This window comes from Pleurodeles waltl, chromosome 6, assembly GCF_031143425.1.
Source record: "Pleurodeles waltl isolate 20211129_DDA chromosome 6, aPleWal1.hap1.20221129, whole genome shotgun sequence".
Lineage (NCBI taxonomy): Eukaryota > Metazoa > Chordata > Amphibia > Caudata > Salamandridae > Pleurodeles > Pleurodeles waltl.
The window spans coordinates 671721589-671865767 of NC_090445.1; the positions used below are offsets into that span (position 1 = coordinate 671721589).

A 144179-nucleotide genomic window follows, 5' to 3' on the forward strand; every position below is an offset into this window, starting at 1 on the left:
GTTATTCTACATGGTGTTTCTTGAATGTTTAATGATAAATAATTTGTCTGGGTTAAGATTCTTTTGAAGATTTGATCAGCCTATATTGTTTCTGTACTTTTATCATTTGGTATTGCATTTGATTTATGTGATCTTAGCATTGTTAGTTTAAAGGGCAATAAATGTCTGAACTTTATTAAACTGGTGAGGTGATTCATAGCCACGTAGGTCATGGTGCGTATACATTACTGACTCCTATATTGAGAGTGATCTTTATTGATTTGATCTGATTGATGTTGACTGTTAGGATGGTATTTCACTCCTATCTGAGTCCAAAGATTCATGTTGCCCACTAACGGTAAGTGAGGCTTACCCTATACGTGTCACCTTATAAATAAATGATCAAAAGAAATATGTCTGTGCTAACGCGTCCGTCTATGTTAATTTATACACATCAGGACTCGTTTTAGGTCGATGAACCTTTTGACCCAGTGGTAGGTCTCCGTAAGACGAGATTATCATACATCAAATATCTTTCACAATAACCATTAATGAATTTTCGGCGCATTCATTTGCTTCTGACTCAAATAACCACACCTTAAAGGAAGAATTTCTGATTTTATTCCCTATTGATTACAATCTAATATTAAACGTATTAATCTCAAAACCAAGAAGCATAAAAGCATAATCACAGAGTGGCAATTATAATGAACTTTCAATAATGCGATAATCAGAATCATAGGATAGATATATCAGCAGAGATTAAACCATAGTGCACGATAAACATCAGAATATCAGTTCAGCATAGCTTCATGTCAGTCACGTCAGTTTCGTCAGTCAATTGAATACCTCTCCTAACCTCAAATTAGCATTAGCATGTTGGGCTTCATGCAAAACAATTTAGAACATCAATTTGGAAAACATCTAACTAAGATACTTAATTAAACATACAGCAGTTGGTACCTAGAAAGAAAAGGCATAGAGATTCTGTTAGCAATAATATTTACCCTCCTCAAGTTAAGTCAGCATACAGGATCAGTCTTCGTCTTCAGGACATCAGATGGTTCACCGTCAATCTATCTAAAGAGAATCAAAGGTCACTCTCCTCATATGGAGGACAGTGTAATAGGGCAGTCTATGGACTGTGATACATTTGTCTAAGTCTCAAATCACCAAATAGAGTGACAGAGTTTCTGGATGCAATCGATGTCATCCCTTCCTAACTGAACTTCGTCCTCCGTGTCATGAGTTTTTATCCCCTTTTCTTAACCCATTCCCCCAAAATTCTATTGGTTAATAACTACACCCCATCATTGGTAACCAATCAAATTATTCATTAAGTAATGCATTTGTTATTCTTCGATATTTTCTCATCTTCCAATTGGTCGTTATAATCAGCATTTTCGTAGGTGGTACGTCCGGGGTTACTTAACCATCTTGGCACACGTCTCGGGTCAGGAGTTCTTCTCCCCTCGTCTCAACGTCCTTGAGAGTGTCTATTACTGTTTCGAAGCACATATCTTTATACTAAAAGCTACTAGAATGTGGATGAGAAGTTTTGTTCATGTTACGATTTAATACAGAAGAGAACAATAGCTGGGTCATAGTTCTTTTGCGAGTCCGCACACAGGAAAAGCAGGAAAATAGATTTTAAATGAGAGTTACACAGCTAGTTCGCGACTCATGCTAACTTAAGACACACAATTTTAATGAATACAGTTCAACTCGTAATACTACATATAACTGAAGATTATTATTATAGCATTAACGTTCATACATGAGCAAATCTTATACCTTTATTAATACATTCTAATACTGTTTTAGTCAAATGTAAGCATTTCACGTCTATAATATATGATATTAAAACTACGCTCTCTCAGTCCCTCCTCTGATGACGCACGTCATCACACAATTCTTCATTTTCTGTTTTTCACCTTGCGCATAATGCGCATTTCAACATCTTGCCCTTTATGTGAACTTTCCCATATTTCATTGAACATTTTCTCTCTTTCACTTTCTTCATTCTGTTTGGCTCTTTTTGACAAGTTTCTTCTAATTTTGTCGTTAATTTTACATGCTCCCCATAATCCTAGTAGACAAATTAAAACAATTAGTAGGCCCATCATAATTTTTGCAAGAACAACATTTCAAATATTGGTAAACCAGTTTCCTACCCGGGCAATTCCTTTCCCAAATTTTTCCCAAACTCCAGGTTCTTTCAGTTCCTTCAAATCTGTACTATCTCTAGTCATGTTTCTAATTTTCTTACTATTATCAGGTATGTAGGAACAACAGTGACGCTCATTAAGCATTTTGCACACACCTCCATTCTTTGCTAAAAGAATGTCTAAAGCAAGCCGATTTTGAAGAGTCATAGCTCTTTCTGCAGCAAGTTCAGTATCCATTAATAATATTGCTCCTGTAAAGTTTGTCAGCATGTTATCCACAATAGTAGACAACTTTTGAATTTTCATAGAATTTAAGATAACCCCAACTGATGGGATTATTGCTCCAAATATGTCACCAATGACAGCAGCCACTGATTCTCGTTTTTGTCTAGAATGTTGTATTTCAGAAGATTTATGTATTTGTTTTAAATCGTCAATCTGGTATATTTTTGGGAAAACTATTCCCAAATAACATGTCCCATACCATCCCTTTGGGAGACGATAATATGCATTTAACCCACAGATGTAATAGATTCCAGGAATCGCTGGGTCTTGTCCATTTAACATGAAGGTCCATTTACTCTGGAACAAAAACACATGCCTACATTCACTCGTACCCACAAACAAATTGTCGTTATCAGATTTCGGTCTGTTTATACATAGCCTACCTACGTGTAGTGCATCTATAGCTAACTTGCCTTGTGTTTTAATGGCAGTGAAAGCGTAATCATTTGCATAGGTATGTTTTTCTAAGCCTTTTTCTAATTTCTCCTTTAATGCTTTGTGTCTATCATCTGTGTGATCTAAAAAGCTTTTCTCTACAGGAGACAGTAAGCATGTTAAATTGTTGCGGTGTGCATAAGCAGTTCCAAATGTTAGTGTTGGCTCAAAGAATCCTCTGACTAATTTTATGTCATGCTCTTTAGCTAGCTTATTTAGGAATTCAATTACAGGCACAAAAGAGAACACAACATCTAGATTCGAATAGAAGTATTGTACATGCTCTTGATTATAGACTCTCGTTAGTAACAAACTACAACTAATCCCATAAGTAAGAGTGAGACTATGATAAGTGACCCCCTCCTGCACAGATGAAGGAATTTTAGTACACACATAACAATCTTTCGTATCCATAGTCTCCACATACTCATTCAATAAGCGATAGAAGACATTAGTAGAAAGTTCCCCCTTCGTATTAGTTCCCTCATGTAGATGTTTAGTATCTTGTTCGAATTTCTCCCATGGTGATAATTTATTAGTTGTAGTGGTAGTCTCAGGTTTTGAAGTTGCATTAATAGTTTCTCTCTCTATCCATGGCATTCCCACAATCACTCCCACAATCATTATTGCGCATACAACACCTATCATAAGTCCTAACCAACCACACACTTTACTTCCCTTGTTACTATAAGCCATGTTTGTATAGAATCAGAATAGTAGATCAACAATCAACTTAAGATGGCAAACTCTCTATGCGTATTTACAGCGTCTTCTCTCACTCCAGGACCCTTTTTGTCAATTCAGGTTAGCAGCTTGTCATAATCAAGTTTCTTGATGTCAAATCCAGATTTGATTGTCTCTTTCCGGTAGGTTTATAAAGTCTCTTTTCTTTTAATATATTTTCCACAAAGTTTTCCTGATGTTTTCCTTCAGGTACCGTAGTATTGGCCTGGCACTTCTCGATCAAAGCAGAATGCTAAGAATTCTTGTTGCCATTCAGAGGTTGTAGCATATGCCCATTCAGGACCTGTGTAACTTCGATTTGCTATTCTCTTTCTTTTTAATCTTTGTTCACCTTGCTGTTCCCCTTCACTCAGATCATCCACCTGTGAAGTATCGCTTTCTTCTATTATTGACTCGTTCGTTAATTCTCTTATTCTAAAGGGCGACCTTTCTGGCCATGTATCACCTCTGTGAGTCTTGTTTTGGTGATCTCCTTCAGGACGCTGGACAGCACCCTCAACTCGTGATATGGTGTTTTCTCTCGGCAGGCTTGGAATTCGATCAGAATAGTCTGATTCATTCTGATCTGTATTTGTTGCTACTTCGTCTCTCTCTCCTTCTGGTTCAATACTGTATTCAGGTTCTGAATTGTATTAGTCTGCTTCTGGGAGAACCTCTCCTTGTCTTTGTTCTCCTGCTGCCTCTACAGAGATTGGCACTCCGTCACCTCTCTCGATCTCTCTGATAGTGTGAGGAACGCGGCTGTTCTCAGCGGGCTCTCCTGTAGTCTCAGATCTTTCTTGACTGATCTCTGATTCTGAGACTTCTTCTCTTGAATTTGTTGTACCGGAATTTTCAAGTTCCTCTTCAACAGGACACGTTACCCTTTTTGTGTGACTGGCATGTATCCAGTTGGGAACCCCGGCACGTTTCACAGCAGTAGTGGTTGTCAATATCACTTGATATGGCCCTTTCCAACGCGGCTCAAGACACGATTTTCTTACGTGTTTCTTGACAACCACCCAATCTCCAGCTTGCAGAGAGTGTCCTGGTTCGCCGATTGGTGGTAACGTGTTAGCTTCTACCTGGTGAGAGAAAGAGCGTATCACATCAGCTAAATTTTTGCAGTAATCCAACACCATATCATCCAGCACCATATGCATTGGCAGGTACCGCTGGTAACCTCACTGCTCTACCCATGAGGATTTCATGGGGTGACAATCCTGTTTTCTTATCTGGTGTGTTTCTCATGGACATCAGTACTAGCAGTAATGCATCTGGCCACTTCATATTCGTTGCTGCACACATTTTCGCTATTCTTGATTTTAAGGTATCATTCATCTGTTCAACTAGTCCTGATGCTTCAGGACGATAGCTACAGTGTAACTTCTGCTCGATGTTGAGTGCTGCACACAGAAGTTTGATCACCTCATTGTCGAAGTGTCTTCCCCTATCTGATTCTATAGAAACCGGGAACCCGAATCGTGGTATTAATTCCCTCAGTAATAGTTTTGCAACTGTGAGACTGTCATTTCTACGTGTAGGGTAAGCCTCGATCCAATGGCTGAAAACACACACAATCACCAACACGTACTTCAATCCTCCACAAACAGGCATTTCAATGAAATCCATTTGTATTCTATTAAATGGACCTCCAGCTCTTCCAATGTGGCTCAAATTTACCACTGTTCCTTTTCCAGCATTCATCTGTTGACAGATGATGCACCTGTGACAAGTAATTTCTGCAGCATGTCTGAATTTTGGATTAAACCAATCAACTTTAAAAGATCTGATCATGGCGTCTCTTCCTAAATGTGCTTGCCCATGATATAATCGGGCGAATTGTGACAGTAGGCTATTAGGTAAGACTAACTTTCCATCATCTGAGACCCATGTATCATCTGCTCTCTGTGTACATTGCATTTTCTGCCAGGAGCGTTTTTCTTCTTTGTTAGCACGGTTCTGTAGTGTTTTTAACTCATCTAGAGTATCAACCACTTGCAATGCTAGATTCAGAGTCGTGTCATTTTCAGGCTGAGGTAACAATTCCCACTGCTCTTTGAATGAGATACAATGCACAAAATCTTGCTACCTGATCTGCATAATCATTTCCCATTGACACAAAGTCTTGTGATCTAGTGTGAGCACTGCACTTTACCACGGCAACTTCAAGAGGTAACTGAATCGCATGTAACAAATCTCTTATCTGTTCTCCATTTTTCACAGGTGATCCGGAAGAGGTCATGAAACCCCTTTGTGACCAGATCTGGCCAAAATCATGTACAATTCCAAACCCATATCTGCTATCCGTATAAATTGTAACTTTCAAAATTACAGCAGCATGGCAGGCCTTTGTAAGAGCTGTCACCTCAAGACAATCATGCTCAAATTCTTCCCCTTCTTTGACTTCTGTGTTTTCATTAGGAAGCAGAGTTGCCGGGTTCAGTACTGTGCATCTTTTCAATGTAACATTTGGTGACCCCAAAATAATCGTCTCATATTTGGTAAGTCGTGCATTTGTCATGTGCTGTGTTTTCGTTCTTGTCAACAATATTTCAACAGAATGTGGAACCAAAACTGTTAGAGGGTATCCCATGACTATGCCCTCACATTGGGAAAGGCTTTGACCAACTGCTGCAACTGCTCGCAAACAACCCGGTAGGGCTGCTGCAACAGGGTCCAAAGTAGCTGAAAAATATGCTACAGGGCGATTTGCATCTCCGTGGACCTGTGTTAAAACAGACAAAGAACAAGCATCACGTTCATGACAAAACAACAGAAAAGGTTTTTCATAATCAGGCATCCCTAATACTGGGGCCCTGCACATGCATTCCTTCAGCTCCACAAATGACTCAAGTTCTTCTTTTGTCAAAGTGATTGTATGTGGTTCATCTTTGACATCTTTCCCTGTCAGTTTTATTAAGGGCTTTGCAATGATTGAAAAATTGGGTATCCATTGGCGGCAATAACCCACCATTCCCAAAAACATCCTGACATCTCTTTTTGTTGTTGGGGGATTCATTTGTATGACAGCTGTTATTCTCTCTTTTGATATTCTTCGGGATCCTTTCTCAATTAAATGTCCCAAATATTTTACTTCTTTCTGACAGTACTGCAGCTTCTTAGGTGACACCTTATGCCCGTTTCTTCCCAAATGGTTCAACAATGCAATGGTATCATATTTGCAACTGTCTCTGGTCTTGGATGCAATCAACAAATCATCAATGTACTGCACAAGAGTTGAATTAAAAGGCAGTACAAGAGGTTCCAAATCCTTCTTTAAGACCTGATTAAAGATGGATGGAGATTCGGAAAACCCTTGAGGGATTCTGCACCAACTGTACACCTTATCTAGGAATTTAAAACTGAACAAAAATTGGCTTTCTTCATGCAGTGGTATTGACAAAAATGCCTGTGATAGGTCTACTATTGTAAACCATTCAGCATCACAAGGAACTTGGAACATTATTACCGCTGGATTAGGAACTACAGGGCAGCATTTTATCACAATTTCATTTATTTTTCTCAAATCCTGCACAATCCGAATCTTCCCACAGGGCTTTTTCAGACCCATAATAGGTGAGTTACATGGACTGCTCAAAACTTCCTTTAGAACTCCATGCCTGTGAAAATCTGCATTTATCTGTGTCACTTCAATGAGTACGTCTTGAGTCATGTGATATTGTGGTACTTGTGGGAATACTGCATTTGGTTTTATCTGCACCTTGATTGGTTTAATTCCTTTAATTAATCCAACCTCCTTTCCTGTCAAATCCCACACTTTTTCTGTTACGGACCCTTGTAGGTCAGCAGGTAAGTCGATTAGTGTGAACACTGGGAATAAGGTAATTAGAGGGTAATCTTCGCTCGTCTCTCCTCCTCCTATAAGCTGGTCCTCATCACCTTCGTCATCACTATTTGTCTGAACTTCTATTCCATCGTTGGAACAGGTAATTGAACATTTAGTTTTACATAGTAAGTCCCTTCCCAGTAGGGATACTGGACTTGAGTCGCATACAACAAACCTATGCAGGCCTTGGAAATTTCCAATTTCAACCTGTACTGGATCGGTAATTGGATTTGTCAGATACTGATTAGCCACACCAACCACTCTTATTGTGCGTCCTGATAAAGGTAACCTTGGTACTTCCACACTACGGGCTGTAGAGCATGTAGCTCCGGTGTCAACCAAAAATGAAACCTTATAGCCCATTACTTTTCCTTCTACATATGGGCCTCTCTGATCTACTTCTAGTGAGGCTGCGAGCCTGCACTCTTCACTGTCTGAACTGTCATCTGACCATTCGTCATTCGTCTCATTTTCACCTCGTAATGGGAATTGCTGTACAGTATTGTTTTGACTTGACACCTGACCTGTGACCTGCTGAGGAAGCATCACCTGTTGCTGACCCATCGGGGCTAGAGGTAGCTGCATTTGCTGTCTAGGCACCATAGGAATCTGCTGTTGTATTGGTTGTACTGGCACAGTTTGGAAACGTGGTGTCTGCATTTGCTGTATGGGTTGTATCCCTGACATCTGCACCAAATTATTTTGATAATTCTGATCTTGCTGTCTCATTCTTGGACCTCGTTGATTCTGTTGTGCCCCAACATTCATGCTCTGCTGAACTGTACCATCATGCACCATATTTGGACAATCCCGCTTCCAATGCCCCATGCCCCCGCACACTTGACATGGTGACATCCTCTTCATTACTTGCCCATCATTTTGTATAACAACATTATTCATGTCTAAATTTCGATTCACAAAACCTCGACCTCTACCTCTCGGCTGTACCTGAAACCCCCCGTTCATTTGCGGTTGCTGATTCATCATTTGCTGGACACCATTTCCCTGAATTCCAGCCTGTGCAGCTCTTATCTGCATCACCATCACCTTTTCCTTCAGCTTTTTCTGCTTTAACTCAATTTCATCACTACAGTATTTCTCATACTGCAACACCTCGTCAATCGGTTTAGCTTGCCAACAAATCAAATGATTCTTAATCATCTGACCAACCTCTGGTCTCAGCCCTTCAACAAATCTGAACACAAGATGATTCATGTCTTTCGGCTCGATCGTTTCAGTACCACTGTAATGTTTAAATGCTTTTAACAATCTCTCATAATAGGCATGTATTGATTCCTTAACTTCTTGCGAAGTCCGGTCGATTTTCTGCCAATCGGTCACCTTCGGTGACACTTTTTGTTTCAAAAACTCAATGACTTTATGATAATATTTCATCACCTCTTCAGAAGGTGCTCCTGTCGCCTTGTCCCTTGCCGGTTCCTTTGTGGGCCAATCCACCCCTCTTTTGCACTCAAGCCATAAATCCGGTGGAACAATAATCTCAAACAAAGTATTCAAGTCCTCCCAAAGACATTTTGCAAGCTTCACGAATCTATCTGTCTGCTGATACCACTCGATCGGTTTCTCTCTCAACCTCGGGTAATCATTTGTAAAGGACAAAATATCTCCCCTGGACCATGGCACATGGACTAAAACACCACCAGCTGTTTCTCTCATGGGCAAGATTTTTACTGAATCCAGATTGGGTGTAGTCGCCATTTCAATAGACCCTGGATTATCCCTCTTCCCTTTATCCTTTTTCTTTGCCCATCGGTTTTCCCATTTTTCTAATGCTCCCCAGATTTGCGCACTCTGCAGCAATTCTTTCAGGTGTGTTTTCATACCTGCGGATCTCATGTGTTCGAAATCTTTTGTGTCGAAGTCTAATCTGTAAATTCGTTTCAAATGTTTCGTGTTTCCAATATCGATATTGTATTTGTCTGCCAAATTTGTTAATCTCTGGTGTATTTTTCCCACTTCTTTAGTAATCTTAGGGCATAAGTATCTCAATTCTGCCTCAGTGTAAGATTCTAACCTGTTCACCCCCATGGTTCCTTCCACCAACTCAGCAGCTTCTGCACCTAGCCGTACCAGATTCAGGTATTCATTTTGTTTTTCAATAGACCCTGGATTATCCCTCTTCCCTTTATCCTTTTTCTTTGCCCATCGGTTTTCCCATTTTTCTAATGCTCCCCAGATTTGCGCACTCTGCAGCAATTCTTTCAGGTGTGTTTTCATACCTGCGGATCTCATGTGTTCGAAATCTTTTGTGTCGAAGTCTAATCTGTAAATTCGTTTCAAATGTTTCGTGTTTCCAATATCGATATTGTATTTGTCTGCCAAATTTGTTAATCTCTGGTGTATTTTTCCCACTTCTTTAGTAATCTTAGGGCATAAGTATCTCAATTCTGCCTCAGTGTAAGATTCTAACCTGTTCACCCCCATGGTTCCTTCCACCAACTCAGTAGCTTCTGCACCTAGCCGTACCAGATTCAGGTATTCATTTTGTTTTTCTTTTTCGGGATTGTCTTCGGTTACTGTAGTTGCTGTAGCCTTTTGTGATGTACAAGTTTTCTCTTACCACTCATTTAACTGCTGTACTGTAAAACCCTGCAGTGAAATGTTCCCTGTATGTATCATTGGAGTGTATGAGGTATTTGTACTCATAGTTTGGGGAGTCAGAACTCCCAACCCTGCTTGTCGCATTGCCTCAAGAGGTGCCCCTATTGGACTAAGGTCCATTAAGGGTCTTGATTGCTCGAAAACCTGTCCTCCCTGGGCCATTATTTGTGGAGTTCTAATAGACCCTCCTCTTATGGTTTCACGGGTCATGACTCCCTGTTCACATGTCCTTGTTCTCTCTTGGGCATATAACGGTACTGGGGGACCAACAGTGATAGGTAGTGATATTGCGGCAGGTGTCTGACCTGATCCTAGGCTTCTGGGAGCTTCAACACCATAGGTCTGCTCTAAAAATCCTGGTGCAGGTTCTTTTAAAGGACCCGCTACTGGGTTATACCCCGGTATCAGTTGTGGCGGCTGTGACACCAACTGTGGGGTTGACTCAATCTGAACCAATCTTGGTTTTGTATATATCGGGTCTGGCGGCACCACTAAGTTCGTAGTAGTCTCGAGCACTGGAACATCAGGATAAATTCTTTTTATCTGTGGTGGAGGTTGCAACTGTTTCGGTATGTCTGGAGCAGTAGGTACACTGTCACCATTCTGTATCGAAGCTGTATCACTAGTCTGTACCGTATCAGTGACTCCTTTCTCTTGTGTCTGGTTCCCAGGATCCAAGCTAGTGCTCGGAACATTATCACTTACCGCATAAGGTGGTGGTCTGTCATGTAGTAATCTATCCATAAACTCCTCATCCTCTGAATCGTCCTCTTCTTCCCAGGACCTTTTTTGTTCCTTAACTTTGTCTGAATCTCTGTTAGTTTTGCAAGAAGCTTTCTTTCCCTGTGTCTCTTCTCCCTGTGTTATCGCTGGAAACAGCTTTAACCCATCTACGATTCCCCGTCTCCACATCTTATTCTCGTTGTCCCATCTTGCTTCTGCATAGGATTTTTCTGCTCTTGTCAATCTCCTGTGAAACCTTTCCTGCCTATGTTTAAGAGCCATTAAATCCCAGATCGCTAGCGCCTCATATTGGGCTGGTCTCGGAGGTGGTTTTTGCGTACTTAGCATCCACCTCAAGTTTTCTAAAACTCTTTGATTAAACGTCCCATGTTCCGGAAACGCTAGACACCCTTCTTTTTCTGTCAACTTGCGCCATTGTTTTAACCACAAACACGGTGCAACACCCTTTTCCTCCATAACAGTATAAGCTGGAGTACCTTCGGGCGGTGTAGGTTCCCCATCTGTAGCAACGATGTACACATCTCCCCTCAAAGCGCTTTTGAATGCCTTAACAAAATTCATTTTATTTAAATTTAATCAGGAACGGCTTAGTTCCCAGGACACTCTTCACCTGCCCTTTGCTCACCCTATTGCCTCTCACGGACGGCAGCCAATCCGTGCGCGACCCCTCTCAACATCTGACCTATCCCAGCGCGGCACCCCTGACGTCACACTCATACACACTGCAGCTGACAAAGTCTTGCGGCTTATCCACACCTCACTAACTTCTCATACCTCACATAAACTAATGCGATTTATTGCAGACACCTTAAATGACAATACAAATCTGCTGATTTACTACAGGAAAGGTAACACATTCGCTTCAGAACTTTACAGAGATTTCACTTGAAGCCTCGGCCGCTACTCTCTCCTTCTCAGATCCCACATACGCAAGCAGAATTCGACCCGCAAATCCTACTCTCGACTTGTCAATGACTCCCTCTAGTGCACTTTAGAGCTTGTCAAATCTCCATCGAAGGTTTCATACATACGTTGTGACTCAAACTTGACTTGTCAACCACGCCCGATTGACCTATTAAACCACGCAGATTACAACATAAACCATATTTTTCATCCTACTCCGGAGTCTTAGACCTCAACAGGTCCGTACCTTGACCAACCACGTGGATAATTTTTTTGAACAATAAGCGCTGCATTCACATGAAGTACGCCGACTTCCCTACTCTCATACTGTGGAGTACGCCCACTCCTGCTAAACGACACTTATCTTTGACCTAAGCACACAATCTTCACAATCTCCTGCAAGTTGCATAAGCTTTTGAGCAAGCGCAAAAAAAAAAAACCCCTAACCACACATACTATGGCGCCGAGAACATTCCCAACTCATCTTAGGCAGGCTCCGAGATCCCAGGAGAGCCTATGGTGAACCTAGCCACTCATCATTTTGCCAAATTTCATCATTATAGAAAACAAAATTAACCACAAAAACTCCGTCCTAGGGCCCCCAAGGGCCAAACCGTCCTCTGCTACCAGAACTGCTAACGCGTCCGTCTATGTTAATTTATACACATCAGGACTCGTTTTAGGTCGATGAACCTTTTGACCCAGTGGTAGGTCTCCATAAAACGAGATTATCGTACATCAAATATCTTTCACAATAACCATTAATGAATTTTCGGCGCATTCATTTGCTTCTGACTCAAATAACCACACCTTAAAGGAAGAATTTCTGATTTTATTCCCTATTGATTACAATCTAATATTAAACGTATTAATCTCAAAACCAAGAAGCATAAAAGCATAATCACAGAGTGGCAATTATAATGAACTTTCAATAATGCGATAATCAGAATCATAGGATAGATATATCAGCAGAGATTAAACCATAGTGCACGATAAACATCAGAATATCAGTTCAGCATAGCTTCATGTCAGTCACGTCAGTTTCGTCAGTCAATTGAATACCTCTCCTAACCTCAAATTAGCATTAGCATGTTGGGCTTCATGCAAAACAATTTAGAACATCAATTTGGAAAACATCTAACTAAGATACTTAATTAAACATACAGCAGTTGGTACCTAGAAAGAAAAGGCATAGAGATTCTGTTAGCAATAATATTTACCCTCCTCAAGTTAAGTCAGCATACGGGATCAGTCTTCGTCTTCAGGACATCAGATGGTTCACCGTCAATCTATCTAAAGAGAATCAAGGGTCACTCTCCTCATATGGAGGACAGTGTAATAGGGCAGTCTATGGACTGTGATACATTTGTCTAAGTCTCAAATCACCAAATAGAGTGACAGAGTTTCTGGATGCAATCGATGTCATCCCTTCCTAACTGAACTTTGTCCTCCGTGTCATGAGTTTTTATCCCCTTTTCTTAACCCATTCCCCCAAAATTCTATTGGTTAATAACTACACCCCATCATTGGTAACCAATCAAATTATTCATTAAGTAATGCATTTGTTATTCTTCGATATTTTCTCATCTTCCAATTGGTCTTTATAATCAGCATTTTCGTAGGTGGTACGTCCGGGGTTACTTCACCATCTTGGCACACGTCTCGGGTCAGGAGTTCTTCTCCCCTCGTCTCAACGTCCTTGAGAGTGTCTATTACTGTTTCGAAGCACATATCTTTATACTAAAAGCTACTAGAATGCGGATGAGAAGTTTTGTTCATGTTACGATTTAATACAGAAGAGAACAATAGCTGGGTCATAGTTCTTTTGCGAGTCCGCACACAGGAAAAGCAGGAAAATAGATTTTAAATGAGAGTTACACAGCTAGTTCGCGACTCATGCTAACTTAAGACACACAATTTTAATGAATAGAGTTCAACTCGTAATACTACATATGACTGAAGATTATTATTATTTTAGCATTAACGTTCATACATGAGCAAAACTTATACCTTTATTAATACATTCTAATAATGTTTTAGTCAAATGTAAGCATTTCACGTCTATAATATATGATATTAAAACTACGCTCTCTCATCTGGACACGCCCACACCATCAAATTTACATGAAATTTGCTCCATGTCAATTTGAGGCTACAGATGGACAAAGGTGCATTTGATATCACACACTCTCTTTCGACCAATGCTATTTTCTCAGAGATTGCATATCAAAGATTGTCCTGGATGTGGCCCTCACGTTGCACTCAACATAACCTAAGGTGAGAGCTGAGGGTGCCCCAATCTCCCTTCTAGCATCAACTTGTTGGAATGACTGTCCACTGCCACTCTTGTGCAATCACCTGAGGAGGCAAGCGGGGAGGCTGTTTAACAGGTGCAGAATTTATAGGGTGGTGCCTAGTCAATCATTACACACTGCAAATAGCTACTTTAAAAGGTAAGCAAACTACATGCCCTTCCCACACCACCCAAAGCTGATTTCTTGACAGAACATATTTATATGTACAAGTCTTACTTCATGTGTTACAGTAATGACAGTACTGTTTAAAATGCAGTGGTGATGATTGCTATGCACCACCGCTAGGTGGCACTCTAACTCTGCTGCTTATCTTGATATTTAGAAATTCAAACCTGATCCTTTGTGAATGCTCAGAGGCTCCACATAGACTTTCCAGACAGCCACTCACAGTATTCAAGCTATCCCTGCATGCCTCTCTTTCCATTGTTATTGCAGATGTGCCTTTGCTGACTCTGACAGTGCACACACACACTTTCATACAGAGCTTGTCTCTATTATTCTAGGTAACATGGGCACCACTGACATATGAGCATCATTTAGTTTTCACTTCTGGTGGCATACATCTGTGCAGCTCACATCTTAAAGGGAATTCTCAGTGCTCACTGAGGACTGTCCAAGATAAGCAGATGTAATTTGCAAAATCCTTCACAAAGCAGAAGCACATGTAGTGACTGGAACTTGGCATTGAAAATGAAAACCAGTTGTCCAGGTGTGAGGACAGAAAAATAAGAATTTAGATCAATTCCCGGCTGACATGTCCACCTGGATTTAATTTATCTACGTATTTTAAATAGGCCTAAAAGGTTTTAGCAGACAACTAATGTAAGCACAAATGGCACAAATAACACTTTATAGCCCCAGTTGTGGTTTAATGTAAAGCAGGAATTACAACCAAATTACGATGTTAATAACAGAACATATTACACTTACCTACATAAAGAGTGGACAAACATTGAAAGGTTGTGCAGTGTCCCAATGTGAGTAATCACATAGAAGTGGAAGTACTTAAGTTATATGTAAACAGTTTCCAGTATGCAGTTCCCTATAGGCATTCGAATAACTGTTCAGCTAGAGAGACTCATCCGTGTGCTAAACTAGGCACACCAAACTATTCATTCTTTCTTCCTAACAGAAACACAACGTTCCTCCTGATATACTAACCATACTAACTGTGGCAAGTGCATGTACTAGTACCACACTAACAATTAAACACATGCTACCTATAACCATCATGCACACTCTAACCATTATGGAGGGGTTCCCTACACATAGGGAACAATATTATTTACCTTCTAGAATCCACAGGGCCATGTATGATTCTGCACCAACCTCCTTCTCACAACTGTATAACATCATGCCCTAACCTGCTCCCTATGATCAGCCACTCTGTAAGTTCTTTCTGTTAAGAACACTCTTGTGAACCTGATCCTTCCAGTTGTCTAGAAATCTATGATGTAAAGCCCTCCTTTATTACCAGTTCTCAGTTTCAGTTAGTGGTGAAAGGCAGAGGGAATACCACCAGGAGGTCATGCAGCAGTTGCAGGCACACAATGCCACCATGGCTTCCATAGCAGAGGTGCTGAGGGACATGACCAGCACCCTGAGTGAGTTATCTACCCACCCTCAGGCCCCTTCCACTAATAATGTGACATCTGCCCCCTCTACATCAGCGGCAGCCAGTGGAATGGAGGCCCTGCCATGGGAACCCCAAGCCTCAGACACCCCTCCCTCTGTAGCTGAAGAACCCCCCCACATACGTAGACGTCCATCCAGACATCCGGCTGGAGCAGATGGCAAGACAAAACCCACTGCCGGGACGTGAACCTCTCTTGATTTGTTACCCTTGTGTGACACTGATATATCCTGTTGACTGGACTGGGACAGAACTCCATTTTCCCTTGGTACAAGGACACTGGACCTGTGTGACCCAGTGTTGTAGCTCCTACTCTGATCTATCCATCTATCATGAGTCCACTGATCACCTGTTTGTTACGTACTTCACATTAATTTCACGTCACAAAACTGAAATGCACAATAAACAACTTTTGAACCCAACTACTGCAAATGTGTGTTTAATGGTCCAACAACATTTATCCTTCTACACTGGTAATAGCCTCCTGATTCGAACTAGCAGTGTAATGGCCTTCGGACGGAGGTTCCCTTAGCAGGACACACATGACAACAGTAATGTACAATAACAGATGTCAGAGAGTGAGGTTGAAATACACAGTAACACCAGGCAAAAGTCTGGTGCGTCATCTGCAATTAGAGCAAGACAGAGAGTACCATGAGGATGGAATGCAAGATGACACATTAAGCACATGTACAGGTAATCAACTGTAACACTATTGTAGTATGACTCCCATTCATGGGTACCCAGATTGGACCTATATAACATCAGGCTCTGGCCCTTCACATGATCCACTTAACAGGCTATCTGTCATGTACCCCTCTCAGAACTGTACTCAATCAGCATTGAAAACTGACAATGTATATCTCAAGCCTTAGGTAGCAGAACCTCAGATGAAATTCACATCCAGTGGATGGGAGGATATGGGAATAGGAGAAGGCAGGTAATCCAGATCTAAACAGGTCAGTCGATTTGCGAAGAGAATGTTGGAATCAGTTGTTACAATACATGTGAGAAGTGAACCACAAATACTGTACACCTTCCAATATAACTTTCTGCTTCCAATACTTACACATAGGCATTGGACATCATTACACCATCACATATGCCAAAGGTCAGGAGGTATAATGTCAGCTATCTACTTCTAATTGTGCCCTAATAAGACTTGAAAAGGCCCACCATACATACCTGTATGTCACTGAAAGTACTGATTGATGAGCTCTGACCTACAGTCATCTACTCCTTCCTCTGGCTCATCATCACTTTCCATATCACTATGTGCAGCCACACGTACAGCTGTCTCACCGTCATCGGCTACCAGTGGTATCTGACGCCTCAGGGCTAGATTGTGGAGCATGCAGCAGGCTACAATGACTTGGCAAGCCTTGTGCCGCGAGTAGAGGAGGGCACCTTCACATAGGTCCAGGCACCCGAAACTTGCCTTCAGGAGGCAGAATGTTCATTCCATGACATGCCTTGTCCTCCTGTGGGCCTCATTGAAATGGAGTTCCCCTGGCGTGGCTGGGTACCTCACAGGTGTCAACAGCCAAGGAAAGTTAGTATAGCTCAAGTCACCTGTGAACACAATGGTAGAACTAATCAAATTGAAGTTTCAGCGAGTGGGCAGATAGTGATGATAGATCACATTACATAATAACACATTACAATGCTTACTTACCAATCAGCAAAGCCCTCTCTGTGTGTAGTCGTACCATAATGTGTTAGACATTGGTGTTCCTCATAATGTAGGAGTCATGCAATGAACCCAGAGACTTGGTTGTCACTTGACAGATGTACTGGTCTGCCAGATACACCACCTGCACATTGAGAGAGTGGTAGTTCTTCCTGTTCATATACACCTGTTCATTGACAGTGGGAGTGACCAGGGATACTTGGGTGCCATCAATGGCCCCTACCACATGAGGAATCTGGCCCATCTGATAAAAGTCCACCTTCAAGTAGGCCATATCCGTTCTTTGGGAAAATCTGATGAAGCTGTCCAGGTGTTTCTGGACGGCACACAGTACATTCCTCAACACCAGACTGAACATGGGCTAAGACATACCCGCTGTTAAGGCAACAGTATTCTGGAATGACCCTGTGGCCAGGCACTGACAATACTTGAAGGATAGGAGGTATGCAATAGGGATTGCGATTGCCTGGCATCAGATCTGGCTCCAACTGTCTACATAGATCCATGATAGTCTGGCGATTCAGACAATAGGTCTGGATGACATGCCTGTCCTCCACGGTTGCCATGTCTACCAGAGGACGATACACTGGTGGTTGTCTCATATCTCTCATGGCAGGATATCTATGTATTAAGGACAGATTGTACAATGAGTCATGCAGTAGGCACACGTCAGCAGCACATGGAGTAGTAGCAGACACCTAACATGTGTGTAGGGGTTGCGTAGCAGTGCTGACACAAACAATGCAGACCACAGAAATGCACATCATACACCATCATTGCAGCAAATTGGCAAAAATGTGAGTTGGATTGGATATATGACACATAGGAATCAGGAAAAGTGTGGGTGACTGTGCAGTCCTGCAATGATCACACAAATGTAATTATATGGATGTATGGTTATCTAACGCCTATGTACCTCAGAGTAGCTACACAGAACTAGACACATATATTTCTGCTCAACACATCATATTATCATGATTGTCCCATTCTGTAGCACATCTATGAATTCATAACATTGGGTGACACAGATGTCAGGACAATTAGGTGTCTGACGCACTTATTAAAGAACAGGTATTGAGTACATCTGTTCTGAACAGTAGGAAGTGACCTAAGTCCGCCAGTGGAAGTCGCCATGGTGGTAGGTGGTCGCAACCGCTGTGCAACTTGTCATAGGTTAACATTGCTGCCTATGGTGGACTGTGACCAATGACGATGACTGCCAATGCCCCTACCATGTGTGATTGGTGATGTGTGTGATGGTGAGTCGGCTATGTGAACTGTTGTTGGACTCGATGCATGCATGTGGCATACCCTACAGGCATGGGTGCTGAGAGGATGGGTATGTGTGCTCACTTACTGTTAAAGTTGTGTAGTGTCAACTCCTGTTGGTATGGGGCACATGTACATGACTTTCTCCTTTCTTCTGTGTCACCCATGCAGGTGAACGCCCATCAGAAGAAAGGGATCTGGTGTGCCATCGCCAAGCAAGTGTGGACCCTGGGGGTCCACAGCAGGCGGAGCACCCATTGTCGTAAGCAGTGGGAGAACCTGAGATGATGGGCCTATAAGACCGCAGAGGCCCAGCTCTGGGATGTCCTCCCAATGAGAGAGGGGTGCCCATCGGATCCTGACCCCACTAATGGCCCGCATTATGGTGGTGGCCTACCCTGAGGTGGATGGGCATTTGAGAGCAGCACAGCAGCCCCAAGGGGTAGGTACTGACTCTTTCCTTATACTTGTATCTGGTTGTATGGGGTTTGCTGTCTCACTGTAGCTTCTGTGACATTATAGTAGTTGACAAATGTTTGTAGACTAGTGGGAATCAGTTGGTACCACCTTCCCAATGAAGGAGTGGATCTGGCATCGTGGTTGGCTAGGTGTAAGTTTTGGATTCCTCTATCAAGATGTCATTCTGACTGCATGTGGAGATGCTCAAATGCCAACGCCACATGTGTTGCACAATCCTGCCACTCCTATGGATGTGAGCTGGTGTTTCACCATACACATTGACTCTAACCTGGTCCATCCATCTGCATATGAGTGTTTATGGCTCCAAGGTGTCTGACCATCACCAACTAGATGGCTCACTTATTTGGGACAGGGTCAATACGTAACTAGTACTGGTTCAGGTATGGACTACATGTGAGGCTTCCATCTCAATTACAACACAATTTTGGCCTGTGTGGGACAGTACATATCTGTGTTTGTTGCTGTACACCCATTGTCCGTTCATCTCCATTCAATGGTGTGTGAAGGTTGCCACAATAGGACATTCTACTTTGGGTGCCTGAATTGTGTATTTAGACTCATCATTCTCTCATCATTCTCTTCCATGTGATTGACATGTGGGCATTTCTTCTCTTTCTCAATGGTTTGGTTCTAGAGGAGGTGAGTTCCTTGGCAGAGTTTGCTTTTTACAATATGCAATGTCAATGCTATGTATGGCAATGTCCTGCCACTTTTATTGCAAGACAGGAGGCTCATATTATGCTTTCTTTTCATGCTTTATTTAAACAGCAGCCAAGAACTACAAATCCCAGAATCCCTGGGAAAAAAACTACAAAATGCATCACAATGGGGTCAACCAATCACACTACGAGCCCCATAATAACTATCTTGACTGAGAGCACCAAGCCGTCTTTTCTTGCTGCTCGCAGTCAAGATAAGTACCCTGCTCGCCTATTATTCATTTCTATTGAAAAGTAATTTAATCAATTTACATCTGTATTTAATGGTTTTTGGTGTATATTGTTGGTGGGCACTGTTGTTACCCTTTTACTTAATGTCTTCATTTATGTGCGCTCGAGCCTCCTTTCTTACCTTAGGCCAGCTGTCAGAACGTTCCATTCAACCTTCTAACAGCTGTGCCTGAGGCATTTTTTCCCTCACCGCACTTCTAATTACAGCTTGCTCGGCTTCACTCAGTGTGTTTAATTCCTCTCTCCACACTTCATTGCTTCTCCTTAATTCTACACACTGGGCTTGATTCCGGTGTGTTTACAAGAGAAGAGTCTGCTCACAGCCTGTTCCTTCACGCTTGACTGCACTTCAAGTGCAATTCCCTTCACGCTTGACTGCGCTTCAAGTGCAATTACCCTTCCTTTCAGTCCGAGGGTTTTTCTTGTTTACCTTAGCAGACACGCCCTCCACACACCCCTGGCCAGCCTTTCCAAGGCAGTCACTTCCCCAGATAGCATTTTAACCCTCTCCCCTCTGTTTTCCTCACGTCCAACAGGTTTTTACCTGTTTTTCCAATTTTAAACTCATTTTTTCCCCCAGTTTTTCTCCCCATTATGTCAGAGGATGACCAGACCCAATCCATTAAGGATAATTTGAAATCCTTTATTAAGGATTCTGTCCAGCATGCGGTTTCCGTGTCTATGTTGGACATTTAAAAAAATGTAGAAGCCTCCATTTCTAAAATGGTTCACGCTCCTAAGGTTAATCCTCCTTTGAGAGGTAAGAAACGTGTGTTTCAGTCACATGAGCTTTCAAAAGGCGTTTCTAATAAATTTGGGCCTCCAACTCGAGAGGCAAATTATTCGGGGCTCCCTTCCTCCCCTCTCAATATCCTCCATTTGCGGGACACGGACAGTGATGGGGACGATGTCTCAGTAGACACTCTAAAGGATGACTTTTACGATGGGCCTCCGGAGAAAATCTGAATGTCCTAGGCACTCCCTGCCTTTGTAAAGTTACAGACACCCCCTCCATTGACCCTAATATGTTACTCTTCTTCACTAAATTTGGCAAGGACCCCAAAAAAGGAGTTGACCGAGCCTGGTCAAATTGTCAGGCCAGTCTTTTGGACCTGGTGAGTCCTCTCACCAGGATTTTTGACCTTGCTGAGGAAGCAAAAATAGAAGGCTCTCAGGTAGACCCGGATATCCTTTCCAATTCGGCCCAAAGGGCGATTTGTATGCTGGGCAATGCCAACTCTTACATTTCCCAAGAACGTCGCAAGAGCCTTCTCCTCAGGATTGATCCTAAGCTCAGCTCTCTTTCCTCCAAAGAGGAAGGTCTTAATGCTGATGGCCTTCTCTTTGGAGACTCCTTTATAAAGGAAATGAGCAAATACTTCTCGACCTTCAATTCTTTAGACAAAGCCCATTCCTCTATGAAGAGAATCTTTTCCAATCGGGTTTTTGGAAGGGCCGGTAAAGGAAGGAGTCGTTTTGCCGGCTGCTTCTCAGCAAGGGGACAATCCCTCAATAGAGGCTCCTACTCCCAATCCAATCAACTCGACGTCTACCAAGGGTACAAACCCCAATTCTATCCCCGCAGGTTCCGTGGTGGCTGCAATAGGGGTTACAGATCTAAAGGAGAACAACTCGCAGGTAAGAACTTTCAGTTCTGGCCTTCCTCCAGTAGGAGGCAGGATAGCTTTGTGCTTAGACGTTTGGTTGTCAATAACTTCCGACTCTTGGGTAATTCAGACCGTCCAAGGTTATTGTATAGACATTTATCAAACCCCTTGTCAGCCCTTTCTTCCTGGTCCTCTCCTTTTTTTCTCTCCTCATTCAGGACGAGATACAAGCTCTTCTGTTGAAATAAGCTATAGAGAAAGTGGTTTTCAACCCTTCCGGTTTTCTCAGCAATATCTTTTTGGTACAGAAAAAGAACAAAAAACATCGCCCTGTCATAAACTTAAAAGAGTTGAACAATTTTGTAGTTTACCACCATTTCAAGATGGAAACCATTCTCCACCGAAGGGATCTCCTCCTTCACAACAACTGGTTAGTTCGTATAGATCTTCAAGATGCTTATCTTTCAGTGCCGGTCCATCCCTCCTTCAGGAAATTTCTTCAATTCCAGTGGGCGAATACGTTCTTTCAATTCAAAACTCTTCCCTTCAGTCTTTCCTCTGCCCCTTGGTGTTTCACCAAGATTCTCAAACCTGTGGTAGCCTTCCTCAGGGCTCAAGGGATAAGACTTATCGTCTATCTCGACGATTTCCTTATTATGGCTCAGGACAAGTCTTCCCTTGCATCTCAGCTAAATCTTTGTCAAGACCTTCTCCTTCGATTGGGCTTCCTTATAAATCTTCAAAAGTCCGCTCTGATCCCTTCACAATCTCTTGAGTTTCTGGGGTTTCTAGTCAACACTACCGAGTCGACTCTCCAGCTTCCTCAATACAAAGTCTCCTTAATTAAGAAGGAGGATCGTCACGCCTTGTCTCTCCCTTCTTCTTCCCTCAGAGCATTGGCTCGTCTTGTAGGCCTTCTTTCTTCTTCGATCCAGGCCATTTTCCCAGGTCCTCTTCATTACAGAGCCCTCCAAAGGCTCAATATCTGTCATCTTCAACAAGGTCTGTCATATTCAGATCAGATTGCCCTAGATGCAGAGTCCAGGGAAGAACTCATATGGTGGATGAGTCATTTAGATGCCTGGAACGGGAGAACAATTTTCTCTGCCGCCCCAGATCTTGTCTTAGAGTCAGATGCAAGTCTGACAGGTTGGGGTGCAAGATGTGGTCCACACTCGACTGGGGGTCCATGGTCCGTTCAGGAGTCGTCAATGCACATAAACTGTTTAGAGATGCTTGCAGGTTCCTTTGCCATCCAGTCCTTTACAAAAGACAGGGTAAAATGCTCCATTCTTCTCAGGATGGACAACCTATCTGCAGTAACATACATCAATCGTCTGGGCGGAACAAGATCCAAACCATTGGCTCTCTTGGCCAAGAGTCTCTGGGAGTTTTGTCTGCACAAAAACATTTCAGTCAGGGCGGAATACCTCCGGGCAATCTGAATGTAGTGGCCGATTGGTTCTCAAGACACTCCCAGGATTCAAGCAATTGGCGGCTTCATCCTTCCATATTCAATCTTCTTTCTTCTATCTTCGATTCAATGACCATAGACCTCTTTGCCTCAAGGCTCAATTCCCAACTTCCAAACTTCTTCAGTTGGAGACCAGATCCTTTGGCTTTGGCTACCAACGCTTTTCTTCAAGCGTGGCCTCCTTCCCTTCTATATGCCTTTCCCCCCTTCCTCTTTATTGCTCGGGTCCTAGCTCATGTTCGCCGACAATGTTCTTCTCTAGTCCTAGTCACCCCGTTCTGGCAATCTCAACCTTGGTATCCGACCCTCTTAGAACTCTTGTTGGATCTTCCAGTCCTGATCTCTCCCTTCCCCAATCTTCTTCTGAACCCCCAGGGTCTTCCCCACGATCTCGTATTGCAAGGTTCACTGTATCTCATAGCTGGGAGGATTTTGGGGCTTCCTGGAGAACCCCAGGAATTTCAGAACAGGCTTTCCAATTCATCCAACAATCCTGGGGGTACTTCAAGAGTCTACCGTTCCGCCTGGTCGGTATGGTGTAGCTGGTGTGTGGACAGGAATTCCAATCCAGTTTCAGTCGATGTTACCTTAATTGTAAATTTCCTAGCCTCCCTAGCTTCTCAAGGCAAGGCTTACCGTACCGTCAATACCTAAAGGTCTGCAATCTCTTCAGAACATGTTAGAGTTGACGGTAGACCTGTAGGAGAACACCCCTTAGTTTGACGCCTTCTAAAAGGAATACATTTTTCCAAACCTCCAGCACCCAAATACAATTCTATGTGGGATGTGAACCCCGTCCTTCGTCTTCTTACTTCTTGGCCCGATAATTCTGAACTATCCTTGAAACTTTTGTCTGCTAAACTCACTAAGCTCCTCTGACTTGTGTCTATAAAACGTGTTTCTGATGTCAAGGCTCTAGATGTTTCCTACTTACATCTTTCTGCTCTAGGAGTGTGTTTCAATGTATCCAGACGTACCAAGACCAATTTGTCCTCAGTCCTTTATCCCTTTTTTCCCTCTCAACCCAAATTGTGTGTTGGTAATTGCCTAACAATTTACGTTTCACGAACTGCAGATCTCAGGAATATTTCCTCATCTCAATTGCTGATTTCCTTTCAGAAACCCCACAAACCTGTCTCATCTCCGACTTTGGCTCGTTGGGTTAAGTGGCTGATGTCTTTGGCTGGGGTCCCTACCAATGTTTATGGCGCCCATTCCGTTAGAGGTGCCACGGCTTCCAGTGCTTTTTGGACTGGTGCTAGTTTGCATGATATCCTTAGATCTGCAGATTGGTCGAACGTTAGTACGTTCAGAACTTTCTATTGTAAGCCTGTTGATCATCCTTTGCAAACGGTTATTTCAATGCTTTGAATAAGCATAATATGAGCCTCATGTCTTGAGATTGTGATTGAGATTTTCCTAGCCATGGTGTCAGAAAGGCTAGATTTTATTAAAGACAAGGAGGCGAGTATTATCCCTCCTCTTCTAACCCTCCCTATTCTTTGTTTCCAGTTGCCTCAGCCGCAACCAGCAACACAGCTTCTGGCTGACCGCCTTTCATCGGCTCCTTGTTCTGGACCTTCATTGGACTCATCCGGATCTACAGTGGTTTAGGCCTTCTGCAAGGACTTCCTCTCTGCCTTTTTGACTCTCTATGGTTTATTATGGCTGTTTTCAAGTTACTCCATTGACTGACTTTCGCAAGAAAAGAGGGCTTGGTGCTCTCAGTCAGGATAGTTATTATGGGGCTCGTAGTGTGATTGGTTGGCCCCATTGTGATGCATTTTGTAGTTTTTTTCCCAGGGATTCTGGGATTTGTAGTTCTTGGCTGCTGTTTAAATAAAGCATGAAAAGAAAGCATAATACCCGCCTCCTTGTATTTAATAAAATCTAGTCTTTCTGACACCAAGGGTAGGAAAATCTCAATTCCTTAGCAATCTGGTTAATATGCTGCCTACATCATGTCTCAATGGTTACTTGGGGACACAACATATGAAGTGGGACAATCTTTGCTACCCTGACCTAGCTGATGTGCGAAGTCTGGTCCGGATTATGTATAGCAATATTTATGTGATCAAGGTAACGGTATTTTTGAACCACTATTTCTTGAGCAGGTATTTGTTGCAATGGGAAATGTTGTGTGTGCACTGGCAGTCATGTAAGTCCATGTGTACATTATGTGTACATGTCATTTCGGTGTGCACTATGTATAGTCTGGAATTAGGAACATGGACTCACTAGTCAGAGATGGTGTGATCGATGTTGGTTTACTCATGTTGTGAAGACCTAGAACTGCAACTGCATGTCAGGTGGAATGGTAGTTGGCCTATGATGTCAATTGTGGTTGTCTGAAGTGTAGTTGTTGTGAGACAGCACTCAGTAATTGCCTATGGATGTATCATGTGTGCTTTGTAGGCGATTGCAGTTGCACATGCATTTATGCAGTGATGTGGTGTATCTGTGATTTGTGTCAGCAGATGTCCCTCTGTGAATGTGTGAATGTCATGCCATGCCTGTACTCCAGGCTTGTATTCTACTCATCATTTGTCACTTGTTTGGGAGTCCCACTTGCTCTGGTTTCATCAGTTCAGGTACCCATGTTGCCATGTATGTATAAGGGGTCAACCAGCCATGTGATATGTATGGCAGGTGCTGTGTGGTCTGTGAATAGGGAAGTCTACACTATCAATGACCATTACCAATTGAGAAGGACTGGTCAGGTCTTATCTCAGGCATGTAAGATGTGTTGTGATCAGTCACCTGCTCTTCCAATAGGTGATATGAGTATGTAGAGATATGATCTGGAATCTGCTTGATATCCCTACTTGTGGCATGGCATGAGTAGCATGGTGACATGGTTTTACAGGTGTTCAATAGGCTTACTCCAGTCGTGCAAACTTACTTGGAATCAGATGTGGGTGTGAAGATTGATATTAAAGGGTGGATAGTTGTGACGTGTTGTGACATGATGTAGGATATGTGTAATGTCAACAGGGATTGCCTAGTCTAGAGATGTTTACCTACAGTTGTGCATGTTTAAATGTGTGTATGTGAGGAAATTGATAACCCTTTTATCTCCTTCTCTGTCTCTCCCTCCCTCTTTCTCTATTTGTGTGCATCAGCATCGGCAGGCGGAGGAGACGGGGCAGAGGTGAGTGGGGATGCTGCTGGCCACGGGACCCAAAGTGCTGCGACCACCAACAGCGAGGGACTCAGTGGCCCGGAGGGCAAGTGGAGTGCCACGTGGAGACCAGATCTCCTGCATCATCATCTTTGGAATCCTCCTCCAGTGGACAATCTCTGGTGGTGGTGGACCCATCTGGGAAAACCCCAGTACCATCGTTGTCCGCCATCCCCTTACTACCACTGCCCTCCCTGTAGCTCCCCACCCAGTTGTCCGTGTCCTTTCATTCAGGAGGGTGGGCATCTCCTTGACCACAGGCACCTGTGCCCCCACCCCAGTCAGCCCTTCTGCCCTCAGTAAGGAGGCTATTGACTTCCTGAGGTCAAGCTCTGTGGGTCTGTCGGCTGGCAACTCAGAGCCAACAGAGCAATGCGTTCCTGGACGGCATTCACAGTGCAATGGCTGGCCTACAGAGATCCTTTCAGGCTCTGACCTCTGCACTGATGGCAGCCAGTCACCCTTTGTCTTCTCCCCCCCCCTGTCTTCCTCTTCCCAATCCCACAACCCTCTTCCCCATCCCAGCCAGAGCACACAGACAGACACTTCAAAATCCAAGGGTTCTGCAGACAAACACAAGCACCACAAGACCCACCACTGGCATGCACACAAACAACACCCACCTGCAGACACACCAACAGCTACTACCTGCACAGATTACCTCACTAACCCCACCTTCACATACACTACACTTGACACACCTGCAGACACCACACCCGCATTCACAGATACAGCCATGGCACCTATCCTACCCACAGTCAGCACAATAGCAGACCCGCAGACATCCATCCCAGTCACCACATCCGCAGACACCACAATCACAGACACACCCACATTCAGCACATCCACCATACCTGCAGTCACCACACCAACAGACAGTCAGCCATTCAGCATGGTATCACCTACCTCTTCCACCCCCTTCCCAAGACACATAAACACCCACACTCACCCAGCCAACAGACACCCAGCACACACAAGCATTGCATCCAAAACAACCACCAAGACACCTCCTACAACCACTCCCTCTCTCTCCACTCCCAAACCCTTTTGCCATGACTGTCCCCATGTGTCTAAGAAGTTTTTGCTCTTGAAGTTGAAGCCTTTCCCTACTCCTGTCCCACCCCTTGTTACCCCCAAAAGATCAGTTTTCCTCCCCAAGTCCACCCCTACCACCTCCAAGCCCTTCCCTGCCCCCCACTACTACCCATGCCCCTCTCCCTGCCAAGAAGTCTACCCCTCCTCAGTGTTCTCAGCCCTACTCCAAGCCACATCCAAAGAACCACTCCCAAACCAAAACCAAAACCCCTCCTTCATTTTCCCAGTCCCTGAGGTGCCTGCCTGCCCCCTTGTTGGCCCTACCCGTGGAGGTTGATATAGCAGTCAGGAGTCAAGTAAGGGCACTCTAATGTGCCATCTGTGCATTGTGCACTATCTCGCTTGGATTGGCCTAAGGACAATCCATTATTGTATATAGTATTTATTTCTATAATTAAAAATTTTAATACGCATACATCCGGGAAGCTTAGTATTTGGTCCCAAATATACATCTTTTTCTTGGCTGTCATGGTCTTGCTTGCTATCTTTTGTGTGTGAGTGTGTTTTGTGTGTTGTGGTTGTGCTACCAGTTGAGTCTGGGCTGCTTGTGTGGGTGTGTGCTTTTCCTTTTTCCCGCTATGATGGTTTGGTGTGGTGTGATGGGCATGTCTGTGTTTGGGACCTTCATTTATGTTAATATTGTGTGTTTTGTTAGTGTTGGCATTTGTTATTTGGTTTGTGGTGTGCCCTTGTGTAGTTGCTCTGTGTGCGTGTGGTGATTGATATGTCTGAACCGCTATGTGATGTGTTTGCGTGGTGTGAGTACATGTATGTGTGGCCATCACCACCCATACTGGATGTGTATGTTGTGTGTGCCTTGGCATTGTGCAACAGTGACAGGTAAGTGTGTGTATGCACAGTTGCTGCCATCTTCATCGTCGCTGGTTCTAGAGTTGTTGGGCGAGCAAGAGCAGGGGGAAGATGTCTAGTTGAGGTTCCATGGTGGCTCCAGACGGGGTATGGCTTCCTGAAGGTGAGTGTCTTCATTTATACTATTGGTTTCCACCGGTGTTTCCTTGGTGGTGTGAGCGCGGCAAAAACCTTGGGGATGTGCAATCTTATAATCTATCCGGTGGAAACATGGTCTCCGCTGGCCTGGAAGTGTCTCCCTCCATCTGTGACGGCCTGACTGCACTGGCGGTGCCGACAGTGAATTGGCTGCATTCTGTAGTGTAGAAAACCGTTGGACCTGGCCCTTTTACAGGGTCGTTCCCCAAACATTTTGCCTTTTTTCTCCTTATTTTTCGGAACCTTGTTGGCTGCCGTTATGACTCTGAGCACTTTTTCACTGCTAATCAGTGCTAAAGTGCATTTGCTCTCCCTTGTAAACTTGGTATGATTGGCTTATACCTAATTGGCATATTTAATTTACCTGTATGTCCCTTGTAAAGTGGTATCCCGATACCTAGGGCATGTAAATTAAATGCGACTAGTGGGCCTGCAGCATAGCTTGGGCCACCCACTGAAGTAGCCTTTCAAACCTGTCTCAGGCCTGCTAGCGCAGGGCCTGTGTGCGCATCTTTCTGCCACAGGGACCTGGCATCTAAATTTACTTGCTAGGTCCAGATTTCCCGTTTCACTACATGTAAGTCACCCCTAAAGTACGCCCTAGCTAGCCCTATGGGCAGGGTACCATATATGTAGAAGGCAGGACATGTGCCTAGTAGTGTGGCCTGTCCTGGTAGTGACAAACAGCCTATTTGTTTCTCACTGCTGTGAGTGCTGCCTGCTCATAGGATTGCATTGGGAATGCCCTGCCTTATGTGTAAGGGGTATTGTCTAATGTATGAGGGGTAGCGTAGGCATGTTTGGTATTGTACTGGTGGTAAGAAATGCTGCTTACTGGTGCGGGTGTATTTGTTATTACTATTACAGAAATGCCACTTCTTCAAAGTGAACATTTCTCTGTGCTTATGACTCTGGTGTTTTGCAGCTTGACTCCAATCCACATATGGGCAGAGTGACAGTTGGGCTTTGTGCATACTTTTCAGACAGCCTGTACACAGGGAGGGTGGAGGTGTCACAGAGGTGCATTTACATACTGAACAGTCTTCCTGGGCTGAGACAAGGGAGAGGTGGGGCCCACCTGCATTTGTAAAGGATGTGCCCTGGCCTCACACAATAGGGTTGTTTACCCCCAACTGATGTTTGGAGCCTGTGCTGCAGGAGAGAGGGGGAACTCCCAGGACCAGTTGTAACTGGCTGGAACCTTCTCTCCCCTCCTGTTGAAAAACACACTGTAAACTGAGTATAAGTACAGGGGAATTTTCCCCAGAATTTAGACATTCTTGGGACTCCGGAGACTTACTAGAAACTGGCCACAGGACTGCTGAATGGACTCACCAGGACCCACCTTGGACTGCTGCTGCTGTGCTGACCTGTGACCTACCTGGTCACTAGGAGGAACTGCCACCACCCGCATCCCTTGTGCTGACCTTTTGTTGAGGCCTGGTAGCACTGTGCTACCCCCCCCTCCCCTTTTGTCTCCAGAGGCAGGGTGCTGTGGCCCTTGACCTCTGTAACCTTCCCCAACACGAGGAGTGCTGTTTCGATATCTTAGCGCTTGGAGAGCGCTCCTGTGTGCCCCTTTGCACTTCTAAGTGCCTTATCCTGCTGGAGATACACCGCCGCAGCCGCTTTTCTAGATGCCATCAGAAATCGCCGCTGCTGCCCAGGAGACTGCATTTCCTCAACGGGAGTGCCGCGCTGCCCTTGGGACCCCCGGGGTACCTTGGATTCATGTAAAAAAGGAGCGAGTGCTCTCCTACTGTGCCCCGGGAGAAACACGCTCTGAGGTGCGCCCCCGGGGCACACACCAGCACCTGTTTGCGTGCTGCCTTCCTCGCGGCCCAGGAAAGGCAGCAGAGCGGCTCGCGCACCATGTCAGGTGTGGCCGCATCTTAAGCAGAGGGAAAGCCTCATAGCACCCGTTCGGCTCATGGACTGGGGAGGAAAACCTCGTGGGAGGTCCCCCAGCCTCAGAGCCTCACTCCCTTTTTGCCCTACACCTGAGCTTTGGAGAACGAGGAAGGGAGGCCTCACCGGAGGCCCCTTCCTTTTGCCCCTATTACTTTCTTGGTGTGATGCTATTAATTATGTTTGTCCAATGACTTTGTGTTTCACCACTGCGCATAGTAGTTGCTCAATGTTCACCAGTAGCACATTATGGGGGTCATTCCAACCCTGGCGGTCGGTGTTAAAGCGGCGGCTAACCCGCCAACAGGCTGGCGTTTAAAAAAATGGAATTCTGACCCTGGCGGAAACCGCCAACAGAGACCGCCACTTTAACACTCCGACCGCCACGGCGGGACAAACAAACAGCGCGGCGGTCACCGCCAACAGACAGGCGGGAGACAATGTACCGCCCACCCTATCACAACCCACCAATCCGCCACCTTTTCCGGGGCGGTAGCCCCGCCGATAAAAACACGGCGGAAACAACCATTTCGAACGGAAAACGCTCACCTCCATACACCCCACGAGGACTCTGGACAGCATGGAACCCGAACTACACATCCTCCCAGCTATTGTATTCCTGCTCCTCTACCAGGAGCACGAACGCCGGCGCAGAAGACAACGGTGAGTACTGCACCTACGACACAGGGGAGGGGGGAGGAGAAAATATTACGGGCACACACATACGCGACACACCCACCCCCACCCTCACCCACTACAACACACACATCAATGCATAGCAATACATCACAGTTACAACCCCCAAACCCCCCGGAAGAATGCAAAGACAAAAGGAAATGATCATAAGCAGTCGAATATATTGTATTATTGGATTATAAAAATATCACACATTTAAAACTATTATATACAAAAAAATTAAAAGTCCGATAATTTTTGAAGGCATTGTCTGTGGACCACTGGGCCCAAATTACATGGGCAAAGCCCACACAGGATACCTGACACCAACGGAGAGAACACTGCAGGGGCATCAGATAGCAAAATTACAGGCACCTCAGGGGGAAGGGAAGGGGGGGCACCTCAGCCACATGAGTACACGACGCCAGATCCACAAGGGGCCTCCATGCCCACTGTGCCATCCTGGGGAGTGCAAAGCCACAGTCTCTCAAGTCCATACAGTGGGTGGTTTGCCCACTGTCACATCCTGGGGAGTGCAAAGCCACAGTCTCTCAAGCCCATACAGTGGGTGGGCTGCCCACTGTGCCATCCTGTGGAGTGCAAAGCCACAGTCTCTCAAGTCCATACAGTGGGTGGTTTGCCCACTGTCGCATCCTGGGGAGTGCAAAGCCACAGTCTCTCAAGCCCATACAGTGGGTGGGCTGCCCACTGTGCCCTCCCGGGGAGTGCAAAGCCACAGTCTCTCAAGTCCATACAGTGGGTGGTTTGCCCACTGTGCCATCCTGGGGAGTGCAAAGCCACAGTCTCTCAAGCCCATACAGTGGGTGGGCTGCCCACTGTGCCATCCTGGGGAGTGCAAAGCCACAGTCTCTCAAGTGGATAACAGTCTCCACTGGTTCTGGAGGGGGACTGGTGCCCAGAGTGCTTCGTGCAGCCCTGCCCGACACAGATGAGGGCCTGCCCCTTCTGCCAATGGGCCAGCGGTGCTTGAGACGGCGGTGCCCTGTTCAGCGGTGCTTGAGATGAAGGGCCCAGTTCAGCGGTGCTTGAGACGAAGGGCCCAGTTCAGCGGTGCTTGAGACGGCGGTGCCCTGTTCAGCGGTGCTTGAGATGAAGGGCCCTGTTCAGCGGTGCTTGAGATGAAGGGCCCAGTTCAGCGGTGCTTGAGAGAAAGGGCCCAGTTCAGCGGTGCTTGAGACGGCGGTGCCCTGTTCAGCGGTGCTTGAGAGAAAGGGCCCAGTTCAGCGGTGCTTGAGACGGCGGTGCCCTGTTCAGCGGTGCTTGAGAGAAAGGGCCCAGTTCAGCGGTGCTTGAGACGGCGGTGCCCTGTTCAGCGGTGCTTGAGAGAAAGGGCCCAGTTCAGCGGTGCTGGAGATGAAGGGCCCTGTTCAGCGGTGCTTGAGACGGCGGTGCCCTGTTCAGCGGTGCTTGAGATGAAGGGCCCTGTTCAGCGGTGCTTGAGTCGGCGGTGCCCTGTTCAGCGGTGCTTGAGAGAAAGGGACCAGTTCAGCGGTGCTTGAGACGGCGGTGCCCTGTTCAGCGGTGCTTGAGAGAAAGGGCCCAGTTCAGCGGTGCTTGAGACGAAGGGCCCAGTTCAGCGGTGCTTGAGACGGCGGTGCCCTGTTCAGCGGTGCTTGAGATGAAGGGCCCTGTTCAGCGGTGCTTGAGATGAAGGGCCCAGTTCAGCGGTGCTTGAGAGAAAGGGCCCAGTTCAGCGGTGCTTGAGACGGCGGTGCCCTGTTCAGCGGTGCTTGAGAGAAAGGGCCCAGTTCAGCGGTGCTTGAGACGGTGGTGCCCTGTTCAGCGGTGCTTGAGAGAAAGGGCCCAGTTCAGCGGTGCTTGAGACGGCGGTGCCCTGTTCAGCGGTGCTTGAGAGAAAGGGCCCAGTTCAGCGGTGCTGGAGATGAAGGGCCCTGTTCAGCGGTGCTTGAGACGGCGGTGCCCTGTTCAGCGGTGCTTGAGATGAAGGGCCCTGTTCAGCGGTGCTTGAGTCGGCGCTGCCCTGTTCAGCGGTGCTTGAGAGAAAGGGACCAGTTCAGCGGTGCTTGAGACGGCGGTGCCCTGTTCAGCGGTGCTTGAGAGAAAGGGCCCAGTTCAGCGGTGCTTGAGACGAAGGGCCCAGTTCAGCGGTGCTTGAGACGGCGGTGCCCTGTTCAGCGGTGCTTGAGATGAAGGGCCCTGTTCAGCGGTGCTTGAGATGAAGGGCCCAGTTCAGCGGTGCTTGAGAGAAAGGGCCCAGTTCAGCGGTGCTTGAGACGGCGGTGCCCTGTTCAGCGGTGCTTGAGAGAAAGGGCCCAGTTCAGCGGTGCTTGAGACGGCGGTGCCCTGTTCAGCGGTGCTTGAGAGAAAGGGCCCAGTTCAGCGGTGCTTGAGACGGCGGTGCCCTGTTCAGCGGTGCTTGAGAGAAAGGGCCCAGTTCAGCGGTGCTGGAGATGAAGGGCCTGTTCAGCGGTGCTTGAGACGGCGGTGCCCTGTTCAGCGGCGCTTGAGATGAAGGGCCCTATTCAGCGGTGCTTGAGTCGGCGGTGCCCTGTTCAGCGGTGCTTGAGAGAAAGGGACCAGTTCAGCGGTGCTTGAGACGGCGGTGCCCTGTTCAGCGGTGCTTGAGAGAAAGGGCCCAGTTCAGCGGTGCTTGAGATGAAGGGCCCAGTTCAGCGATGCTTGAGAGAAAGGGCCCAGTTCAGCGGTGCTTGAGACGGCGGTGCCCTGTTCAGCGGTGCTTGAGATGAAGGGCCCTGTTCAGCGGTGCTTGAGATGAAGGGCCCAGTTCAGCGGTGCTTGAGAGAAAGGGCCCTGTTCAGCGGTGCTTGAGATGAAGGGCCCTGTTCAGCAGTGCTTGAGACGGCGGTGCCCTGTTTAGCGGTGCTTGAGAGAAAGGGCCCAGTTCAGCGGTGCTTGAGACGGCGGTGCCCTGTTCAGCGGTGCTTGAGAGAAAGGGCCCAGAGAGAGGTGGCTGAGGTGCTGATTGGAGTCTTATGAGATGGACGGGGTGGGGGAGTTGTTGGAAAGAGGTTAAGGTTGGCAAGGAAAAGCAATTTGGAAAGAGAGGGACGGGTAGGTGTAGTGGGTATGGGAGTGGAGGAAGAGGAGGTGGTTGTAGGAGTCTTAAGTCTGGTGTCTTTGGGTGCAGGTGCTTGGGCTGGAGGCTGTCGTGAGGTGGATGGCTGTTGGGTGGGTGGCTGCCTGCGTTTGTGTGGTTTGGAAGAGGGGGTGACAGACACACTGGGAGAGGACACAGGGGACGTCTAAATGGTAGTGGGGGTGGTGACTGCACGTGTGCGGAGTGTTCTGGTGGGTGTGCTGGTGATGGACGTAGTGGCTGAAGATGTTGTGCATGCAAGTGTGAGTGGAGACGTCACAGGGAGGGAGGAGGGAGACGAGGAGGAGGGGGACACAGAGGAGGCAGTGGCTGTTGGTATGTCTGCATGTGGATGTTGCTTGTGTGAATGCTTGTGTGATGTGTGGTGCTTATGTCTGGATGAGCTTCCCTTGGGTGTTGAGGTGTGTGCAGGCTGGTCTGATGGTGTGTCTGGGATAGGCAGAGGTACAGGGGATTGGGTCTGGGTGGAGGAAGTTGGAGGGGGGAGGCTAGAGACAGGGACAATGGCTGCCGTCAGTGCTGAGGCCAGAGCATTGAACGATCGCTGATGGGCAGCCTGACCAGAATGAATGCCCTCCAGGTATGCATTAGTCCGGTGCACCTCCCTTTCTACACCCTGGATGGCATTCAAAAGGGTAGACTGCCCAACAATGATGGTCCTCAGGAGGTCAATGACCTCCTCACTGAGGGCAGCAGGGGTGACAGGGGCAGGGCCTGAGGTGCCTGGGGCGAAGGAGATGCCCACCTTCCTGGGTGAGCGGGCACGGGGCAAATGCTGAGGGGCTTCTGGGAGGGCGGTGCTGGTTCGCTGGGTGGCGGCTGTACCTGTAGTTGCGGGGGGCACGGATGTTGCCGCCACCACAAGGGAGCTCCCTTCAGAGGACGAGTCGCTGTCACTGACATCACCACGAGTCCCTGCTGTGGAGCTCCCCTCGCCCTCCGTCCCACTGGTGTACTCAGAGTCCGTTGCATGGCCCTCCAGGGCCATGTGGGATGCAGCTCCCTCGTGCTCCGATGCCACTTCTCCTCCGCCTGATGATGCTAATGCACACATGAACAGGAAGACCACAAAAAAGGGGGGGGGGGAGAAATAAAGACATGTTGAGTGCATGCATAGGCGACACCGTTGGCGGAGAGGACAGACACAGAAGCCCCCTGCACTACGCCGTGCACTTGGGGTCCACTACTCAATCAGTGGGACATGGCCTACAAGCCTATGGACGACAACTGCACACATAGATGACACAGGGCCATGGATACCTGTACTTGCCACTCTACAGAGGTGGGGGGCGGGGGCACAGGGCCTTGCCTTACGGAGGGGCCTAGCCTACAGAAATCGCCCTGGCCTAGGGATACCCACAGCCCTCCTCCCCCACCCAGGCGCCTCCACTGCGCGGAAAGTCAGCAGAATGTGTTTGTACTCACCCCCTTGTGTCTGCTGTGATGTCCTCACGCGCCCATCCAAATCGGGGTAGGCCACCGCCACGATCCGGGACACCAGGGGGATCAAAGTACGTCTGGCACCCCTCCTACGTTGGGAGGCCATCCCCAGCTGAGCCTCCGCCGTCTTCCTGCTCCAGCGGCGGATGTCCTCCCACCTCTTCCGGCAGTGGGTGCCACGTCTGTTGTGGACCCCCAGGGTCCGGACGTCCTTGGCGATGGCACGCCAAATATCGACTTTCTGGTGGGCGCTGACCTATGTGACATGTACAGGGGGAGAAAAAAAATCAGCACCTTCTGCATGCTCAATGTGAGTGGCCCCCCATCCCCACCCTTGCCATGTGGCACATGCTCTCATCTGTCATTTGATACATGCCTCAATCACTCCCCTCCCCACCATCTTTCATCCACCAGACTCAACACAGGCATTGCCCACAAAGCATGGTCCCAGTGTACTTACCTGTTGGTCTGGAGGACCGTAGAGTAGCGCATACTGGGGGAGGACCCCTTCCACGAGTTTCTCCAATTCTTCAGAAGTGAAGGCAGGGGCCCTTTCCCCAGTGGCATGAGCCATTGTCTCTTCCAGACCGAGGTCACAGCAGCACTTGCAGTGTAGGTCCTCTCCTGTGGATGATCAGGTATCGAGTGATTAAGCAGATAGAAAATGGCGGTCAAGCCCGCGGCGGTGCGTACCGCGGCGGTGCGTACCGCGACCGCCGGCACACATCGTCATTGGCTCCAGAAACCCATAGGGTTCAATGTTAACCAATGCGGCTTTGCGCCACGGTCTTCGACCGCCTACCGCCACGGAGTGCCACGCCAGCGCATTGACCTCACATCCCATTGTCACACTTCACAGGTCAGGCAGTCGCCATTTCAAGGGCCCACATGGCTAAATTTCTACTGCGTCACACATACCTAGGCCTTGCATCAACACTCATACAAACCTTTCAATGCATCTGGGAATCTTGTAATGTGCAAGCTGTGGGAACGTACCTGTGGGTTGTTTGACTCTGTGGTCGCTGTTGTCCTTCATAGGCACCGTCCGCTGGGACATGCAAGGAGATGGAGGAATCTTCCCGTGTACAGACCGCTGGTAGACCTGTCGACAATGGAGGAACGACATGTCATACTGACATACAGGCTTGATCGAGCCACTATACAGGAACTGCGTGCCCAGCTGGAGCCAGACCTGATGTCACCCATCCGCCAACCCACAGGGATCCCCCCTCTTGTGCAGGTGCTGTCAGTACTCCATTTCTTTGCAAGTGGGTCATTTCAAACAACAGTGGCCATGTCATCAGGGATGTCCCAGCCCATGTTTTCCAAGGTGTTGTCCAGGGTGTTGTCTGCCTTGTTCAAACACATGCGGAGCTACATCGTGTTCCCTGAGGGGGGGGATTTGCCTACAGTGAAGGGTGATTTCTATGCCCTGGGACATATCCCCTACATCATAGGTGCCATTGATGGGACCCATGTTGCTTTGGTCCCCCCCAGCAGGAGTGAACAGGTGTACAGGAACAGGAAGAGTTATCATTCCATGAATGTACAGATGGTGTGTTTGGCTGACCAGTACATCTCCCATGTTAATGCCAAGTTCCCTGGGTCAGTGCATGACGCGTACATCATGCGGAATAGCAGCATCCCTTACTCCAGAGGCACCGTGTGTGGCTAATTGGTGACTCTGGTTACCCCAACCTGTCCTGGCTACTGACCCCAGTGAGGAATCCCAGGACAAGGGCAGAGGAACGGTACAATGAGGCCCATGGGCGGATTAGGAGGGTGATAGAGCGAACCTTTGGCCTCCTGAAGGCCAGGTTCAGGTGCCTCCATATGACAGGTGGATCCCTAATGTACTCACCAAAGAAGGTGTGCCAGATCATCGTGGCCTGCTGTATGCTTCACAACCTGGCTTTGCGACACCAGGTGCCTTTTCTGCAGGAGGATGGTCAAGATGGTGGTGTTGTAGCAGCTGTGGAGCCTGTGGAGAGTGAAGAGGAGGAAGCCGAAGAGGACGACATAGAGAACAGGAACACAGTAATACAGCAGTATTTTCAATGACACAAAGGTAAGAGTACACACCACCATATTACATTTACTTAAAGAGTCCTACCTCTCTACTGTCTGACTTTTTCCCCCAGTGTATGGTAACTGTGTTGTGACTTTCCCTTCCGTTTTCAGAGCTGTGGGCCCCACTGCGTGACATCTGCTTTGTTTCCCCATGGACTACAGCTGTGTGACAGCGGTTTGTTGGCATCACAATGTGAAAGAACATTTTGGCACATTTGTTCAAAATCACAGCCAGACTACAGATTGTTTTGTGCAATAAGTGTGTTTATTCAAGTGCTCTAAATTGGATGGGTGGTTGAAAATTGGTGAGGGGTGATGGTGGAGGATTGTCCATGGCAGAGTCCAGACTGTCAGTATCACAGGTGCATTGTCCAAATGCCTGTGGAAAGTGGAGCAGGGGCAGTTTAAGGTTGGACAGGGTGACAATGTGGGACAGTGGGATTACAATCAGGGCGGTATCCTTTGCTTTGCTGACATCTTACTCTGTCTTCTTCCTGGATCTCAGGGCCCGCTTGCGGGGTGGTTCTCCTTCTGCAGGGGGTGGGGTTCTGGTGGCCTGTTGGTGTTGTGTCGGGGCCTCCTGTCCACTAGCGCCGGCGGAGGTGGTAGGCAGTTTTTGGTCCATGCTAGTGTCAGGGGCCCTTTGAGGTGCCACAGTGTCCCGCAATGTGGACGACTACCTGATTCAGGGCCAGTACGATGGTACCCATGGAGGAACTGATGTTTCTTAGTTCCTCCCTGAACCCCATATACTGTTGCTCCTGCAGAAGCTGGATCTCCTGAAACCTGGCCAGGACCGTGGCCATCGTCTCCTGGGAGTGGTGGTAGGCTCCCATGATGGAGGAGAGGGCCTCGTGGAGAGTGGGTTCCCTGGGCCTGTCCCCTCCCTGTCGCACAGCAGCCCTCCCAGTTCCCCTGTTTCCCTGGGCCTCTGTCCCCTGGACCGTGTGCCCACTGCCACTGCCCCCAGGTCCCTGTTGTTGTTGGGGTGTTGGGTTAGCCTGGGTTCCCTGTAGTGGTGGACACACCGCTGATTGACGTGTCCTGGGGACAGAGGTATGGGCCCGCTGGGTGGGTGCTGTGCTGGTGTTCTCAGAGGGGGGGAAGTCTGCTGTGGCCTGTGGCTGTCTGAGGGGAACCGACTGTCCCGAGGTCCCCGATGGACCGGGCTGGTCATCTAGAACCAGGGAGACAGAGCTGCTGTCATCACTGTGGGCCTCTTCTGGTGGTGGAGTGGACATTTGTGGACCCTCCTGCGCGGTGAGCTGGCGTTCGGGTATAAAAGTATGGTTATTGGTTCTGTGTGTGCCATAGCGTGCAATGGGTGGGTGCCCGTGTACCCCAGTGCTGGCATTCCTGTGTGTGGGCTGTTGTGACGGTGGTTTGGGGGGGTTGTATGTGTATATGCAGTGGGCATGCTTTGGTGATGGGTGTCCATGCTTTGTGGACGCATGCAGGGCTAGGTGTTGGGATGGGTGGGTTGTGATGGTGAGACAGTTGCAAGGAGTAGGTGTGATGGGGGTGGGGGTGAGGGTGGGGGTATGAGTTGGCATGCAGGTGGGGGGGATGAAGTAGTGAAGATTTGACTTACCAGAGTCCATTCCTCCACCTACTCCTGCGAGGCCCTCAGGATGCAGGATGTTCAAGACCTGCTCCTCCCATGTTGTAAATTCTGGGGGAGGAGGTGGGGGTCCGCCGCCAGTCTTCTGCACTGCGATGTTGTGCCTGGATACCATGGAACGCACCTTCCACCGTAGGTCGTTCCACCTCTTCCTGATGTCGTCCCTATTTCTTGGGTGCTGTACCACAGCGTTGACCCTGTCGACTATTCTGCTCCATAGCTCCATCTTCCTGGCAATGGTGGTGTGCTGCACCTGTGTCCCGAACAGCTGTGGCTCTACTCGTACAATTTCCTCCACCATGACCCTGAGTTCATCATCAGAGAACCTGGGGTGTCTTGGCGGTGCCATGGGGTGGTGTAGGTGATGTGTAGGGTGGATTGTGTGGTGCTAAGTGTGGTGATGTGTATTGTTGTGTTGTATGAAGTGAGTGAAAATATTTCTGGGTGACAGTGAATTGGGCGTCTGGGTGCTCGGATGTCTTTTCTCGGTGGGTGTTCACGAATCTCTAGGAGTGGAGGTTTGTGGGTGATGTGGGTGTGTGTTTTATGTTGTATTGGGTATGTGGGAGTGGTGTGTGTATGTGTATCAGGTGTGTGTATTTTGAATTGTCCAATGTGGTTGTGTTTTGTAAGTGTGTGTGTATTTTGAGCGCGGCGGTGTGTACCGCCAATGGAATACCGCGGTTGAAAGACCGCCGCGTGGATTAGTGGGTCATAATGGCATGGGCGTATTTCTGTTGGCGTGACGGTGGAGGTTTGGTCATCGCCAGTTTCTCGCTGACCTTTGGTGTGGCGGACTTTTGTGGTTTTCTGTTTTTTGGCGGTTTGCCTGTTGTGGGTCAGAATGACCGTGGCGGTTTACCGCGGCCGTGGCGGTGTTGTGGCGGTCTTCTGCACGGCGGTAAGCGCCTTTTACCGCCGAGGTTGGAATGACCCCCTATATGTTTTGTTCAGCCTAGCCACCTATTGGCTTTGACAGGGCATTAGCCATTACCTTCTGTATCCAGTTTAGCCGCCTATTGGCTTTGACATTGCATTAGCCATTACATTCTGTATTCAGCTCAGCTGCCTATTGGCTTTGACATGATATTAGACATTACATTTTGTATTCAGCTCAGCTGCCTATTGGCTTTGACATGATATTAGACATTACATTTGATATTTAGGTTAGCTGCCTATTGCCTTTAACGTGGAGTTAGACATTGCAGTTGAGAATCTAAGCTGTATTTTTCCAAGCTGTGTTTTTCCACAAGATGAACCAAGCTGTTTTCAACACAGCAGACTAGACATGATAAGAGAGAGTACATTTGGTGTTTTCCTTTCTGCTCAGGCTTGGGAAGAGGAGAAGTCTAGGAGATCTGGCCAGTCTCCAAAGGCTTGCGTAGTTTTCCCGAGTCTGAGAGGAGGGGGCACGCTTTTGTAAGGATGACTCGGGGCTTCGGAGATTTAGATTCTAATCTGCTTGACTTCGGGCTGGAACTTGGTGCCAGTTGCCAGTCTCCCGTGTGGGTAGATAATCTCTTTCTCGCAGTTGACCGGAGTTATCAACTTGCAGACCCCAGAAAGATGAAGCTGTAAATAGTTTCTCACACGGTGAAATATTTGTTTTGCTTTGCATTATATATATAACCTGCTGTGTACTTTGCAACTGAGAAGTACTGTGATATATTTTGTTTTCATTGCTGCGATACTTTTACTTGTTTGAACGTGTGCTTGAAATCTATTAATTCGTCTCTCACGAACTTGTGGGTGGGGAAGAATTAACAACAATAAAGGTCTTCTTTGAACTCAGAAGTGCATTCCAGATATGTTCTGTAAGCTCTGATATGAGATAAGAAGGAAGGCAGAACACTTGGGCTGGCTTGTCCCTCCCCATTGGAGGGCCAGTGAAGGCCCAGAGGTCCCCCCAGAGATCGCAGGCCCCAGGAGGGGCCCGTTATAAACCTCAGAGAGGGTGCCGACCACCCCTCTCCCCCAGGAGCAAAGCGTGGCTCCCGTTTAACGCATAGGAGCACCGGGGACCCCACCTTCATCTTCCAGGCACTAGGAGACATATTCATTCTGATATTAATGTTGGGGGTTTATATGTTCCCTGCCTATTTTTATGATGTTGCATATATGTGTTGATCCTTTTATGGGCGTGACATGCAGATATATGTTTTTATGACTTGCCATATGTTCTTTAATGTTCCTATTATGGATATTTATGATGTGTTTACGACAAGTATGACAAGTACATGCATTTCTTTATAGTGATTCCTGACTACTGCTTATGTTGCAGAATCCTGAGTACTTATGTGTTCTAATGTGACAACTGCTTATTCTTGCAGAGTATTAATAATGTGTGTAACGTTATGACAACTGCTAAGGTAGAAGGGTATTACTAACATGTAATGTTTAGTCTAATCATGTTTTGTGCAATACAGTTTATTTTTACATAGCTCAGTGTTGTGTTTACTTTGTGGTGTACATATTGTGTCATGTGTGTTGAGCAAACGCTTTACACATTTCCTCTGAGCTAGGCCTGACTGCTCGTACCAAGCTACCAAGGAGGTGAGCAGGGGTTATCTTGGACATGTAACTCCCTTGCCCTGACTAGAGTGGGTGGGTTCTGCCTGGCTTAGGTGCATACCCTAGCCAACCAGAAATCCCATTTCTAACAACCGCCATGGTCATAATTTGGCAGTCTTCTCTGCCAGCCTATTGGCGGTACAACGGCACCGCCAACATGGTGGTCTTGAAACTGCCAAACTCATAATGACCCCCTATATGCTGAGAATTGTTAGTAACCAACTTTTCTTGTTGTTTCTAGTGCACCTCCACCCGTATCAACACTAAAAGGTCCAGGGAGTACAGACCCTCTTGTGAGTGTCGCAAGGCAGGAGAGCAGACCCATTGATGCAAATCTATCCTTTATTGTTTCATCCCAACCCTCTTCCCCTCAGGAGCAGGGAGGGAGTTACAGTTAGGTTTACTAGTTTAATTCGCTGCCCGGGGTGGGATTAGAGGTCCAGCATTGTCTCCGCGGTTAGAACCAGGTGAGTGTATGACAATATCTATCCAAAGGACTGGTCAACAGACCAGGCACTAAAGTGTACTCATTTTCAGGCAGATGCAATCAGGTCAAGTTCCATTTCTTTCTGGCAGAAAAGGGCAAACACATTGCCCCATGCAGTATGCTATTATTGGGAGAAACATAAATTGACTGACACTCAGACAGAAGAGGGCTGACCCAATGGCCCCTTTTTGTATTTATATGTATCAATATATGTTTATTACAAGGGTCTAGTAGACAACAACACCTACCAGGCCCTGTTGAGAGTGTCTAGCCCAAATTATCACTGTGCAAATCCTCTACTCTCACGAAGTGACAACACCAAAATCTTACTTACTATTATAATCTCAGAGAGTCCACTTAACAGAATACTTATGCACAAGCACTAACCTTAAAACTATTGTTAACATGATTTTCACAATAAATAAGTCAGATGTACTATCTTTGTTGTAATTTATCATAATAGACAGATGAGATCTAAGACATTTGACATGCTTTTCTTAATGAAGCAATGAGCCATATCCCCATTATCACTGGCTCACCACCAATAATCAACTCAGGCATACTATATAGAGCATGAGCTTTCTGGCAAGGGACCCATCAAGTATGGTTGGCAAAACAATATACAATCCCTGCGAAGAGAACCTAACAATGATTCTCACAATGCTAATGGCCTAATCTAGGGTTTGTCAGAGATAACCAACATTACTAAAATGATCTATGAGAACATTTTATGTGTTTACAGGTTTTAACACTGTGTGTTTGGTTTTTACAATACATATGTCAAGTTTACTCCTTTTGTCATAAACTGTCATAATGCACATAATATAGGGATGAGACATGTCATCTGACATAACTGTCCACGCTACACCAATCAGAGTTATAGCCTTTGTCATTGGATTGTCACCATTGTCATTGGCTTGTCAACATGAAAACCTCAGGCAACCGCTGTTATATAGTCATATAATAAAAAAAATGTACAAAATTACAGTTGGTAAAATAATATAGAACCATTCCTAAAAAACTGAAATGGCAGGGATTCTCAAAGTAAACTTTTTGTACCGTGAGGGTTTGTTGTGGGTGTATTTAACACTAACATCCTTTCCTACTACAGTCCTGCTGTATTGAGCATGAATTTTCCCACAAAATAAAAAGGGCAATACAACCACTCTTTTTCAGTAGAAGCACACAACCTCTGCCCAATCAAAATCATAATTTGTTGGAGAGAGCAAGCCCAGACTCCCAGTCTGCGTAAGATCGCCCAGCCAGAGTGCTCCAGCCAATCATAACGCTGCTTTGAGCAGTGTTGTGATTGGCCACAGGGCAGGCTGGGTGCCTGGAGTGCTGCGGTGCGGCGGCGAGGCGGCAACATTCAGGTACGTTTTTCTTTTATATATATATTTTTTTGTTTTATTCCCCCCTCATCCCCCGCCACTTTTCACATTCGCCAGCCGTGACTGGCAATGTCCCTTTGTTTTATGCAGTGTGGATGGCAGTCTTCCCATTTTGCCACTCGTTTGTAGAGTGGGTTTGAATTGCCTGCATATGCTGCAGGTCATAAACCTTTAGCAAGTAAAGAAGGCCAGTAGTAACTGACTTTTTTACAGTAGTTGAAGATCAACCATGCTTGTGAATTGCGAGTACATTGGATTGGCAGTGCCTGTATATGTCAGAGTTACTGTGTGATGTCAGTGCATGTGGATGTTATGTACAGAGTGGGTCGCTGTGCATGTGTATGCCAGTGGCACTTTTGAATGTTACTGTAAAAGTAGCTAAGCATGTGACTGGCCAGCACAGTAAATATAATAGCTGTGTTTGTCATTGGTATTGTGGGTCAATGGTGCTGGTGTGCATAGCAAACACACTGATGCAACACTACCTGTGTGCGGCGGGCACAGCGGGCGAGCAGTACCTCTTTGTTGTGGGTCAATAATGTCTGGGTGCTGCAAAACACTGGATGTGCAGTGCATGTCTATGTTGCAGACACCAGGCACTAGACGTTGTTGAGTGTCTCTGGTACAAGGTGAGCACTGTCTGTATGCCATAGGCTAAATAGGTCAACTCTACGTACGTGTGTCATAGGGACAGTGGGTCAAGAGGGCCTAGCTGATTCACAGGCATGGAAAGAGAGCAGTTCCTGGGTATGTCTCTGGAGCAGTGGACCAACAGTGTTTGCATGGAATACATGACAATTCCCATTTGGTCCAGATGATAGGGGTCAGCCATTCCTCTTTTGATACCAAGCGATGTTGGTTGGCTGTGCAGGTCTTTTAGAAGCATTTCCACAGTGAAAACTGCTGCACCTGTGTGTAGAAGATTTAGGCCCTCATTATGACATTGGTGGCAAATCCCACTTAGCGCCACGCTGACTGCCACCAACTTACCACCGCCGTAGCGGATATCCGTTCACCATATTTTGACACACACACACCAGTCTGTAAGTATACAGCCACATACACAAATCCGCCGGCCCAAGGGTCAGTGATAAACTGGCGGAATCAAAACCCACACCGTTATGCCAACAGAACAACACGAATCACATTATGACCCACGAATCACATTATGACCCACGAATCACCACGGTGGACATTCAATGGCGGTAAACCATTGGCGGTACATACCGCCGCACTCAAAATGGACACATACAAACAAAACAACACTACATTGGACAATTCAAACAACAAACACCTGACACCCATACACACACCACACCCACACACCACTATAAAACACACACCCACATTACCCACAACCCTCTACAAACAACAATTACTGCTAGGAGATTGACACCAAAATCACTGACGCAGCCAGAGCCACACACTATACAGACCTACACACAACTCACGCACCCCACAGCACACACCCCAACACATTACCCAACACACCCTCACCTATACACCTTACACAACACCCATTGCACCACAAAGACACCCCCGCTTCAAAGAAGAGGAGCTACGGGTCATGGTGGAGGAACTCATCAGGTTAGAGCCACAGTTATGTGGAGCACAGGTGCAGCAGATATCGATAGCTAGGAAGATGGAGCTATTTCCGGAAAATCCTCCCCCACAACTCACAGCATGGGAGGAGCAAGTTTTGGCAATCCTTAGGGCCTGGCTGGAGTAGGAGGAGGACTGGACTCTGGTAAGTCACCTCTCTACTTCTACTACCCCCCTACCTGCATGCCATCACATACCCCCACCCTCATCCTCACTCCCATCACTCCACCACCTCTCACACAACGCACCATCACATCTCACTCATCCCAATAGCAAGCCCTGCTTGCTATGTCAATGCATGGACACCCCTCACAGCCCTGCATGGACACTCATCATTAAAGCATGCACACCATAGAGAACTAACAATCCCACCATACACCAACATACACAAGTGAAAGCTGCCAGGGCAAATACAACCAAAGAGGGCAAGCCACAGATGCACAATATGTCAGACACAGAAACCATAACACATCATTTACATCCCCACAGGTACCCCAGCCAATGTCAGCGGAGAAGAGGTGCCAGCACTATCCAGTCCCCCAACTGAAGAGGCCCACAGTGATGACAGTAACTGTGGTCTTCAGGATCTGGATGACCAACTTGGCCCATCAGGGACCTCTGGACAGCTGCTTACCCAGGCCCAGTCACACACCACGACAGAGCCTCCTCTATCAGGAAACACCACCACAGCACCCACCCAGTGTACCCACACCTCTGTCCCCAGGACACGTCAATCAGCAGTATGTCCACCTCTTCAGGGACCCCAGGCCACACCTCACAACCAAGACAATTAGGGACCTGGGGTCAGTGGCAGTGGGCACACGGTTCAGGGGACAGAGGCACAGGCCACCAGGGACGCTGGGAGGACTGCTGTGTGCCAGGGGGAGGACAGGCCCAGGGAACCGACTCTCCAGGAGGCACTTGCAGAGATCCTGGGAGCCTATCAACATTCCCAGGACACGACGGGCCAGAACCTGGACAATATGCAGGAGACCAGGCGGCTGCAGGAGGGACAGTACAAGGGGATCACGGAGGACTTGCAGGCCATCAACAACATCCTGATCTCCATAGCAGGGGTGCTGGCAGACATGGCCAACATAATGAGGGATGCAGTCACACAATAGCGGGCCCCTGCCACTAGCCAACATCTGAACAGCCTTCCACCTCTGCTGCCGCTAGTAGCCAGGAGGCCCGCCACAGGAACCACAGGCCACCAGCACCCCTCCCCATGCAGAGTGAGAACCACCCTGCAAACATTCCCTGTGATACAGACAGAAGCCAGAGACACTTGCCAATACCCCCGCCAGGAAATGAGACTCTTCTGATTGTCACCCTTGTGTCCTACTCAGTCACCCTGTCCACTTTGAACTTCCATTGCTTCCCTTCCTATATCCCCTTGGACAATGCACCTGTGCTACAAACAGACTGGAACAATACCCTGGACTTTCCTCCATCATCACCCCATCTCCTTGCACTTGCCCCTCAATATTTTAGCACATTTCAATAAACACCCTTGGAAAAAGAAGAAGTTTGGAGTATGTCATATTTTTCAATTATGTATTCATTGAAACAGGTACAAACATTGCAATTCAACTGTACAGAAAATGAGCATAGATTAATGACCTGTAGCTGGCTGCAGTGATCACACCAGGAGTATATGTGAGGTCACCAACATCTGCAAAATGAATTGCCAGGGGGAACAGTAAGTGGGCATAGAGGTGGGAAATATCAGCATGCCAGTGCCACAGAAATTCAAACAAATTTCATTGAAATGTGAACTAACACTGTCCTACCTGTGTGTCATTGGAAGTAATATCTGATCACTGATGTTCTGTTGTGCTCATCCTCATCCTCTGCTTCTTCATCCTCACTGTCCACGGGGTCCGCTGCTGGCACACAGGCATCTCCAGCCTCCTCCTCCTGCAGAAAAGGCACATGGTATCTCAGGGCAAGGTTGTGCAACATGCATCATGCCATTACTCTCTGGCAGACCTTCTGGGGGAGTAGCACAGGGATCCACCTGCTAGATGGAGGCACCAGAACCTGGCCTTCAGGAGGACAAATGTCCTTTCTATTATGCTTCTGGTTCACCCCTGGGCCTCATTATAACATTCTTCTGCCCTTGTCCTGGCATTCCTCACAGGGGTCAGCAGCCATTAGAGGTTGGGGTAACCAGAGTCACCTGTAAATATTGAGGGACAACATTTAGCCACGCACTATCCCATATGACCCACACCATCCCCATACGCCAACATAGACTGGGTGGGAACCAGGGCTCATCTATTAGCCACACCCTGTGCTTCTGTGGTTGGGCCATCACATTTGGGAAGCTGCTATTCCTCAGGACAAAGGCATCATGCACCGACCCAGGATACTTCACATTGACGTGGGAGATGTACTGGACTGCCAAGCACACTATCTGTACATTCATAGAGTGGAACCTCTTACGATTCCTGAACACCTGTTCATTCTGATGGGGGGGGCAAATGCAATATGTGTTCCATCAATCGCCCCAGTTATGTTGGGTATAGGTCCCATTAGATAGAACTCGGCCTTCACTGTGGCCAAATCTTCAACCTGGGGAATACAATGTAGCTGCACATGTGTTTAATCAGGGCAGACAACACTCCTGTCAGCACTATTGAGAACATTGGCTGTGACATTCTTGCTGCCAAGCCCACTGTCACTTGCAAAGAACCAGTTGCCAGGAAATGGAGCACTGATAGAACTTGCACAAAAGGGGGGATCCCAGTGGGGTGATGGATAGCAAATATCAGGTCAGGCTCCAATTGGACACACAGCTCTGTGATTGTGGCCCTGTCCAGTCCATAGGTGAGGATAATGTGCCTATCCTCCATTGTTGCCCAGTCCACCAGGGGTCTGTACACGGGGGTATGGCTCCATCTCCTATTCATCCTCAGCGGTAGGAATCTATGGGGTAAAAGAGTGAGGAGCCGGTTACAAACTGAACAATGGAGCTAAAACTGAACTTTGCATGTTGTTAACTTGTAATGGGTAAGTGTGATTTGTCCAGTATGTCCTAATTTCACCAGTGACTCAGCAATCTTCCAGGGCCTGCCCCCCCCTGAAATGGCATTCACCTGTCCTGTGTGAAGGGACAGGTGGAAGTGAGGTAATTCCGCTGACCTTGAGTGCCGTTGCGGGAGGCGGTCGGGAACCGCTGTGCAATTCCTCATTGGTTAACATTGGGACCTATGGGTTACAGTGACCAATGGTGATCTACGCCGGTGGTGACGGTATGCACCGCCGTGGACTTGACTGCCATTTTCTCTCTGATCCCTCACTTGCTACCTGATCTTTCACAGGAGAGGACCTGCACTGCATGTGCTGCTGTGACCTGTGTCTGGAACCTACCTTGGCCCATGTGACTAGGGAAAGGGCCCCAGCCTTCACTTTGGAGGAGTTGGAGAGACTGGTGGATGGGGTCCTACCTCAGTACGGACTGCTGTATGGGCCCCCAGACCAACAGGTGAGTACACTGTAGGCACGATGCATGTGGCATGAAAGCATGGAGTGGTGCGTGTGAAGGCCTCGTGTAAGGGGGGTGGGTGGATGTCCTCTGGACAGCATTTTGGTTGCGTGCTGAGCCATGTGTGTGTAAATGGTGATGTGAAGGGGTATGGTGGTCCATAAGTGTAACAGGCAGGACTGTTTATCTAATTCTATTTTCCTGTGTGTATTACCTCTGCAGGTCAGCGTCCATCAAAAGAAGGGTATATGGTGTGCCATCCCCAAGGAGATGCAGACCCTGGGGGTCTATGGCAGGTGGAGCACCCACTGAAGGAAACAGTGGGAGGACCTGAGACACTGGGCACAGAAGACCGCGGAGGCCCAGCCGGGGATGGCTTCCTAACGAGGAAGGGGTGCCTGTCAAATCCTGACCCCCCTGATGGCCCACATACTGGCGGTGGCCTATCCTGAGCTGGATGGGCACTTGATGGCATTACAGCAGTACAGTGACCATCATTACAACTTACGCATGGTAGGGTGGTATCCAGGTGGTGATTGTGTGTCAGTGGGTGCCACTAGGCCAGCCCTGACATTGCAGCGTAGGTCCCCTGGTGACTAGGGTTCTGAAGGGAAAATCTTGCTACCTAGCTCCTAGGCATCCACTACTGGTCAGGGCTGCGTGGGTCCCAGGTGTGCTGCATTTGGCGGTGTGTGCCCCTCCCCATGCCTTGGCTGCTAACTATTTCTCTGGTAGTGCTATGGCATATTGCATAGGCCGGTTCCCTGTGTGTGAGGGTGCTGTGTACGCCCACTGTGGTTTTGGTGCAGCCATTGCCCAAATATATCCTTTGTCTCTTCCTCCTCCCTTTTTGTTTTGTCATCCTGTCCTTATGTGCATTAGCATTATCTGGCAGAGGAGAAGAGGCACCGGCGATGGAGGGAGCTGCATCCCACAGGACCCAGGAGTCAGAGTCCACCGATGGTGAGGGCACCAATGAGACAGAAGGCGAGGGGAGCACCACGGCGGAGACTGAAGGGGTCAGTTATGATACAGATACCTCCTCCGATGGAATCTCCCTGGTGGTGGCAGACACTTCTGTGACCACCCCAGCTACAGGTACATCCATTACCCCCGTACCAGCACTGCCCTCCCGGCATCCCCTCATCGAGTTGCCCGTGCCCGCTCACCCAGGAGGGTGGGCATCTCCTCGCCCCAGGCTCAACAGGCCCTGCCCCATTGAGCCCTGCTGCCCTGAGTGAGTAGGCTATTGACCTCCTGAGATCCATCTCTGTAGGGCAGTCAACCATTGTGAATGCCATCCTGGGGCTGGCAGCCCAGATGCAACAGACTGATGCATTCCTGGAGGACATTCACACTGGATTGGCGGCCCAACAGAGATTGATCCAGGCTCTGGCCTCCTTTCTGATGGCATCCATTGTCCCTGTTTCTACCCTCCCCCTCCAACTTCCTCTTCCCAGTCCCATTCTCCTCAACCCCAACCCATCCCAAGCTCCTAGCCAGACGAGCATGCACACAAGACAACACACAAGAGTGGTACAGGCAAACACAAGCACCACACTTCATCCCACAGGCACACACACAAACACCATCTAGATGCAGACACACCAACATCCACTATTTTCACTGTCTCCCCCTCTTCCTCCTCCTCCTTCAGCTCCCTCCCAGTTCCGTCTACACTCAAACCTGCATGAACTACATCATCATTTACTACCAGCATCATCACCACACCTAGCAGAACACACACCTCCCTGGCAGACCCCTCTACAACAGCCATGCACATGTCCCCTGTTTCCTCTCCCACTGTGGCTGTCCCCCCCTCCTAAGGTATACAAACGCAAGCACTCAGACACCCAACAGCCATCCACCTCACAACAGCATACAGGCCACACACCTGCAGCCAAAAGCAGAAGACAGACACCTCCAACAAGCACTCCCTCTTCTTCCACTCCCATTCCTTCTCCCTCTTCCTGCCTCAATGTCCCTGAAAAACTGTTCCTAGCCACCATTGACCTCTTCCCTACTCCTCCCCCCTGTCCTGCACATATGGGCAGGTTTGGAAGAACCCAGCCAAGCACCTCAGCCACCCAGTCCATGGGCCCAGTCGTCAACACACCCACTCATAGTGGAAAAGGATCCGGGCCACATGGCCTGAAGATGAAGGAACCTGCACCAGGCAGTCTCCAGGGAAAGGATCCTGCCCCAACTGCCATAAAGACCAAGTAGCCTGCCCAAGCAGGCATGAAGGGAAAGGAGCCTGTCCCAGCTGCCAGGAAGACAAAGAAGCCTGCAACAGCTGCTAAGAAGGGAAAGGAACCTGCTCCAGCTGCCAGGAAGAGCAAGTAGCCTGCACCAGCAGGCAGTAAGAACAAGGGGCCTGGGGTAGGAACTGTGACAGAGCCCCCACCACCAACCATGGTTGTGCAGCCGTCCGAAGTTGCAGGGGATGGGCAGGAGCCTCCGCCCCCAGCAGCACCACCACCTCCACTGAGCAGCCCTCCGAGGTTTTAGTGGATGGGCAGGAGCCCCCCCCCCAGCAGCATCACCACCTCCACCTCCACTGAGCAGCCGTCCGAGGTTGCAGGGGATGGACAGGAGCCTCCTCCCCAGCAGCACCACCACCTCCACTAAACAGCCGTCCAAGGCTGCAGGGGATGGGCAGGAGCCTCCCCCGCAGCAGCACCACTACCTCCACTGAGCAGCCGTCCACGGTTGCAGGGGATGGGCAGGAGCCTCCCCCCATCAGCAGCACCACCACCTCCACTGAGCAGCTGTTACTGCCAGCAGACAGTATGCACTCCTGCCTCCATGGGCTGCTGTGCGGCCTGCCCCCTGCAAATCCAGTGGATATGACACCCACCTGAGAGACTGTGACATTGCACTCCCCAAGATCAAGAGCACAGGGCACGAGGCCCCCTCCAGAACCAGTGGCTAAGACACCCACTTGCCCATCACTCCCCAGGATCAAGCACAGGGCACAAGGCCCCCTCCCGAACCAGTGGGGAAGACACCCACATGCCCAACACTCCCCAGGAGTAACAGCACAGGGCACAAGGCCCCCTACAGAACCATTGGGTAAGACATCCACATGCCCTACACTCCCCAGGATCAAGAGCACAGGGCACAGCCCCCTCTAGAACCAGTGGGCAAGTCAACCACTCGAGAGACTGTGTCCTTGCACTCCCCAGGACCAAGCACAGGGCATGTTGCCCCCTCCAGAGCAAGTGGGCAAGTCACCCACTCGAGAGACTGTGGCCTTACACTCCCCAGGACCAAGCACATGGCATGTTGACCCCTCCAGAGCAAGTGGGCAAGTCACCGACTCGAGAGACTGTGGCCTTGCACTCCCCAGGACCAAGCACAGAGGTAAGGGGTCCTTCTGTCACTGCCTCAGGGAAGCATGGACCATATGTTTAAAGATGATGTGTTAGGAATTTCAAATGAGTTTTTCTAAGAAATAAGTATTTCCGCTCTGAAGGGATATAAAAGTCTCCAACGTGAAAATGGATTTGCTGCTTGGTGTAAGGTGGGCAAGCAGAAGCATTGCTCCTTTTTTTCCTTTATATGAAGTTTTCCAATTCTAGGAAGACTCACTCTTCAAGGAAAAACAAGGGGAGTAGATACTTATCAGAAACACAATTAAAGCTAATGATAAATCAATATCTGAAGCTTTCCAGAAGTAATAAGAAGGAAAGATAGTGTTCCATTCTCCCTCAGGCACAGGTTACTCTTAGATGTCCTGCCTTTCTCCTGCTTCAGTTCCATATTCATGGTCATCCCCACCCTATGATACTGGTGATGCAGACACAAGTATCCCTAGAGGGAAATATGTTCAAAAGGAGGAATTAAAGAATTTGTCTTCATACATATCATCAAATTTCCAACTTCCTATGGCTGATGATCAGTCCTCTTTTAGTGGACTGTGTTTCAGGCAATCCATCAAACCTGTGGTTCCTAAATTTCCAGTAAACTCTGCAATGTTGGGGTTATAACTGAGAAATAGAGTTTCCACAAAAAGTAGCTATAGAAGCATTTGTAGCTAATCTAATGGATCAAATTTCAAAATTAATAACAGATAATATTTCTGTAGCAGACCCAGTGGATATCAAGGTATAAGCCTCTTTGAAGAGGGTTTACTATGGATCAAACCTATGGACTACAGCAGAAACCTATGCCATCCATAGTTCAGTGTTCTTGGTCAAAGACGTCCATTCTTTTTCAGCAGCGATTCAGGAGGACGAAAATGTTTTTCAACATTTGACAGGGAGAAGTTGTTTAGCGATGAGCTGGATGACGTCATTCATAAGTCTTTCAGAAGTAGAACATATAGGGGCTTATTTACAAGAGCCTTATGCCACTGTTGTGCCATTTATTTTTTTTATGAAGCGGAGTGCGCCACATTTACAAACTGGTGCAATGAGACCATGGCCACAGTTTGTAAAGCCTTGCACCACATTATACCTGCGCCAGTTATAATATATGCAAGGTAGGCGTTCCCCGGTTAAAGCCACGCAGTACTGGCACAGTGAAATCTACAATATTTCACTGCGCCATTCTGTGCCTTCACAGCATCAATTTTTTAATGCCTGCTCAGAACAGGTGTTAAAGTGACGCTGAGCTTTTTCACATTGGACCCCTCTTGCATTGCTGGAGTAGCATACTTTTTGTTGACGCTAGTACAGCAAAGCATCGGTTTAGTGCCACAGATGTGTCAGAATTTCTGGTGCATCTGTGGAAACATGTACCTTGTAGAGCTGTATGATAAATACAGCGCTACCTTGACATCATTAGGGGGTTCCGAGCTGGCACAATAAAACTGGTGCATCAATTCCGATGCACCAGTTTCTTGTAAATGAGGCCCTTAGTCTTTCAAACCTCAGTCCAAAGGTTTTAATAAGAATGAAATAAGAATGTACAAATCGTAAGAAGTTTGAGCCGTCTTCAAATAGATCCTATTTTCAACCAAGGTAAGTGGGAAATGATTCCAAGACCATTCAAATTTTAATATTGAGCATGAGAGCCTGAGTACACCTAGAAGATTATTCCTATTTCAAGAGACCTGGAAAATGAAAGTGGGAGACAACTCAGTTAATCAAATAATTTCTCAAGGTTATTCTTTCAAGTTTCAGAATCCTCCTTTCAAAGGCAAGCTTTTTTCCCTCACCAGTTCAAAGAAGCTTGGAGAAAAGTGAAGCTTTGCATTAGAATATCTTCATCTTCCGAATGAAAAAAGTAAAAACCAAAGCCAGAAGAAGGTTGTGGTTGGTATACCTAGGTGTTTCTGCTGAGGAAGTCAGTAGAAGAAAATTGTCTACTAATAGATTTGAACGTAATGTATTTCTAAAGGCAATCCATTTCAAAATGAACTCTCTTCAGCAGGTAATTCCATTGGATCATAATATCATGGTAAAAAATATAATTTACAAAAAATATGGTGTCAAAAATTTAGTTTACCACAATATCATGTTCCTTACATGGCAAGTAGAGTGGAGGGTGTCATTCTCTCGGACTCCGTGACCAGAGAGGGGACTGCTACTAGTTACTGGAACAGTTCTCCTCCCTGTTTTCCCTCACCCCTGGACTCACACACCTGTGTGTCCATGATATTTACACGGGAGACAATCCCCCCATAAAGAACAAAATTTACAGGTTGTCAGATAAGGTGAAGGCCAGCATCATCAAGGAAGAAGTCTCCAAGATGCTGGCTCTAGGGGTTATTGAGAAATCTAGTAGTCCCTGGGCCAGCCCTGGGGTGCTGGTACCCAATGCTGCTGCACCTGGTGCCAAGCCAGAACTCTGGTTCTGCATGGACTACTGGGGTCTCAACTCTGTCACATGGACTGACGTTCATCCAATCCCCCGAGCTGATGAGCTTGTAGACAGACTAGGCGCCGCCAAATTCCTCAGTACTTTTGATCTCACTTCAGGGTACTGGCAGATCGCCTTGACTGAGGGGGCTAAAGAGAGATCTGCATGTTCCACACCTGAGGGCCATTATAAATTCTGGGTGATGCCCTTTGGGTTGAAAAATGCCACTGCTACCGGTTGGTCAACGGGGTCCTAGCTTGCAAGGATGCCTTCTACGCAGCCTACCTGAACGGCATTGCCGTCTGCAGTAACAGCTGGGAGGAACACATGCTCCACCTCAAGGAGGTGCTTCAGGCCCTGCAACAGGCAGGCCTGACCATCAAGGCCAGTAAGTGCCAGATTGGGCACGGTTTTGTGGTGTACTTAGGACACCTAGTAGGTGATGGCAAGGTGCAGCCCCTCCAGGCCAAGATTGAAACTATCAAGGCCTGGCAACCACCTAGAACACAAACCAAAGTGAGGGCCTTCTCGGGCCTCACTGGTTATTAACGCAGATTTGTCAGGGGCTATGGAACCATGGTGACACCCTTGACAGAACTTACATCCAAAAAGCAACCTTGGTTGGTGAATTGGGCAGAGGCTTGTCAGAAAGCCTTTGACTCCCTGAAGGAAGCCATGTGCACGGCCCCATGCTCAAGGCTCCTGACTACTCCAAGGAATTTATCGTGCAGTCAGACGCTTCAGAGCATGGCATAGGGGCGGTCATAGTGTCGCGTAGGCTCTCATTATCCTAATGAGACTACTGGATTTTGAGCGCCAAGATCCTTCACAGTGTGGGGGACTGAGTCTGACCCACAGTGGATGACACTTGTAACTCTAAATCCGGGTTTTGCTCCGGCTAACTAGCAGTGCCTCATTTCTCCCAAATGACAATTGGGCAACCAAGTGCATGACATCTTAATACTTCTCAGGGAAGTCGTGGTCCCTCAGGTCACAACCGGTTCTCTCATACACAGTGCGGTCTCATACATAAATGACAAAAGGCAGTATAAGTTTTAAGATTGGTTTAATAAAACGTGAGCTGCAATAACCAGAACTACACAACACAGTAATATTAAAATAGTGACAATGAGAGTGAAGCACAAGAATAAAGCTATCATAGTGCTGCTAGGTTATTCTCTCTCTAGGTTATTTTTTCGAGCACAGCATCTCAAGCTCTAAGCCTGCCTTTCAGACATCGACCCTCATACCTGAGCAAAGGCCTGTAATCTGCATCAGCATCTGCAACGGGGCATTCAGCATCCAGTTGTGGGTCCCTGGCTGGAATCTCCCTCTTGACGTGTACTAGGACTAGAAAGTGTTTTTATAACTAACATGCAGATGTTCTAAGAAAATGTCCCTATGTAAGGATGTGTATTTTCTAGGAATGGTGGAGACTAAACTTCTACCACGTTTGCCGGCAATGTACCAGACTGTAGCCTTGACTGAAGCACAGGGGGTTCAAGAATGCATTATTTGAGAACACAGTGCTGAACTAAGCTAAACGGTGTGATAGAAGAAGTTAAAACAAGACCGTAAAAACTGGTTATTGTAAAATAACAGTGCAACGCTGAATAAAATATATATAGGGCAAAGTGCACAGCGGCTTAGTATGTAAAATTAACGTGCATAGAGCTATATTAAAAATGACTACACTAGCACATTTAAATGAGGAGGGCACAGACCAACCAGTAGTCTTTATTAGCAGAAGACTATTACCACTGGAACAAAGGTGGAGTGCTATTGAAAGAGAAGCATTTGCTGTGGTCTGGGCCCTGAAGAAGCTGAGACCATACCTGTTTGGGACTCACTTCCGGGTTCAGACAAACCATAGGCCCCTCAGGTGGCTCATGCAGATGAGGGGTGAAAATCTTAAACTCTGGAGGTGGTCCATTTCCCTACAGGGGATGGACTTTAAGGTGGAGCATCGCCCAGGGATTGACCACACCAGCGCTGAGGGTCTCTCCAGATATTTCTGCCCTAGCGATCAGAGCTCCCAGGTGGTTGGGTAGATCTCCGTACTTTCAGCTGGGGTGGGACACATGTTAGACCTGACAGCCTTAGGGTGGTCACCCCTAACTTTTTGCCTGCCTCCCTCCACTTTTTGGACACTGTTTTTGCTGGTTTTAGAACTCTGCATACTTTATCTCTGCTACCCAGTGCTAAAGTGCATGCTTCAAACATGGTAACATTGGTTCACACCAAATTGGCTTATTGAATCTACTTATAAGTCCTCAGTAAAGTGCACCACGTGTGCCAGGGCCTCTAGATTAAATGCTACTAGTCGGCCTGCAGCACTGAGTGTGCCACTCACATAAGTAGTCCCTTAACCATGCCTCAGGCCTGCCATTGCAAGTTGTGTGTGTGCAGTTACACTGCCCCTTCGACTTGGCATTTAAAAGTACTTGCCAAGCCTTAAACTCCCCTATTTCTACATATAAGACACTCCTAAGGTGTGCCCTAGGTAACCCATAGGGCCGGGTGCTGTGTAGACAAAAGGCAGGACATGTACTTGTGTAGTTTATATGTCCTGGTAGTGTAAAACTCCTGAATTCATTTTTGCACTACAATGAGGCTTGCTCATTTCATAGGCTAACATTAGGGCTACTCTCATATATTGTTTGAGTGGTAACTTCTGATCTAAAAGGAGTAGGAAGGTCATATTTAGTATGGCCAGAATGGTAATACAAAATCCAGCTGACTTGTGAGGTTGGATTTAATATTACTGTTTTTGAAATGCCACTTTTAGAAAGTGAGCATTTCTCTGCACTTAAATCCTTCTGTGCCTTACAATCCAAGTCTGGCTGGGTTTAGTTGACAGCTCCCTTGTGCATTCACTCAAACACACCCCAAACACAAAATACTCAGCCTCACTTGCATACATCTGTATTTTAAATGGGTCTTCCTGAGCTGGGAGGGTGGAGGGACACCTGCCCTCACACAAAGGACTCCCACACCCCCTACTAGGATCCTGGCAGACAGGGTTGAACTGAAAGGAGACCTTGTGCACTTCTAAGCCACTCTTTGAAATCTCCCCCACTTCAAAGTCACATTTGGGTATTCAAACAGGGCCTCTGCCTCTACCAACTCAGACACTTCCTGGAGAAGAGAACCTGCAGACTGCCAAGAAGACTTGCCTGGCTTCTCAAAGGACTCACCTGTCTGCTTTCTATGAAGGACTGCTGCTTTGATGCTCTCTGGCTGTGGTGAAGAAGTGTTCTCCAAGGGCTTGGATAGAGCTTGCCTCCTCTTCCCTGAATTCTCAGGACCAAAAAGACTTCATCTCTACAAGAAGGACTCCTTGTGCAGCGAAATTTGATGCACAGCCTGCCAGAAACGATGCTCAGCCTGCACTGCGGTGAAAATTTCACTGCACGTCGAACTGGGACGACACAACCCGACTTCGCAACAAGTAGATCAATGCAGCGCCAGCGTAGCGACTGGAAATTCGATGCACGGCCCTTCCGGATCGATGCACAGCCGAGCCAGAACGAAACAGCCTGACTTCCAGAGAGGAATCAAAGCAGCGCCTGGCATGTGGTAGAAAATTCAACACAACGCCCACCGGATCGACATACCTCCTGGGACTTTGTCCTGCCAGCACCGGAAATCCACACATCATCCCCGGGTCGTCTGAAAATCCTGAACCCGAAGAGGATCCACGACCGAGCACTAGAAATCGACGCACAGCATCACTGTGTGAAAACTAAATGACGCATCGCTGCGTGCGGCCCTAGAAATCTACGCACACCCCTGTTTCCAAGCTTCTCCTCCTCTGCTGTTCTTTGCAGAGATTTTTCACGCGAACCAGGTACTTTCTGTGTGAAAGAGACTTTGTTTGCTTTTAAAAGACTTAAGACACTTTATATCACTTTTTAGTGATATCTCAACATTGCATCTTCAATCGTTTTGACCTGCATTTATCCAGATAAATATTATATATTTTTCTAAACACTGTGTGATGTATTTTTGTGGTGCTATATGGTGTTAGTATATGATTTATTGCACAAATTCTTTACACATTGCCTTCTAAGTTAAGCCTGAATGGTCAGTGCCAAGCTACGAGAGGGTGGGCACTGGATAATTTGGATTGTGTGTGACTTACCCTATCTAGAGTGAGGGTCCTTGCTTGGACAGGGGGTAACCTGACTGCCAACCAAAGACCCCATCTCTAACAAGTATGGTCTCTAAGAGTGTGTTTGACCAACAAGAACGAAGATTGCTTGCGTTGCACCTCCAACGTGTAATCCGGGTAAATATGTACCTGTGAGTCCTTCACAATCCACTAGCCCCACGCACGGGCAACCTGTAGTATACGGTCTCTGTCTCGATAGTTGAAGAGGCGGGCCACCACAGGGCACGGGGGCCCCCGGGAGGGGAGGTCTGCATGGCACCCTGTGGGCTCTGTCCACGGAGAAGAAAGTCAAATGTTTACCCTGGAGTACTGTTTTAGAGAGCCATTCTTCAATGTATAACTCCATACTAAGAACCTTCACTCGTCTTGTGAGGTGGGATCTGCTGTCTTGGTCCTCTACTCATTGTGCAGCTGAGTCACCTCGTTCTGCAGAACTTTGATTTGGTAGGAGACGTCTGTGACTGTTGGTCTGAGGGTTGATACTGAGGATTCTGTGGCCTCAACTCGTTCCTTCAGTTTCCTATGGTCTTCCCGCATGTGGCCCATATGAATGCACAGTGCAACAATCTTGGGTTCCAGTGTGGATTTGATGTCAAGTACAGCACTTAGGCCCTCATTACAACCCTGGCGGTTGGTGATAAGGTGGTGGTAATACCGCCAACAGGCCGGCGGTAAAAAAATTGAATTATGACCACGGCGGAAACCGCTCACACAGACAGCCACTTTAACACACCGAACGCCACGGAGGTAGCAACAAGCACCACGACGGTAACCGCCAACAGCCAGGCGGAAACAATGTTCCGCCCACACTATTACTACAGGGCTATCCGCCACCTTTTCCGGGGTGGTACCAACGACATCAAAAGCATGGTGGAAACAGTGCACAGAAGGGAAACGACTCACCCCTGGAGACTTAAGGAATAACCATGCCGCCATGGAGCCCGAGTTGCAGGTGTTCCCTATGCTCGGCTATCTCCTTCTTCACCATGAATACCAACACCGGAGAAGACGCCCACAGTGAGTACTGCTGCCTAGCAAACATGGGAGGGGGGAGGAAAAAGAGAGTGACACACACACACAACACACAACACCCCCATCCCCAATACCATACACACAAACAGATGCAGTAACATTACATATCCACCCTGTACCCCTCAGGCATAATGCAAGGACAAAAGGAATTGATTAAAGTGAGTTTAATAAGATAAAATACTAGAAGTACGTCCTTCAAAATCAAAACAGTATATACATATATACAAATGGAGAGACACTGCCCAGTCCGCAATGTCCGTGGGCCACAGGGCCACAACACAAAGGCCAATGCCCCACTTGACTACTGCAACAACACATAAAAAACACTGCAGGGGCATCAGGTCGAAAATACACAGGCACCTTAGGGGGACGGGGAATGGGGGGGCACCTCACCTGGAAGATGGAACAACACCACTGGCCCTGGAGGGAGCAACATGGCCTGTGCGATGTCCTGGGGAATGCAAAGCCACAGTCTCTCAAGTGGGTAGTCTGCCCACTGCTTGGTCAAGGGGAGCGCAAAGCCACAGTCTCTCAAGTGGTTGGTCTGCCCACTACTTGGTCCTGGGAGTGCAAGGCCACAGTCTCTCAAGCGGGTGGCCTGCCCACTGCTTGGTCCTGGGGAGTGCAAGGCCACAGACTCTCAAGTGGGTAGTCTGCCCACTGCTTTGTCCTGGGGAGTGCAAGGCCACAGTCACTCAAGTGGGTGGTTTGCCCAATGCTTGGTCCTGGGGAGGGTAAGGCTACAGTCTCTCAAGTGGCTGGCCTGCTCACTTCTTGGTCCTGGGGAGTGCAAAGTCACAGTCTCCCAAGTGGGTGGTCTGCCCACTGCTTGGTCCTGGGGAGTGCAAGGCCACAGTCTCTCAAGTGCATGGCTTCTCCACTGGTTCTGGATGGGGTTTTGTTCCCAGTGTGCTTCATCCTGGCAAGGAGGGGGTGAGTGGATGCTTTCTTCCACTGGTTCTGGAGGGGTCCTTGTGCCCAGTGTGCTTCATCCTGGCACGGAGGGGGCGAGTGGATAGCTTCTTCCACTGGTTCTGGAGGGGGCCTTGTGCCCAGGATGCTTTATCCTGGCAAGGAGGGGGTGGGTGGATGCCTTCTTCCACTGGTTCTGGAGGGGGCTTTGTGCCCAGTGTGATTCATCCTGGCAAGGAGGGGGTGAGTGGATGGCTTCTTCCACTGGTTCTGGAGGGGGCCTTGTGCCCTGTGTGCTTCATCCTGGCAAGGAGGGGGTGAGTGGATGGCTTCTTCCACTGCTTCTGGAGGGGGCTTTGTGCCCAGTGTGTTTCATTCTGGTAAGGAGGGGTGAGTGGATGGCTTCTCCACTGGTTCTGGAGGAGGCTTTGTGCCCAGTGTGCTTCATCCTGGCAAGGAGGGAGTGAGTGGATGGCTTCTTCCACTGGTTCTGGAGGGGGCTTTGTGCCCGGTGATGCAGCAAATGGGGAGTACAAGGTCACAGTCTCTCACCTGTGTGTCACACCCACTGGATTTGCATGGGCCAGGATGCACTATAGTCCATGGAGGCAGAACTACACACTGCCTGCCGGCAGTGATGGCTGCTCAGTGGTGGCAGTGGCGGGGCTGGTGTCGGGGATGCCAGTGGTGGGGGGAGTCTGCAGCCCTTCCCCTGCAGCATCGGACAGCTGCCCACTGGGGCTGCTGCTGCTGGCACTGCTGCAGGCAGTGATGCTGGTGGCGGTGTTGGTGGCAGTGCTGGTGTTGGGAATGCCTGTCGTGGGGGGAGTGTCTAGCCCGTCCCCTGTAGCCTCAGATGGCTGCCCACTGGGGCTCCTACTGCTGGCACTGCTGCAGGCAGTGATGCTGGTGGCGGTGCTGGTGGCGGTGCTGGTGGCAGGAATGCCCTTGGTAGTGGGAGGCTCCAGCCCTTCCCCTGCAGCCTCGGACGGCTGAACCACCATGGTTAGTGGTAGGGGCTCTGATTCAGTCCCTACAACAGGCCTCCTGACCTTCCTGCCTGCAGGGGCAGGCCCCTTGCCCTTGCCCTTCCCAGCTTGTGGTGCCTCCTTGCCCTTCACAACTGGTGGTGCCTCCTTGCTCTTGTCCTTCACAGCTGGTGGTGCCTCCTTTTCCTTCCCTTTGGCAGCTGCTGCAGGCACACTGTCAGTGGTTATTGCTGGTTCCCTGGAGCCTCTCCCACCTGCAGTAGCTTCTGACACTACTGTGACTGAGGACTGGGTGGCTGAGGTGCTAGCCTGGGTTCTGACCACCCTGGCCCGACATGAAGGACGGGGAGGAGGGGTAGGGAAGGGGTCAACGGCTGAGAGAAAAAGGTTCTTAGGGGCACTGGGGCGGGAATAGGGTGAAGGTCTGGTAGTGGAGGAAGAGGGAGTGGTTGTAGGAGGTGTCAGTCTGCTGTGTTTGTGTGCAGGTGCATGGGCTGGATGCTGTTGTGAGGTGGATGGCTGTTGGGTGTCTGAGTGCTTAAGTTTGTCTACTTTGGGGGAGGGCGCATAGACAAAGAGGGAGAGGACACATGGGATGTGTGCGTGGATGTGAGGGTGGTGACTGCCAGTGAGGGGTGTGTAGTGATAGGCGTGCTGGTGATGGAGGTAGTAGATGAGGATGTAGTGCATGCAGGGTTGAGTGGAGACGCTACTGGGAGGGTGGTGGACGAGGAGGAGGAGGGGGACACAGTGGAGGCAGTGGATGTTGGTGTGTCTGATTCTGGATGGTGTTTGTGTGAGTGCCCCTTGGATGATGTGTGGTGCTTGTGTTTGCCTAAGCCACTCCTCTGTGTTGTGTTGGGTGGATGCTTGTCAGAATGTGTGCTTGGGATAGTTTGGCTTTCAGGGTAATGGAACTGGATAGAGGAACTGGAGGGGGGAGGCTAGAGACAGGGACAATGGCTGCCATCAGGGAGGAGGCCAGAGCCTGGATTGATTTCTGTTGGCCCGCCATGCCAGAGTGAATGCCCTCCAGGAATGCATTTGCTTGTTCCAAATGGCCTGCCAGACCCTGGATGGCATTCACTATGGTTGACTGCCCAACAGAGATGGATCACAGGAGGTTAATAGCCTCCTCACTTAGGGCAGCAGGGCTAACTAGGGCAGGGCCTGAGGTGCTTGGGGCGAAGGAGATGTCCACCCTCCTTGGTGAGCAGGTGCGGGAAACTTGCTGAGGGGTTGCTGGGAGGGTGGTGCTGGTACAGGGGTGGCAGCTGTACCTGTAGTTGGGGTGGGCACAGAGGTGTCTGCCACCAGCAGGGAGCTTCCATTGAGGAGGTATCACTGTCAGAACTGTCTGTTCCTGTCGCCGCCGTGGTGCTCCCCTCGCCCTCCGTCCCACTGGTGCCCCCACCGTCAGTGGATTCAGCCTCCTGGGCCATGTGGGATGCAGCTCCCTCTGTCACCTGTGCCTCTGCTCCTACGCAAGATGATGCTAATGCACACAAGGACAGGGTGACAAAACAAAAAGGGGGGAGACAAAGGATGCACTTGGTCAATGGCTGCCATTGGTGTACACAGCACACTCACACAGGGAACAGGCCTACACACTATGCAATGCACTACATGTCACAATGCTAGTCACCAGCCCTAGGACAGGCATACCTAAGGCCAATAGCAGCATACCTGAGACCCACAGACCCCTGCCCAGTAGTGGAAGCCTACTAGCTTGGTTGGAGGACTTTCACATGGGGCCTACCATGCAATGTCCTGCCAGGCCCACATCCCCCACCCGGAGACCACCCCACCACGCGCAATTTGCAGATTTGGAAACTGTACTCAACCTCTTGTGGCTGCTGTGATGGTCTCAAGCGCCCATCCAGCTCCGGATAGGCCACCGTCAGTATTCAGAACATCAGGGGGGTCAGGGTTTGATGGGCATCCCATCCTCGTTGGGAGGCCATCCCAGCTGGTCCTCCACCGTCTTCCATGCCCAGCATCTCAGGTCCTCCCACCGTTTCTGACAGTGGATGCTCCGCCTGCCATAGATCCCCAGGGTCCGCAAACCTTGACGATGGCACGCCATATACCCTTTTTCTGATGGGCGCTGACCTGCAGACAAATAAACATAGAAAAAGGTATCAGCCTTACCGTCCGGCCTCTTACACTCATGGCACACCATATCCCTCACATCCCCTTATGCACAGACATTGCCCACCATATATGCAAAATGCTGCCCAGGACCCTTCCACCCCACCTTACACGAGGACCTCACACACATCGTGCTCACAGTTTAGTCACCTGTTGGTCTGGAAGCCCATACAGCATTCGGTACTGGGGTAGGGCCCCATCCACAAGTCTCTCCAACTCTGCAGTGGTGAAGCCAGGGGCCCTTTCCCCAGTGACTCGAGCCATGGTTGGTTCCAGACACAGGTCACAGCAGCACTTGCAGTGTAGGTCATCTCCTGTTGAAGGTCAAGTAGCAGGTGAGAGAATAGATAGAAAATGACGGTCTTGTCCGCGGAGGTGCGTACCGTCACCGTCGGCGTCCATCACCATTGGCCACTGTAACCCATGGGGCCCATAGACAGCCAATGAGGAGATCCACGGCGGTACTTGACTGCCTCCCGCAACGGCACACAACGTCAGCGTCATTACCTCATTTCCACCAGTCTATCCACACAGGACAGGTGGGCGTCATTTCAGGGGAGGTAGGCCATGGCACCTAACTGCGTCACATTACACATAGGCACCATTTGGGTCTATCCAAAAACATACTGTTTCAGTCACAACATGCAACGCAGTGTACATTTTGGAAATGTGGAATACTGACCGGATGCTCATCATTTTGCCCCCTAGATTACAACCGCTGCAGATGAATAGGAGATGGAGACATCCCCCGTGTACAGACCCCACGGGGACTTGCCAACAATGGAAGACAGGCAAATTTTCCTCACCTACAGACTTGACAGGGCCACAATCCAAGAGCTGTGTGCCCAATTAGAGCCAGACCTGGTATCTGCTATCCATCACCCCACGGGGATCCCCCCTCTTGTGCAGGTGCTATCTGTGGCAACTGGTTATTTCCAAGTGACAGTGGGCTTGGCAGCAGGAATGTCACAGCTAATGTTCTCAATAGTGCTAACAAGAGTGTTGTTTGCCCTGATGAAACACATGTGCAGCTACATTGTTTTCCCCCAGGTGGAGGATTTGGCCACAGTGAAAGCTGACTTCTAGGCAATGGGACATATCCCCAACATTATTGGGGCAATTGATGGTACACATATTGCCTTTGTCCCACCTCCCCCGAAAAAATGAACAGGTGTTCAGAAATCGAAAGAGCTTTCACTCGATGAATGTTCAGATAGTGTGCCTGGCGGACCAGTACATCTCCCATGTCAGTGCAAAGTATCCTGGCTCTGTTCATGATGCCTATATCCTGAGGAATAGCAGCATCCCATATGTGATGGCTCAACTCCAGGGGCACCGGGTGTGGCTAATAGGTGAGCACATGGTTCCCACCCAGTATATGTTGGTGAATGGGTATAGGGTTGGCCCCAAGGGTAAGTGTGTGTCTCTAATATCCCTTGATATTTGCAGGTGACTCTGGTTACCCCAACCTCTCATGGCTACTGACCCCAGTGAGGAATCCCAGAACAAGGGCAGAGGAACATTACAATGAGGCACATGGGCGAACAAGAAGGATTATAGAGAGGACATTCGACCTCCTGAAGGCCAGGTTTCGGTGCCTCCATCTAACAGGTGGTTCCCTGTGCTACTCACCCAAGACGGTCTGCCAAATCATTGTGGCATGTTGTATGGTGCACAACCTTGCCTTATGCTACCAGGTGCCTTTTCTGCAGGATGAGGAAGCTTGAGATGGGTGTGTGGCAGCAGTGGACCATGTGGACAGTGATGAAGAGGAGGCAGAGGGTGAGGATGAGGACAACAGAACATCAATCATACAACAGTACTTCGAGTTACACCCAGTTAAGGCACCTTCCATTGACAGTTATGTGTTGGATATTGTCACTGGCAGGCTGATTTTCCCACTACTATGGCCACTTACTGTATGCTTTGGCATATCTATTTTCAGATATCTGTGCCCCCTCTGGCTCCTGGTGTGTTGACTGCAGCCAACTACAGGTCATACCTATGCATACATTACTGTACAGTTGAATTGGAATGTTTACAGCTTCTTAAACCAATACATAGTTCAATCAATTGACGGACTCCATACTTTTTACAAGGGTGTTTATTTATGTGCTAATAAGTGGAGGGAATATTGCAATGGGCTGGGATGGTGAAGGAGAGTCCAGGGTAAAGTTACAGTCTATTTGTATCACAGGTGCACTGTCCAAGGAGGCATAGGAAGTGGAGCAATGTCAGTTCAAGGTGGACAGGGTGACAGAGTGGGACACAAAGGTGACATTCAGGAGGGTCTTATTTCCTGGTGGGGTCTTGGCAATATTCACTGGCTTCTGCCTGGATCGCAGGGACTGTTTGCAGGGTGGTTCTCCTTCTGCAGGGAGAGGGGTGCTGATGGCCTGTTGTTCCTGTGGCAGGGCCTCCTGTCCACTAGCGTCAGGGGAGGTGGAAGGCTGTTCATCTGTTTGGCTAGTGTCAGGGGCCCGTTGGTGTGCCACTGCCTCCCTCATGGTGTTGGCCATGTCTGCCAGCACCCCTGCAATGGTGACCAGGGTGATGTGGATGTCTCTCAGGTCCTCCCTGATCCCCAGGTACTATCCCTCCTGCAGTCGCTGGGTATCCTGCAGCTTGGCCAGTATCTGTACCATCATCTCCTGGGAATGGTGGTATTCTCCAAGGATGTTGTTGAGTGCCTTGTGGAGAGTTGGTTCCCTGGGCCTGTCCTCCCCCTGTTACACAGCAGTCCTCACAGCTTCCCTGTTGATCTGGGCCTGTGTCCCCTGGACCGTGTGCCCCCTGCCACTAACCCCAGGTCCTGGATCGTCCTGTGTTTGTGGGGTGGCCTGAGGTCCCTGTAGTGGCGGACACACTGCTGATTGACGTGTCCTGGGGACAGTGGTATGGGCCCGCTGTGTGGGTGCTGTTCTGGTGTTTCCTGAGGGGGGAGATTCTGTGGTTGTCTGTGACTGTGCCTGGGTAACCGACCGTCCGGAGGTGCCTGTTTGGCCAGGTTGGTCATCCTGATACAGGTGTGCAGAGCTACTGTCATCACTGTGGGCCTCTTCTGGGGGGGGAAACTGTATTTTGCTGGCACCTCCTCTCCGGTGACGTTTGGCGGGGGATGTAAATGCAGTGTTATTGTTTCTGCGTGTGCCATCTTGTGCATGGGTGTGTTGCCCTCTATGTTTGTTATTGCCCTGTCAGCTTAGGCTTGTGTGAGTGGTGATTTGGTGGGCTAGGTGATTGTCTCAAGAGTGCATGCTTTGGTGATGGGTGTCCATACAGGTCTGTGATGGGTGTCCATGCATTGGTGTTGCATGCAGGGCTTGGTTGTGGGAGGGGTGGGTTGTGATGGTGGGGTGTGTGTGAGGTGGTTGAGTGATGGGAGTAAGTGTGAGGGTGGGGCTATGTGATGGCATGCAGGTGGGGGTGAAAGTAGTAAAGATTTGACTTACCAGAGTCCAGTCCTCCTGTTACTCCTGCCAGGTCCTCAGGATGCAGTATTGCCAAGACTTGCTCTTCCCATGTTGTTAGTTGTGGTGGCGGAGGTGGAGGTCCACTGCCAGTCCTCTGTACTGCTATCTGGTGTTTTACTACCACGGAACGTACCTTCCAGCATAGGTCGTTACACCTCTTCCTGATGTCACCCCTTGTTCTTGGGTGCTGTCCCACGGCGTTGACCCTGTCCATGATCCTCCGCCATAGGTCCATCTTCCTGGCAATGGATATTTGCTGTACCTGTGCTCCAAACAGCTGTGGCTCTATCCTGACAATTTCCTCCACTGTGACCCTTAACTCCTCATTAATGAAACAGGGGTGCCTTTGTGGTGACATGGGTGTTGTGTGGTGTGTGTTGGTGAGAGTGTGTTGAGTAATGTGGTGGGGTGTATGATGTGGGGTGCGTGAGTGATGTATGGGTGTATGTGGTATGTGTGTCTAGTTGGCTCTGTGCTGTTCGTGTCAATCTCCTGGCAGTAATTGTTGTTTGTAAAAGGTTGTGGATAATGTGGGTGTGTATTTTATAGTGCTGTGGGTGGGTGGGTGTGGTGTGTGTATGAGTGTCAGGTGTGTGTTTTTAGTATTGACCAATGTAGTGTTGTTTTGTATGTTGGTGTCCATTCTGAGCACGGAGGAATGTTCTGCCAATGGTTTACCGCCATTGAATGCCCACCGTGGTGATTCGTGGGTCATAATGTGGTGGGTGTTGTTCTGTTGGCATAACGGTGTGGGTTGTTGAGACCGCCACTTTAGCACTGACCTTTGGGCTGGCGGATTTGTGTATGTGGCAGTATTCTGTCGGATTGGTGTGTATGTATCATAATAAGGGGAACGGATATTCGCCACTGCGTCAGTATATTGGCGGCCGTCACAGTGGCGGTAAACGGGATCTACTACCAATGTCATAATGAGGGCCTATATGTTCTAATTTTAAATATCGTGCACCGTGAATTAATGAGCTACATATCGCAGCTGCCTTACTTTAAAAGGCAGACACTGGTGGCAAACACATGCAGTCCAGTGCCATGCAATTACCGTGAGTGAGACTCAGGTAGTAAGAGTCACCCACAGTAAAGGTCCAAAGATTCCTGTTATAGTAAATGGACATATTCTACCTGCCGGAACCACTAACCCTTCCAACAGGCATCTGTTGCGAAAAAAAATCGGATTTGAACAGAGAGCAGAATTTCTTTGTCTAGGTTGAGCGGGTCTCTCACCATTTCATCTGAAGTCTGAGGACATTAACAACAGGAATTTGCATACTGTCATTCTTTGAGTCAGGGTTCCAGTGCTGAAGAATGTGAACCACTAGAGAGCCTAGCAGAAGCCATGCCAATGCGACCACAAACTGACATGCTGCCCCTAAGAAAGGTAAAGAAAAGATAACAGGATATAGCCATTTAAAGTTAGAGGACTACGCCAACCAGATTTTTAATGCTCTTTTAAACTCACCTAAACTGGCAGCAAGGTACCAGCTGGCCATACAGAGGACTAGCGGTGAACCCACACCTCCTCCCCCACAGCTCACAGCATGGGAGGAGCAAGTCTTGGCATTACTGCATCCTCAGGGACTCGCTACAGTAGCCGGTGGACTTGACACTGGTAAGTGAACATTTACCACTTATCACCCCAATACCTGCATGCCATCACACAACCTCACCCTCGCTACCATCACTCCACTCCATCCCACACACTGCACCTACACATATGACTAACCCCAATACTTAACCCTACATGTTATACCAATGCATTGACAACCCTCCCAGCCCTGCATGGACACCAATCACTAAAGCATGCACAGCATAGGGAAACTAACAATCACACAATACATCACCATGCACAAACTAGGGTGGCAGGGAAACAGCAACGATAGAGGGGAAGCCAGGGATGTACAATATGTCACACACATGAAGCATAATACATCACTTACATAACCACAGGTGCCCCAGCCAATCCTAGCAGAGAGGAGGTGCCACGGCTATCCAGTCCCTCAACAGAAGATGCCCCCAGTGATACCAGTAACTCTTGACTTCAGGATCTGGACCAACAACCTGGCCCGTCAGGGACCACTGGACAGTCGGTCACCCCAGCCCTCTCAAAGTCCACCGGAGAGCCTCCCCTTTCAGTATCCAACACTGCAGCACCCACCCAACGTACCCACACCTCTGTCCTCAGGACACGTCAATCAGCAGTGTGCCAACCTGTACAGGGACCCCAGACCACACCTCGCCCCCAAGACAACCAGGGACCTGGGGTAAGTGGCAGTGGGCACACCGTTCAGGGGCACAAGCCAACAGGGACACTGGGAGGACCGCTGTGTGCCAGGGGAGGACAGGCCCAGGGAACCAACTCTCCAGGAGGCACTGACCGAGATCCTGGGAGCCTACCAACATTCCCAGGGCACAATGGGCCAGACCCTTGACAACGTGCAGGAGAACAGGCGGCTGCAGAAGGAACACTATCAGGTGATCAGGGAGGACTTGCGGGCCATCAACACCACCTTGATCTCCATAGCAGGGGTGCTGGCAGACATGGCCAATATCAAGAGGGAATCAACAGCACAGCAGTGGGCCCCTACCACTAGCCAGTCCTTTGACCAGCCCTCTACTTTCGCTGCAGCTAGTGGGCAGGAGGCTCGCCTCAGGACCCACAGGCCACCAGCACTCCTTCCCCTGCAGAAGGTAAACCACCCAGCAAACGTTCCCTGTGACCCTGACAGAAGCCAGACACACTTGCCAAGACCACCGCCAGGAAATGAGACTCTCCTGATTGTCCCCCTTGTGTCCCACACTGTCACCTTGTCCACTTTGAACTACCTTTGCTCCCCTTCCTATGGTCCCTTGGACACTGCACCTGTGCTACAAACAGACTGGAACAATACCTTGGACTTTCCTCCATCATCACCCCATTCCATGGCACTTTTCCCTCAATTTCATAGCACTACAATAAACACCATTGAACACAACTTGACTACTAGTATTTCATGTGTTGAAAATGTGCATTTATAGAATCAGTCACATCTAGTGCAAATAATATGACCACTGTGATAGCACAGAAATAATGACTTGTAGCTGTCTGTACTCATCGCATCTGTACACAGTTGTTATCTCACCAACATCAGTAAAATGACAAGCCATAGGTGATAGTAAGTTGAGATGCAATAGAAGTTAATGCCATCATGCTACAGCCACACAGAAAACATCAATAGTCAGAGGAATGGTCAGTTGCACTTTCTCACCTTTGTGTCATTGGAAGCATTGACATATAACTGATGTTCTGTTGTCTTCATCCTCATCCTCTGCCTCCTCATCCTCACTGTCCTCAGGGTCCACTGCTGCCACAGGGGCATCTCCAGTCTCTTCCTCCTGCAGAAAAGGTACATGCCGTCCGAGGGCCAGGTTGTGCAACATGCAGCATGCCACCTTCCAAGGTGAGTAGCACAGGGATCCACCTGTCAGATGGAGGTACCTGAACCTGGCCTTCAGGAGCCCGAACATCCTCTTGATGATCCTTCTGGTTCGACCATGTGCGTCATTATAACGTTCCTCAGCCCCAGTTCTGGCATTCCTCACAGGGGTCAGCAGCCACAGTATGTTTGGCTAGCCTGCAAGTTTAGCCTCACACAATTATTTGGGGATGACACCTGAAGGCATACACTAACATACAGTGGTGGGGGTCATGGATCACCTATTAGCCACACCCTGTGCCTCTGTAGTTGGGCCATCACATTTGGGATGCTGCCATTTCTCAGAACAAAGGCATCTTGCACCGGCCCAGGATACTTAGCATTGACATTGGAGATGTACTGGTCCGCCAGGCACACCATTTGCACATTCAGTGAGTGGAAACTCTTCCTATTCTGGAACACCTGTTCATTCTGGCGGGAGGGGGGGACTAATGCAATATGTGTCCCATCAATGGCCCCAACAATATTGGGTATATGTCCCATTTCATAGAATCCGGCCTTTACAGTGTCCAGATCTTCCACCTGGGGGAAAGCTATGTAGATGCGCATGTGTTTCACCAGGGCAGACAAAACTCTTGCCAGCACGATTGAGAACATAGGGTGTGACACTCCTGCTGTCAAGCCCACTGTCACTTTGAAAGAACCAGTTGCCAGGAAATGGAGCACTGATAGCACTTGCACAAGATGGGGATCTCAGTGGGATGACGGATAGCAGATATCAGGTCAGGCTTCAATTGGGCACACAGCTCTGTGATTGTGGCCCTGTCCAGTCTATAGGTGATTCTAACTGTGCCTGTCCTCCAGTGTAGCCAAGTCCACAAGGGGTCTGTACACGGGGTATGTCTCCTCCTCCTGTTTATCCATAGCAGTAGGTATCTAAGGGACACAAGAGTGAGTAGGCTGTCACAATTTGAACAATGGAACCCCAACCTCAGTGTACATAATGCATTTATGGGATGGGACAGTGGAAATGGCGAGGTATGCGCTAATCTAGGCTGTAACGCAGTTAAGGTTGATATGACCATTTCCATCACCAGGAAATTGCGACTGCCCGCCCTGTATGTAGGGACAGGTGGAAGTGAGGTAACTCCACCCACTTTGGACGTTGTGGCGGAAGGCGGTCTTGCACCGCCATGCAATTCCTCATTGAATAATATGGGGCTCTATGGAGTACAGTTGCCAATGGGGATCTGTGCCGGTGGTGACGGTGTACACCACCGCGGACGTGACCGCCATTTTCCATCTGATTCCTCACTTGTTTCCTGACCTTCAACAGGAGAACACCTACACTGCGTGTGCTGCTATGACCTGTGTCTGGAACCCACTATGGCCTGTGTTACCGCTCAAAGGGCCCCTGCCCTCATCTCAGAGGAGTTGGAGTGTTTGGTGGATGGAGTCCTACCCCAGTACGGACTGTTGTATGGGCCACCAGACCAACAGGTGAGTACACCTTGGGCACAATGCATGTAGGAAGGATGCATGGAGATGTGTGTGCAAGCATTGTTTCATCGGGGGGAATGTCTTGTGGTGGTGTACATGGTGTGCGCTGGCCAATGTGTGTGCCAATGGTGATGGAAACGTGATTGGTGGGCCATATGTGGACAGGCTGGATTGTATGTGTAATGTTGTCCTCCTGTCTGTATTACCTATGCAGGTCAGCGCCCATCAATAGAAGGATGCCATCGCCAAGGACGTGCAGACCCTGGGGTGTCTATGGCAGGCCGAGCACCCACTGCCGGAAATGGTGGGAGGACCTGAGATGCTGGGCACGGAAGACTGCGGAGGTGCAGCTGGGGATGGCCTCCCAACGAGGAAGGGGTGCCTGTCGGAACCTGACCTTCCCAATGGCCCACATACTGGCAGTGGCCTACACAGAGCTGGATGGGTGCTTGAGGGCATCACAGCAGCCACGACGGGGTGAGTAAAGTGGGTATTACTACAATAATTGACAGTTGGCATGGTATCCAGGTGGTGGGTGTGAGGTAGTGGGTTCCCCTAAGGCCAGACCAGACATTGCAGCATTATCCAGCTCAAGGGTAATGGGTGTATGGCAAATGCAGGTAACCTAGCTTGTAAGCATTCCATGTCAGCCAGGGATTTGTGGGTCCTAGGAGGGGTGCAGTTGGTAGTGTGTGGCCCTCATCTTGCCGTGGCATCTAGCCAATTCACTGTCAGTGCAATGCATAGTGCTCAAGCCTGATACCTGTGTGTGAAGGTGATTTGTATGCCAACGGTGGCGTTGGTGCAGTAATTGACCCAATGTTTCCTTTCTCTCACTCCCCCCTTTTTTCTTCTGTCATCCTGCCCATGTGTGCATTAGCATCATATGGCAGAGGAGCAAGGGCACCAACGACAGAGGGAGCTGTACCCCACAGGACCCTAAGGCAGAGTCCACCGACGTCGAGGGAACCAGTGGGATGAAGGGCGAGGGGAGCACCACAGCAGAGACAAGAGGCAACAACACAGACTCAGATACCTCCTCCAATGGAAGCTCCCTGGTGGTGGTGGACACATCTGTGACCACCCCAGCTGTGGGTAGAGCCGCCAACCCTGTACCAGCACCGCCCTCCCAGTAGCCCCTCAGCGAGTTGCCCGTGCCCGCTGACCCAGGAGGGTGGGCAACTCCTTTGCCCCAGGCACCTCAGGCCTTGCCCCAGTGAGCCCTGCTGCCCTGAGTGAGGAGGCTATTGACCTCCTGAGATCCATCTCTGTAGGGCAGTCAACCATTGCGAATGCCATCCGGGGCTGGCATCCCAGATGCAGCAATGCAATGCATTGGTGGAGGGCATCCACAGTGGATTGGTGACCCAGCAGAGATCGATTCAGGCTCTGGCCTCCTCTCTGATGGCAGCCATTGTCCCTGTTCTTACCGTCCCCCCTCCAACTACCACTTCCCAGTCCCAGTCTCTTCAACCCCAACCCATCAAATGCACACATACAGACAAGCATGCACACAAGACAACACACAAGAGTGGCACAGTCAAACCCAGGCACCACACTTCATCCCACAAGCACTCACGCAAACACCAGACAGTTGCAGACACACCCACATCCATTGCCTCCACTGTCTCTCCCTCCTCCTCCTCCTACTCCTCCACCACCCTCACAGTCACGTCCTCACTCACACCTGAATGCACTGCATCAACATCCACCAGCAGCATCACCACACCAAGCAGCAAACATACCTCACTAGCAGACACCTCCACAACATTCATGCACGCGTCCCCTGTTTCCTCTCCCACCCTGTCTGCCCCCCCTCCTAAAGGACACAAACGCAAGCACTCACACACCCAACAGCCATCCACCTCACATCAGCACGCTACCCATGCACCTGCACCCAAGTCCAGCAGACATACACCTCCTCCAACAACCACTCCCTCAAACTCCGATCCCATCCCTCCTCCCTCCATCCCGCCCCACCATCCCTAACAAGTTTTCCTTGCCCAACTTCACCTCTTCCCTCCCCGTCCTGCCTGTAAGAGCAGGGTCCCAATGACCCAGTCCAGCACCTCAGGCAAACAGTCCATGCGGGCAGTGGAGGCACCACCTAGTCGTGGCGGCAAGTCAGTGAAGGATCCCACTCCACCAGCCAGGAAGGTTAAGGATCCCACACCTCCTGCCATGAAGGGGAAGAAGCCCTCAACCCCTGCCAGGAAGGGTAAGGATCCAACGCCTCCTGCCATTAAGGGGAAGAAGCCCTCGACTCCAGTGGAGGCTGTCAGGGTGACACCACCACCACCAGTGGTCACAGGGCTCTCACCGCCAGCTGAGGAAGTGCATCCCTTACCTCCAGCAGTGGCTGTCCAGGAGGCACCTCTACCTGCCAACACAGTGCATCCCTCACCTCCAGCATGGGTTGCCCATGAGGCACCTCTACCTGCCAACATAGTTCAGCCCTCACCTTCAGCGGAGGCTGTCAGGGTGACACTGCTACTGCCACCACCAGTGGTCACGGGGCCCTCACCGCCAGCTTAGGAAGTGCATCTCTTACCTCCAGCAGAGGCTGCCAAGGAGGCAACCTTCACCTGCTGACGCTGTGCAGCCCTCACCTCCAGATGACACAGTGCAGCTATCACCACCAGCGGAAGCCATGTAGGCCACCCCCCAGGTATTGCTGTACATTGTGCTCCCTCCAGGATCAGTAGGCATGTTCCCCACCTGAGGGACTGTGGCCTTGTAATCCCCAGCAAAGAGAACTGGGCATGGAGCCCCCTCCAAAACCAGTGGGAAAGTCACTCACCTGAGAGACTGTGGTCTTGCACTCCCCAGGACAGAGAAATGGGCATGGAGCCCCTTCCAGAACCAGTGAGGTTGTACCCGTATTCGGCTAAGGTACCCCCACCCCTCATCCCCCTGAGGTGCCTGCCTATTTATAAACTGATGCCCCTGCAGAGTTCTACCTGGATGAAGTCAGGATTTGAGTTGGGCCTTGGGCTGTGTCCTGTGGCCATGTGGGCCCTTAGTACTTTGGATTGGGTATTGGCCCATTGTGTACATTTGTGCATATCGTTTTTTTTTCGTACAATTGGTTCATTTGGTAGCTGTTTATATCAATACATTCTCATTACTGTTGTCCTTGCATTATTGTGCTGTGTATCGTGTGCCATTGTTTTTCGTCTGCAGCTGATTGTGTATATGGTGTGTGTATGTCGGGTGTGTGTTGTGCATGTGTGTGTCACTCTTGTTTTCCTCCCTCCCTCCCTTGTGTGCTATGCGGCTGTACTCACCACTGCATCTGTGTCGGTATTGGTGTTCCAGGTGGAGCATGACATAGGTGAGCATCGGGAAGACTTGCAGTTCCGGTTCCATGGCGGCGTTGTTCTACCCTGTGTCTCCGATGGTGAGTCTTTGTTCTTCTGTGATGCATTACTGCCAGGCTTTTGATGGCGTGGTATTGCCCTGGAAATCCTGGTGGATTGCACGGTCACAAATATGGTGGGCAGTACTTTGGGGGTTATTCTAACTTTGGAGGAGTGTTAATCCGTCCCAAAAGTGACGGTAAAGTGACGGATATACCACCAGCCGTATTACGAGTTCCATAGGATATAATGGACTCGTAATACGGCTGGTGGTAAATCCGTCACTTTTCCGTCACTTTTGGGACGGATTAACACCTCCTCCAAAGTTAGAATAACCCCCTTTGTCTTTTGTCTGGCGGTTGTTGGCTGCTGACGTGGTCAGTGGTGTTAACACCCTGGTGGTTGGTGTGGTACATTGGCTATCTATGGAAGTTTTCCCCGCCATGGTCATTATTTGATGGTAATTACCGCCAGCCTGTTGGTGGTATTACCACCACTTTATCACTCACCGCCATGGTCATAATGAGGGCCATAGTAAGTAAAGCTGAACATGTCCATAAAATGAAATTTTTCCAAAAACAACTTTCAATGTAGGAAGGCTGGCTGCTGTCATAGGGAATCACTGGGCTCCATTGTTAAATTTATTAAATTGTAATTCAGAATGATAGCAGCTCAAAAAATACCTTTTCCAACCAATTATTTTATTTTTAATTTAAAGTCAAATCCTTTTTAATGGTAATGTTGGGTTTTAGATTATTATTTTAGTAATTCCACTTTTAGAAAGTTAGCATTTTCCTGTCTAAAATGTCTGGAGCCTTTCTGCAAGTGACCAGCTCTATGGGCTGGTGATGGCTCTCCCATTGGGAAATGTACATTGGAGCCAGACAGTGAACAAAAGCACCTGAGTGCAAAAGGGAGAGATTATTTCTGACAAGATGGCTGGGGAAGAGTTGTACCCTGCCCTGATTACACTTGAAAGGAAGCTGCCTCGTGCAAATACAAAGTAACCTGACACTAGGCCTGCCCTTGCCTTTGTTTTACTACTGGAGCCAAACCCAGAGGCAATGGAGAAACTGAACAGAACCAGTTTTAGGGTTTGACAAAGAGTATCCTCCACCCACAGACTGGCACTGGGCAGAAAGGTGGCATCCCCAGACCATGCAAGAGAGCAAGACCTTGCATCATAAACATCTTGAAGGAAACTCCCCCGATGCCCTGATTGACTAAGAAATTTGTCTATAGCTGATGCCCGGGACTAGATGGGTCTCTCCAAGGCCAGTGACATTGGCCTCCTTAAACCTCCTTAAGGACAAGTTGGGGGAAAACGTGGACTCTACTACTACCTTGTGTGCCCTCAAAGATGGCCAATAGGCCATTGGATCCAGGGAGGGCAGGCAGAGGAGTAGTCTGGCACAGGAAGCCAGTAAAACAATGTCTCCCTGGGTGCGCAACTTTAGAGGCCTGCTGAAAGTGCTCCTGGAGGCTAGAGCTCACTACCAGAAATAAAAGGAACCCAAGATAACTGAAATCTACCCTATGGGATTGGAAATATCACCTACAAATATTTTGGCCTTTGACCCCTGATCGTGAACAGAGCATGTGTGGATCTGCCGCTATGCCTCCAATTTCCTCCTATGGAGGACCAAGCCTTCAGGGGATCATGCAAATTCTTCTTTTCATGAAATTGTCCAAAGAGGTGGCTTCTGTAAGGCTGCCTGTTCAGAATTAATTTGTCCGCCCTCCACTGGCCCATGACTGCAATCACGAGGGAGAAAAAATTCTGGCTGCCATGCCAACACAGCTCTATGTCTCCCAGGCAGGGAGCCTGCAGGATAGCACTGAAGTACGCTTCCCGTGTTGTCTCAACATGGAAAAATGCTCAGGTTGTTCTGGGCACCCCTTTAAAAAACAAACCAAAACAAAATAAAAGGAAGAGGGGAAATTCTCCCGAACACAGTGAGAGAGTTGCTCATAAAATACTCACCGCACCAAATAATGTCCTGTCAGGGCCAATTTACATGTGCTTTTGCTGTTTGTGGTGCCCAACCTGGGCAGGGGCTCTACTAATTATCACCCAATGTATTGTGAGGGTGTTGCAGGCAGTGCAGCAGCCCCCTAAATAGTTATAAAACTTACCCTGTGTTACTGGGGTCAGTGAATCTATGATCCTCCAAAAAACTCAACCACATTTTGCATGGCCTAAATTTATAAAAGAAAGACTCAGACATGTCACAATGATTTTCAGTACTTTATTTATAATAAATATGGCATTTTAAATATGATTACTTATTACAGTGATAGTTTGGTGATTTGTATTCCTATAATGCGGTGGCCCATTAAAAAAGCCAATAAGCTTTTATTTTATAGTGTGATGACCCCTTGACAAAGCCAATAGACTTGCCCTATATTTTAATGTGATGACCCCTTTGATAAAGCCAATAGGCTTGCCTTATGATGTGATGACCCTTTAACAAAGCCAATAAGCTTCCCTTATATGTTACTGTGGTGACCCCCCGACAACCCTGAAACGGCCAAGCACTACAATACGGGACTTTGTTCACAGTAAGGAGACAATTGTGGGTGTGTTACTTGCACAGGTCTCATAATTTTTAACCCACATTTTTACAGTGGCCAATTTAGGGAGCAAAGACAACTCAAGGGTTATCAACATTTCATCAGACGAGTGTGTCATTGAACTGGAGAAAGTTGAGAGCAATTTGGGATCCTCTCCAATTCTTTCAGTGAGAAGTAAGAGGTTGAGATGGGTTGCTAAGAACGAACTGTTCAACAGACAATCTAGAACAGATTGACCCTCTCTCAATTTGTTGGTCTGAATGATTTGCAGAACTAAATTTAAACTTGTTGAGGGCCGTTCATGCAAAGGAGAAAGATAATCATATAACCAATTAACTGAGCATGATGTTTTCCTTCTCTCAGAACCTCAGACTCTCAGCTCAGACCTTTCAAGAGAATATACTACAGATTTGGTCTGCCAGTAGATCTATTAGATCACCTCATCACTCTCCTGCCTCAGTTTTACAAGAACTTTCAGAATAATCTAGACTTGTAGTAGGATAATCTAACATTGCAATGACCAAAGAAACTGCTATACAGATGCCCTTCATTTCCCTTCATTCCTCTGCTGTTAGCAAAGATCAGAAGGGAGGAAGCATAAGTAGTATTAGTGGGTCATTAAAAGCCAAGGAAACAATGATTTCCGATGCTGAAAGAATTGATGGTGGTCAGGTTTGGTTTATTCTTCTGAACTCTTGAACATTCATCCCTCCACCTCTACTGTCCAGTCAGGTTTACAACAGCTCATATTGGCAGTGTGAAGGTTGAAAGCCAGAGGCTGCAAATTTATGTTGCTCTTTTTAATTGGTAAAATCTGTTCAGGCTTCAAGAAAGGTATGAACTAGAGTAGTGGCTCTTCACATTTTGACTTCTGTGGAACCCTACATAATCCTTACTGGAAGCCTGGGCTCCTGGCCTAAGAATTTTATATGACTTGAACGACAAAACAACCCTCAAAGAAATACAATAACAAGAATTCATCAAACAAATACACAAATGGTGAAATATTTTACTTAATTCACAAACAAATATTTAAAAAATCTACATTTTCATTTCAATGGGAAGGTTGGAGCTTTTCTAAATACAATTGAGGCAATTCATCACCTATAATGTATTCTGTTTGTGCACTTGCTCTGCTCCTACAAATCAATCTAAGGATAATTACATAATATTTAAGCCTCCAATTTAAAATTTCATTACACATACAGAGCTTTTAAATGTTTTTAATTTCACATTTTGTTTCTTTATTTATAAACACTGTATTAATAATATTTAATTTTCCAAGCAGTCACAGACCCCCTGAGTAGGCTTTGGGGACCCCAGGAGTCTCTGGACCACAGGTCAAGTACCAATGAATGAGTGGTTAAATAGCCATCATTGGTTATTGTTTTGAAAATGGTGTGAAAATTAAGGTTTGACTCCTGGCAGGAAGGATTTCAGAAAGGGTGGTCTACCTCTATATTTGGACTTTAGTAGGATGCAGTAAAAGATTACTGTTTTCCTTGGGAGGTTATTTCCTACATTGAAAACTGGTTTTATATGCTTTTCAAGGAAATTGAACTTTTTAGACCCAGGAATATTTTTTCTGACTCTGACCCTTTATTGGTGCTAGAGGCTTTGAGTAAAGATCCTTTGGAAACTTTGAAGAACGTTGACATTAAATTCATCTCTTTGCAGAATCTTTTTTGTAGCCATAGTTATGTCAAGAAAACTAGTGGAATTGACAGCTCTGTTATACTACTCTACATCTTTGAGTTTTTGAGAACTACATAATCCTGTGACTGGGTCCGCAGTTCGTATCAAAGTACTTTCTTTTTTCCATAAATCTCAAGAAATAATTTTACCAGTCTTACCAGTTGATGAATGTGCAAATCAATAGCGATCTCTAGATGCTATTACAGCTGTTAAAATGTACCTTTCTATGTCTTCTGTTTGTAGTTAAAGTGATTAATTGCTCATTACCTTTAGTCAAGCGAATAATGGAAGCAAGTCTTCTCGTTCCATGATAGGCCACTGGATTAAGGAAGTTAGTTCAATTGTTTCTTATACTAAATCTGGTCTCAGTCCTCTGGGATCGTATTAAGTCCATTCCACTAGGGAAATGCTATCTCCTTGAAATGAGTGGAGTGGGGTATCCTGTGCAGACATCTGTGCAGCGCCATATGGACAAGACAGTCTGGGGGTGTGGTCAAGATGGCAACATGAGCGGTTCCTTCAAAACAGGGCTCTGTTACGATATTGGCCCATTGCAGCATTATCCTCCATGAATCCACTGCACTAATCCAGCAGGCAGATGGGGAGGGGGTAGCCCTGTGCTTCCCTACCTAGTAGACGGTGCCCAGGGGTGTTTCCCGCCAGTGAGCGAAGACCCGAGGTGAGCTGCCGCACGGTGCACCCTGTTGCTGCTGCCTGGGCAGTTAGCCCACGAGGCCCGAGCCTGGGCTGGTGTGGGGGCCTGTGGCCACTCCTCCTGGTCACCTGCAAAGTGTACGGCTGGGCCTGTTCAGCTCTGAAAACCAGAGAAGGCAGTCCAAGAAAAAAAAGACAGAGGCGCAGTTGTGGCACACGGCCGACGGAGGCCCAGCGGCTGTGCCCAAGAGGATGACATGGTGTCTCAAACACCTGCATGGTGATGAAAGGTGAAGCAAAGTAGCCAGATTCCGAGATACAGGGGGGCCCAGGGCACCTCCCTCCCCACCTGGGCTGTGGAGACTTTCTGCAGAATCCTGAGGTGCCTTCTCCTCTCCTCCCTTTCCTCCAGCCTGTAAGTGAGGACACCCTGCCCCTTCTGGCAATGGGGCCTGCTGAGACCGATGGGGCCCTGGAGACTCATGGCCCAGTGTCGTGCTTGGTGACACATTGGACAACCCCTTTCCTCCCCATGAGTTGTGAGGTGAGCCCCTGAGGAGCGGGAGTATCAGGGTGGCTAGGTGCCGTGTGCTAGCAGCGTTCACATCAGGGAAGGAACAGATCTACCTGGAGACTGGCGCAAGCCCCAGGGTGGGGCCTGGCTCTGCTGCCCCCTGACCTTGCTACATCTGCAGCTGCTGAGGTTGGATCAGACCTCAGAACATCTTATCTGTGCTGTAGCAGATGGGTCTTAGAGGTGCCCATGCTCTGAGGGTCACTGGGCGAGGGAAGGTTAGATTAGTGGACCTCCCAGTGCACTTTCTCTGCCCTACTTTTGGCCCTCCTCCACTGATAAGTTTGGGGATGACACAATCCCCGTTCCCTCCCTCAAGGTAGTCGTGTAGCAGCGATTGGGTGGGTATGGTTAAGTCAAAAACTTCCAAACTCCCACCCCCCCAAATATGTATCATATCTATGTTGGCAGTTTCCCCTGTGGTGGTAGACCTGATCAGGCAGCTGAAAAGCACACTTGAATATCATACCGGAATGTTTATAAGGTACTGCATGCAATTGAAGACTTGAAGACCGCTATGGAGACCCAGGTTGGGGCCATTCAAGTGGAAATGGGACTCCTGTAGGTGGACCATGGCAAGTTAGTGAAGAGAATGGATGAAGTGAAATCCCCTCTGACTTCATGCTGCCCTTTTTGGCGGCTGTCCAGGAGCAACTGAAGGTAGTACAGGCAGAGGTGTGGGATTTCAAGGCCAAAGCTGAAGATGCAGAGAGACGCTCAAGACAAAATAATGTCAGTTTTTTCTGACTTTCCCTTGAAGAGTGAAGGGCCCCAACATGAAGCTCTACCTTGAGGAGTGGTTGCTACAGATGGTGCTGCATGACCAAACTTAGAAGTTCCTTTCCGTAGAATGTGCACGCCGCATACCCAGCCACTCACCTGCCCCATAAGCCTCGGCATACTTGTGATTGCTCAACTATAGGAATAGGGACCTGATCTTACAATTGTTTTGCGCCAAGGGCTCCTGGTCATATAATGGTAGCACCATCACAGGTTATCACAGTTACACTGCAGAAGTTCAGAGGTGGATCCGCACCTTTGGAGTAGTGAAGGTACAACTTTGGTCCTTTGGATTAAAATACGCCCCGCTCTTTGCGTCATGGTTCTGGGTGGATGACTCGAATACTACGCATTTTTTCCACGAATGGGGACCCCACAAGCACATTGGTGAGATCACTCTGAAGGGAGTTGCTGGACCTTAGGTTGGTGAGTGATACAGGGTAAGGGCACGGGAGGGGGAAGGGCTTTGAGAAGGGGTGCTGCATGGGAGTGTGGTGGTCACTTTGGCATGTCGCGAACGTAATATTCAATACTATTCGGCCTGACTGCTGTAAGGACTACTCACCTCAACGGTAGTGCCCTAGACCACCTTATGCACTGTTTGGGATGTTGTGGCGTGATGCCCGTCGGTATCCAAGACAAAGGATTGGGTGTTATGGTTGTTGTTATGTTCAGTTTTTGTGTCTAATACTGGGATTGAGCTTAGCGGGAGGAAGGGGCAGAGGAGCTTTGGGTCTATCAGGGTGCATGCATTTATTCACAGACCCCAAGAGGGGCATGCCAATCTTTTATCATGGGGGTCACATACAGGGGGTCATTCCGACTTTGGCGGGCGGCGGAGGCCGCCCGCCAAAGTAACCCAGTCGGAAGACCGCGACGGTCATTCCGACTTTCCCGCTGGGCCGGCGGGCGACCGCCAGAAGGCCGCCCGCCGGCCCAGTGGGAAAGCCCCTTCAACAATGAAGCCGGCTCTGAATGGAGCCGGCGGAGTTGAAGGGGTGCGACGGGTGCAGTGGCACCCGTCGCGATTTTCAGTGTCTGCAAGGCAGACACTGAAAATCTTAATGGGGCCCTGTTAGGGGGCCCCTGCACTGCCCATGCCAGCGGCATGGGCAGTGCAGGGGCCCCCATGGGCCCCACGACACCCGTTCCCGCCATCCTGTTCCTGGCGGTAACAACCGCCAGGAACAGGATGGCGGGAAGGGGGTCGGAATCCCCATGGCGGCGCTGCAAGCAGCGCCGCCATGGAGGATTCCCTTGGGCAGGGGTAAACCGGCGGGAAACCGCTGGTTGCCCTTTTCTGACCGCAGCTTTACCGCCGCGGTCAGAATTGCCCATGTAGCACCGCCAGCCTGTTGGCGGTGCTACATCCGGCCTCCACCCTGGCGGTCTATGACCGCCAGGGTCGGAATGAGGCCCACAATGTGCTGACATGGAACATCAGAAGGTTGGCAACCCCTGTGAGTCAACATAGGATTTATGTCCATCTCAGGTGCCGGCACATTCATATAGTCTGCCTCCAGGAGACACATCTCACTGCCCCTGAGTTGGTGAAGGTAACAGAGCAATAGAGTGGGCAACTCTTTGGAACTGGGAACTCTACCTTTGCTAGGGGGGTCTTGATCTGGATAATCCTGGATGTTCCATCTGTTCAAGGATGGTGCTGGACCGGGAGGACTGTTATGTCCTGCTAAAAGGGATGCTGGATGGGCACCCACTATCTATTATATAATTCTATACACCTAACACAGTCCAGGGTGAGTGCTTGTGCATGATGTCCCCAGCCGTGCTTACTGACTCCGTGAAACCCAACATTTGGGGTGGGGACTTCAATTGTGTCAATTGTACCTCCTTGGACAGATCAGTGCCCCCGCACAGGACTTACAGGCAACCAAACACTTTCAGCAGTGGAAATCCACAACACACCTCCAAGATATCTGGTTCTTAGGAGACCCAGGGGTGGCCGAATTCTCATATTATGCCCCTGGTCATCAGTTGCACACTAGGCTTCATTACTTCTGCAGTGCCCCGGGTATGTAACTTGGAATACGTGGGCTGAATGACCTCTGATCATAGTCCACTAAAAGTAGCATTCCAGTGGGCGGAGGATAGGGCCCTGATCCCAAGCTTCCAACTATGGACGGAGGCTCTCCTAGATGCAGATTATGCCTCCAGTGTTGGGACCCACTTACAATGCTACTTCTAGGAGAACGATGACTCAGCTGAGACTAGAAGCGTGGAATGGTTTTTCATTAAGGTAGGTATGAGGGGTTATTGCATGAAAACTTCATAGGGGGAGCGAGAGGCCCTCCTTCGTGGGATAATAGGATTGGAAATGCAGGTGCGTGTCCTTGAGTGGGAGGTGGTGATTGTGCTTGATGCCCGTGCGCAGTTGTGAGGGGGCAAGTTTGGGATGAAATGCGCCGGCTGCACAATATCAACTGTAGTGCGTCCCTTACTAAACTGCATGCTGACGGGGACAAGCCAGGACACAAGTCATTGTGGCTCCTGAGATCTGATGTGCCCTGGACCATTATCTGGGTGATTCGTGCCCCGGATGGAGCGGTGGTGAACTCCCAGACTGACATCTGTGAGACTTGTGCCCGATACTATGAACAGTTGTATTCTACCCCAGTCAATCCAGCCCCTGACTGCCTCCAGACTTATATGGCAAGGGCTGCTCTTCCTCGTTAGAGGCCTTTACAATTATAGGAGCTTGAACAGCCCCTGTAGTTAGAGGAAATTCATATTGCCATTGGCCAGATGGATAAGAATAAGGAGCTGGAAACCAATGGGTTCCCGATTGAATACTATGTGGCATACCGGGCGATCATTGCACCTAAGTTGCTTGCAGTTTACTGGTAGGTGCACCTGCGGGGTGGACTGCCTGACTTCTTGCGGGGAGGTCCTGGAAGTGGTGCTGCCCAAATCCGGTTGTGATCCCCCTGGACGTGGGTTCCTACCTTCCATTGTCAATGCTTAATATTGACTATAAAATCTGAAGCAAGGCCTTTGCGAACAGGCTACTACTACTGCTCCAGACTATGGTGCACCCTGACCAATGTGGGTTTATCCCCAACAGGGCCACTTCCTCTAACAAACATAAGCTCTGCCAGATCATGTGAGCAGTTGAAGGGTCGAGGGGTTACCAGTGGTGATCTCCCTGGACTTCAAGAAGGCCTTCAACACCCTTAGATGGCTGTGATTGATGGCTGTCCTAGGGGCTTTTGGGATGGGCCCTGAGTTCCTAGGTTCGGTTTGACTGTTATATACAACACCCCAGACCAGGGTGCAGACGACCCGCCAGATTTCCTGTCAATGCCACATTGGCAGGGGTACACGCTAGGGCTGCTCTCTATCACAAGTAATCTTTGCGTTAATTATGGAGCCATTGGCTGCTTTGCTGAGGGCCCAAAGTTGGGCATATCGGTGGGCCCCCATTGGCACATTGTTTCGCTTGTTGCAGATGATGTCTTGGTGTACATGCGACGCCCGAATGGGAAGCTCCCAGCGCTTTTTGCCTTGCTGGACAAATTCAGCAACATGCCAGGCCTGAGGGTGACCTGGGGACAGTCTTGCATCTATCCCTTGCAAAAGCTGGAGCGCGTAGATGTGAAACAAATTGCGACTGGCCCTCTGCCCTTGCAGAATGACATGTTTTGCTACCTTGGGCTACATAATTACCACACAGACCGACATCCCTTAGATAGTAATCCTGGCATGGCCCTCACATTGGTGAGGCGGTCCCAGGGCTTTTGGACTTACCTGCCCCTGTCTGCCATGGGTCGTGCATCTATCTCAAAGATGTTATTTCTCCTGCAGCTCCTCTATATCTTTACGGAAGTGCCTGTGGTCCCCACAAGGGCTTATGTTATAGACCTGCGGAGCTTGATTTCTGACCTCATTTGGGGGGCATGCAAGCGAGTATCTATCTGTACACTGCAGAAGCTACTGATTGAGGGCAGCCTGGGAGTGGCTGATCTAGAGTCTTATTTTGCAGCAGCGCAGCTGCAATGGCCAAAGTGCTAGGTGGCGGCTGATGTAATGGGAGAGGGGACGACAGTCAGTGAAGAGTTGGGAAACACAAGGTTGATAGATTGGTTAGTGTTCCCTGGTGGCCCGTCTCAAGGCCTGAGCCAAGGCCTGAGCCAAGTGGCATGAATCACCAAGGTTTATTGGAACAGACGCATTCAGCCGCGGTGGGCAATGTCGCCATGTCCCCCTCAACTCCTGGTCTGGTGTATGTCCAGTCTGAGGGGCCTGTTGGGGACCCATTATCCTTGGGCATGTTGAGACGCAGACTTGTTGACCCTAGGGGACCCGTAAAAAGTGACACCTTGTGCTCCTTCCAGGACTTGCAGGAGGTCAATGGCCTACATGCTGGCCAGGTTTTGACATATAACTCCCTATTGCTGGAACACAGGAGCAGGTCATGGTGCACTGGCCCTGCAATGTGTGCTAACCCAAGGATTGAGCCACAAAATGGTCACAGTCTTCTACATGGCTTTGCAGGCCGATGGTGTTGCTCTCTCAATGTTAGGTAAACCCAGGTGGGAGGAATGCCTAGGCGCTGTTATATCCAACAAAATATGGGTGATGGCACTCAAGCAAGTAAAACGAGTATCCCGTAATGCGAGACTGAAATTTACCCAATTCACTTTTTTACGTTGTACATACTTTACACCCCACAGACTACACGGGATATTCCCAGGAGTGACCACGACATGCCCCCGATGTGGCCACCAAGATGCGAATTTCCTCCACATGTATGGGAGTGCACCCCATTGGCATGGAGTTGGGTGGAGAACATATCGGAGATACTGGAAATGCCTGTATCACCAGATCATCAGTTCTTTTTGCTCGAGGTCACTAGGGGCTCGAAACGCACAAAGTCCCCACTAAAATTTGCTGATCTGGCAATAGCCCATTTCAAACACCTGATAGCCATGTCTTGGAAGGCCTGGCAGCCCCAGGTGATGTATTGCTCTGTTGGGCTATGGCTGAGACTGACACCATTGTGTGGGACAGTAGAGTGAGAGTGGGCAGCAACACTGCTAAGTTGTGGGATACGTATGTGCTCAGACTACAGGAAAAATCAATCAATCAATCAGTACACTTGCAAAGCGTGCTACTCACCCGTGAGGGTCTCAAGGCGCTGAGGGGAGGGGGGGTGTTGCTACTGCTCGAACAGCCAGGTCTTGAGTAGCCTCCTGATGGTCAGCAGGTCTTGGGTCTGTCATAGGAGCAAGGGGAGGGTGTTCCAGGTCTTGACAGCGAGGTGGGAGAAGGATCTGCCGCCGGTGATCACTCTTCGGATGCGAAGGACGGTGGCAAGGGCGAGGTCAGCTGATTGGAGCTGGCGGTTCGGGGTGTAGAAGGTGAGTCGTCTATTGAGGTAGGCTGGACCGGTGTTGTGGAGTGCCTTGTGTGGTGAGGGAGGAGCTTGAAGGTTATCCTTTTGTTGACGGGGAGCCAGTGTAGGTCTCTCAGGGGGGAGTGATGTGGCTGTGGCGGGGTACGTTGAGGATCAGGCACGCAGAGGCATTTGTATACGTTGCAGTCGTTTGAGGAGTTTGGCAGGGGCTCCCGCATAGAGGGCATTTCCGTTGTCAAGTCTGGTACTGACAATGGCCTGGGTGACTGTCTTCTTGTTTCTGTAGGGATCCACCTGTAGATCTTGCGGAGCATGCGAAGGGTGTTGAAGCAGGAGGAGGACACGGCGTTGACTTGCTTGGTCATGGAAAGCGTTGAGTCGAGGATGACGCCCAGGTTACGTGCGTGGTCGGTGGGTGTCGGGGCTGCTCCCAGTGCAGTCGACCACCAGGAGTCGTCCCAGGCTGAGGGGTTGGCGCCGAGGAGGAGGACCTCAGTCTTATCTGAGTTCAGCTTCAGTCTGATGTTCTTCATCCTTTCGGCGATGGCCTTCATTCCTTTGTGGAGGTTGGATTTGGCGGTGAGAGGGTCTTTGGTGAGGGAGAGGATTGGTTGGGTGTCGTTGACATAGGAGATGATGTTGAGGTTGTGTAGCCGGGTGACATGGGCGAGTGGGGCCATGTAGGCGTTGAATAGTGTCGGGCTGAGGGACGATCCTTGTGGTATGCCACAGATGATCTTGGAGGCTTTGGCTCAGAATGGGGGAGGCGAATGCTCTGGGTTCTGCCAGAGAGGAAGGAGGTGGTCCATTCCAGAGCTTTGTCCAGGATCCCTGCATTGTGGAGGCGTGCGCATAGGGTGCGGTGGCAGATGGTGTAGAAGGCGGCAGGGAGGTCCAGGAGGATGAGGGTCGCAGTTTCACTGTTGTCAAGCAGGGCCCTGATGTCATTGGAGGTGTCGATGAGGGCAGTTTCGGTACTGTGGTTGCTGCGGAACCCTGACTGGGTTTGGTCCAGGATGTTGTTCTCTTTGAGGTAGTGGGTCAGTTGTCTGTTGACGATCTTCTCGATGACCTTAGCCGGGAACGGGAGCAGGGAGATGGGCCAGAAATTATTGGGGACTGGGTCCGCCTTGGGTTTCTTGAATAGGGCGTTGATCTCAGCATGCTTCCAGCTATCAGGGAAGGCCACGGTCTCGAAGGAGTTGTTGATGACTTTGCGGAGGTGGGGTGTGATGGTGGTACTGGCTTTGTTGAAGATGTGGCGCGGGCATGGGTCTGATGGAGAGGTGGAGTGGAGAGTGCTAATGGTTTTGATGGTGTCGTCGACGTTCACGTTGGCCCAGGTGAGCAGGGGGTCCTAGTCGATGGTGGGTGGAGAGTCTGAGGTGTCGGTGGTTGTCAGGGTAGTCTGGTTGTCGAAGCTGTAATGGATGTCTTTGATCTTGTGGCGGAAGAAGGTGGCGAGGGAGTCGCACAGGTCTTGCAATGGTGGGATGTCGTTGGTGTTGGAGAGTTCCTTCACGATGTTGAAGAGCTCCTTGCTGTGCGTTGTTGTCGAGGCGGTCTTTGAAGGAGGTCCTCTTGGCAGATCTGATGAGGTGATGGTGTTTGCGGATGGCGTTCTTGTGTGCAACGCTCCTCACATAAATACCACCCATTATAGAACCGCCAGGAAATAGGTTGCTAATTCAGGACAGGAATGGTGCTACACTGCTGCTGCCCCACAGGTGGACCTCGCTCCCCTACTCCCCTCCATACACACTAAGATTGACCAATTGTACTCTTGTGGCATTATACATCCACTTGACTCTCCCCATTGTACCGGGTAGTTTAATTCACGTTTACTTTGTTTCCTCGAGGCACCAGGTAGTTACACTGTCAGAGATTTGGGTGATTAAGGCCCATATTTATACTTTTTTAGCGCCGCATTTGCGTCATTTTTTGACGCAAAAACGATGCAAACCTACAAAATACAATTGTATTTTGTAAGTTTGCGCCAATTTTGTGTCAAAAAAACGACGCTAATGCGGCGCTAAAAAAGTATAAATATGGGCCTAAGTTTCCCCCACTGGTTGATATCACAAGAGGAGGGCTGTCCTGGCATACAATCGCTTGCATCGCCTGACAAGTGCCTTGGTTGGCAGAGGGAGACATGGCCTGCACATGCCCACTAACACCACTTGAGCAACCTTACACGCTGACATCATGTCAATGAGATTGATGAGTGCACACAGATCAATGTGAAGTTGTGATGTGTATGCACATTTTCTGCATTTACTGTTGTATAAACCTGTAAATGCCAATAAAGAACTCTTTTTTTTTTTAAATGGGCAAGACAGTCTACCTTTGCTAAAAACATATATATTAAATTCGGCATTTGGTTCAGAACTGCAGCTTGATACAAAAATCCTGAAGTCAAGAAATTCATTGTAAACAGTAGTATATGTGACATTTTCACGTTTTTGAATTAATTCTGCTTTTGGCATGATCTCTTTCATGTACATATTTCTCTTATTTGAGACTATTGCACTGGTATACCTGCAATTAATGAGTAAAGGGAAGAGGATTGTGGATGAGGATGGTAATGTTTGGATTAGTTACCCGTAATCTTCATCACTCTAATTTCACATTCCTCATCCCATAATTAATGTTCCCTCTCTCCCACCATATTTTTTGGACTAATGTGTAATGCTTATTACCTCAGGTGTAGTAATGGTTGTTTCACCCTTTTATACTTAAAGAGGCCATGTATAATCCTATTTTATTTTTAAAAAGAAGGAAGGTTACAGGGGTGTCTGGTGTGTGGTCCACCACACCATTGCAATTGGTGGGTTGAGTAATGGAATGAGGAATGTGGAATAGAGTAATGAACATTACCAGTAAGCACTCCAAACATCAGTCAATTTCTAAGATGAATGGCGATTTACTCAACTGGTCAGCAACAGGATATGTGATAAAGTTGCATAGGCACCTGATGTTAAGTTATGTAAAAGTTGGCCAATAGAGGTCCAGCATACAAACAGCCCTGGTAAACAAGACAGTAGGAATTGCTACCCAAACAATTAATCCAAAAGCAGTTAATATTGATTTGGTAAGTGAATCAATATAAAAACACATTTCATTTAATGACTCCTTTTCCAAGATAACTGAGAAGTGGTAACAAGACATCAGCTGCCTGAAATAACTTTGGCCAAAAGTCTTGATTATGTGACAAAGAATATGTGACAGCATATATCAGAGGGAGATTAAGCCCCGCACATGTGTAATACATGGTTGTAAATCGCGCCATCAGTCTTAACAACATGCCACTACTCCTTGCAACACGAGCTGCACCGGATCTGCGCTGAATTTCAAAATCCCCTCCACTTCCACATGCAAAAAATAACTAACAACTGCAAAATAATATTGTGGATGTCTTACTCAGCCTCCTTTAGATAAAATATTAGACCATCTAAAAATACCTTTTTATCAATAATTTACTTGGCTCTCACAAAAGCACTGAGGAAGAAGATTTGTTTACAAACCAGATGATCAAAGGCCATGACTAGTCCCCAGAAACAAGTTAGGGCCTTTACCACGAAAGCATCTCCTGACAGGTCAAATGGGAAAGAGTGGTGCATGTTTGAGCAGAAGGCAACTGCTCCTAAATATTTAAGTTCTCAGTTGTCTGGAGAGAAACTGAGAGGTCAATAGAGCACAGTTTCCCCGTGAATCACTCACACATTCAAAACGTGGAAACAGTGTTCCCATGAAAGGCATGAAATAAAACAAATACATTTAACTCCTCAATTTGAAACAGATACTGCTCTTAAATGTACAAAATAGACTGTTTTGCCAAAGTAAATTTAGGGCGGTAATTCTAATGTTTGGATGGCTATGGATGAGCACGAAGTTGCCGAACTTGAGTATCTGGCATTTAACTATACTATCAGTTAAAGAGAAATGCAAAGGCTCAGGGATTCTCTTTTTTCCAGACTTTAAAATACTTGATCCTGGATTGTTTTCCCAAGCTTCTTGGATTTGATAAACTTCTCAAAACAGGGTTTTAGATGGCTCTGTACTATGTAACTTGCTTTTGGTTTATAAATCTTGAGCAATTGCGCGAAGCAGACAAATGTATTACCGAATGGAGTCAAGATTTAGCTGTGGAGATAAATGACTCTTCATGGAATAGATCATGCATAGGCTCAAAAGTGAAGAATATTAGAGTTTAATCTTTGTTTAGTGCAGCAGAAAGTGACCTATAGTAGACTCACAGTAAGAAAGAGTCCTAGGGTAAAGTTTTGTATATGTCTTTTGCGGGGTTTAATAACAGAAATGAAGATGATTATGAAAAGTTCAAAATTGTATTTTGTTACAGTGGTGAAACGTTTGATACTGAATTTAGTAGTCACTTTCAAACTTGAAACGGATATGCATATCAGACCTAATCGTCAATGAATCTAGGGTAGTTTAACTCTATTCTTACATATTCTTTTTTGTGCGGTTTGTGTCTGTATGAAGATAATATTGTTCTTTAGTGTGTCTTTTGAAACTGACATGGTTAAAAACAATAGGGAATACCAAATAATGCTGTTTAATAGATGTTAGGTAATATATTGAGGCGAGGTAGCATGAATTATAAAACATTATTCATTGGTAACTTAGTATACCTAGGTTGATATTTAATGAAAAATAAGAAAAGTTAGGTTATTTTTCAGTTTGTCCAGGTGTGGTGTTTTAAGCAAGGATCTTCCAGAAAAAAGGAGCCTTTTCAGAACTAAACATCCTGCTTTATGGAATATAACATGGCAGTCCTAAATGATAAGTTGGAGGAATGGTGTTAAAAACACGATTGAAATAGCCACCAGAACTCTGTGACATATTTTATATGGCTTCATGACTGCAAAGTTGACCTAATGTGATTTGGTTCTCTCAAGCAATCATACAAAAAACCTAAACATTGTGGTAATTAAAATAAATGCCCCGAATTACATTTTTTGCTATTTCTCATAGATCATGAGCACGCCCATTCTGGAGAGTTCCAGGAATCTAAGCGACATAGAATTTATTCTACTAGGATTTCAAATTCTTCCTGAGCTGCAACCTTTTTTCTTCAATATATTTGTCATGATTTACATCTCAACCATGACAGGGAACGTCTTGATTATTGCTGTGGTGTCTACTGAGAGTCGCCTTCACTTGCCCATGTACTTTTTCTTGGCCAATTTATCATTCTTGGAAGCTTGCTATGCAACAACAATCATCCCAACCATACTTGGAGGTCTTCTTGCAAATACAAATACCCTTTCCTTTGAAGCATGCATGACACAGTTTTATTTTTTTTCTTCCTTTGTGATCGCAGAGTGCTTCCTTTTGACGGTGATGGCTTACGACAGGTATGCAGCCATATGTTTTCCTTTACACTACACCATTATTATGGATCCGCAGCGCTGCTCACTGCTGGCTTTATGCGCATGGATACCCAGTTATATAATTGCATCAATTACCAACTCTTTGGTGTGCGATTTATGCTTCCCGACTGAAAACGAAATTGATCATTTCTTTTGTGACTACGAGCCCCTTTTAAAATCTGCATGTTCAGATATTTACTTTGTTCAAACTGAAACGTTCATCATGTCCTCCCTTATAACTTCAATCCCATTTATCTTGATCATTGTATCTTACACTTATATCATTGCAGCTATTCTAAGAATGACTTCGACCACTGGAAGATATACTGCTTTCTCCACCTGTAGCTCTCACCTTATTGTAGTTGTTGCCTACTTTGGGACACTAATTGGTCTATATGTGTTACCTACAACTGGGCAACCAATCAACCTCAAAAAAACGTTATCCCTCCTTTATACTGTGGCAACTCCTCTGCTCAATCCTATCATATACACTCTGAGGAACAGAGATATCAAGGAGACATTGGTTACGAAATTCACTTGCAGAAAGCAATAATCAGGATTCCAGGCTCAAAATGGGCCAATAAATAAGACTAGGCTCCTCAAAAACTAACCAACCTCCACGATTTGTGATGCACAACTTCAAGCTTTTTTAGGTGCAACCTGTTTGCATAATACCTGATGGTGCAATTTTATAAACTGTGTATAATGAAAGACAACTTGATTTCAGGTATGTGGATTGTCCACCAATTGTCCACCAACAGAGTTGATGATGATTTTTTAAATATGCTGAGCCTGATCACAAAACGTTAGTGTTTAAAGACAATTCGTCCAAGGAGTTTGGTGGTTCTTGCACAATGATAGTGCTAGCAACTTTGTGGTTAGTGTTGTCTTTTAAAGAGCCATTGACCAGTAATATTGATGAAAACTAGATATGATATTAAGACGATTCGACTAGGAGAGTTATGAGTTCTCCTTAAAGCCTTGTCTTTAATGTTGAAAGCAAATGTGTATTTTAGCAATTGATGCATTTTAAATCACTTTGAGGCAATGTGCAATGGCCAAAGTGATTACAAATAACTACAACTGTGCGAGTGAGCACCAAAGGGCTGCCATGGGAACACTGTAGCAAAGCTTCTTCTGTTGGAGGCCACGATCTGTCATAATCTGTGCTGAGATGCCATTGAAAACAGCCCTAGAGGTTGAGAATGAGCAGCTTAGGTCCCTGGGGCCCATACTTTACAGTGAACGGACCTCACAGCTTCCTCAAACAAAAGACCAGATGACTGCAATGACGAGCGGCCTGTGAGATAAGATGTTGGAAGTGCTGTGAATTAAACACTACCAGGAACATCCCAGCAGAGGGCACCAAATGAGAACCGTTGCTGTGGCTTCCTGCTCAGCTGTGGCAGGAGGCAAGAAGATCAGAGGACCCCAGTACATGCCTGGGCGGGAGAGTAGAGGCCATCGCAGGTGAAGGTTTTGACGGGCAGGAGAGGTTCCAGTCCTAGCTCAGGACCATAGGTGCCTTGGACCTCACGGACTGCTGGATTCATGAGAAGGGAAGCTAAGCTGAGCCGTGGCTTCCCCACACTTGGTCTCACAATCTACTGTGGACAAGCAGCATCCCGGGAGCAGCGCAGCATCCAGAGAGCAGCCCAGCACGAGGGTGGAGACCAGTTGTGGCTGGCTTGCTGGTGCAAGGGAAGGATCAGGCCCTTCTCCTGCCAAAGTGGTGAAAGGTTTATGTGGAAATATCCACTCTGACGTGTGGTGGGTATGGGAAGGGGCCAGTGAATCTTGGGGGCTAATTGCTCTATGTCAAACAGAGAGGACCAATGAACTATGTTGAACTCCTCATAGATGCAAATTAAACATTGGGATTTGTAGGTTGAGCTGCTTCCCCCCATGTCTGGACGGCAAAGGGACACTCAAGGAGCAGACAGGTCTGCTTGTGCTGCCCCTACACATTTAGCTACACTATAAATTAGGGGAAGGTAGGACCTTGAACACCCCATTTACTTTGCGCAGAGGGAAAAAAAATATTTTTCTCCTAGGATGATGCACAATGTGGCCCTGGGTCATAACTCGTATGCAGTGGCAGATCTGACCTGTATTATACCGTGCTTAGTCTCTGAAATTGTCAATAGATAATGGGGCAGTGGGCAAGATGAAAGGTCATCAAGAAAAGTTTCAGTTTGAAGCACGCTGACGCCTGATACCAGGTAGCCCTGAAAGCGGAGTGACTGATCCCCCGGACCTTAGTTCCGAGGTAGAGGATAAGTAAGACATTATGAAACCTCTCCTCAGAGAAAAAGAACCTCTGCTCCATAGATTGTAAAATAGACACCCTCACCACTTGAACTGGCAGCATATCTCCCAAGCTGACTAAGCATGATACCCAGCTCACAGAGGTGGAACATAGGATCTCCAAGGCATAAGACAGCTTGAAAAACAAAGGAGACACAATACATAGCATGGAAAAGGAGCTTGATGTTGTCACAGCTAAAAATGAAGACTTAGAAGTGAGATCCTGCTGCAAAAACATTTGTATATTGGGAATGCCAGTCGCCCAATATGGAGAAGAAGGAAGAATATGTGGAGAATTCTCTGAAACGTTATTTGGTCAGGAGTTCTTCTTCCACTTTCTGATGGTAGTGGGAGCCCATAGGTCTCTGGCCCAGGGACCCCTGCCTGGTACCCCAACACGCCCCATCAGAGCACGACTTCTAATCTTCAGAGATCTAGACAAGGCCCTTCAGTTGGCCTGGAAAAAAATACACTCTATCTATGGCAGAAGTCCAGGAGACGAGGCAGAAGTTCCAGCCTATCAAGAAACAACTGATAAAAGAGTACATCTCCCAGGAAATGCTCTACCAAGCTCAACTGAAAGTTACCTACCGGGACAAACAATAAATATTCCAATCTCCACAACATGTTTCAGAATTCCTAAAGAAAATCTCACACAAGGACCCCAGAAAACGCAGCACTCTGACTTTGGCCAACCAAAGCACCAGTAATAGAGATTCAGATTGAAACTAATGTGAATTTTGATTGTTTATACTTATGCCCTGGGAACCACATGAATGCTGCTGGGATTGGGTAATGGTATCCTCAGTTGATTATAGATGTTCACATTTTACAAATTGCTTACATTATACAAGGTGTCCATTGAATGGCTCCAATCCCCTTCACTTTCTAATGGAGTGGAGAGAAGCTAGCCAATGTGGTGTTTCCCCATGGGTTACACCCCAACTAATTCACGCCCAAGTTGGACTTGCATGGTTCTTCACTGCAGGCCCTTACAGATATTCTGTTATGGCTCAGGGTATGTTCTGGTACAGTTGCATCACCAGAGTGGGCGGGAGAGAGAGTGGAAATTGTATGGAAAGTTTCTTTGTTTACTTACACAGCTGCTGTCCACACTGTTGGTACATGGGTAAAAACATTAGGATCCATACTATGACAGACGAAAACACATTGCATTTAGAGCTGATAATTGTCACAAACCATGCATGAGGAACCTAGAGCTGTCTTTCTGATTTGGCTAACATGGAACGTTAGGGAGCTGACAAACCCATGAAAGTTCAGGCAAATATTGGCTCTTGTAGACAGGCATCACATCCACATCACTTTCCTACAAGAGACCCATCTTACTCTCCACTCGTTCTCTCACTTTGGGGATTTATGAGCTTCTCACCGCATCACTTCATCTTACTCAACATACAGCCATGCAGTTATAATTTTGATCTGTAAGGGAGCAAGGTTTCAGGTATGCAGCAAACATACGGATGAAGATGGCAGATACAAAATACCATGGGGCTTCTATGTAATCATTGACCATCCCCAATTCTGAACAGAACTGTGAGAGGAGGTAAATGGTAATTCCATCAAATCTGCAAATGCTATTATGTTATAGGGATTTCAAGTGTGCACTACTGTGTTGGTTGGCTTAAATCAAAGACGCCCTGCAAGCTACAGGCACTCATTATTGATCATAATCATTCAGATGCATGGAAATATAGATCCCAACAAGGGAAAAAAGGAACATTTGAATCTTCGGTACATGTTATGTGGTCCAGGCTTGATTACTGGTTGGTCATTCCAGATGTGGTCATGGATTTAAGACATACAACACCTAACCTGCACATTATCAAGTCACTCCCCAGTACTGCTTCAGCTATCCATGCTGGAATCACTTCTGTTCGGGGGTTGTGGTGACTAAATGTGGAACTCCTGCGTGATTGCCTATTTCATGAAGAGTTACAACACAATATTTTAGATGACTTTAAGGTTAATCTGGGTAAAGGTGATCAGATATGAACAATATGGGAAGCCTTTAAAGCAACGATTAGGGGAGTCTTTATTGCAAAGCAAATGGGGTCCACAGATCAATCTGCTCTCAGATTTAAAATATAGAGCAGGACAATAAGTAGTTTGAAGGTGGTCTAGCTCATGGCCTAAGTGGCCCAATCCTAGCACAACTCAAGTCTAAGCTCACAGAGTATGGAGACCTGGTGGAAAGGGAAGGAAAATATATGCGCAAATATGCTCAACCAGAGCTTACAGGAATGGGGAGAGTCCTAGGATGTCTTCAGCATTTTTATGGGCAGCAAACAATGTACTGAAAATGGAGGATAAAAGGGGTGACCAATCACAATTGATTGAACAAATCCTAAGAGCATTTTCAAACTTTTATTCTGATCTATGTACCTCAAAAGTAATTGCTCGTCCACTCAGATGAAAGAATATTTTGAGGATGTGTCCCCTAACGTAGCTAGGAGACACCCACAGACAATTCCTAAAACAACCTTTTTAATTAGATGAAAAAAAAACAGTCATTCCTGGATTTCCAACTATCAAGGCACTGGTGTCAGATTGCTTACCAGTGGAATTCTATAAGCAATAGACCACCATAATGGTGTCCCATTTATTAGCAGTATTTGAGAAAGCTAGAAGTAGATGTTCTCTCCAACTCTCTATAATGAAAACAATCCTGCTAACGCTGTTAAAACCAGATAAACTAGTCCTTAAATGTGAAATATATAAACCACTGTTGTTAATTAATTGTGACTTTAAAATTCTTGCTAACCTCATCTCCACACCCTTGCCATCACTGCTGGTCAGGACTTACCAATTTGATTTTATAATGGGTTGCACCACATCCCACAACCTGCATATCTTTTGTGCACTATTGAATGATCTACATCCTTAGATGACTGTAATGGAAGTATTTCTAGATGCAACCAAGGCATCTGATTCCCTTGAATGGGAATATGTATTTACCCTCAGGCCAGAATTGGACTTCCTCAGATGCTCTTGGACTGTTTTAGACTTCTGCACACTAACCCTACAGCCACAATTCGGATTAATAATAATACTGTATCACCTATATGTGTTTCTAGAGATACCTATCAGGGATGCTCATTTTCACCTATCCTATTCGTTCTGGCTGTGGAGCCACTGCAGCGAAGCTTAGACAGCACTGCTCCGAATATGCCTTACAGTATACAAGCAGACACATCCTGGTTTCCTTAAATGCGAATGACATGCCACTTTATTTTAGGGACCCACATACCAGTTTAAATCCGGTGATGCGGGAATATATCCATATATATTGTCCAGTGTGAAAATTAGCTGGGATTAGTCCCAAATATTCATCTCAACCATTATGTAAAAATCTTTACACTGGACTACCCTCTTGGAATGGTGCATGTACTCTTGCAAATACCTGGGAATGTGGGTTTATTGTGACTCACAGTTGGTAATACGGAATGATTATGGAATGACACTTTCCAAAATCACAGAGCAAATTACCAGGTGGCTCATCCTCCCTCCATCACTCGTAGGGCTTATAGATGCTATGAAAATGGTTATCCTGCTCATACTACTATACCTTTTACTAAATATTCCCATAACTCTCCCCAGCCCGTCTTTGGTACATTGAAAATGCAATTAAGGCACTTACGTGGGTGTGGGGACGGGGTAATTGGGATTCACTCACTGTGCCATTCAGTACAGGAGGCTTTGAAGCCCCTGACCTAGAGCTGTACTATTTATGCACGCAGGCACCCTTTTTGTGCTACTGGCACTGTTGAACCCTCCTCTGTGCCACATGTGATTGAGAGCAGTGGAATGACCCCTCTCAGCTCACTGCTCAGAGCTCTAAGCTCCCATATAAATATACAATATAAATATAAAATAGCCACTGTGCATGTACGGCAAGAGCATGGGAGGGATTAAATAAGAAAATCTGTCAAGAGATTATTTACTCCTTATGCTTGTCCCTACATTATCATCCACCGGTGATGCTTGAACCCACAGCTTGCCCACAACTTCAGAGGTTATACATTCTAACGTGGGGAGACATACAAAAATGGCACTTTCGTAACACTTTATGAACTTAGAGGCCCAGGCAGAGTACCCCTCTGGGTACTCTTCTGCACTATGGACTCAGAGTTATGAGTAGGGTGGTCACCCCTGACCTCTCGACAGAACCTACATCTCGCTAGCCATTTGAAAAGATGCTGGACATCTAATCTCCACTTTTTATGGGGCTGCTCAGTTGGGATTTTCAGAAACGTAACGTTTTGCCAGGGGTCGATGAGAAGACATGGAGCTAGAGATAACACCAGGAATGTGGATATTTTACCCAGACGGGTAAATTGTCCCCAATACAAGATTACGGATCATTCACTACAAATCATATTGTTCACAGATCTCACTATGTTGATGTGGTCTTAGTGAAGATTTGCACAGTGAGAGGTTAGGTGTCGGGGCTATTTTTTGCAACTAGCTTGGGCATTCGATGAGGTATTGGATTCCTGGAGGAAGATAGTATCCACCTTATCCCAAATTGTGAGCAGTGGCATATCATTAGATCCTCAAACCACCCTTCTTGGCTGGATATCTGAGATCCCTACTGCTCATTAGGAACTACTCGCTCTGTTGTTGCTAGGATGAGGCACAGGCCGCTGGCCCAAACAGAAGGATTGGCTGGACCTATTCATACACTGCTACAAGTAAATTGAGTTGTATGCAGAACTTCTACCCTCTACATCTAAACCAAGAGATATTAGGGTCCCATTAAAAAACTACTTATTACAGATTACATTGTAACACCTGCAACTGTCTTGCTACCAACGTCTGGTTTAAGAATTCAGACGTTATTGTGCAAATCAGAATGACGGACTTCGATGGGAGTAAATTATGCTCAAACTATGGAGCGATGAGTTAAGAGCACCAATACTTAATATTAAATAGGCAATTGATCACATGACTGCTTATGATTTGTAAGGTATGCACAATATATCTACTATGATGGACGAACTCACTCTCTTGTATGCCATCTGCCTATGTATATCTGTGGCAATACCATGTACCGTTGCAACAATATTAATCTTCTTGTTCTGTTAAACGCAGCACTTAAATTAATAAAGGAACTACAACTGCGTGGGTGTGATAATTAGCTCATTAGTGGCAAATGAGATACTTAAAATGTCATCTAACTGAAAAGATCTATGGAATGTGTATCTCAATAGCCATATAATCAGTCATGATGACCACCAGAGTTCCATACGGACCAATCCATGCCAACTCTCCAGTGATACGAAAGTCCGTAGACCAATCCCTCAGTGGTACACAGTGTTCAATATCATCACTAAATGACTCCAAGTATACCCATTACTTCCAGGCATTTTATTGTCCCAATGCTAGCACATAACGCATCCATCATATTGGAACATGGTACCAGCTCCAAATACCAGCGAAAGTTCCACAATGCTGGTCAACACAAGAGCACAATACTGTACAATATACACATTCACAGTGTCAAAACCTAGATTTCCCCAATAAGTAGCCTGTTCCTCAGTGTGCGAAATATACAAGTAAGCATCTATTTGCACATGGCCCACAATGACTCATTAATGCAGAAAAGGTCTCACTTTCCACCATGCTGCAGAAATATACATACTCACTCAATTTCCACGTGTTATAAAAAGCATGTTTGCTCATTTTACACAATGTCGCTTTAAAGTACATAATTGATTAGTTTCCACAAATGCACATTAATGAACATTATTTTCTTATTTTTCACAATGTCATAGAACTGCACACATTTATTAACTTGAGCAATGCCGCATTTTGGACAGTTTTCACAATATAACAACAATGCACAGAATTGCTCAGTTTCCATACTGACACATTTGCTCCTTTTCCCTGAATAAAGGAAACATTATGGTAATTTCTGACAATGAAGCGGGCATGCATATGTTCTCATTTTCCACAATGACACAGTATTTCATATATTTGACCAGTGTTCATAATGAGACAGTGATTCCCATTTTGCGCAGTTTTCTTTTGATAACCACATTTCTATTGATTTGAATACACACACATTGACTCGTTCCACATGTCCATAGGATATATATTTGGTGAAAATACATACCTAAGAAGTCTCCACAGCCAGCCCATGGTATTCCCACTGCTTGCCCTAGATCTTTTCGTGGTTCTGGTAGCAGCCCCATGCCTCATAAATTGCTCGCTCTTGCTGGGCACAGCAGTCCATGCCCCTTTTCCACTCCTCCATCGATGGAGGTTCTGGGGAGTTCCATTAACACGTAAAGTCATGTTAGGCTATCATTGTTGCCACCCCAATGAAGACCTGTTTCATCCTCAATCCACCCATCTACTCCAACAGGCCCAGCACAGCCACTGGGGGGGGGGGGTGGGAGGGAGATGGTGGGGTAAGCTCAAACAGGCATCTCAGAACCCTGGACAGCTCCTTGACAACTCCCTCCAAAAAGGGAGACAATCCCAGACCACATGCAAGAAGTCAGCTTCAGACAGGTAACATTGTGCACATTGGCCCAGGGAGCGCCCACCTGCTCTGTGTATTCGCTGGGAAGTCAGGTAAACCATATGGAAATTACTGAGTTGAATCATTCGGAAGCGTGAAGAGATAAGTATTTCCCTAGGAACATTCATCTTCGTTGAGGTTCCCTGCCCATACCTCCAGCCTCATCTGTAATCCAGGGAAGCTATCTGGGGCATTAATGATGAGGAAGCAATGAATCTTGAAGGTGGCTTTTTTGCCTAGTACCCCCATTAGGAGCTTAGCCTCCAGAGTATTAAACTCAGGGATTTGCGTAGTTGGCAGAATGTGGACTAAAATGCGTGGCGCAGCTGTAAGTACTGGTGGAATTGTGTGTGGAAGAGCTGGCAGTGTTCCTGCTTGTCCTGGAAGGACATTAGGGCATTGCTATGCCAGACGCCAAGGTGAGTGTTGCCAATCTTGCCCTACCTCTCAAAGCTATGTTAGCCAGCCACATATGGAAGCTACCTATCACAGCAGGGATATCCCAGTGAGCTTATGGTCCCAACCAATAATTCGTAGTGCCCTGGGTCACCTATGTACACTCTGGGAGAGTCAGGGGAGTGGGAGAAACACATAGCAGCCCTAAGAGCCCATCAAGGCCTAAACGGCCCAATTCCTCTTGGTAGGTAGGATCGTCCCATTCACCGTTAAACCATTCATTAATCATTGTGAGTTGCACTCATATGTAGTAACTGCAGAGGTCAGACATTCCCATAAAGCTAATGATGTTCGATATCAGGTTCCGAAACCATTTCCGATAAAAATATTTGGGACATTTGAATAAAAGTACAAGAAGCGAGGGAGCACTATCATCTTAAACAGAGCTATATGATCCATAGGGTTCAGGGCCAGGTGGCCCCACCGTTGCAAACCTTTATTCAGTCTAGTCGTAAGGGAGGTTCAGATTAAGGTTCCACACCTTAGCATTCAAAAAATGTACATCATCAAGTCTTTTCTAATACTCCTGTTTCTCCCAACAGGCCACTTTCCCAAATCGATTATCTTCTGTTTAATACATTTCACACAATTCTTTTCGTCAACTTGCAAACAGAAAAAACTGCAGCTCTATAGGGAACACAACCCTCAACACAACTTCAAATTGCCTAAATGTCATCTTCCATTGGCTCCAAAGCTTTCACTTCCAAGCATGTGTTAATACTGGAAAAGTCCCAGAGCTGGTATTGACAGACTATCAGGCTCACTTAATCCTATGTACTGAATAGAGTTTTCCCTTGTCACAGGATAGCATGTTATAGGAGTGGGCTAAGGTATTTTTTCTCTGTCGGTTGTTTCTGTTTTTTTTTAAATTGATGACATTTTATGTATCTATGATGTTGTGGTGCTAATAAATTAATGCAACTGTGTTTTGTCTTGAGTGTTGTATTTGCCAATGATTCATATGCTTTATGAAAGCGTGGCCATTTGTAACAATCACTATTTACCAAAGTAAAGTTTGCTATTTGATGCCAAATGTCATGACGTTCAATTAACAATTTAACTTTCTTCTAGGTTGTGGCTCTTCATATGCATTGCTATTTGTTTTTGTGAAATATTCATGTTGATACATCTGTAAATAACGCTGAGCTCATTAGAACTAGCAACCCCTGTGTAAATAGTGCCCCACCATCAGAGTAGAACTAACAATCCCATGTATGTATTTCCACATGTCCAGAGTAGAATTCAAGAATCCCTGAAGTAAAAAAGCTGGAGGTTTATCTGTCCCCTAAAAAGTGCCTAACTTATCATGGAGTCACCACTAAAACACATGCAAACCAGGTTTCCCACACAGGCAAAAAAACTTAAAAGTTTTGCCACAAATGGCACACTTACTAAGGCACACAAATTTCCTTGCCGAAGGAGGGAACCTTTGACACTAACATAATCGAACACATGAGGACATACATGCAGACCAAATACGTAGGGCAAAAGAAGGACAGGAGAGAAGTACTATTAGAACTATGGCCCATCTCCGAGGGGACCCAGACTGATAACACTACCCCATAGTCAGTAAGCAAGGTGTTCGTGCTCCGCCTGCCATATGCAGGAACGGAGGTGATCTCCCTGATGCCTGCTATCCCCACGTTAGGTTATACCAATCCGCCAGTCGAGGGAAACAGAGGGTGCCCTACTGAACAACAAACTGTTAGGTCCAGGCATGACTGTCTAACAAGCCAGCAGGCCCAGGCTATCCCAGCACCACCCCAAGATTGACCCCTTCTGTTGTGGTAAGCCCATCAAGCCCCAGCTGCATGAGGAACATGCCCTCCCACTAGTTTCAGTGAACACACTCGAGTAATAGGGAGGTTCATAGTGGTTCTGTATAATGACACAACTAGTAGGGGTGAGAAAAAGAGTCCCAGTCCTGCAGAAACTAATAATGAGAGGGAAGCCACAGGGTTTGCTCAGGTAGCCAAAGAAACAACTGAAAGCAAGTTTGAGGGCAAATCCCGAACTAAAAGAATAGTACATAGCTCACAACGCGGGAGGCAATTTGGGTGAGATTTAGAGGAAAGGTTCTAACTAAGGAAGCAGAGAGAGAGAGAGAGCGAGAGAAAGAGCTTGCACCCTAGAAGCACAATGAGAAAGTAGAGCAGTTCACCCTCCACCCGAGGAGAGCAGGGGTAGGTACAGAGCCATGTTTGGGGAAGAGTCTGAGAAAGAACGAGAACGAGAGGAGAGGCATTTTGCTGGGAGCCTCACCACACAAAATCATGTAAGAGGAACATGGGGGGCGGAACAACTCTCTGACCCCTTCTGGTTCACAATAAATAAGATAACAGATCATGTGAATCTCTATGGAAACACCCAAAGACTAATAAAGAAAGCCCAAAGGTAGCTCAAAATAAGTCTCCATAAAAAGGGTGCAGTCAAGACACTTGCACAATTAGAGAAGGTCACATTGCATGCTACATGCTGGCACTAGAGGGTATGCACATGACCTTAGGGCATGTTGTGATCACCAAACAATGTTCAGTTGCAACACGCTCCCCCTTTATACATCACCCCGCGCACGTGTAGATCGATAGACACGTCCCACACTAATGACACCCCCATGTGCCCACTAGGATACTTGAGGACTGGTGGCACCAACAGGGCGATAGTTAAATAACTGAAATCACCCATATGCACACAAGAATACCCCCCAAAAAAAGATCAAATGCTTTACTGCCGTGCACCTAGTCAGTCACAGTGAAGGGGTTGCCCAACAACCCTTGAAATGAATGCACCCACAAACAATAACCCACTTTTTGTCAAAACAGGTACTGCTAGTTCGGCCTCCTTCTGGTGCCTCACTAAAAATGGCGCAAATATGAAAGAAACACCCCCCCAAAGAAAAGCACAGGACCCACTAAGAAATGATTGCTGATGACACATGCAAGAATGGAATGTTTATCTAAAATAACAAACCAAACTTAGCTCTTATCCAACAGGTTTGCAATTGAGCCTTCAAGTGCACCATGTTCACAGTGGACCATCACTGTTTCAGCGACTACATCAATGATCATAAAAGGATCAACTGCAACGTAAACGTTTGTCTCAAACTGCACCACATCCAAAATGTCAACAGGATCAAGAACTGTGAATCGTATCACAATCTTTTGAATTGTTAAAAACTGAGAAGTCCCCAATCACCAGAGGACTACAGACATCCCCTCTGGATTCATCCCTAGACCTGCAACGCTGAAAACTTTATGTATTGTTGTGCATTTGTATACCCTCTGTTTAGTATGGGTGCTGCTGCATACATTCATTGCCAAGGAGCTGCTGAGTCACATTGAGTCTACCCATAAATAGTCACAGTGCTTGGTTAGGGGCTTCCCCAATGTCACCTATAATTACACCTCACCCAACACTAGCATTCCACACGCACTACACAATGCCCTCTTATACAACACATGGCATTGCACATGACTGCCATTGGTTCCAAGGCATCAGCAAGGTCATGTTACTTCTGTTCACAGATTCCTCATGCAGTAGGAGCAGACAGGCTTTATTTGTCCCAAGAGGTAGCCCCTGAAATATACAAAATGCTTTCTCCACCTATATCTATGTAGGAGTATGGCCAAGGTAGAACCCAACAGAGTAAAACCCTATACAGTGATAGTGAATCTGACCCAATATAAGACCAATCCCACAGCACTCTACCTTCTCACTGACCGTAATGAGATCCAAACTGAGCTACATAGGATGCACAAGAAGAGCATGATAAGGGAGGATACTGTTTGGCCCCAAGACTTTCCAGAAAAGAGGTTCTTAGAGGTACCAAAAGCACCAAACCAGTTCACGAGCAAGTGGACCCCAGACATGAAGTTTCATTGTAGGGCCACCCACCTCAATGATACAAACGGCAATTAGTCTCTAGGGGAGCTTTGAATACCAGCATAGACACCCCTTGTCAGGAAATCTGGGATACTGAGAAAGATTTTTATACGTGGTTAGAAGGGAAGTGGCTACCCCTACATGTACAGAAACGTACACTTTATTCCTTGTGCTTCAAAGGAAAAAGAACAATTCCACTGGGAACGAAAAACTGTGGCACAATCTTGCCCATTCCAGACATTGAGGCCCATATTTATACTTTTTTAGTGCCGCATTTGCGCCGCTTTTTGACACGAAAGCGGCGCAAACTTACAAAATACAATTGTATTTTGTAAGTTTGCGCAGATTTTGCGTCAAAAAACGCTGCAATTGCGCGCTAAAAAAGGATAAATATGGGCCTAAATGATGCATCTCCAAGCTGATGGACACTTACTGGCAATACAGTGAGTTTGCATACACTCAGCTTGTCCCTGGATGGCATGGCCTCTGTTCCCTTGACACCATACATACCCAGGACCTGGTCATTCCTGGAGAAGATCTGTCAGTGTTATACCAGCACCCTCTAAGGAAGAAGACAACTCTGTTGCATCAGGCTTGAAAAAAAGAACTGTGATTATTTTGGCTGGGCTCATTACAAGGATATTCCGAAAGAATTCACACTGTTCTCTGAAGCACAGATATGAGTGGGAGGGTCTGTACCCTTCTTCACTGTGCAGACAATAACAAACATCTGCTCATCAGTCATAAAACTTGAGCACTGTCAGCTGGGGAGTACATGGGGTCTCACAGTGTTCCTTTCCCATATAGTTCACCTATGTTGCGACATCCATATGAAATTCTTTCTTGTGGTGTTGATATACCATGAAAATCTTTCCCCTGCCATGGTCCAGAGATGTTTTAAGGCATGAACAAAGTGGGCTCTGGCCCAGGACCCCAGCATTTTTGGAGGTGAGGGGGGCTGAATAGAGCCAGCTCTGTTATGCAGAGTCTTGCCCGGTTGACCTTAGATAATTCTGAAATAGATTGTTGAAAATCCAATTTTCCTTCAATTTATTTATAATGGGGGTGATGTGAGAGTCTATTACAGATACGTTGCAGAGAAATGTTCTGTTTATATTTCATGCAACATCCATTAAATCAAATACTTTTGGATCACAACAGGGCTTCACATATGAGAAGATGGGAGAGTGTCACAGAGATTATTTGCATTAATATTAGTGAGCTGGTGCTGTGCTACAATATTGAAAGCACACAACACTATCCCTGAATATTAGCTGCAAATACATTTAGAATTTGTACAAGTGTGCCTGTGTACTGTCAGTTGTAGTGTCTTAGGACTGTGAACGCTAGGACTCCATGGCTAAGGGCGGACTCAAGGAATGGATTACGTAATCAATCTGAGAGGAGATGAGGTGTGGTCTTTAACAGGTAGGAGATAGTGAGAAGTCAGTTGAATAGTGTACCCTGATGAATGAAGAGGTTGACTACAAGCTACATGTGTGGCATGTTTCTGTACGTGCTCCTTGGCTGGGAAGGATGCAACAAGGAGGTTCAAGATCAAAGAGAGTCAAGGAGAGGAAGAAAGAGCTGAAATGGAATCATACATTTTTGAACAGGGGCCTCCAAAATACATTTGGCCCAGGTTCCCCATAATCTTTATGATGTCTCAGCCGTGGGATCCCACAGCATCTAGCACCATGTGTGGCGTTTGCTTCCAAAACCTTGTTGTTGTGAGACAGGCTATCAATAAGAGTTGATAGATCAGTTTCCAGTGTCCTTTTCAACTTCCACTTAGCGTGGGGGCACATGTCTACATCTTGTACAGTTTTTACAATAGCACAGAAATGTGTTGTGAGGTTATTTTAACATTTACAAGTGCACATTATGTAGCTGTGACTTGGGGCCTGTTCCCTCTCACCTAGTTACATTTCTCTTTTATTCCTTCTATTATTTTACTAATTTCAAATCATTAGTTCCATTAAGTATCTTTTGTCAATAATAATGATTATAATTCACCAAAATTATGTTTTCAATGTTATTTATTATTTCTAATAAAACTTGAGGTGGTGAACATCATGTCAACCACATTTCTTGTCAGACATTTATATTTGTAGCACATGTTTCTCTAATTAAGTTATTTTACACATCAATTATAAGATTTGTCCACTCTTATATTTATTAATAATGTTTGTTCTCTAACAATCCTTCCTCTGACGGCAATGTGTGCCATCAAAAAAGAACAATGAGACAATTCAAAGCCTAGTTTGTTTAGTATAGTTACAGTTAGGTTTGGTCTTCTCTTAAAAATTTCTCAAATCGGGAAAGTATCTGCTTCTCAACTTTTCATTTCTATTTCTTCCATCCTCGGTTTATTCCTCGCCTTCAGCCATTTTATGAATATGTACAGTTTGTAATACTGGTTTTAGTATCATTCCCACAAAACTTTGCCCAAGATTTCCCAACCAATTTCCCACTTTTACCTATATTTTTCCCCACACTTGGTTGTTTCAGGTCCTTTAAGCCAGAATTCAAACTTGTCAAATTTCTAATGTAGCTTTTAATTTCTTTGTAGTTGTCTGGAATAAAAGTGCAACAATTTTGTGCCTTAAGCATCCGACAGACTCCGCCCTCTTTTGCTAAAAGAATATCTAACACAAGATGGTTCTAAAGAACCAGTGAACAGACTGCAGCCATTTCTGTATCCATAAAAAAGTATTGCTCCTGAAAAAAATCTGTTAACATTCTGTCCACAATGATTGATAATTTCCTAATGATCATGCCATTCATAACAACTCCTATAGAAGGAATAATTGCTCTAAATATATCTCCAATTATTTCTGAATAGATTGCCCTTTTCAATATTGGTCTTGATTTGTCATGAGTATTATTTATGTTGTCAATTTGGTCCATTTTGGGGAAACCACTCTTGGAAAACAAGTCTCATGATTTCACATAGGAAGACAATAATAATAATTTTTACCAAAAATACAGTACACACATGGAGTCGCAGGATCTTGTCCACTTAGCATAAAGTCCCATATAGTCATAAATAGAAATACATGTCTGCACTCACTCGTTTCCACAAATGTATTATCACTTCTGGATTGAAGTCTGTATATACAAAGCTTCCCTACATCTTGGTAGTCTAAAGCAAGCTTTCCTTTACATTATATTCATGATCATTCTTAGTGTGGTTTACTAAACCCTTTTCTATCTTTTTTTTAAATTGCTTTTCACCTATCATCAGCCTGATTCAGGAAATGTTTCTCAACTGGTGAAAGCATGCATTTCAAATTATTCCTGTGAGCATAAGCAGTGCCAACTGTCAGTGTAGGCTTAAAGAAACCTTCTACACTATGTTTCTAATTTTAGCAATACTACTCAAGTGTTGGTTAAATGGAACAAAATAAAAAAATGAAATCATAATTTGAATAAAAGTACTGCATGTCCTGATTATAGAGCCTTGTTAGTAAAAGACTACAACTGATCCCATATCTTAGTGGTAAGCTATGATATGTGATTCCTTCTTGCACTGAAGAAGGGACTTGTGTACAAACATAACATCCTCTCACATCCATAGTTTCAACATATTCATACGGCAAACCATAGTAAATATTAGAAGAAAGATCTCCTTGTGAGTTTTCTAAGTGTAAGTAATTTTCATCTTTATACAACGTATCTGACTCAGAAAGTGTAGTAACCTCTTGTATTGAAGATGTGTAAATAATTTCAGCTTTGTCAGAAATACTCATACTTATAATCAACAACACACTTAACAACACACATACAACTGCCAATCCAACACACACATACTTGCACCCATTGTTACTATTGTTTATATTGTGGTTGATAGTCATGGCCTGTAAAGAATCAAAAAGCGGAAGGAAGAAAAATATAAATTTAACTATGCAGCCACAACAAAGATAAAAGTATTCATCCGTCTTCTTTGATATTAGATACAGGAACCTTCAGGCTCCCCAGGACTGGTCAAAATCAGATTAGCAGCTTTGTCAAAGTCAGTTTAAAATGTCCCTTTTTAGTAGATCACAATCTGCTGTTCACCACCTATTATTTTCAGTGTATAATGTCTTTCTTGGACCATTTGGCAATGTAATTTCAAAACTCAGTTCAAGTGTGATTTTATGTTCCTAAAATGCTGAACTGTATTCTCATGGTCAAAACAAAAGGACATAAACGTGTGTTCCCACTCATCTGTTGCAAGGTATGCCCATTCAGGACCTGTGTATTTTTGACCTGCAACTATTTTCATTTTCAAATTTCAATTTGTACTTGTTTCTCCTTCACTCAGATGTATTTCTTTTGCTGTTTCTGCTTTCTCATTGCTGCTCAGCAACACATCAGGAACCTTTTCAACTGCAGTCAAGGAAGGCCACTTATCTCCTCACACAGTTTTTCTAGACAGTGACAATACAACTGGACTTATAATCATTTTTTCTTGGTCTAGCAGGAATCCAACACGTTTTTCTTTGACTTGTTTCACCTGCACCATTAGCCACTTCAGGAGGAGTCAAATCTGAATGACTTTGATTCAACTCCACTCCAATCTTGGCTTCTTCAGAAAACAATATTTGTTTTATTTCTTTTTCCCAATCGACTGCTCATGGGTGAATCCTCCTGCTCAGACTTGACTCTCCTGCTACGTCCACTTCTGTTTCTGCTGGTAGAGGAATATCAGGATTATACACAAGTTCAGCTCTCAGATGAATGTCTGGATCTGGATCTTCACAAGTTTGCACTGTCTTTACGTCTGCAGTCACTAGTTCTGTTTCTGTCACTTACTTCTCATGAGACTCTTACAGTTTCTGCTGGTGCTTTCAGGAACACTGGATCTTCATCATTCAAAGCATATGGCACTTGTCGAGTATGGCTCGCATGGATCCAGTTTGGAATTCCAGCACACTTCACAGCAGTCGTCATCACTAGTATGACCTGGAATGGACCCTTCCATCTAGGCTCCAGGAAGTCTTCCGCACATGCTTCTTGATCACCACCCTATCACCAGACAGTAGACTGTGACACTGGTCTTGGGATGGTGGCACGGCTGTTGCGTCCACCGGGTGAGACAAAGAGCGAACCACATCAGCTAGACCCTTGCAGGAATCCAGCACCAAGTCATCTGTTATGCTCACAAGTACATTTGCAGCTGGCAATCTCATGGCACTGTCCATCAATATCTCATGTGGTGAGAGACCAGTCTTTATGTCAGGTGTACTTTGCATGGTCATCAGAACCAAAGGTAAAGCATCAGGCCATATCAGATTTGTGGATGCACACATTTGTGCGAATGGAGATTTCAGAGTACCATTAATTTGCTTCACTAATCCAGAAGCTTCAGGACAGTAACTACAGTGCAGCTTCTGCTCAATTTTTAAGACTGAACATATCATTTTTATCACCTCGTTATTGAAGTGACTCCCTCTGTCTGATTATAAATTGTCTGTAAACCCGAAAGTTGGGATAAGGTCCCTAAGTAACAGCTTTGCTAATGTGAGGCTATCCTTTCTATGTGTAGGGTAGGATTCAATCCAACGACTAAATATACAATCACCAACACATATTTCAACCCACCACACTCAGACATTTCAATGAAATCCATTTGCATTTTGTTCAAATGGACCACCTGATCTCCCCATATGACTCAAATTGACAACAGTTCTCTTTCCCACATTCATTTGCTGACATGTGATGCATCTGTGACAAAGTGCATCTGAAACCTGCCTACATTTTGGATGGAACCAGGATTGCTTAAATGTTCGAATCATTGCACCTCTGCCAATGTGAGTTTGACCATGATAATATCTAGCCATTTGTGTTAGTAGACAGTTTGACAACACCACCTGCTCTTCATTTGAAATCCAAATGCCATCAGTTTCTCTTTGTTCACAACCCAATTATATTCAGCTTCTTTTTCCTTCTTGTTGCACTTCATCTTGCAATCTTTTTATTTCTTCCCAAGTGTCAACCACTGTCAACAGAAAACTTTGATTTGTCTCATCAGTATCAGTTACATTTTTCCATTCTTCATTGAAAGTGGTGCAGGTAAGTGCACAATATCTAGCAGTTTGATCAGCATATGCATTGCCAATTGAGATCAAATCATTTGCTTTATGATGCGCAGTACACTGCACAACTGCTACTTTCTCAGCTAATTATAAAGCTTCTAGCAGCTCATGAATCTTATCACCGTTTCTGATGGGTGAGCCGAAAGAGGTCATAAAACCCTTTGGGACCACAACTGCCTGAAGTCATGTACAACACCAAATCCATATTTGCTGTCTGTAAAAGTCGTAACTTTGAGCTGTGATGAAATACGTAAGAGTAAACTATTCAGCCACTTCTGCAGAACATATTCCTTGAATCCATGAATCTTCAAGTACACCAGAGGTAGTGCATACAGCATAACTAGCCCTCAAAGTTCCCTCATTGTCTCTTAAATGGGAAGCATCAACAGAACTTATTCTGTATTTTTTCTCTAACATAGTATCCCGAATATCAGATCTGGGTTTGGTGCACAATTCAGTAACTTCCAGGCAGTCGTGTTCCACTTCATATATATTTTCAAATTCAGCAATGTCTTTAAGTAGTAAAGTAGCAGAGTTAAGTACTCTGCACCTTCTCAGGGTTTTATTCGGGGAACCCAAAATCAGTAACACATTATGAGTCAATCAAGCATTTGTCAGGTATTGAGTCTTGGCCCTCGTAAGCAAGGCCTCAACTGAATGAGGGATGGGAACAGTTAAAGGATGTCCTGTCACAATGCTTTCACTTTGGGCAAGAGTTACACCAACCACAGCCACCTGCTTTAGACAATCTGGTAAAGCAGTGGCAACTGGATTTAATGTAGCTAAAAAATATACCACAGGATGATTTACGCCACTATGTACCTGTGTCAGGACAGAAAAAGCACAACAATCACGTTCATGACAAAAACAGTGAAAATGGTTTAGTGTAGTCAGGCATTCCCAGAGCTGTTGCTCTGCACAAGCTCTCTCTCAACTCAGTAAAAGCTTTCATGCAAGCTTCATCAAAAGGCACAAGATCAGTAATATCTTTATGGGTCAATGTTTAAAAAGGCTTGGAAATAACAGAAACATTGGGAATCCATTGGGGACAGTAACCTGCCATTCCTAAATATACTCTGACATCTCTTTGTGTAACAATAGGGCTCATTTGTAATACTTGTAAACCTTTCTCTGGAAACTTTCCTTGCACCTTTCTCTATTTGATGTCCCAGATATTTCTCTTCTTTTTGACAATACTGTGACTTCACTGGAGACTCCTTGGGCCTCATTATGACTTCGGTGGTCCTTTTCCAGCCGCTGAAACCGCCGCAGCGAACAGACCACCAGTGCTGGTGGTCTGTTGGCCGCCATATTAGGAGTCTTTGGAGGGCCTCTGCCCATTTCTGGGCAGAAGTGCAAGTCCAAAGTGGCGGTTGTATTACCAGAACCGCTACTGCAGCAGGACTCCGCCCGCCGTCTTACAAGTCGTGATATGGCGTGGCGGAGTCCTGCGGGCATGTTGGTGCTGGCGGTGCAGGACTGCCAGGACCCATTCCCTTCCAGACGTCCTCCTCGACGGAGAAGGTAAGTGGGTGTCTGAAAGGGGGGAGGAGGGTCTCTGTGTGTGTGGGTGCGTGTCTGCGGAGAGGGTGGTGAATCCGTGCGTGTATGCGAGTGAATGTGAATGTGTGTGCATGTGCGCGTGTATAGGTGTGTCTGAGTACATGTTTGCGAGTGAGTGGGGGTGTCTGTGTGCATGTTTGCGAGTGAGTGACAGTGTCTGTGTGGATTTATGCATATGCTGAGGGGTGTGTATGTGATTGCATGAGTGCATGAAGTAGTGGGGGGTGTTTGTGGGTGTGTGGAAAGGTGAGGGGGATCTGTGCATGTGTGGGGACATGTGTGCATGTGTGTGCCAGTGACAGGAATGGAAATTCCTGTTGCTGGGTGCTTGACTGCCAGGGTTTTCTTGGCAGGGTGACCGCCACACAAAGTCTGGTGGTTTGCAGCTTTATAATCCGTCCGGCAGGCTGGGGACTGTCGCCGGGTTGAAGGTGCTAACCGCCGGCTGTGGCAGTGTGACCGTACAGGAGGGCCAGGCGGCATTGTGGAGGCTTAGCCTCTGCCAAGCCCCCAAACTCATGATGTGGTGGTCCTTACGGCTGGGTCTGTAGCAGAAGGATGGCCACAGCGAGACTGGCAGTCTCATGACCGCCAGCCTCGTAATGAGGCCCCTTGTGTCCATGTTCACCCAGATTCAGGAAGGCAATAGTATCTTGCCTGCATGCTTTTTGTGTCTTTGAGGCAACCAGTAAATCATCTATTACTGAACCAATGGAGATTAGAAAGGCATTTCCAATGATTCCAGACTATTTTTAAACACATGATTAAAAATTGACAGGGATTCTTAAAATCCTTGTGGAATTCTACTCCAGGAATACACACGACTGCTGAATTTGAAACAAAAGAGAAACTGGCTATCCGCATGTAGGGGCACTGAGAAAAATGATTGTGACAAGTCCACTACTGTGAACCATTCTGAGTGACTTGGAACTTGAAACAAAATCACTGCTGATTAGGCTCCGGAACCGGATCTCGTGGAGGCTCTCTCATCGGCCAGTCAACACTCCTCTTGCATTCCATCCATAAATCTGCTGGGACCACTATTTCTAAAATAGTATTTAAATTCTCCCACAAACATTTTGCAAGTTTTACAAATCTGTCTTTCTGCTGATACCATTCCACTGGCTTCTCTCTCAATTAATTTGTAAATGACAAAGTATCACTCCTGTTCCAGGGGACATGAACATAATTCCCTCCAGGAATTTCTCTCTTTGGTAATATCCATTTTTCCATTTACCATTTTACCATTTTATTTAATTGTTGTCAGCCTATCCGGCCATAACAATAATACACAATAAGTATCAATCCATCACACGCAATAAAATCACATTAAATAAAACATTGTAAAAAAGGAAAACTATACTTGAGTTTTTGATTTTACGTGGCCCTAGGTGAATCCAATATGCCCTGCAATATCATAAAACTTGATTATTAGCCATTATTGGCATAAGACTCTTTACTTATTCTAAAAACATTATAGATCTCAAATTTAAATATCCTATTCTTGCACTAATCATTTGGGTTCTTGCGATACCTGCCAGCAGTATAATAATAACCCAGGACCTTGCCTGGTTTAATCAGCAACCTTCAGCGATGTCTCATACTAATGATAGCTAGGATAACACAAGTAATTATACTTAGGCCAACTGTGAGTACATTGATGAACGTAACTTCCACGCTTCCAATATATAAGTTGAAACCTTCGCCACAATATGTTTCTCATCTGATCGCATACAAAGCACTTCCGCCTCATTACATTTCCTGATCCCGTATGATCTAAAAAGCGGACGTAAGTACAATTTGCGGAGTTTAAGCGTAAAATGACATAATAAAAGGAAGTGGGATAATGTTTCTTGGCCACCATGAAGGCAAGGACAGCATTCTGATCCGCACTGTGAGACGGCTTGCCATCTGTTAGTCACCGCCATCACTGGTAATGTACCCATACGAAATTTAAAATAGAGAGCCCTTTTTTCTTCCGGATAGATGCAGTCTATGAAAATTGCTGGTTTAAGCTCTTGGTTGAGCAAAATGTACCTCTTGAGTAAAGGGCTAAGTGTCTCACACATACTCTGAGTCTTTTGGTCCCAGTATGCCTTTTTAATGACAGATAAACTGGGCTTTCTGATTTTCCCTGGATGAAGCCAGAGGTCTTCTTGGCCAATAGCAACCAGGGTAGTTGAGATGTGTTTAAACCAAGGCAATTTTCGGTAATTTTGTAGCTTCATGATGTCCATGAGTGTTTCTCTGTATGGTTTGAGTTCCTCTTTTGCCCAGATACGGATCCAATATCTTATCGGGGCCAGTGCAATGTAATCCTCGACCTTTCTCATTTGTAAATCAGTTCTCAACGCATTCATTGGTGTGGCAGTGCCTAAACAAAGTAATCGGCGTAGGAAATTATTCTCAGTTACTTGTATTAATGGGGTCTTTCTTTGGTAATATCTGTACTGGACTATCAGTCTGCTGATTGTCAGCAGAGTTTGTAGTCACATACTATTTTCTTCTGATACCTTTTTTCTACCCATCTGCCTTCCCATTTATCTAATGTTCCCCATGTTTGAATACTTTGGATTAATTCTCCAATATGAATTTTGTTTCCAGCAGATATCATGTTTGCAATATCTTTTGAATCAAATTCTAATCTGTAACTCCTCTTTAATGATTTGGCCTTCTCGGTATGCACTTCATATTTTTCTGTAAGCTCTGATTTACCAGTCCTGCTCTGCTTGTGACATCTTTAAACATGAAGCATAACTCATCTTCATTATATGAGTCAATTCTATTTAATTCAAGTGTTCCCTTAGTCATTTAATTCAATTATGGTTTTAATTTTGCCAGACTCAGGGGGTCATTCTGACCCTGGCGGTAATTACCGCCATGGCGGAGGTCGGCGGTAGCACCGCCAACAGGCTGGCGGTGCACCGCTGGGCATTCTGACCGCGGCGGTTCAGCCGCGGCCAGAAACGGAAAGTCGGCGGTGTACCGCCGACTTCCCGCTGCCCTTGAGAATCCTCCATGGCGGCGGAGCGCGCTCCGCCGCCATGGGGATTCTGACACCCCCTAACGCCATCCGGTTCCTGGCGGTTCTCCCGCCAGGAACAGGATGGCGGTAGGGGGTGCCGCGGGGCCCCTGGGGGCCCCTGCAGTGCCCATGCCTGGGCACTGCAGGGGCCCCCGTAAGAGGGCCCCACGAAGAATTTCAGTGTCTGCTTTGCAGGCACTGAAATTCGCGACGGGTGCAACTGCACCCGTCGCACCTTCCCACTCCGCCGGCTCCATTCTGAGCCGGCGTCCTCGTGGGAAGGGTGTTTCCCGCTGGGCTGGCGGGCGGACTTTCGGCGGTCGCCCGCCGGCCCAGTGGGAAAGCCAGAATGACCGCCGCGGTCTTTTGACCGCGGAGCGGTCTTTCGGCGGGAACCGCTTGGCGGGCGGCGACCGCCGTCCGCCTCGGTCAGAATGACCCCCTCAGTGTCCTTTTCCCTTCAGCAACTGTTTTCATTGCTGATGTACCACTCACTTTCTCCAACCATTCTGTTAACTGCTGAGTTGTTAAGCCTTGCAAGGAAACATTATTCTTCCCATTAGGCACACATTGTGGGGTATTACATGGCAGATAAATCATTCTCTCAGGTGACAATAGAACCAAATTTGGAGAGACCAACGTTTGTGAGATCACAGGACAAGTTACATCTATAAGCGGACCTGTTTTGTCAAAAGTCTGATTTATTGGAGACATAACACTAAATTTTGCCATTTCTGCATTTGAATTAGAAAGCAAAAACATTGTAGCAGTATTAACTGAATTAGTAGTCGGCATATTGGTCTCATTATTTCCCTGGACATACAATGGAACAACTGGACTAATTGTGACAGGAACAGTTAATGCTTCTGGACTAGGTAAGGCATTCTGATTTTTTGAATAAACTATCCCAGCATTCTAACCTGTAAATACTGAAGAACTTGATTGTGATATTGTCACTAGAGTATACATTGGCATTGTTTGGGCTTGAATAACAACTTGCACAGGAGTTATTGAACTAGGTCTAGACTCCATCTGGACCATTACTGGTTTCTGAAATATCTGTGGTGCCACTGGGACTATAATACTTGGTGCAGAGCTAACAACAGGAACTGCAGGATATATTACAGGCTGAGCTACAATCTGGATCACAGGAGTCTGAGTTATTGTAGTAGTAGGAACATTAGTTGTGACCTGAACTTGACTCTGGGTTACCACAACTGAAGGTGCACTTGGACTAGCACTATCACCTTGATTTCCATTGTCTTCTGCATATGTAGGATGACGATTTCTCAATAATTGTGTTAACAATTCATCGTCATCTGAATAACTATCATAAGTCAGTGGCCTTCTAGCTCCATCTGTCTTTGACTCAGTTTCTCCAAGATTCTTTTTCTTTGCCTTTGGTCTGACACTGTCCCCTTTTTCTTATGAAATTGCAGTAAACATCCCAATACCTTGTAAGGTTTCTGTTCTCCAAGACTTTTGATCATTATCTCATTTGGCTTCTAACAATGTTTTCTCAGCTTTTCACATTCGTCTCTAAAATTGTATTTTTTAATTTTTCCTGTTGTCTGGCTACTAGCTCCCAAATAGCTAAACCTTCAAATCGTGCTTGTCTCAGAGGAGGCTTTAATTCATAAAATACTCTTCTTGGATTTTCTAAAAGATTCATAATAAAACCTCCATAAGTAGGAAAACCTAAAGACCCTTTCCCTCTCTGTTATTTTGCACCTCTGTTTAAGCCAAATACATGCTAATGGACCTTTCTCTTTGATTATTATGTATGCAGGTGTACCTTCTGGTGATGCAATTTCTCATATTCTTACTGGAATGAAAGCATATCCTCTCATTGCTCTTCTTAATGCTTTGAACATTTTTACCTTTAATAGGGCTTAAACTACAAAGTTAATCCAAAACAGGAATTATTTCGATACAAATATCTTTTTTGCTTGCCATTCTCAACCATTACCTGTTCAAGATTGTCCACCAATCTGTGCGGGGCTCCTTTCACCAATTGACCAATCAAGGTGCAAACTAAGTGACGTCACACTCACTTCACATAGCAGCTGACAAAGCCTTGCCGCTTGTCCTCCAAATTAAATTCACAGAAAAAGTAAATGTAAAACATTGTGAGCACTACAAAAATCAACAAAAACAACTCATCTGCTTACTTTGGAGTACGCAAACTCCCTATTTCACTCATCCATCACAATTCACCTGTTATTTGTCAAAGCATTGCAGGATCGAACCCTACCTAGAACTCAAACAATACTGGGAACATACCAATCATATCTAAACAAGCATTGGTAAAACCAAATAAAAAATCTCAGGATGATCTTGCTCCTATAGAGAAAAAAACATCCTCTACAGCCAAATTCTGTGGGTGTGTGGACTCCTAAATTAGGCTTAGGTGACACGTAATAGGGCAGTAACATCTACTACCCTCAGAGGTTGATTCGAACTTTTGACTCAGACAGGAGTAATAAGATCATCAAGTCAAACACTAAGAACCCATAGCCATAAACAACAATAAAAATGCAATAAGGAGTCAGTAAATTATACTCCCCATGACCTGTGTGGCCATGAATCATCACACCACCTCAGTAAAGTTTAAACATTTATTGCCCTTATACTAACAGTGCTAAAGTCACGTAAATAATACGCAAAACCAAATGCTAGTAATGCTGAAACAACACAAGCTGACCAAAACGTCTGAAGAATCTTAATCTAATAAGAGCAATCACGGTTAAACACTCCAAAAGAATCATGCGTGTGTGGGGCTGGGCTTTGTCACATGCAAAAATGGAAAATAAGGCAAATCTTAATTTAAAAAAATCTAAATTATGGCACCAGTGAAGATAAGCAGTTGGATTTCTAAAGGGAAAACATAAAGAAAACAAATGCACGTTGGTTATAACCTTCCTAAAGGAAACAGCAGTTAACAGAGTCTTCGTCAGCAGAGCACATGAACAGCAGGTCTTCAGAGATCAGCACCAGGAACATGAAAAGGGCAACAGTTCAGCAAAGTTGGACTTAAGGTATCTGAACTCTTAGATACACATGCATGTAAGTTTGATCTTCACCACAATTATTTTTGACTGAACTACATCACCTGACACTTTGCTAAATTAAAGTCTATAAAAATTACTAGCTAGTTTCCTATTTGATAAGATGATGCGGTGTGACAGTGAGCAACCAATTGGATTAAATTTCCTCTTTGTTTTGTCATTTTATTCACTCTTCTTCAAGATATGCCAATGTTGACGTTCCGCCCCAGATGACAGTTTCCGCAGAGTATTAACATTGTAGAAAACACAGAACATGACATTTTGGCTAACATTGCTTCCTACCAGAAACTAAGACCCATTGTTAAAACTTTCAATAGCTATCACAAGGAAGTACAGAATGAACAGAATGGAACAAGACTTCTGTGAACTTTCAATGAACATTTAATATACAGAGTTTACAAAAGCATTTCAGTGAAGTCAGCATAAAATCTTGTACACTGTACTGTGGAAAAATACTAAAGCTTAGATCTTTTACTAATGCCAATAAATGAATAATATTACAATTTTAATAGTTAAACCTTATTTAGTACATTATGGTGGTCATTACAACCCTGGCGGTCGGTGTTAAAGAGGCGGTAAGACCGCCAACAGGCCGGCGATAAAAAAATTGCAATTACGACCGTGGCGGGAACCGCCAACAAAGACAGCCACTTTAACACTCCGACCGCCATGGCGGTACAAACAAACAGCGCGGCGGTCACTGCCAACAGACAGGGGGGAGACAATGTACCGCCCACACTATTATGACAGGCCAATCCGCCACCTTTTCCGGGGCAGATTCACAGCGGATAAAAACACAGCGGAAACAGGAATCCCGAAGGGAAAACGCTCACCTCTACACACCCCACGAGGAACGAGGACGCCATGGACCCGGAACTCCAAATTCTACCTGCAATAGTCTTCCTGCTCCTCTACCAGGAGCACGAACGCCGGTGGCGAAGACCACGGTGAGTACTGCACCTACGACACAGGGGAGGGGGAGGCAAAAAACAGGGACACACACACACAACACTCCCACCCCCACCCTCACCACTACAACACACACACTAATGCACATCAATACATTACAGTTACACCCCCAAACCCCCCCGGAAGAATGCAAAGACAATAGAAAATGAGTGTAACCATTGTAATATATTAAAAGCAAGTAGGCAGAAATATATATATACACCATATACAAAATATATACCTAGCATAGTAGTCCAGGTAGTGCACTAAGAAAGTCCGTGGAATACTGGGACCACATGGTATTGGCGAGGCCCACACAAGATCCCCAACCATGATGGAGAGAACACTGCAGGGGCATCAGAGAGCAACTAAACAGGCACCTCAGGGGGAGGGAAAGGGGGGGCACCTCAGCCACTTGAGTGCACAACGCCAAATCCACGAGAGGGCCACATGGCCACTGTTCAATCCTGGGGAGTGCAAAGCCACAGTCTCTCAAGTCTCTACAGCGGGTGGGTTGCCCATTGTTTAATCCTGGGGAGTGCAAAGCCACAGTCTCACAAGTCTCTACAGTGGGTGGGTTGCCCACTGTTCAATCCTGGGGAGTCCAAAGCCACAGTCTCACAAGTCTCACAAGTCTCACAAGTCTCACAAGTGGGTGGGTTGCCCACTGTTCCATCCTGGGGAGTGCAAAGCCACAGTCTCTCAAGTCTATACAGTGGGTGGGTTGCCCACTGTACCATCCTGGGGAGTGCAAAGCCACAGTCTCACAAGTCTATACAGTGGGAGGGTTGCCCACTGTTCAATCCTGGGGAGTGCAAAGCCACAGTCTCACAAGTCTCTACAGTGGGTGGGTTGCCCACTGTTCAATCCTAGGGAGTGCAAAGCCACAGTCTCTCAAGTGGATAACAGTCTCCACTGATTCTGGAGGGGGCATGGTGCCCAGAGTGCTTCATCCTGCTAAGGACAGAGGTAGTGGATGACAGTCTCCACTGGTTCTGGAGGGGGCATGGTGCCCAGAGTGCTTCATCCTGCTAAGGACAGAGGCAGTGGATGACAGTCTCCACAGATTCTGGAGGGGGCATGGTGCCCAGAGTGCCTCATCCTGCTAAGGACAGAGGTAGTGGATGACAGTCTCCACTGGCTCTGGAGGGGGCATGGTGCCCAGAGTGCCTCATCCTGCTAAGGACAAAGGTAGTGGATGACAGTCTAAACAGATTCTGGAGGGGGCATGGTGCCCAGAGTGCCTCATCCTGCTAAGGACAGAGGTAGTGGATGACAGTCTCCACTGGTTCTGGAGGGGGCATGGTGCCCAGAGTGCCTCATCCTGCTAAGGACAGAGGTAGTGGATGACAGTCTCCACTGGTTCTGGAGGGGGCATGGTGCCCAGAGTGCATCATTCACCCCGTGATGGACTCAGTTGCGTCAGTGCCCCTGCCGCTCATGGGCTAGCGGTGCTTGAGATGGCGGTGCCCTGTTCAGCGGTGCTTGAGACGGCGGTGCCCTGTTCAGCGGTGCTTGAGATGGCGGTGCCCTGTTCAGCGGTGCTTGAGATGGCGGTGCCCTGTGCAGCAGTGCTTGAGATGGCGGCGCCCTGTTCAGCGGTGCTTGAGATGGCGGTGCCCTTTTCAGTGGTGCTTGAGATGTTGGTGCCCAGTGCAGCGGTGCTTGAGACGGCGGTGCCCTGTTCAGTGGTGCTTGAGATGGCGGTGCCCTGTTCAGCGGTGCTTGAGACGGTGGTGCCCTATTCAGCGGTGCTTGAGACGGCGGTGCCCTGTTCAGCAGTGCTTGAGATGGCGGTGCCCTGTGCAGCGGTGCTTGAGACGGCTGTGCCCTGTGCAGCAGTGCTTGAGACGGCGGTCTCCATTGCAGGGTCTTAGCTGATGGCAGTCCTTCATGGCCCAGCGGGGCTTTTGCTGGCGGTCCTTCATGGCCCAGCGGGGCTGGTGCTGGTGGTGGCCTCATAGCCAGGTGTGCTGGTGCTGGTGGTGGCCTCCTGAGCAGGTGGGCTGATGCTGGCGGTGGCCTCCTGGGCAGCTGGGCTGATGCTGGCGGTGGCCTCCTGGCCAGGTGGGCTGGTGCTGGCGGTGGCCTCCTGGGCAGCTGGGCTGATGCTGGTGGTGGCCTCCTGGGCAGGTGGGCTGGTGCTGACAGTGGCCTCCTAGGCAGCTGGGCTGATGCTGGCGGTGGCCTCCTGGGCAGCTGAGCTGATGCTGGTGGTGGCCTCCTGGGCATCGGGGATGATGGCGGTCTTCTTTGCCGTGCTGCTCTTCCCATACTTGCCGGGTTTCTTGTGGCCCTTCCCCACCTTGGAAGGTGTCACAGCTGACTCCACACTCCCAACGGGACCCCTGGGAGCAGCTTTGGTGGCTGGAGTCTTCCACCTCTCCCGCCGGGCACTGGCCAACTTCTGATGCTTCATAGGTGGGGGACTGTCTGTGCTGTGGCTCCGTGATACACTGGCTGTCCTGGTGGCCGGTGAACTCCAGATTCCGGTGACTACATGCACCACTGGTCCTGGAGATGTTGTGGCTGAGGTGCTAGTTCGGGACCTATGAGACGGATGGGGTGGGGGAGGTGTGGGAAAGAGGCCAAGGTTGGACAGGAAAAGTTTTTTGGACACACTGGGATGGGTAGCTGGAGGGGGTTTGGAGTGGAGGAAGGGGTGGTAGTTGTAGGAGGTGTACGTTTGGTGACTTTGGGTGAAGGTGCATGCGCTGGAGGCTGTCGTGAGGTGGATGACTGTTGGGTGGGTGTGTGCCTGTGTTTGTGTATCTTGGAAGGGGGCATCACAGACACACTCGGAGAGGACACAGGGGACGTGTGAATGGTAGTGGGGGTGGTTACTGCATGTGAGCGGGGTGTGGTGGTGGGTGTGCTGGAGAGGGACGTAGTGGTTGTAGAGGTAGTGCATGCAGGTGTGAGTGTAGGCGAGACTGGGAGGGAGGAGGGAGACGAGGAGGAGGGGGACACAGTGGAGGCAGTGGATGTTGGTGTGTCTGCATGTGTGTGATGCTTGCGTGAGGGCCTGTGGGATGTGTGGTGCTTATGTCTGCCTGAGCTTCCCTTGGATGTTGAGGTGTGTGCATGTTGGTCTGTAGGGGTGCTTGGGATAGGCTGAGGTACAGTGGATTGGGTCGGGTGGAGGAAGTTGGAGGGGGGAGGCTAGAGACGGGGACAATGGCTGCTATCAGTGCTGAGGCCAGAGTCTGAAAAGCTCGCTGAAGGGCCGCCTGACCAGAATGAATGCCCTCCAGGAATGCATTGGTTTGTTGCAACTGCCTCTCTACACCCTGGATGGCATTCAAAATGGTAGACTGCCCAACAGTGAGGGACCTGAGGAGGTCAATGGCCTCCTCACTGAGGGCAGCAGGGGTGACTGCGGCAGGGCCTGAGGTGCCTGGGGCGAAGGTGATGCCCATCCTCCTGGGTGAGTGGGCAAAGGGCAAAGGCTGAGGGGCTGCTGGGAGGACAGTGCTGGTATGGGGGGTGGCGGCTGTACCTGTAGATGCGGGGGCACAGATGTTGCCACCACCACAAGGGAGCTCCCATCAGAGGACGAGTCCATGTCACTGGTCTCAGGTCCTGTCCCCGCTGTGGAGATCCCCTCACCATCCGTCCCACTGGTGAATTCAGACTCCATAGTGTCACCCTCCAGGGCCATGTGGGATGCAGCTCCCTCGTGCTCTGGTGCCACTGCTCCTCCGCCTGATGATGCTAATGCACACAAGAACAGGGAGACCACAAAAAGGGGGGGGAAGCCAGAAGAAAGACATGTTGAGTGGATGCATTACCGCTACCGTTGGCGGACACAACAGACACAGAAGCCCCCTGCACTACGCCGCGCTCTTGGCTCCACTGTTGAATTCCTGGGAAATGGCCTACAAGGCTATGGACGACATCCGCACACATAGATGACACAGGGGCATGACTAGGTGTACTTGGCACTCTACAGAGGTGGGCTGGGGTGCCACATGGCCTGCCTTACGGAGGGACCTTGCCTACTAAACTCGCCTTGGCCTAAGGAAACCCACAGCCCACCTCCCCCACCCAGACAACTTCATGCGCGCAAAGTCACCAGAATGAGAGTAAACTCACCCCCTTGTGGCTGCTGTTATGCCCTCAAGCGCCCATCCAACTCCGGGTAGGCCACTGCCAGGATCCTGAACATCAGGGGGGTCATGGTGCAACTGGCACCCCTCCCACGTTGGAAGGCCATCCCCAGCTGGGCCTCCACCGTCTTCTTGCTCCAGCGGCGAATGTCCTCCCATCTTTTCTGGCAGTGGGAGCTCCGTCTGTGGTAGACCCGCAGGGTCCGGACGTCCTTGGCGATGGCACGCCAAATATCTTTTTTCTGGAGGGCGCTGACCTACATGAAATGTACAGGGGAAGAAGAGAAGTTATTACCAACTGCACAGTCAAAGTGATTATCCCTCATCCCTACCCTTACCATGTGGCACATGCATTCACCGTCTTTCATGCATGCAGCACTCTCCCCCCTTCCTTCTTACATCCAGCCCTCTCCACACAGGCATAGCCCATACAACATGCTCCCTGTGTACTTACCTGTTTGTCCGGAGGACCGTAGAGTAGCGTGTACTGGGGAGGACCCCATCCACGAGCTTCTCCAACTCCTCCGATGTAAAGGCAGGGGCCCTTTCCCCAGACACTCGAGCCATTTTCTCTTCCAGACCGAGGTCACAGCGGAACTTGCAGTGTCGAAGATCAGGTATCGAGTGATTGAACAGATAGAAAATGGCAGTCACGTCCACTGCGGTGCGTAACGTCACTGCCGGCGTACATCGTCATTGGCTCCTGGGACCCATAGGGTCCAATGTTAATCAATGCAGCATTGCGCCGCGGTCTTCGACCGCCTACCGCGATGGTGTACAAAGCCAGCGCAGTTACCTCACATCCCATTGTCCCACTTTACAGGTCAGGCAGCCGCCATTTCAGCCCACATGGCTTCATTTCCAACTGCGTCACACATACCTAGGCCAAGACTCAACACACATACAGGCCACCTTTTGTGTATGATTGGTGTTCTGCGTAAACTGTGGGTACGTACCTCTGAGTTGTTTGACTCTGTGCTCGCTGTTGTCCTTCATAGGCACCGTCCGCTGGGACATGTGAGGAGATGGCGGCATCCTCCGGTGTACCGACCGTTGGTGGACCTGTCGACAATGGAGGAGCGACATTTGATTATCACATACAGGCTTGACCGTGCCACAATCCAGGAACTGTGTACCCAGTTGGAGCCAGACCTGATGTCAGCAATCCGCCATCCCACAGGAATCCCCCCTCAAGTGCAGGTGCTGTCAGTGCTCCATTTCCTTGCAAGTGGGTCATTTCAAACAACAGGGGCCATAGCATCAGGGATGTCCCAGCCTATGTTTTCCAACATATTGTCCAGAGTGTTGTCTGCCCTTCTGAAACACATGCGGAGCTACATCGTTTTTCCTCAGGTGGAGGATTTCCCTACAGTGAAAGGGGATTTCTATGCCCTGGGACACATCCCCAACATCATAGGTGCCATTGATGGGACCCATGTGGCTTAGGTCCCCCCCCACAGGAGTGAGCAGGTGTACAGAAACCGGAAGAGTTATCATTCTACGAATTTATAGATGGTATGTTTGGCAGACCAGTACATCTCCCATGTGAATGCCAAGTTCCCTGGTCAGTGCATGACGCCTACATCCTGCAGAATAGCAGCATCCCTTATGTGATGGGTCAACTCCAGAGGCACTGTGTGAGACTATTAGGTGAGCACCTGGAGGCAAGTCAGTGGGAATGGTTGTCTGGGTCTAAGGATATCCCTCCAGGTTAGTGCGTGTCTAACAGTTGTCCCTCACCATTTGCAGGTGACTCTGGTTACCCCAACCTTTCATGGCTACTGGCCCAGTGAGGAATCCCAGGACAAGGGCAGAGGAACGCTACAATGAGGCCCATGGGTGAACTAGGAGGGTGATCGAGCGGACCTTCGGTGTCCTGAAGGCCAGGTTCAGGTGCCTCCATATGACAGGTGGACCCTATTCTACTCACCAAAGAAGGTGTGCCAGATCATCGTGGCCTGCTGTATGCTTCATAACTTGGCTTTGCGACGACAGGAGCCTTTTCTGCAGGAGGATGGTACAGATGGTGGTGTTGTTGCAGCTGTGGAGCCTGTGGACAGTGAAGACGAGGAAGCAGAGGAAGAAGACATGAACAACAGGGACTCAGTGATCCAGCAATATTTCCAGTGAGACACAGGTAAGAGTACAGACCTGCCTACTACATGTACTTTAACACTACTACCTCTCTACTGTGTGTCGTTTTCACCCAGTGTATGGTCACTGAGTTGTCACTTTCCCTTACGATTTTACAGATGTGGGTCCCACTGTGTGACAGCTGCTTAGATTCCTCATGGACTAGAGCTGTGTGACATAGGTATGTTGACATTACAATTGAAAGAGCATTTTGTCACTGTAATTGCCAATACACTATTTCAAAATCACAGACAAACTCCAGATTGTTTTGTGCTTTAAGTGTGTTTATTTAAGTGCTCAATATTGGAGGGGGTAGTGAAATGGTGAGGGGTGATGGCGGAGGAATGTCCATGGCAGAGTCCAGTCTATTAGTCTCACAGGTGCATTGCCCAAATGGGCATAGGAAGTGGAGCTGGGGCAGTTAAAGTATGGACAGGGTGACAAAGTGGGACAGTAGGATGACAATCAGGGTGGTCTCATTTATTGGCGGGGGTCTTGGCGTCATGCTCTGTCTTTGTCCTGGATCTCAGGGACCGTTTGCGGGGTGGTTCTCCCTCTCCAGGGGGTGGGGTGCTGGTGTGGAGGTCCTGTGGCGGGGCGTCCTGTCCAATAGCGCCGGCTGAGGTGGTGGGCAGTTCATCGTCCATGCTAGTGTCTGGGGCCCCTTGTAGTGCCACAGTGTCCCTTCTGGTGTTGAGTACTTCCTTCAGCACCCCTACGATGGTGCCCAGGGTGGAGCTGATGGTTCTGAGTTCCTCCCTGAAGCCCAAATACTGTTCCTCCTGCATGCGCTGGGTCTCCTGAAACTTGGCCAGTACCGTTGCCATTGTCTCCTGGGAGTGGTGGTATGGTCCCATGATGGAGGAGAGGGCCTCGTGGAGAGTGGGTTCCCTTGGCCTGTCCGCCCCCTGTCGCACAGCAGCCCTCCCAGTTCCCCTTTGTTCCTGGGCCTCCGTCACCTGGACCATGTGCCCACTACGACTGCCCCCAGGTCCCTGTTGTTGTTGGGGAGGTGGGTTATCCTGTGTTCCCTGTAGTGGTGGACACACTGCTGCTTGACGTGTCCTGGGGACGGAGGTATGGGCCGATGGGTGGGTGCTGTGCTGGTGTTTCCAGAGGGGGAAAGGTCTGTGGTGGCCTGTGACTGGGTGAGGGGAACCGACTGTCCTGAGGTCCCCGATAGGCCATGCTTGTCGTCTAGATCCAGTTGGACAGTGCTGCTGTCATCACTGTGGGCCTCTTATGTTGGTGGTATGGGATGTGTGGACCCTCCTGTCCGCTGACGTTGGGTAGGGGTCCTGCAGGGGTATAAAAAGATGGTTATTACATCTGTGTGTGTCATGGGGTGCAATGGGTGGGTGACCGTGTACCCCAGTGCTTGCATTCCTGTGTGGGACCTTGTGTGATGATGGTTTAGGGGGTTGTATGGGTATGTGCAGTGGTCATGCTTTAGTGATGGGTGTCCATGCTTTGTTGTTGCATGCAGGGCTTGGTGTTGGGATGGGTGATTTGTGATGTTGGATCATATGTGAGGAGTTGGGGTGCTGGGGGTGAGGGTGAGGGTGGTGGTATATGATGGCATGCAGGTAGGGTGGTGGATGTAATATTTAAGATTTGTCTTACCAAAGTCCATTCCTCCAGCAACTCCTGCGAGGCCCTCAGGATGCAGAATCGCCAAGACCTGCTCCTCCCATGTTGTTAGTTGTGGGGGAGGAGGTGGGGGTCCGCCGCCAGTCCTCTGAACCGCCAGGTGGTGTTTTGAGACCACAGAACGCACCTTCCCCAGTAGTTCGTTCCACCTCTTCCTGATGTCCTCCCGATTTCTTGGGTGGTGTCCCACTGCGTTGACCCTGTCCACTATCCTTCGCCATAGCTCCATCTTCCTTGTAATTGAGGTGTGCTGCACCTGTGATCCGAATAACTGTGGCTCTACCTGGACGATTTCCTCCACCATGACCCTGAGCTCCTCCTCCGAGAACCTGGGGTGTCTTTGCCGTGCGATGTGGTGGTGTAGGTGATGTATGGGGTGGAATGTGTGGTGATAAGTGTGCTGATATGTAGTGGTGTGTTGTGTGAGGTACGTGGAAGTTCTGTGGGTGATGGTGTTGTGTGCCTGTGGATGCTGTTGTTCTTGCTGGTGCTCTCTCTCTGGCCTTCTTTCGGAATTTTTTGTCGTGGGGGTTTGTGGGTGATGTGGGTGTGTGTTTTATATTGTAATGGGTGTGTGGGAGTGGTGTGTGTATGTGTATCATGTGTGTGTATTTCGAATTGTCCAATGTGGCTGTGTTCTGTGTCTGTGTGTGTATTTTGAGTACTGCGGTGTGTACCGCCAATGGAATACTGCAGTTGAAAGACAGCCGCGTGGATTCGTGTGTTGTGATAGTGTGGGCGTATTTCTGTTGGCGTGACGGTGGAGGTTTTGTTTTTGCCAGTTTAGCACTGACCTTTTGTGTGGCGGACTTGTGTGGGTGTCTGAATTTTGGCGGATTCCGTGTTGTGGGTCATAATAGCTGTGGCGGAATTCCGCGGCCATGGCGGTGTGTTGGTAGTCTTCTGCATGGCGGTAAGCGGCTTTTACCGCCAATGTTGTAATGACCGGCTATATAATTAATCAACAATAATTTCAAATCTTTAGTTCTAAAAATTATCTTTCATCAATACTAATGATTATAATTCATAAAATGTATGTTTTCAACTATTTATTATTTCACATAAAACTTGATGTGGCAGACACCATTCAACCACATTTCAAACATGCATGTTTTATATTTCTAGCACCGGTTTCTCTAATCAAGCCCTTCTAGTACACATCAGTTATAAGATTTGTCCACTCATATTTTTATGAACAATGTTTGCTCTCTAACAAGACTCAGGGGGTCATTATGTAATGAATATGAATATGTAAGTGGGCACTGAGGGAAAGGTGTGCCTTCCAAAGCAAGGGAGGTTTTGGCCTCAGAAAAGGCCAATGACGTCCAAATGGTAAAAGTGAGGTTGGCCCTGATAAACCTGAGGAAAAAACATGGAAGGCACACCTTTCCCTCAGTGGCCACTTACATATTCCTCGATACTTGCCTAAGGCATTTTATCTACCGTGTGGTTAGATTTTATGCACACCTTTTATAATTTATGGCTCTCTTGGATATTTTATTTTATTACATGGGGTCTATTTACTACACTGTCTGCAAGAATCAGGTTACATTAGTGCTCGCACAATATACCGCACTGACTTTTGTTCACTCTTTGGTATGATTTCATTTATTCTCGTATTTACACCTTGCACAGGATACTTGCGTTTTTGTTTCTTTTCACGCTCTATGCGCATTCCATATTCTATACACTTTTACATACTCTTTATATGCTTGTTATGCAATCTCACATGGGTCTCTATATATTTATATTTTTTTCAGCATCCCTTTAAGTTTTTAGCTTCATTTTGGACTTTGTTGCTACATTCTGTATAAGTCATTGTACGATTACACCAATACGTATACATTGTCTATCTATTCCACAGCCTTGATAAAGTCTAGGAGACGAAACACGTGTCGGCTGTTTGCTGTATATTGGGCTGATTGTGATACATAGGGTCATTGGCTGGAAATTGACCATACCCATTCATGTTGTTAATAAATTCCCACTTTCATCCACGTTTTGGGCTTCGACTCTGATTGAACTACCACTTAGATCAACCACACAGGACTGCTTGTGGTGTGCCCTGGCATTCTGCATATATTCCTCGTAACTACTGACTTTTCCCCAGTCAGTGTTTTTTTGGACTCCTCGGGTGGTAAGGTGCCCTGCCGGGTTGGCACCCATCATATTTTCGTCACTTGATGTGACAAAGGACTTCTTTGTATTGACATTGTACTAACATTTATATGGATGTGCTTGCATTGTGGCATTTACCACCTGTTCTTTCTTGTGTCACACATTTAAGAAATAATGGCCTCACAAATGAGGGAGGAAAAGTTACTTTTGTTGTTGAAGCTCACACAGAATACAGAGCTAACATTTTTTATTCTTGAGTCACCTTTCCAGCAGCAGATGGGAACACAAATACATTACATTATTACACTCCAGAAAATGCATCCCCACAATATAGACCTTATGCATGTTTAGAAATACCATTATCTTAGCAAGAACACCAAAATTGGCTAGATGGCACCCTAACACAAGTTCGACAGAATGTTAGACTAGGTCCTCTAAGTAATGAAGGCCCTACGTGGCCAGAATTGGCTCTCTATACACCACATCCTAATACAGGTACAATGGCAGTTACATAAGTGTGCCGCTTCTATACTAATTTAATAGAAATATATAGACAATTAAAAGAATTTGGAATGCAGACTTTAAACACCACCCCAGCAAAGGCTGCTCCAGTGCAACCACATGTGGTTACAGCAGGCATTAATCCTGCTACTGTGCATTCTATCATGGGTAAGGCACCCACCAAATGTGAAGAAATTCAGTTTTGGTTAGCACAAAAACGAAGCTCCTTGTGGGCAGTGTTTCCCCATACGGGACCCCAAGATAAACATAGAATGTGCTTGCCATTTGGAATGGTTCGCTCAGTGGATAATTGTGCCACTTGGGGTGCAGTGTTCACTGCACTCTACACTACTGCACACTGTAATGCAACATTTGTGAATCTTCCAGAAGTGTTAAAGCACATTCAAGATTGATTATCAAGCTGCCCGGCCCTGGATTTGGGAATCCAAGTAATGGCAATTTTGCTACAGTTTCCTCAATAATATTAAGTAATCTTAAAGGGGAAGAAGTAGCATTGTCAATATAAAAGCAATAAAACAAAGAGGAGAACCTCCGTGTTCAGAGACCTCTGAGAAACTCTATAATTTGAGAAATAGAGATAGTTTAAAAACACCTGATAGATACCATTATACTGATACACGTGAACCTTGTTCCTTCCAGGACTCACCGTATACATTCAGTAAGAGAGGCAGGCATTCAGAACAGCAAAATGAGTATGTGGAACAGAGAAAGGATTCACAACGCTCATCTGAAGTTCCCATAAAAAAGGAAGAGAAACTTCTCCAAAAGAAACCACTATTACAAAAAAAGAAAAGTGGCAGCAGTTTCAGCAAAAAATGCCACACATAATAAGAACTTTACAGAAGAACATGACATTGGTGGTGACTCTGCTAAACAGTGTGGCAGAGGGCACAATAGTTCACCGGAATATTCAAGAGCTTCTGGATGTGACAGAAATATGACTATTTAGAAGTCAAAACTGCGGACAGGCGCGTCCCCCAACCGAACAGGGTTTACAAAGCAAAAACACAAATAGAGATATAGAGCGCACAACTAAAGTAATATTCTGGGGAAGATTAACACTAGGTTATGATATTCTCTTGGCGGAAAAAGATTGGTCACCTGAATTTGTCTGTAAACTCTCACGAGGGGAGGATGTCATAATGCCATCTTTCACGGTCCTTGTTCCTGAAGAATTAAGAAAAGCTTACGCTGTAGATTGGGCAATGGCACTGGCCCCTGCGCTCTATTGCAATTATGTAGGATGGGATAAAAATTCCCCTTACCATATGATACCTGTTAGATCCACATCACAGTCTCAACCATAATACCCCATGAGGCTAAAGCACCAGTGAGAGAAATACTCACACAACTTGAGTACCAGGGTGTCAAATAAAACCCAGCATGTCATCAATGGCCAACCCTTTGTTCCCGTAGCGAAACCATTCCATTCATGTAGAATAGTCTTAGATTATAGACATTTAAATAGTCATACATTCACATTTGCTATACAAAATGCACACAGCACAGCACCTATTAATTTAGTGCGCAAAAAATACAAAACAACCTTGGATATTTCCAATGTTTTTTTCTGCCAAAATCTAGTATTTGAAAATAGGGATCCCAGCACCTTCAGGGGCCCCCGGCTTGCAAAGGAAATGTTGCTGACTGACACAAGGGTATAAGAACAGTCCTGGCCTGTTCTCAGCACGTGTAAATTTATACAATATTGCCCCTGAGGTGCTGTCTTATGTAGACGATATCTACCTCACAGATGACGACCTTGTTAAACACCTAAGATGGGTGGATGTTGTACAAGCAGACCAAACAGTATGTTCTATGTTTTGACATCTGTCATCGTCAAGTGATCACTGCAAACACCCCTCTTAATTTCCAACAAACCATTACAATGTGTGTACCTGGACCATTGTGGTCTATTAACACATGATGGTGCATACAAATATATCTTAGTTGCTGTTGATTCTTGCTCCGTACATTAAAGATTTGCAAGTCTTTATCGGGACTTATGCAGTTGCAGCATTCCATTTGGACCAGGGCCTTGCCTTTGGCTCCAGGGCATTCAGGGACACCATGGCAACGATGGGGGTCAAACTCCATTTCCGGTTGCCCTACCTTCCTGAGGGAAACGCAGTCATGGAGCGGAAAAACAGAGACTAATTTATTCTTATTCCTTTGTTTCCCAGTTGGTTATTGGGTGAAGTAAATTGAATTAAAGAGCCTGTGGGGAACTAGAGATTAACAAATAGAGGGAAGGGAGGCTTTGTTTAGAGCATGCCTTATTCCATTGCAAATTATAATTTTGAATGGAACTATACAGCAAACAAGTTGTTTAGGCCTGGCAAAAATATAGGGTTTGAATGCACCAAGTATTCCATCACCAGCTAATTTTGAGAAGTGGCAGAGGATTTTAAATTTCACTGAAGAGCAGATCAACGGCTGGGTCCAAAATGGAACATTTAATACAACACTTTCAGGTCCCACCGGGTGGGTATTGTGGCCAGTGGACACAAATGGTTATCTTGCACGTTTTATAAACACAACATGGGGGTTTTAGAGTTAGCTGACCTGACCTTCATTACATATCATTACAACACTCTGATATCGTCACCACACACACTATGGACAAACTATATCAACAATGGTTGAAATCTTCCAAGCTATTAGCTGCTAAAGAGCATCTTAGTCTCCTATCAGAAAACTCAGACTCACAAGCCATTCTGTTAGGCCCCAGAAAACCATGCACCAAGCGCTTCTTATATATCTTATGAAATTAAATTTGGAAACTTTCCCAAAAAGAACTACCGCCAGGTTAAGGCAGATAGATCAGGAAAACGTGCAGAAAGTTATAGCCATTGTAGCTAATAGAATAAACACTTTGTCCAGACGCATACAGACTTAACAACATTGTTTCATTTGCAATTGACATCATACAAAACAACATGTCATTTTTACAACAAGGACAGAGCCAACTTAGATCCCTTGTGCAGTTAAGTTGTACGTTACAAGTCCTAAAAAGTAGTCACATGCCCTGGAAATACGTGAGCTCCAGGGAACTGTTTGCCGTGTTTAACTTGACATGACAGCAACAGATAATGGCTAAGAAAGAAGCAACATATTATACTTAAAAAGGAAAAGTTTGAAAAGTACCACTTGCAGTTTGGTACACACACATAGGGGGTGATTCTGACCCCGGCGGTTCACTACCGCCGGGGCCAGGGTCGGCGGGAGCACCGCCAACAGGCCGGCGGTGCCCCGCAGGGCATTCTGACCGCGGCGGTTTGGCCGCGGTCAGAAAGGGAAAACCGGCGGTCTCCCGCCGGTTTTCCGCTGCCCTGGGAATCCCCCATGGCGGCGCAGCTTGCTGGGCCGCCATGGGGGATTCTGACAGCCCATACCGCCATCCTGTTCCTGGCGGTTCGCCCGCCAGGAACAGGATGGCGGTATGGGTTGTCGTGGGGCCCCCGTAAGAGGGCCCCACATTGTATTTCAGTGTCTGCATTGCAGACACTGAAATACGCGACGGGTGCCACTGCACCCGTCGCACCTTCCCACTCCGCCGGCTCAATTCTGAGCCGGCGTCCTCGTGGGAAGGCTCTTTTGCACTGGACGGGCGGGCGGCCTTTTGGCGGCCGCCTGCCAGCCCAGTGCAAAAGCCAGAATCACCGCAGCGGTCTTATGACCGCGGAGCGGTGTTCTGGAGGGGGGAACTCTGGCGGGCGGCCTCATAGTTATTAATCTGCCCATTTCAACACTTGAATTCACCTTGTGTTTGAAGCACATTCCTGTAGGCAGATTTGAGAAGCTAGGCAATAGTTACATACATGAGGTGTGGGAGCTACCCTTTATGCACAAATGTTTCATTGACAAAAAAGAGGTCTTTCTTAGAAGAAGCAAAAACAAGACTTCTGTGAGCCATTCAATGATTTGCAAACAGCTGTCCTTGCATGGCTCATGTAACTGGTAGCTAATGGAATTGTGTAGCAAATTTAGCCTGTTATATGAAGGGTGTTCCTGTCCCTTTGATTTGTCAGGTGCTCTCGAATGGGAGTAATGTGATGCTGAATGAAGTAAGCTGTTCTGAGATGTGAGCTGGAATTGCCTACATAGTTTTGGTCTCCCAAATTGTGATTTGTTAAAAGTAGCAGATCTTTTGCCTCATATTGGTACTTCAAATATACATTTTGACAAGCTGAGCCGACTGAAGGCTCTATTGTTTCAAAAACAAGTGGCACTGCCATCTACCCGCGAAACCTATTCTCTTCAAGGGGTGAGGTCATCCGCGGAAAGACAGTCCCTTTTCAATACCAACTTTCCAAAACATTTAGGTGAACTTATAAGTTGCATTTTTGATGCATCTAACACCTCTGGGATTGTATATTTCTTTAAGGATGTTGGTTCTGGTTTCATCAGCGCCTTGTCTTCTGTCTTTGGCATAATACCTTCAGCCATACACTTCATTTTTTGGGGGGGATTCCCTGTTACTTTGGCATTAATTGGCAGCATTTTGCTGTTGCTGTGCTTCCTTTGCAATGACTGTCCCATCTAATCAAGGAGGACTGATGGCACTTCCACTAGCCCAACTGTGTTGTGAACGCATGATGCAGTATTTTGGGGCACCACTCATTGAAAAACTCATTGAAAAACTGGAGTCTGACTGGAGTCCAACTGGTCTTTATCATTTAGACCAATTCTGAATTGCATGCAGCCTGACTTTCAATGTTTGTGGTGCCCATTCAAACATGCACCAGAAGTGTATCTTGCCATGCAGCGCATACTTTCTTTAGACACAGGTCTGTTGGTGTTCTCAGGGAGGGTTCATTACCATACATGCACATTGAGAGTGTGATTGCTATAAGAAGCTTCCTATGAGCCACCCTTTGAGGATCAAGTGGCTCCTGGTGCTACAACACCTAGCATTGCATGGGATGCTGCCACCTCGGCTGGAGTTATGGCTGAGGCAACAGAACATGAGGGCTGCCTCGCTTTCCCTGTCAACGAACTGGTTAGTTTAACATCTGCCAAAGTGGAGTCTTTCCTGGATTCAATAACAATTAATTACACTGGTGATTTTTGAAGGCTCATGATTATTGCTGATCTTCTGACATTTGGCCTAAATTGTTGTCCAGGTTTTGTGAAATTATAAATTGATCATCTTAGTTTGGCTGAAATTTGGTCTTTTCTGCTTATCAACATGGACATTTTGGGGGTCATTACGACCCTGGCGGTTGACGGAGAAGTGGCGGTTTTACCGCCAACAGGCTGGCGGTAAAAATTTTGGAATTATGACCATGGCGGTTACCGCCATGGTCATCTGCCACTTCTCCGATCAGACCGCCATGGCGGAGACGACCGCTGGGCTCGAGACTTGGGTCTCTAGCCCGGCGGCCGTCACAGGACCGCCGGCCGTATCATCACCCGGCTTACTGCCATGGAGTTCATGGGGTTTGGAAACGCCATGAAATCCATGGCGGTAAGCACTATCAGTGCCAGGGAATTCCTTCCTTGGCACTGATAGGGGTCTCCGTCACCCCACACCCTCTCCCCCGAGTCTGTCCCCAACATCCCCCACCCACCTGCCACACCCCAAAGGTGGCAGGAACTCCCTCCCCACCCCTACCCCCGACATCACAACACAGACACACACCCGACACGCATGCAGACACCACCAACACACATTCCCACACACACACGAACAAACATGCCATCAGACACACACAGTCATACATGCACACCCTCATTCAGACATACACGCACACATCCATACAGACATATATACAGACAGACACGCACACATTTCCATTCACACTACACCCCCCATGCATACACGCACTCACACACCCCCTCTACATACTCACACGCACACCCCCATGCACCCATACATCACACAACACCCCCCTCCCCTAACGGACGATCAACTTACCTTGTCCGTTGGTCTTCCGGGAGGGGACGGGATCCATGGGGCCTGCTCCGCCGCCACCACACCGTCAACAGAACACCGCCACGCCGAATCACAGAACGTGATTCGGTGGGCCGTGTTCTGTTGACGTGGCGGTGGAGGTGGAGCAACCTCAACTTCCCCACCGCCCGCCAGTATGGCTGCTGGCAGCTCTCCATCCGGAAAAGGACAGAGGGCTACCAGCAGTCATAATACGCCGAGCGGCAAACCGCCACCACTGGCGGTCTTCAGCACAGCGGTCCCTCGGCGGTCTTGTGAAAAGACCGCTGAGGTCGAAATGACCCCCAATATCTCTTCCAGTATATTTTAGCTTGCTTTTAGTAACTAACATGGGCAAGGTGATTTTAGTTTTAGGTTTTATTATAGCTCTGCACCTTTAAAACAACAATGGGGAGGGTGCTGTGAGGTTATTTTATCATTTACACATGCACATTATTTAGCTATGGGCCTGAGGCCTGTGTCCGCTCACCAGTTACATTTCACTTTTATTCCGTTTTATTTTAGCAAAGCTTCATTTTAATGGAGATATTTTTATTCTTTTTATCAGTTGTCCTTCCATGCAGAACTTATTGTTCATTTCTTTCCACAACATTTTCATCCTGTGCTCAACCCAAGGCTGTATAGACCAAAAATACATTGTCTCCCCTACACAGAAAAATATGTGTTGTCATGTCAGGGCAGTTCTTAGAACAACACTTATGTTATTATGAAACACCACACTACTACACAATCTTAGAGGGGACATTCCAGTCAGTTTGTCATCTCATGCTTCACGTTGTTGTGGCAGTTTCTGTTGAAACTCTGTTACTTCATCTATGCGTGAGGATTCCCAGCAGACCAACACACCTCGTCTCTACCTATGGCACAGGTATGGAGCTGGGCAGATTCGGGCTAACACTGCTATTACACTTAGGTAGAATCTCAGTAGTGCAAGTAGGGATTTTAGAATCACTACTGTGACAGTATGGTGGGACTCTTCCTCTATTTTACTTTTCTAGTAACCACAATAATACTATTGTTTTTCATTATCCTAATAACCACAATGCATACCTTTTTACATAGAACACAGTTGTTTCAATAAATATATTTCAGCAAATCCTACTTCTGTTTGTCTTTGCGTGTATGAGACATGTGTAACTGAGAGAAAGGGGTAAACTCTGTCCCACCACGACTTCCCTGAGGAGTCTCAGAGTGTCATGTGATAGGCTGACATGAATCACCCCTACCCTTGGGTACTGGTGAGGTGCTGCTAGCCAGCCAAAAGGGTTAGGTCGACAGATATCACTTGGTGGGAGATCAGACTCAGTCCCCCACTCTTAGTAGTGTTGCCGCCCAAAATTCAGCAGTCTCGTTCTTACAACAAAGTCGTATGACAAGTGCATTTTTTTCACAATGTCACAATGGAGACATTGGTCTGACTGTAAGACCGCTGCAGTGGCAGCCAGCAAAAGACTGCCATGTTGGGGGCAACCCAACTGCCGTATTAAGAGACAAACTGAGAAGTCCACCAAAAAACAGCCACATTTCTGAAACCGCCAGGACATTGGAGGATGCAAAAGAGGCGGTCCAACCACCAGCCCCACTAGCCTGACAGAAATCCACCCATCAGATTATGATCCACAAATCACGATAGCGATACTTTCATGGCAGAAAACCATTGGCGGTATGAACTCACAGAACACTGAACACAGCACCACATTGGACAGTCATCCACACACACAACACACCTACACACTGCACTACACAACCCACCCCTACACAACCCACAATCCTTTGCAACCTGAATGCCACACACAGCCACAGATAAGCAAAATCGTACACAGAAATAGGAAAACCAACATTAGGCATCCACATACATTTTACTACGCACACATCACACACTTGCACAACATACACAACACACATTTTATTACCAGACACAATCCACAACAATTGTCACCCACTCACATCACAGCACCTACACCTCACCACTTACCTTTTACTCCAGCCTTTTGTTTTTTAACACGACCACATCGTTTTCACCACCACTACCATGTACCCTCAAAAACATCAACATTTCATGGATGAGGATTTGAGGGTCATGGTGGAAAATGTCGGGGTAGAGCCACAGTTGTTTGGAGCACAGGTGCAGCAAACACCAATTGCCAGGAAAAATGAGTTGTGGCAAAGAATTGTCAGAAGGGTCACTTCTGTAGGCAGCTATCCACACAGAAGGGAGGATATCACGTAGACACGGGGAAGGTACATTCCATGGCATCCAGGCACCTGTTGGAGGTGCTCAAGACTGGTGGAGGGCCCCCACCTCATCCTCCTACTTTCACATCTTGGGAAGAACAAGTCTTGGAAATACTGCATCCTGAGGGCCTGAAAGGAATACCTGAGGGAGTGGGGTCTGGTAAGTCCCCACAAAATACATGTCACCCATGTGCCATGCGCTGCATGCTCATTCACCATCTTAACACACCCCAATTCACATACCACCCACCACACCTCTGTCCAAATGTTCTAATATCTCTCTCTGACATGCCACATATCCACTAAACTCACTCGTCTCCACAGCCCTTGGAAATGGCATGTGAAGTACTGGCAGCTCATAGCACTACCATTCCCAGAATGCAATAATCCACCACTGTGAAAATCAGAACATTGCACAAAATGTGAGATTTCATGCTTGTAAAACTAACTACCAATATATGCCATCTTGATTGTGCAAGTGTGTAACAGTGAATGGCAATGACAGCAATGCAATGACCCACTCCCAATATCATCAACAAGAAAACACAGCTATAGCTGAGTGCCAATCACAATGCCCATAGAATAAAGATTCCTAAGATTAAAATGTACTCATCTGGGATGGAAATCTTGATGTAAAAGTGGATGCACATGCAGTACAACCAGTAACAGGTCAATGTCTATTGCATACTCCCATACTGCATTACTACTCTGACGCTATTGTGCATTGTACACCTCTTTGTTGTGCCATGTATCATGTCAGACACCTCAGTAGGCAACAAAGATGAATACCCATGGCAATAATCTGACAACATAAGATGGTATCAGCAGTCCAATCGCTATCAACATAGTTCAACAGTTACAATCATGGTGTGTGGTATGGAAATTAGAGACACCCTGATTACGACCTTGGTGGGCGGCTGAAGCTGCCCTCCAAGATAGGACCGCCGGGCGGCCGCCAATGCAGCCGCACCCCCACCGCGGCCGTTTGGAGATCCCCGCTGGGCCGGTGGGGATCGCGGCCGCAACACAGGAGCGACGATTGCACCCGTCGCGCTTTTCACTGTCTGCATAGTAGACAGTGAAAAGATGCACGGGCCCTGTCAGGGGGCCCCTGCAATGCCCATGCCAGTGGCATGGGCAGTGCAGGGGCCACCAGGGGCTCACGACTCCCCATACCGCCAGCCTTTTCCTGGTGGTTTAAACTGCCAAGAAAAGGCTGGCGGTAGGGGACTCGTAATCCGCTGGGCAGCGCTGCTAGCAGCTCTGCCCTGGCGGATTACAACCGCCGGGGCCATTGTGGCGGGAAACCTGGGAAGCACCGTCAGCCTGTTGGCGGTGCTTCCGTCATAACAGCCCTGGCGGTCTTGGACCACCAGGGTTGTAATGACCCCCAGAGTCTCATTTTGTAGTAAGCAAGATTGTGCAGCAGCTGTCTTTGTCATTTCTGGTGATCATGTGAAGACACTGTCTGCATCTCACACAACATCAACCATACCCTAAATGTAACAGCAACTCTGTGTTCAACTTCTCCCACAGGTAACCTTGCCAATGTCACCATGGACAGGATACAAGAGGTTGCCACAACCCCTCTGGATGAAGGCTCCAGTGAGGAAAACACCCCTAGATGTGTGGGTACTGAAGAGGAAGCTGGCCCATCAGGGACACCTAGTCAGTCAGCCAGCCTCACCATGCCCACATCGACTCCTCCCAGCCCTTTTGCATCTACATCACAGGCAACCATTTGCCCCCAAACATGTGTCCCAAGGACTCTATTATCCATTGTGTGCCCCACAGTACATAAACCTCCTCTCCTCTCGTCACCCCTGACCATTAAGGTCCAGCCACCACTGGGAGTTGGCACACTGAGCCAAGTACATGGGCACGTAGGGGTAGGATGCGTGGGAGGGATGCTGTGGGGCAGCGGATGGGGGCGCCAAGGGACAATACTGGCTAGGAAACCTTCTCCCAAGCCTTGGGAGCATACCAAAATTCCCAAGGCATGATGGGCCAGGTAACCACTATGATGGGGGAAATCCAACAGCTGCAGAGGAACCATCACCAGGAAGTCATGCAGCAGTGGCAGGAACAAAATGCCTGGCTTCCATTGCTGGGGTGCTGAGGGGCATCAACACTACCCTGAGTAGGGCACATATCAGGCCTCTCCCACTTGTAATGAGTCTACAAGCCATTCTACAACAGCGGCTGCTAGTGGAATGGAGGCTCTGCCAGGGGACAAAGGAACTCCCAGACATCCAGGAGGAGCAAATGCCAAGACTAAACCCACTGTCAGGAAGTGAGCCTCTCCTGACTTGTTCCCCTTGTGTTCCACAGACGTTCCCTGTTCTTAAAGCAAACTCCATTTGTCCATGGTACAAGAACACCGGACGTGTGTATTTAAATGGTGTAGCAGCTACCTTCATGATTCCAGCTACTATGAGTGAACTCTTCACTGTTTATTTTGTGTCATTGTAGATTCCTTGTCACACATATTGTTCAACTGTTCACAATAAATCACACTTTAAGACAGGTCCTGTGTATGTGTCATTTAACTCCCATGTACACCTGTGATGCATAGCAACTCTGCTATCAATATGTCCCTCTGTATTGTACAACCTATGTCATGGACATCACACAAGGATATTATCAAAATAAGACTCATTACAATAGAATTCAAACAAGGATAGATTCAAACACCTTAGTATACTACATCTACACACATTTATTGGTAGACATGCAAACAACACATTGAGTAAAACTGATAGTAACATCAAGATGTCTGCTAAGGTGACAGACACTGCTACTCCACAGGATTCAGAAGTTAGGGACATATCAGTCTTCCCACAAGTCAGAAGGCATGCAGAATGTTCCTTTGTTTCACCTGGTAAAGTCTTTTTACATGACCATAACTTTGCTCCCTAATGTACGTACCCCATGGTACAGACAGTTATCAGTGCTGATGTCCCCAGTCCAGGGATCTTTCACTTATATTGGTCAGATACCTGTAGGTTTGCCACTCACCTATGTCAGTCCACAGAGACATGCACATTGGTCTGCAAAGTAGGAACACACTGACAGCTAGGTCCAGGGTAGGTCACATACAACAATAAACATTGTTATTATAGAGGCTATGGTTCCACGTTTTCACATGTGCCAGACACATATGGACATACCAATTGCACCATTGGACTACCTCCAGTACCCTACAGGTAAACCTGAGGGGTAGACACAATTCCAGCCTGGTGTCCTGAAAGTCTGGCCATGTAACTTACACTCCACATACTCACTGCATTCAGTACCTGGTTTTAGCCATGTCCACTTCTCATGTGTGCCTGCAATTCCCATCTGCCTTTTACACTGACTGTGACCAACGATGATGAGCCAAAGTGGAAGTGGCCAAATCTGTGATTGATATAGATGACAGAGAGGACATACCAGGAAACATTCCTCAATGCAGAAAAGGCATATTCACAAGAGTGTCATTGCAAGTGCACTAACAATACATGATACTATATACCACACTGTTCTTTCCACAATACCACATTACAGTCTGCATGCACAACTCAACATAGGCATTTCAGTTACCTAATACCCCATAGCTGATGGTAAAGAGGAGGTGACATGCTACAAATCAACACTAGCTTAATATTTTTAATCACTGCATCACAAATACATCACATACCTTGAGTCAGTTGAAGTACCGATTAATGAGATCTGCAGTGGAGTCTTCTGCTTCATCCTCATCTGGCTCTTCATCTCTTGGCAAATCAGCATTTCCACACACAAGTACTGCAGGCTCCCCCTCATCTGGTCGAAATGGTATCTGATGCCTCAGGTCAAGATTGTGGAGCATACAGCAGGCAACAATTAGTTGACATACCTTGATGGGTAAGTAGAGGAGTGCTCCTCCTGAAAAATGTCCAAGCATCTAAATCTTGCCTTCAGGAGCCCAAAAGTCCACTCGACGTGACACAACTTGTCCTCTCGTAGGCCTCATTGTAGCGAACTTCCCCTGGTGTGGTTAGATACCTCATTGGTGTCAACAAACAAGGACTGTTAGGATCGTCAGAGTCGCCTGTAAGCAATTAGGTAGAAAAACACAAACATATATGTAGAACATGTAACATTGTGATGGCAGGAGACATACTTTGCAAACACACATTTCAATTGTAACTTACCAACCAGCCAAGCCATCTCCGTGTTGAGTCATGTCATCAGCAGTGGGACATTGCTGTTACTCATGATGAAGTAATCATAGACTGATCATGGAATATTTAGCCCTGACTTGTGAAATGTACTGGTCTGCCAGACACACCACTTGAACATTGATGGAGTGGTAGTTTTTCCTGTTCCTATCCACCTATTCATTGGCACTGGGGGAAACCAAGGCAACATGGGTTCCATCTATGACTCCAATCACATATGGAATGTGTCCCATAGCATAAAACTCTGCCTTAACATAGGCAAAATCCGCACGTTGGGGAAACCTGATGTAGCTGTCCATGTGTTTCAACAATGCACACAGTATAGCCTTCAAAATCACACTGAACATGGGCTGAGAGATCCCTGCAGTTAGGCCACTGCATTCTGAAAGGACCCAGAGGCCAGGAAGTGTAGCACTGACATAACTTGAATGATGGGAGGTATGCTATAGGGATTGCGTATGGCAGGCATCAGATCTGGCTCCACACTGAACACAAAAATGTATTACAGTATGTCAACTCAGCGTATATGTCCGGATAGTATGTCTTTCCTCCATGGTGTACAGGTCTCCAAGTGGACGGTACACTGGTGGTTGTCTTCCTCTCCTCATGGCAGGGTTATTATGTGGAAACATGAAAAATAGTATGTGACATGAAGCAGGCCCACATCATGTAAATGTCCATATAAAATAAGTCACACGTATCTGCTGTAGAGATCGGTTACAACCTCTGACATCTACAG

The 144179-nt window shown here is 47.2% G+C and overlaps 1 protein-coding gene across 1 annotated transcript; it reads left to right on the plus strand.

The window, feature by feature from the left end:
* The first annotated feature begins 21071 nt into the window (after positions 1 to 21071).
* Positions 21072 to 93189, plus strand: LOC138301659 (olfactory receptor 1468-like). The gene is made up of 3 exons (XM_069242173.1): positions 21072 to 21504; positions 21632 to 21684; positions 92239 to 93189. Exons 1-3 carry the CDS (start codon positions 21072 to 21074, stop codon positions 93187 to 93189), a joined length of 1437 nt encoding a protein of 478 aa, XP_069098274.1.
* Positions 93190 to 144179: the final 50990 nt, after the last annotated feature.

Excerpts from the sequence above, each read along its gene's own strand:
- LOC138301659 (XM_069242173.1), top strand. The coding sequence starts at position 21,072 with ATGTTACTCTTCTTCACTAAATTTGGCAAGGACCCCAAAAAAGGAGTT. Across the intron at positions 21,505-21,631 it reads TCGGGTTTTTGGAAGGGCCG|GTTCCGTGGTGGCTGCAATA; the intron begins GTAAAGGAAGGA and ends CTATCCCCGCAG. Across the intron at positions 21,685-92,238 it reads TAAAGGAGAACAACTCGCAG|ATCATGAGCACGCCCATTCT; the intron begins GTAAGAACTTTC and ends TATTTCTCATAG.